At 38.9% G+C, this 144,179-nt stretch overlaps 1 protein-coding gene across 1 annotated transcript; it reads right to left on the bottom strand.

The window, feature by feature from the left end:
* Nucleotides 1-31,179: 31,179 nt before the first annotated feature.
* On the bottom strand, nt 31,180-143,038 carry Trim44 (tripartite motif containing 44). The gene is made up of 5 exons (XM_046456082.2): nt 142,152-143,038; nt 122,160-122,237; nt 94,593-94,832; nt 86,820-86,839; nt 31,180-35,771 (listed from the first exon to the last, which is right to left on the bottom strand). Exons 1-5 carry the CDS (start codon nt 142,812-142,814, stop codon nt 35,744-35,746), a joined length of 1,029 nt encoding a protein of 342 aa, XP_046312038.1. The 5' UTR covers nt 142,815-143,038; the 3' UTR covers nt 31,180-35,743.
* Nucleotides 143,039-144,179: the final 1,141 nt, after the last annotated feature.

The following is a 144,179-nucleotide window of genomic DNA, read 5'->3' as shown; positions in this document are numbered from 1 at the left end:
TGCTGCTATAAACATGGAGTGCATGTATCACTGTGGTGGGGTGACTTTAATTCTTTAGGATAAATACTGAGGAGTGGTATACCTGGTTCATACGGTTGTTCCATGCCTAGTCTTTTAAGGAAGGAAACTCCATACCGATTTCCAAAAGGGTTGTACTAATTTGCAATGCCACCAACAGTTTTAAAATGTCCCTTTTTCTCCACATCCTTTCAGCATTTATTATTTGTATTCTCGCTGACTGACATTCTGACTGGTATGAGATGAAATCTCAGCATAATTTTGATTTGCATTTCCCTAATTGCTAATGATGTAGAACATTTTTTCACATTTATTGGCCATTTGTATTTCTTTCTTTGAGAAGTGTCTGTTTAATTCATTTGCCCATTTATTAATTGGGTGTTTTTTTTTGGTGTGAAGTTTTTTGAGTTTTTTATATATTCTAGATATTAATCCTCTTTCAGGAGAGTAGGTAGCAAACATTTTCTCCCATCCTGTAGGTCCTCTGTTCATATTCCTAATTATCTCCTTGTTGTGCAGAAGCTTTTTAATTTGATGCCATCCCATTTATTAACTCTTGGCGTTATTTCCTGAGCTTTAGGGATCCTTTTGAGAAAGACATTGGCTGTGCCTGTGTACTGACGTGTTGGCCCTAGGTTTTCTTCTAGGAGTTGCATAGTTTTGGGTCTAATTTCTAGGTATTTGATCAATTTTGAGGTGTGTTGGTAGGGTGAGATAAGAGTCTAGTTTCATTCTTCTACATGTGGAGAACCAATTTTCTCTGGGGGCGACTTCTAAGGAGGAGTTGTTATGGTTTGGATATGAGATATCTCCCAATAAGCCCATGTGATAGTGCAGAAATGGACAGAAGTAAAATGATTAAATAGATCAATAGATCTATCCATTTGTGGATTAATAATTTCAATGAATTACTGTGTGGTAATAAGCAACTGAGGCATGGCTGGTGGAAGTGAGTCAATGGGGCATGCCTTTGGGGAATTAGAATTTGTCCCAGGCTCCTCTCTTTGCTTCCTGGACACCATGATCTGAGCATCTTTCTTCTGCTGTCCCCTTCTGCCATAATGTCCTGCCTAACTTTGAGCCCAAGAGCAATGGAGTCAATCAATGACCATGGACTGAACCTCTGAAATGGTTAGCCAAAATAAACTCTTCTTCTTCTGGGTTGTTCTTGTTATGTATTTTGACCACAGTGACAAAAAGTTGAATATCACAGGGACTTCAGTGTAACACAGTCCATTTGTGGGTGGAGTCAACATTCTATTGGTGCCTCTAGAGTCAGATTCAGTTCCTATTGGGTGAACTCAGAGGGATGCCAGTTTCAAGGAGTGCTCACAGCAAAGAAGGACTCTCCAGCATGTCCAGAAAGTAGCACAAACTCCTCTGCTATTTAGGATGTATCCCAGCAGATCTCATGTTACTACAAGTATCCCTGATAGATTATAATGCTGTGGAGTTTTTAACAAACTGCAATAAAAGAGATATAGCAGAGACCCCTAGGGTTATATAACAAGGTCATGCCTTGATTCTGGCATGTTCTTGAGCCTTACCAGAGACTAAATGCCTAGCCATGGGATGCCAAGTGACTACAGTGTACCAGATTTTTTAAATTGTGATCTGAGTATTACAGATCCTGTGAGTCATAAGGTTGGGTGGATAGAGCAGTAATCCACTGTGCAATAAAAATGACACATTCAGAATTTGGACTGACCAACTATAAAAGGCACAAGTGAGTGACATGAACAGGTGACCCAGACTCCCCACGGTACCTACCTCTTTTTCACTAATGCATCTCTCAACAGAGGAACAATGGAGATGCCTACTGCCAAGTAAAGAACTGCTTTTGACCTCCCTGTTATTAGGGAAAAAACTCACTATGTTGACAGCCACATATCAAATGTCAGACATACCACAACTGGCACAGCAGCTGTGCTGCAATTGGCGCTACCACCTGGTTGGGGTCACAGTGATATACCATCATCCTCCATGATGTGTCTGGTTCTTGCAAAGGCTAGAAAAGTAAATGGAATGGGGAAGTGATGGAAGCACAATCCCTGCATCTTTTAAGTCTTTGAAAGAAGTGCTACTCTGTAATTCCTCTTAGAATAAAGTATTATTCCTGATTTATTATCATGGCCAGGACTAAGGGTAGTTTCCACAGAGCCCTTCCAAAATTACTTTTCCCCTATAACCCATAGTACCAATACTAGGGATCTGTTATCTGTTAAGTATTTTCATCTCAATTTTACATTCTAATCATAGCGATAATTGAAAAACAGAAATAAACAAAGGGTGTGCTTTAGTTGACTTTTTCGTTGCTATGACAAAAAGACCTGTCAAGAACAACATAGGAGCTCACAGTTTCAGAGATCTCAGTCCATAGACAGCCAACACCACTGCTCTGGGCCTGAGGAGAACATCATGGTGGAAGGGTGCAGAGGAGGAAAGCAGCTCAGGACCTGGCCACCAGGAAGTAGAGAGAAACTAAGCTAGGCTAATCAGGGACAAAATATATACCCTAAGGCCTGCCCCCAATGACCCATCTCCTCCAACCTCACCCTACCTGCCTATAGTTACTACCAAGTTAATCCATGTCAGTAGGTAGATGCACTGATTGGATTAAGGCTTTTATAACTCAAATCATTTCACCTCTGAACTTTCTTGTATGATCTCACACATGAGCTTCTGAGGGGACACCTCCTATCTAAACCATAACAGAGTGGATCACTGGACTTTTTCCCCAGTGTATAATTACCCCCGCAAAAGACAACAGGTCACTTTGGGGAAAGATAAAATATGAAATCATATGGTATTTCACATTAAAATGCAAGATTACAGAGTCTTAACTCACTTGAGTTTTTACTTGTGTCTCTTGATTTTTGTTCTGAAAATCTTGGTCCATAATTATATTAACAAAAGTACTTATTTGTAGATCCTATCATATACATAGGTTGGCTTCAAAATGACAGTAGCAACAGTGCTACTCTCTGGAATAGACTGAATCATTGCTCTCATGTTTGGTAGCAATCTCTGTGGAGGATTCTATATCCCTGCCCTTTTGAACTTCAGCTGTGTGAAGTTTGGCTAATAAAATAGGAGTGGATTAAGAATGATGTTGGTCATTTCCAAGAAGAAGGTTTAAGCGCCTGAGTATCTTTTCTCTCTGCCTCAGTGACTGGCTTTAAATATCCCAGACGCTCTTCCCCAGCCTGGGTCACAGAGGGAAGACAGCACGGAGCCAAGCTGGAGCCCACATGCAATAAACAAGAGGCACGGGAGTTGTTGAAGCCACCGCGATTTGGGTTTATTTGTTACTACAACATAACATCATCTAGTCCTTTCTGATTTATATACCAGTGAATGCAGTTTAAGATTTCTTCATGGTTCTTTTCATCCTTAGGATATATATGCCATTAAGTATTTGCCATCAAAATACTATTATATGGAGTTGTTTGCAATAACTCTTATTTGTGTGGCCAAATCACCACTTGATACACAATTATTATCATTTCTTTCTGTTTTGACAACTTTTATAAATTCCTTTTCATTTTCATTTAATTTTCAGTTTTAAAACATCTACATAGTCCAAAGTTAAATACAAAACCAATTATGTGCAGTGAAGTCTGGGGTCCAACCCTCTTCCTTTCCTCTCCTTATATGTAACTATTTTTATTGCTTCCATTATTATTTTTTGGTAACATAAGCAAAGTTATTTGTATCTTCATCTATCCTTATTTCTTGAACAACCAGCACACTTGAGACGCTGTACCTTGCCTTTTTTGCTTAATACACTGTGAATCAAATTATGTAAGTAGATAGGATCTTTCCTATCCATTTGTAGAGCTGTGTAATAGTGGGTTGTTTGGTTTTTCAATCAATCCCCTATTGATGGATATTTGGATTGCTTCTATATTTTTACAATTATAATCACTTGCAATGAATGTCCTTGTACATATGTCATTTGGTCTTTTTGTCAGTTATTTTTAAGAAGACTCATAGATGTGGGATTGCTATGCCAGAGGTTAGATGAACTGATAATAGTTTTTTTTTTGTGTGTGGCAGATGGGGGGGCTAGGTGATCCAAGTTCCCCTCCATGAAGATTGTGTCCTTTTACATCTCCACCAGCAACTTCTGGGAGAATGCCTTCCCACAGCCTCGTCCCTAGAGTATGTTATCAGACTTTGGATATTTGTCAATCTGATAGGTGAGAAATGATATCTCAATATAGTTTCAACTTTCAATTTTCAGTTTTCATATTCTGACAATGTGGGTCTTCTCACCACATATTTAATGACAATTCGTACCCCTGACAGCCATTTGTATATTTTGCCCCTTTTTCCATTGAGTTGTTAGGGAATTTCTTATTAATGTTTAGAAAATTTTTATCCAGTAGGAATATGAACCTTTAGGTATATAATATAAAATGTACTCCAGAGAATACAAAATGGTATGACCCCCGTGCAAGGAAATGTAGGAACATCTAGCAAAATTACTAACGTATCTTTTCTTTGACCCAGAAACCCTCAGAGACTGGGCTTGATGTTGCTGAGCTGCTGAACCAGCAGCTGCCTATCTTGGGGCTTCTTGTTATGTGAGAAAAATCAGCTCTTAAGCTTAGGGTAGTCAGTGCTTTAGCTTGTTAGTTTTTGTTACTTGAAGAGGCCTTCCAATATGAATATATAAATACACAATACACACATACACACACACACACACACATATATATATATATATATATATATATGTGTGTGTGTGTGTGTATGTATGTATTTCTACATATCAAACAATTGTACTATTTCTTTCACTAGGCAGGTCAAGAACTTCTCTTCATTCTGTCTAATCTGCACCTGTCATTTTTCTCTTCCTCATTCATCTCTTACACCATCTTCCATTTCTCCCTCCACCATAACATTTTCCTTACCCACTGATTCAATTACTGAAAGGTAAATTCTGCAGTCTAAAGTGGGTTCCCCAGGATACAGCAAAATAGTTCCTGGGTGACAGTTTGAATGTATCTCTTAAAAGTTCATATATTGGGAACATGGGAGGAAAATGCCCTCATGATCCATTCATGGATGGATGAATTCATGGGTTATTGTGGAAGTGGCTTTGTTATAAAAGCAAGCTTTCTCTGGCACACTTGCTGCCTGACCCATTATATCCTCTGCCATTTTTATGATGCAGCAAGATGGCCCTCACCAGATGCCAGTGTCATGCTCCTAGACTTCCTAGCTTTCAGAACCATGAACCAAATGAACCTCTTTCCTTTATAAATTACCTAGTCCATGATATTCAGTCATAGCAACAGAAAACAGACTAAGATACTGGAGAAACAGAAAGGAAGATAAATGATTTCATTTCTTCCCCCTCTTTTCTCTTTGGAACAAGCTCACTGATACTAGAAGATAGACACCTTGTACTGGAAGCATCCTGGTTGCTATAACTGAATGCTCCAGAGAGGCCTAAGGAAACCACAGGAAAAAACCATACAGAGGCGGGGCCCTATCTAGCCTCCTCCTTCTGTGCCAGCCAAGGCCCCCTTGGCTGTGTGTCTTCTTTAGCTACCACCGCCTTGGCCATATAAATGGTGCATCTTCTCTCACTGACCGAGGGGGAGCTCACATATTTCAAGAGAGCCTTATGCTTTGGCTCAGCTTATAGCTGTGTTTATCATTTTGTATGGAGGCTTCCAGATTCAGCAAAGTCTGTAGACTGTATGTACTCTACAGAAACAAAAGTGCTAGTACCTAAGAATTTATATTCTAGAATATTTACTGCAATATCATTTGTAGAGCCAAAAGAAAGAAAGAAAGAGAGAGTGTGGATGCTTACCAATATAGCCAATAAAAGATGGCATATGCAGACAGGGGGCATCGTGCTGTTCCTTAAAAATCAGTCAGAGCTGGATCTATTGACCTCAGGTGAAGGCAAAATACAGTGCACTCCACAGCAGCTGGAGTGGAATGAACACTGTGTTCTTCTTTCTCTCCTCCTCTCTCTCTATTTTTTTAAGTGATTAAAGACAACTTCCTTTGTGTTACAGATTTGCTTAGGTTTCTGAATATTTTGTGTCTGTTGGGCCTCAGTTCATATAACTTCAGAATAACAACAGTGCTTCCTATATTATAGGGTTGGAAGAATTAAATGAGTGACAAGAGGTGATATGGTGAAAACAAGGCCCTTCTTTTTTTAATCTTTATTTTTTAGTTGTAGTTGAACACGATACCTTTATTTTATTTATTTATTTTTATGTGGTGCTGAGGATCAAACCTAGGGCCTCGCATGTGCTAGGCAAGTGCTCTACCACTGAGCCACAACCCCAGCCCCAAAAAGGCCCTTCTTGTAATATGTGCTAAATAAATATTTGCTGTTATAATTTTAGGTGAGCATGGATGGACTTGTAGAAGGTTGTTCTCAGACTGTTAATACTGTTCAGAGTACAGCAGAAGAGAAAAACAAAAGAGGGAGATAAACTAATTTTTTTTTTTTGCAAAATGAAAATATTATTTAGGTAAAAATTAAAGTGGAAATTAACATTCTAAATTTTAGCTATAGTATTATAATGAATATGGATAAAATATATAAGAGTATAAAAAAATTAAAATATTGATTTAATTAGATGACTGGAACTTGGGCAATTTTTATCTCAGATTCTGTGGCTATTCCAATAGCTTTTTCTAGCAACTATTTTAAAATAGGGCCCAGTATAGCTCCTGGCACATAGATGCTCAATAAATGTCAGCTATTGCTATGATAATTTTATTTTGAGAACTGCTTTCCTAGCAGCTTCCTATTCTTGGGCTCCCTCCAAACACCAAGGCTCCTCACAGCGGCCTTATTGACTCCTCTCTAACCACTGCACAGCGGCCTAACGTACCTGTTTGCAGAGTTGGTTTGGTCCCTCGACACTAGCCGTAAGGAGCCGTGGTGAGAAGGAGAGAGGTGGGTCCCAGGTGACAGGGAGGCAGGGGTCAGGGCTATGAGACAATGCAGTGTTGGACGCAGCCATGAACTGAGGTATCCAGGCACCTCCAGAACTTGGACAGGGAAAGCAGGGTCCACCTGGAACCTCCAGAAGCAACCCTAATACTATCTTGAGCCCCATACCACTCATTTCAGACTTTCGACCTCCAGAACTGAACGAGGATAAATGCGGGTTGTTTCAAGCCGCAAATTCTAGTAATCTGCTACATCACCAATAGGAAATTAATACAGGAACCTTGGCTAAAACATCTCTTAATACCTTGGCTTCCTGCGTAATCCCATTTTGCATGACTAGAGCTGAAAGAACATTGTTCTTTCTCTTTGAATTTTAGTGTGAACAAATCCTATCTCCCAGGCAGATGGATGCCTTGTCCAGGCCAAGGCCAGGATTTCTGCTTAGAAAGGCAGCGGTTTATCTGCATGTTACATATACATGAATGACAAAAGCAAGGAAACTGGAAGGGGATCTACTAAAATACTAACAACGGTGGAAATGCCAGCTTATTTCCTGCCTTGAATGTTCATAGATTTCCCCAGATATTTCTGCAAATAGACATTTCATTGATAAGAAAAAAACCCATGATTTTATGTGACTAGGTATGAGAATGGCTATGCATTTACACCTTTCTCTGGCTCTCAGGACATTTGCTTAAGAGCTGGAGGGGTCAGGGAAGACTTCTGAGGGAGCAGGAATCCAAGCCAGGCCTGGAAGGACAGGCATTTGAGAGGCAGAAGGTGTGCCTGGAAGGGGTCTGGTGTGAGGCAAGAAGAGTGTATTTTCCCAGGTTAATAAATAAATCCATTTGACTTAAAGGGAAGCTCTTCAGAGAATACAAGAGTAGTACAAATTAAAAAAATAATGTATTCAGCCTTTACTTCATGTATACTAAGCCTGTTGCTGTATTATCTCACTTAATCCTCCCACCAGTCTCATGAGAAAGATTCTAGAATTATCCTGAATAGATGAGATAATGGAAAAACACAGATGTGTAACTTGCCAACAAGTAGGAGAGTCCACAGCCACTCCAGAGCTCTTCTTCTTCTCCTTCTCCTTCTTTATTCTTCTTCCTCCTTCTCCTTCCTTCTCTTTCTCCTTCTTCTTTTTTGGTATTTGGGATTGAAACCAGGGGTGCTTTACCACTGAGCCACATTTGCCGTACACTTTTGATTTTTAAATTTTGAGACGATCTCCTTAAGTTGCTTAGAGTATCGTTAATTTGCTGAGGTTGGCCTCAAACTTGTGATCCTCCTGTCTCAGCCTCCCAAGTTGCTGGGATGATGGGCATGCACTACTGCACCTGGCTTCATCTGGCTTTCTCTCAAGGTCTCACAGGCTAAAATTGAGATATAGACCACACTAGGCACTTATCTAGAGTCTCTGAGGAAAAATTAACTCACTCATTCTTTGTGGGCCTAGGGCTGAGATTCCCATTTCCTTGCTGACTGTTGTTCAATCCTCCTCATGCTTCTAATTTCTAAATTCCTCTGCTATCAGCTGAAGAAAACTCTCTACCTTTAAAGGGCTCCTCTGATGTCGCCCACCTGGCTGCTCTCCCATTTGCTGTATAACATAAGTGGGGCAGGGACAGCTCCACCTGTGAACAGGTCTCATCACACTGGAGGGGAGCAGATGACACACGGAGGAGTCTGACCAGCTCATTCTTAAAATCTTATCCACGGCCACTGCTCTCGTCTTGGCAAAGAAGAATTGCTGGAGTTTTTATAAAGGGATGTGCCTTACTGAGTAGTGAGATTTGGAGAGATTGCTGGGCATTAGTGTAAGGTAGGGACTGAGATGAGCAAAGAGTGGACACGAGGAGCCGGAGAGCAGGGCAGGAGGCCGGAGAGGGTGGGCTCGCAGGAGCTGAGAGGAAGCCAGATGGGAAAGAAATCAAGACGGGAGACTTACTGGGGCCCCATGATTCATTCTGCAGGACTCTTGACCTTTTGGACCCTTTTCCCTCCAGTATTTCATCGGATCCTCATTACACACCTGTAAGGTAGACGTCATTTTCTCTCCATTTGACAAATGCGGACATTGGCAAGTCCCCGAACATCTGTTTCTCAAAGGCCACACTCTGGAGCCATGGCCCAGGCCACTGGACGCACCCCAAACTTCCTGGACCTCAGGAAAAAGGACACTACTACACAGGATAGATTTATGGCCTTGTTGTTACCAGCCACCACCCTTATTTCGGCCGTCCACCCTTGCCAGGTCCATGGGCAGTGAACCTGCTGGGGATCTGATTGACAGGTGCACTGCAGAGGAGGGGGGAAATTCCTCTCCCATCCCCAGACCTGCATCCTGAGGGAGGTGTGGAGAGAGGGGAAGGGAGGAAGGGGGCAGGGAGTTTCCTGTAAGGTGGGGAGGAGAGCAGAGAGGTTTTTTTTTTTTGTTGTTGTTGTTATTGTTGTTGTTTTTAAATTATCACACTGAAAAGGAAATGGAAAGAGTGATAGAGGATGAGGAGGGAGGAGGTGGGAGGGGTGTGGAGCAGCCCACCGACACCTGTGGACTCATGAGATCTGGTCTGTAGAAGAAAACGAGGCTCTGCAGAGATGCAAGAAGGGAATATGGCCACTCGGATGCCCACAGGCAGAGAGGGCTGCATTTGAGATTTGGAACCATGGTTTCCAGATTTTGTAGTTGGACGAATGCGTCCTATAGCAAGCACCTATTGTAACAGAATCTGCTTTTGTGGTTAATTCTGATGGCAATTGTCAGGAACGAACCCTGGGGCCAGTCAGTGGCCACACTCCGGGCAGATTCCTGCAGGGGCTGTTCCCAGTGACCAGTAGACAGGCAGCGGCAAGCCTAGAGAGCCCTTCCTGTCCAAGGAAGTGATCCCCAGCCTGCCTCAGGCTGTCTATTCTTTAGAAACAGAGCTCTCAGAAAAAAAGAAGAAAAAAAATCACTCCATTAAGTAATCTAGCCCAGTAATCTCAGCTCTCAGACTCTTGCTTTTTCTCCAACCTGCCTGAATAGGAGAGAAGCAGAAAGGAGAATTTAAAGTGGCATGTATTGATTGGCTTGGTTCACCAAAAGAAGGTTCTTTTACTAGCTTTCCAATTATAATTTATTCAATAGTGAAAAAGTAACTCAATTTGAGAGGGACACTCCTTAGGAGCTACCTTTTTTTTTTTTTAACCATGTAAATTATATCTTTACTAAGGGTTCACTTGTCATCCTCTGGAAGCTGCTGGGCAAAGCACAGTTCTTGGCACCTAGGAGGCAACCAGCACAGGTGATTGAATTAATGAGACTGTAACTGGCAGGGAAGTCCAGATTCAAAGTGGTAGGAAATGAGTTGAATTGGCAAGGCTTAGCCCCTTCAGCCGGTTTTAAGAAGATCACGGGGTTTAGAATGAACCTGCCCTGGGTTCCATAACTGCTCCTTTTTAGCTCTGTGAGTCCTTCACATCTCTGGGCCTTGGTTTCCCTGTCAAAGGGAGGAGCACTCCTTTTGCAAGTTCCTTGTGAGGATTCAAATAGATGTTCTCCTTCAAGTGCATCGACAATACCCTTGGAGAGTGGTGTCCCTAGATCTTGTTTTGCTGAGGGCAGCCAAGTTTGAGCCCATTAACATAATAATTGATTTTTTTTTTTTAAAAGATACCTTCCCTTTACTTCCCATTGCCTCCTTGCCTACAATTCCAGCAGCTGCCACCAGGGCCAGAGAGTCCACCTCTGGTGAGGACTCACCTCCGGATTCATTTTCCCCCACCTTTTCCTGTTTCCACTGTGGTGATAGGGGTCAGAGAGGTCTCCAGAGCTTTGTTTATCAGGGCACGAATCACATTCATGAGGGCTCCACCCTTATGACTTAGTCATCCACCAAAGACCCTGTGAGTAACCTTGAGTTCTTGGATCTAGAATTGTGGAAATGAATGCTGGACCTGGAAGGAATTTAAACACAGGTCAGGGCTCATTAAGGACGTCTGCTGGAGCCAGAGGGAGATGATGGAGCAACTCAGTGGTATTGTGACACAAGCCCTTTCTGTCTTTCTACATTGTCACCTTAGAGTACTTACTTGCTTTCATAGTATAAGATGGTCATGGTACCTCCAAGCATGACGTCTTTGTTCTAAGCAGGTAAAGGGCAAGAGAAAAAAAGAGAATATGAGTTTATGCCAGAGAAGCCTGTTTCAAATTATAAGAGAAGCAAGGGCTTCCCTGAGACTTATGCTCAGGTCTCATTAGCCAGGACTGTGCTTCCTGGCCACTCACCTGGCAGATGGCTACAAGTCTGTATGGGCGTTGGGTTAGCTAACCCATGGTGTTGGCTGCAAAAAGCCAACATTAATTCCTGCAGTTCTAAGGGAGCAGCCCTGGACCCTCTTACCATGGGAGCTCTGGCCTGTCAGTTGGTCTCATGGTGGTTTGCAAAGAGGTTGTCCACCTGGGAGAATGTTTCCCACATGATCCTCTGGGACTATAAATTCCATTAAAACACAAACATTAGCTTGCCCTTGGTTGGTTCTTCAGGATCTAGCTCAGGAGTTGGTGGATTATAGGTTCATGACAAACATTTGTGATTGAACTAATTTCCCATCCATGTGTTTGGACCTCAATGACCTGGGACATTCAGGGAATGTCATTTGGATAATTGAATTTTCTGGCAGCCTGAGGTAAAGCAGAAAAACTTAAGATCTCACATGAATTCCAACAACACTGCTGGAGTGGCTTCTGCATCCTAGGCTCCGAGATGAAAAAATATGATAACTATGTGTGTCATGGCCAGGGTCTCATAGAAACAGATGACATGATGAGGATAGGTGAGGAGCATTTAACCAGGGACCATTTATGAAGGTGTGGGAGGGGGAGGGGAAATGCATACTGTGTGGTAAGGTCTCCTAGGACCAGCAGGACTGGGGAGCTGTTTCCACCACTCTTTGGAAGGGGAAAGGGAGAAAATGGAAGCCAAAAGAAAAAGCTATAGCTGCATCTGGGTTGGGAGCTGAAGCTTGGTGAGGATCTGGGAGTGCGCTACTTGATAGGAACGGTGGTCTTCCATAGCACAGCCACTGGCCCCTGGGCCAGGCATGGAGGGCACTGGGAGAATAAACACTCCCATCTCTCTCTTCTTCTTCTGCGGATCACCTATTGGTGCATCTCATTTGCTGCATTGTACTGGAAACCAGAGGAGAATTGTCTCAGCTGTGCAGTCCACTGAGATCAGACTCCAGGGGAGAAGAGTGGTATCATGCTGTGATTTATAATAAGAGATACATGTTGGCTTTGTCCCCCTGCAAAAGCCCTCTGAATTTCCTACATGATACAAGGGATAAAGGTGACTGATATAATGAGTCCTGCTCAAGCGCACCTGAGTTTATGTTGATGAGGTGGCTTTGGAAAATCCCTAGGGATGGAAGACTGGCTGTCAAGGGAACCAAACACATCATTAGAAATCCAGCTTTCAGCCTCACCCACTGACCCCCAAAAGGGAGAGGGGCTGGATATTCACTTGGTCATCAATGGCTGATGATTTCATCAATGTGCCTGCCTAAAGAAACCTCCAAAGAAGCAAGGTTCAGAGGGCGTCCAGGTGGGAGAATGGGGAAGCACTGGGAGAGCAGCACACCCGGAGGAGCACAGAAGCTCCCCACCCTCCCCAGCCCTCGCCCCATGTGTCTGTTGGGACTCAGAGAACAATATCCTCCAAAAAGGGCAGAGTCTTGCATGCCGAGCAATTTGATCTAACAGAAATTTCAAGGGCTTAAAAGGTGGCTCAGAATCCAGGTCCCTCTGCTTTTCTTCTCTCTGTACTGCCCGGCACAGGGAAAGACTTTCTGCACAGTTACCCCTGACTAGATCTGCTCAAAGAGGAGCACTATGACCTTCATTTTCTTATTGAAATTTTTATTGATCAGAGAACACTAAACTTGTGTCATAAAAAGACTGAGCTCTGTCTACACACCTGGACAGACTTTTGTCACAAACATTGTCCTCCATTTCAGTTCCATAGAGAATCACTTACTCTGTTCTGTCTGTTCCAGGCCATTGTGTGTTCTCCAAACCCACTCATTCCCCTAAAAGTCATTTACCATTTTCCTGATACTCCCCATAGAAAGAGGGGTGGTATATTCGGCTCGTGGGTTTATCACAGTATATAATTTCCTCCAAGCAAGTAATAACCTTGTATGTCTTTTCTTCGAATAATATGTCTTTATCATTTTATTACAGTGATTCTTCAAAGGACAGAGGGAAAATTTCCCTTCACCAGTATTCATCTTTTCCATATGATGGTGTATTAGTTAGCTTTGTGTTACTGTAATGAAATACCTGAGATAATAAACTTAGAAAGAGAAAAGGTTTACTTTGGTCTTAGTCAATGGTCAGTTGGCCCCATTACTTTTGGGGCTGCAGCTAAGCAGTACATGATGGTGGGGCCACAAGACAGAGGAAGCTGCTCACTTCTTGGTGGCCAGGAAGCTAAAAGAGTGAGGAGGGGCTAAGGTCCCAACATCTCCTTGGAGGACATACTCTCCATATGACCAGAAGACTTCCAAGTAGACCATACTTCTTAAAGTTTCTACTACCTCCTGATAGCACGGAGTCTGGGAATCAAGCCTTTAACAGGTGAGTGGGCCTCTGGGGGACATTCTGGATCCAATTTATAACAGACTGTTCCTGAGTTTTATCTTTTTATAGTAAACTGGTAATCTAATAAGTAAGCTGTTCTGTGAGCTATTCTGGCAGATGATAAAACCCAAGGAGGGAGTCATGGGGACTTCTGATTTGTAGCCAGAAAGTCAGCAGCACAGGTGACAGCCTGGACTTGCACCTGGCTTCTGAAGTGAGACTGAGCCCTTGACCTGAGGGATTGATGTCCCTTCCGGGTAGACCGTGTTGGAATCCACTTAAATTGTAGGATCAGTTCATGCCCACCAAGAAGAAGTGGATCACCTGGTGTGGGACTACCTTCTCCCTGCCACACTTGGTCACAGGTTGTTGTGTGAAGTGTGGGCCTCAGGACTGAGAGGCTGGTGGAGAGAATCCAGCACACTGTATAACCTGAGATTCTCCAGGTTTCTCTCGAGGTAGATATCACTGTGCCCACTTTCCTGATGGCACAACAGAAGCCCAGAGTACATCAGCATTTGTCTAAGTCCACAGGACTGGTTGGTGGCAAAGCCAGGATTAAAGCTCAGACTGTCCGACTCCCATTCCAGGGCTCATCCCTTGTCCCATGGACCTCCCACACAACCTCCTAGGAAGAGAGTTGCTCATTCTTTCAGCTTCTGGATGCTTCTTGGGTCTGAGACTGTGATGGAAAAAATGGCCTTTCTGGATGGCAGAATGAAATCTGGGAAGTTCAGGATTTCAAGTTGGCTGCCAGGGATGGGGTTTAAGCCTTTTGAGAGTGGAAAGACAACATTGTTAGCAGTCAGCAGGCTGGGTTTGAAGAGGGCCTCCTCACTAGATAGTATTTATTGAGCTTCTGCTATGTGCCAGGCACTGTGTTAACTGCTTTATGAACTTCATCACTAACCTCCAGGAAGCCTATTATTTCCATTTCACTGGTCTAAAAGTGGAAATGCAGAGAGTTTAAATTACTTGTTAAAGGTAGAAATCGAGTTCAAAGTCAAGACCATATGGGCGCCAAAGTCTAGATATCTTACTGGTATTGAAAAATTGGAAGTTAGAAGCCCTCAGCCCACATTCTTAAAATGGCCATTGTTGTCTGAAACTGAATGGCAGTTGATCCCTTTAGATGGGAGATTTGCTGTCATTCTTGTCACAGTCCCCACTGCTCTCCATTGCACCCAATACTGAGGTTGAGAATCGGTTGCCATTTCTTATCCTGCCTGGACTGTTGGTTCTTTTTCACTCTGTCCACTCCACTTACTTATGGCCTGCTTGGCTATAGGAGTCACTTGCCCTGTGTCTCCAACAGACCCACTTCATTAATGGTGCAAGATGATATATTGGGGTGAGAGAAACAAGTATTGGGCCTTCTATTTATATATTTGACCTCCTTCCTTTTTAATGTTTACTTTCATGTTTTCTAACATACTGAATATATTAATATGGTAGCTATGTCTATAATTCATAAATAAATTATGTATACACATTGGAGATTGGAGGTATTTGCTTAAAATCATTTTTCTACACTCTGCGGAAGAGTTTGAAGATCATTGCTGCCAGTCCTCACCTTTATACTAGCTCTGAGATGTTGTGAAAATCCCTTCAACTTTCTGAGCCTTGATTTTTTTTTTTCATCTAGAAGATGGAAATATTGATACTGTTTACCTGGAAAAATTATTTCCAAATTCCAAACACCCAACAAACTATAAAATGTGAGCCACAAAAACAGAAAGCCAACCTAGGAGAGGTAAGTGACTACAGAATGTGGTCCCCTCACAGTCATGTGGCTCTGGAAGGGGGACTGGAAGGCTCCCTTAGGGCATGGAGTTGTAGAGGCTGTGGGCTGACCTTGCCCAATACCCTGAACAGCAGCAGGGATTGATGTTCAGGTTCATTGGTGCCACTGCTGTGCGCCTGGGGAAGACGATGGCCTTGCTCTCATTAAAGAGAAGCAGCGGCCCCATTTCTGTTCACCTTCTGCTCACCTCCAGCCTACACCTGGTCCCCTAGGAAGAACATTTCTGTTTCCTTAAACCCGACTGGCAGCCTTTGTCCTTGAGTTCATCCTAGCCTAGAAACAGTCAAGATTTAATGGAGATCAAACACAGGTGAGAGTGTCAGCCAAGTGTGGGGCCTACTGTGGTCAACAAGTCTCCCTCCACCCTAGTGGAAAAGACCCCGAGCCCAGGCTCCTGGTAACATCTTAAAGGCAGATCAGCTTGAGATGATCTGTGGGCCTTTTGTTATGTGTAGGAGATTAGTGTAGACCCCGAATTGGCTGAATCTCTGTGAGAGGGTGCTCTTTCATTCTGATTACCAAAAGATTTTAAAATTACTCAAATTCCCCAAGACTCTGAGACTTAAGGTTAGTCAGGATCACAGCTCATTAAGGAATGGAGTGAGGATTACCAAATGTCCTGCTCTATCCAGGATTAAGGACTTTCCATGCTAAAACTGGGATAGTCAGGGCAAGCATCGTTGGCTGGGCATCCTAGATGGAGCTGGAATTCCTAAATCCTGAAATCTGTCTGCAGGACTCACATGCTAAATTTTCCTCCACAGTTCTCTGTGTTATTTCTCTCTCTGTCTTGGGGTGAGGCAGGACAGAGTAGAGAGGGTTGTCCCAGGCCTACTCTCTTTGCAAGACAAGATTCCAATAGGGAGAGAGCCAGAGCCTATGCAGATCCCAAGAGATTCTTTTTATAGAGCATCTTTTCATTTATGACTTTAGTCCAAACCATTGTGAGGTAGGTTTTACAGATGGGGAACCTGCTGACTGTCCCCAGATGAAAGGGGTAGTGTCTGCACTTGACCTCATGACTGCTTGCTTCCAAGTGCCTATACTTTTAATCACTGGGCAACACTCTCTCTCCAAATGGACTTTAAAAAAATGTGAAATATTTTAAATCCTTATTATTGTTATTGTTGTTGTTATAGCTCAAGGAGCTGCACAGGAGGGTGGTTAGGGTGAACGCTTCATTCAATCCTTCTTGGCCTTTTGAACTTACTTGACTTTTCATTATTTGTTGATTGGGGGTAAGGCAGGGAGATGAGGCCAAACTTCAATGTCTCCTCTTTCCATCTTATTAACACCTGATCAGGAGAGAAGGTCAAAGCTGTCAAGTGTGATGGATTTGTGGATTTCAATTATCCACCAGAACCATCCACTCCCAGCTCAGACTGTCTATAGAAAAATCGATCCCAGAAGAAAGACAAAGAGAAGAGAGGCTGCTTGAACCCCATCAGGCCTTTGTGTGTGGAGTGGGGTGGGGGGACGGAGCTGGCACATTCTGGGTTTAATTCAATGGTGTTACTGATGGTTTAAAAAAATTAGACTTGCAGCACTACCTATGAACACACCAAAATTAAATCTTATTTAAAATACACGAGGGAGACCCACAGTCATTTAAATACTTAAAAGAGTGTAAGGCCCCACTGATCATAAAATACAACTTTTTTTGGGATATCTATTCCAAAGAAGACTTTTTTCCTTGGTCCTGAGAGTTTGCATAGTTTCAATCCTCTCATATCAGAGTAGAATCCATCCATCCATCCATTCATTTAGTCATTCCACACATATTTACTGAACATCTATCTCCCTTGGGCCAGGCACTGTGCTAGGTGCTGGGAGGATAGCAAGATGAGACCAACTAGAGTCCCTACTGGAGTCCACAGACATTGAAGGAGATAAAACACATGGAAAAACTAATATACTACTGGCTATACATGAAGACAGGTAGAAAACTCCAGGCAGAAAGATGGCCGAGCAAAGATCTAGAGTGAGTCAAACCAATATGCTTGGGAATGGAGAGGTGCCTCGTTTAGCTGACAGTGGGGAACAGAGGGACACAGAATGCAGCAGTGTGGAGGAAAGAAATATCCCCAATGAAACAGGTCCCAGGGAGACCTACTCGTCATTGACAAGCGTTAAATGTTGGTAAATTAAAACCCCCAAGAGCAACAGAAACATGGGAGTTGCCAAAGCTGGGGCACAAATGATGAGGCCAGAAGTTCAGGTAAGAACTGGGTTTGGGCTGCAGATCTAGAGCATTTCATGGACAGAACTTTCATGGAGTTCAACCTAGAGGTGGGCTCCAGAGGATGGAAAGAATGTCAGGGTTGGAGAGAAGAGCCGAGGACATCATGTTGGTCAGCCTTCCACTGCCAAACACCTGAGAAAAATCAAACTGTACAGTAACAAGGTTGATTCTGGCTCCTAGTTTTGGAGGTTTTTAGCCCATGATTGGCCCCACTGCTTCTGAGTCTGCGGCAAGGCCACACGTCATGGCAGGAACATGTGGCAGAGCAAAACTGCTCACTTCATGGCCAGGAGGCAAAAAAAGAGAGCAAGAGGAGGGGATGGGCTCCCCCTGTCCTGTTTAAGGGCACAGCCTAATGACCTAAGGCCCTCCCTACCATAGGCTTCGCCTCTTAGAGGCTTCACCGCCTCCCAATAGTGCTACTCCGGGGATGAAGTCTTTAACAAGTGGGCCTTGGAGACATTTAAGATTCAAACTAGAGAAGGCATTTTGAGTAGAAAGACTTGGCTGAAGAAGACAAGGGAGCAGAGAAGCAGAAGGTATGTCTTGATGGGTGAACCACAAGTGTCTTCGTGTTTAGCCAGTAGTATATTAGTTTTTACACTTGACCAATGTAAAGTGGTCATAATGGTGAGACCAAGAATAGCCTGGATTTTGGAAACAGATCTGGGTTGGGTTGAATTCCAGTTTATTTATTTGGTTATCTATTCTGTACCTTCCTCAGCCTCAGTTTCCTCACCTGCAGGAGGTTCCTTAGCAAGGCTTCCCCAGGGGAGTTTCTGTGAGGACTGCAGCCTTATGTCAGATGGCTTTGGGCACAAGTTGTATGGCCTTCTGCTTTTCAGCTGTAGGTAAGCTTCCTTCTCTGACCCTGAGGTCAGGTGGGGGTGCTGTTTGGGGAAGAAGGGAGGCTGGACTCTCTCATGGATTTTTTAGGAATGAGAAAACTTCACAGAAGCGCTTGCAGGTCTCAGGCTTACTTCTGAACCACTCATGACCAAAGGGGCAGGACTTCCCTCAGACCAGTCAGGTCAGCCCTGGGAACTGGAAAGCAGGGCCAGGTTATGGAGACCCTTAGGAAGGGGTTACCTGCACCCAGTGTTGCAAGAAGAGGGAGCAGATACCTGTTAGGCAGCCTGAAGTGCCAGTTTTAGGGGCAGTTTACAAAATGCTAGAACATAGTTCTCAGTCCAGGGGAATAACAAGAGGGTTTGGGCAAACAGCCATAGCCATCTCTGGTGTGCCAGTAGCCAGGCTCAAGGTACCTTTCCTTAGTTGTACTTGAAACTATTAAACTTAAATAAAAGGGAGGGAGGGGGAATGAGGTGATATTCTAAGATGACTGGACCAGCTTGGTGTGGTTGGTATCAAAATCATAACTTGTCTATAAAGTTATTCAAATATGTATGGACATATTTGAATCCTTATTGCATTTGACTTCTTTAAAAAACCTGTAACACAAATCCCTTATTCTCCAAGGTACAATAACATATTCTTTTTCATTTAGTCTTCATAACCACCTGGGATTCTTGTAGAGAAGTTCTACAGATCTTCCTAGGACATTTTCTGTGCCAGTCTTTGCACTCAGTATCTGCAGTGATTGTGAACCTGGTAGGGGATTGGGCTACCTGGGTACAAATCTCAGTTTGACCTTTACAGTTTTGTAAACTTGGGCAAGCTAGCCTCTCTGCACTAATTTCCCCATCTAGAAAAGTAATAATAGTTCTTTAAGCTTTTCAGATTGTGGAGATGATGAAAACAGTTGGGTTTTCTCTGATAACAGTAGTTTCTTGGAGTTGGAGACAATTTCTGTATTGGGGTAGATTGGATTCTCGCCAGTTCCTGCTACCTTACAGAGAGCAGGACTGTGTAAAGAGAAGGAATGTGTACTTAGTGAAAAGCATGCATCCATAATTCAAAAAAATGACAGGATTATTACTATCCATCTTAGCAACAAGATATAAATAGATGGTAATAAGTAAAATCAGGTTAATTGCTGAAAAAAAGTACAGTTCTGAACAGAGTTGCATTATGTAAACATTTGCACATGTAAAAGTCCTTTAATACATATGGACTTATTTTTTAAAATATTTTTAGTTGTGCATGGACACAATACCTTTACTTATTTATTTTTATGTGGTGCTGAGGATGGAACCCAGTGCCTCATATGTGTGAGGCAAGTGCTTTATTACTGAGCCACAATCCCAGCCTACATATGGACTTTAATTGCTACATTGGCATGGAAAATTGCCAGCTCTCCATTTACCAGCTGTGTGATTTCAGGGAACTCTCTTCACTTGTCTGAGCCTCAATTCACTGGCCATAAAACAAGACTAACAATTTCTTTCTTGCAAGAAAAGACCAGATGAGGTCATGTGTGTAAAAGAACTTTAAAAACTGGAAAGCGCAATGCTTTTCTTAGGTATTTAAGAATTGTTGTAACAAATAATCATCCACAATAATATATTCAGGGGTGATGTAAAGACTTGAGCTCACAAGTTTGAAATACCAACCTTAAGACAGACATACTAAACTCATGCTTTTCTTTATAATGGGGCCTAAAAGTTAGAGACATTTAATTTATTTTTAAAAACTCTTTCTTTTGTATTATACCACCTTTGGTCCTATGGTCATGGTATCTTCTTTATAGAGACCAAACAGAACTTGATGACTTGTTCCAGACACAAATCTGGATAGTCCAAGCTCTTGGACTAAGGTAACTCTTTATTAATATACTTTCTGAGTAAACATGAAAACTGGATTAAACCAAGTACTTCATTGTGGATAAGGAAAATCAATGCCCTGTGGGCTGGGCTGTTTATAGTCTTGCTACAAAAATGGATGCATTATTTATACCTATGAGTTCTGCTCTCTCAAGCCACAGCTATTAATGTCTCACATCAAGTTCATTCACCATTCACATCATCGCCAAGAGCTGGTCATTTTGGGTTAAAAGCAACTAATGTCGGACCCCTGCTGGCCTACTCTGGTACTGCATGGGGAACACACTCTCCAGTTCTTATTAATGGGGAAATTGGCTGTAGGGGCAAGAGCTGAGATGCCAAGGTTCAGTCTTGCCATCCTTCATTTCTTGGTGCCAATATGCATCAAAAAGTGTTCTGAAATAAGAACAAAGGTCAGTCTTGACTTACAAGAAAGAATGGTTCTTGAGGGCGAACTGCATCTCAGTCTCCCCTCAGGGTAGTTAGGCCTTGCACCTGCCTGTACCACAGCTCACTCTACCTTGCTTAACAGCTTGTCGTTGTAGCACTATGCTTTCACACTCACTGTTTATTGCACACTCTAGCCTCTAGGGGGTGCAGAAGCTTTCTCCTCACTTTTTTCATTCTTCCTCTCAAATACAAGGAGGGACTTTCAGTGAAGGGTCAATTGTAAATGGAGTGCTCAAGGATAGATGTAATAGGACCACTATCATAGGAGGAAGAGTTTGTAAGTATAAAGACTATCATTACTACAATTCTTTTCCTTCTTGTGGTTTTTCTTGAAACTATAATACAATGGGGCCAACACAAGTAATGCAAAACAGGGTCCAGGGAAAAAGAAGCACAGAGCAGGTCAGGGATAGCAAGAAGAACCCCAAACAAAGAAGAACCTCGGGTGAACAGAGCAAAGCTCTTTTTTTGGAGACAGGAATCGTGATTAGTGCTTCTGGTTGGTGGAAATCAAAGGCAGCAGAAACGAGGTTAGACAGTGGCTAAGGGCCCTGTCTCTACTCCTAATGCACTGCTTCCGTCTGCAATAAACAGGTAAACAAACCCCAGGAAACAGATCAAAGCATTGCAATTGGGGAGTCATGAAGGATGGGGAAAGTCGTGCCACTTCTCTGCTTGGACATGGCCTAGCAGATAACCTTTCCTCCTTTCTCCCACAGTAAAAAGCTCTAAGGAGGGTTACCAGTGGCCAAAAGTTAAGATCTTGACCATTTTCGTCCACCTTACCAGCCCCATGACTTAAAGGTCACAGTAACAATTTGGGGTTATACCAGGAAGCAGGGTATCTTTCAATCAAGCCATTCATACTCTTCTTCTTCAGGGCTTGTGCCTCTTCAGTTTGGCTTGAGTGACACAAATCCTCTCTTCCCAGTAAAACAAAATCATCTCATTAGCATCCTAGAGAATGTTCTGTGATTGCGGGAAGGAAAGCTGTGATTGCCAATCTAAACGAGGAGGCTACAGTGATTTCTAGAAGGCTCATAGGCTGGGCTGAGCAGGCAGTGGGAAGCCCACCCTTGATCTTCTGTAGAGTGTTCCTCTTCAGGGATGGACTCTGAAATACTTAGCTAGTCCCCTGTCAATGGGTATTTGGGTAATTAGCACATTTTTATTGTTAAAAACAATGCTATATGAACATTTTTATGTGAAAAGCTTGTATATATGTCGTATTTCTTTTAGTTGGAGGTTTCTAGAAATGGGACTGGATATCACCAAATTTCTCTTCAAAAAACCTATTTTGATACTTCATCAATCAAGTAATAATGCTGATGTTGATAATAATTGTTATAGTTCTTGAGGACTTACTATGTGCCAGGCACAGTGTTGAGCATTTTTCATTATCTTATTTGATCCCCATCAACCCAATTTGTTCAGTTCTATTATTGTTCCCATTTTTGAGACGAGAAACTGGAGACATGGGGCACACAAGTAACTTATTTAAAGTGACTTCATAAATGCAAGATCCAGGCTTTCCAATTCAGAATCTATGCTCCCGTTATTTCACTCAAAGAGAACACACCTCCATTTCAAGAGAGAGCGGTCCCTGGGCCTGATGAAGGTGGTCTCTTCACTTGGATGAGGAAGCCAACGGAAAGCTTATTGTTGGAAAAGTCACCATCTTAAGTCTTTAGTTTTAAAAAGTTTGAGTTCTCGGTTGATATAAAGATCTAAGTTCAAGGTCATGAAAGGATTTCACTCCAGCTGTGCATATGCAAGCTCTTTTTGAGTGCATAATTCAACCCACCCAGTAGTTCTTTTTAAGCTCTCCTGAACAGCTGGTTGCAGTGATATTTTTTTCCAATTAATTTAACTGGTTGTCTTGGTGTTCGGTCATGTCAGGGGAAGAGTAACATGAAATGGGATGGTGGGTTGATCCAACTCAAGGCTATACTTGGTGTTGCACATTTCTTAAAAATGGTCACCTGATAGGTGACAATTGGGGACCACTCAGGCAATTCCTTTGTAAGGCACTCTTATTGTCTGTGAATGACTTTGGATGATGCTCCTATGTCCCTGGAAGAGAGGGGTAGGAGGAGTCTGAGTGAAGGGTGAGAGGGAGGAGGCGGAGGAAAGACAGCTGTCCCAGCAAGTGGGGATATTTATTCCTTACCATTGCTAAAGCCTCCAGCTACATTCCAGTGGGTCTAACAATCCCCTAACAAAACACCACCCTGTGTCTCTTCTTACTTAGGAGTGTGAACTCTGTATGAGACAGCCCATGACCCCATGGGGTGTGCTGTGATCTGGGTGTCACACACACTTTCTATACCTTCTTACGAGCATCTCCCAACTGCATGCTGTTCACTAAATCCACTAAATCACCAGCCTGACACACATGTCCCCCATGCAGGACACACACACATGACCAGTCTGTCAGGCCGCTGGAACAGTGGTGCAGAAACTTCACTGAAATTGCAATAAAGTTGTGAAAACCAAAAACCGAACTTCCGAGATCTCTCTTCAGGGAAATGATTGTGTGGGGTGGAAGAAATACTTGGAAGAGGGTGGGGTGAGGCCCTGAAAAGGGTAAGCTGGAACAACAGATGGTCACTAAATATCTTCTAAAAAGGGGATAAGGGCTTTTGTTTCTGAGGTTGGAAAGCAGGTGGGGACACTGCTTCAAAGCCTTCCCCCACACTTGCCTCCAAGCTTTCCTTTAAATAAATGTTGACCTAATGATATTTAAAGACAGTTTCAGGACAGGGATGTATCTCAGTGGTAGAGTACTTGCTTAGTATGCATGAAGCCTGGGTTCCACCCTCAGTCATTGGAGGTGCACCAAGTCATCACCTTCCTGAAGGGGCCTAACTCCCCGTGGTGTTGCACATATACCTTTCTCACTAGCACCTCCCACCTGCATGCTGCTGCCTGCCACACTCATGTTCCCAAGGGCACCTGAAGTTTCTTTGGTGACCTCAGGGCTAACATCCAAGGGAATGAGCATGGTTCATGGTCAGCTCTGTTAGAGGACGGACGAAACTCCCATCTTCATGACGTTACACTTGAGGTTCCCAGTCCAGAAAACGCCTGTCAAACTCAACAAAACTTACTGAGCACCTTCATCCTGGTGTTTCCTAAAATTGCCTCGGGACCACCAGAAACCAGAACATTGTTACATCCAGAAACTCAGAAAAATTGTTACATTGAAGCTCCACATCACATATGCACATATAAAAAGCTCTGGGAAGTTCCATAGGGAGGAAGTGAGTTTAACTTTATTAGCTTACTGTTTGACTTCCCAACTTACTTGACTACTGTACATTTTTCCTGGCTTCTGCACATTAGGGGGAATGGTTGCTCTCCATATAATCTGTATATGAACCCAGTTCTCCTGCATCAAGTATACACATGCACACCTATGCACATATTCACACCTGTACACTACCCAACAACACACATATACACATATGTATGTGCCCATACATGGGCAGCAAAAAGAGAGGAAGCACCTTCACATTCCTGCTGTCACTTCTTACTCTGTCAAGATCTTACAGTATTAGAGCTGCAAGGGAACCGAGAAGCCTCCAACCTGTGTGTGGAGTATGGAGAGAAATAATGGCCTGCAGAAGCCTCCAAAGCCTGTGAGTGGCATAGCAGGGATGGTGCTCTCTTCTGGGACAAGCAGGTGACTTTTGTTAGTGCCACCTGCTTTGGATGCTCATGCTGGGGTAGATGTCGCCAAAGGCATCTTCCAGTTTTCTGCACCAAGATATAGTATCTGGAGTAATTCTGGATCTGAAAGCTAATCAGTAAGTCCACAAACATTTTTGAATAGCTACTCCATGTCAGGTGATTTTGTTGGCATTGGTAATACAACAGCAAACAATACAACCTTTAAAGAGTTACAGACATTAGCCTTATGAACAAATAAACTCACACCATAATTTGAGGTGATAATGGCTGATATGAAAATGTGTAACAGGGTCATGTAGTAGACAGGATCATGCAATAGCCTGGAGGAGGATCTAAAGACTCAGTAAGGGCAAGTTCCATCTACCACATCCCCAGGAGTTTTCCATTTTTTGATGGTCAAGTGTCAGCTTAATGAATAGGAATCACAATCTACCATTTTTAAGTGTTTCCTATAATGTCAGGCACTGTACTGAGTCCTGCAGATCATCTGGTCATCTAATTCCTCAGTTAGTAAAGAGCAGAGCCATACTAGAACCAAGTCTGTCTGCTCCTAATACTCAGTATGGAGAGAATGCTCATACCATTTTCTGAAGACAAAGGGTGCACATTGCTCCTTTTCCTAGAGATGCAACAGTAGGGTTAAGTGGTTCATAATGTTAACAGTTTCCTCCCTACAACTTGGGTCTAAATTTTATTTTTTGCTTCATTCCATTGCTCTTAAGTCTATCCTCAAGAGACCCTCTTCTTCCCACTAACACACGCAAAATCAATTACATCGTATTATCTGATGCCAGTTGTGTTTATACCATAGAAGGGAGAAAGTATGTTTTTATGAGTGGAGATTTTGTTTTTCCATTCTGTTCCTTCCCTGGGGGAGTCTGAATATTTTTCTGAGGTTAGACATTGTGTGTGGCTTTGGAACTGAGTTGACGAGAGGACGGATACACACCACACCTTATTTATTTTCTCTTCTGTGGAAGGGTCTCAGCTGTTTTTTCCCTCCCAAATTAAATTCTCTTACTCTTGAAGAATGACCCAAGCTGAGAAATTTCCCAAACATCTGAAATCTGAGAATCTGTGCCTGGAATCCATGAAGCTCATGGTTTCCAGATGGAGAAACCGGAAGAGTAGGCGGAGGAAGGAGGTGGAGGATGAAAGGCAGGGGAAGCCTGAACTCTGGATCACTTCTGACTGCTTTGTGAACTAGGCCAGGTCTTTTATTCGCTCTGACCATGCGCCAGGCCTGAGGACAGGAGGCAGTTATGTGTGTCCTCATGAGACCGTTCCAGTGATTAGTAGGAAGTAAGTCATTGTGAAATTGTCTTTTCTGAGGGCAGTGACGGACCTCAATAGCACAACATAAAAGAATATCTATATCTTGGCTATTAAGAGGGGCATAAACACTCCAGATGGATTTTCTCACCATCCCAGAAATGGCAAAAGACCTAATTCTTCCTCCACATTTTTGTCTTCATGCCAGACAAAGGGTAGAGGCATCCTTATTTGGAGCAAATAGGCAAGCATAGTTTGGCTACAAATAGGTTAGGTATAATCTCAAGAAGAATGTCTTTGTTTGACAAGACAGATCAGGATCTTCTAGGGGATGTGTGAGTTTGGGGAAAATAGGTCAGAATACACCTGTTGGCAAATGGGAAATGGTGTGCTAAGAAAATACCCATTTTTAATTGAGACATAACAGTATATATTCATGGGGTGATAATTTGATACTTGGTTTATATACACAATGAAATATTTTTAAAAAAATTTTTTTTAGTTGTCAGTGGACTTTATTTTATTTATATGTAGTGCTGAGAATCGAACCCAGTACCTCACACATGCTAGGCAAACGTTCTACCCCTGAGCTATATCCCCAGCCCCACAATGGAATATTATTGTCATAATACAGATAAAATTCTGTCATTTTGTACAATACGAATGGAACTAGACAGCATTATATTGTATTAAATATATCAGACACAGAAAGTCAAATACTGCATGATCTCATTCATAGGTGGAAACCAAAAATGTTGATCTCATAGAAGTAGAAAGGAGAATTGGTGGTCACTAGGCTAAGAAGGGCAGCAGAGAGAAGGGATAAAGAAGCTTGGATAATGGATATCAAAATACAGTTTTATTATATATATATATATATATATATATATATATGATTCTATAAGACTAAATTCTTGTCTTCTGTAGCAAAACAAGGTGACTACAGTTCACAACAATTGATTATATAGTCTGCAAACAGAAAAATACCCATTTCTATTGTTATTATTGGTTATCATTTTCCCTACCCAAAGCATCCCTGATGCTCCCACCACCACCACCAAGTCTAGGAGCAATCTTTTCTGCCTTTGTAGTTTTGCCCACTTGAAATAGGCTGAATTTGATACTAGGATTCAGCCATCCAGCTGGATCTAAAAGTTCTCAAAATGCGTGGGGAGAAATCAAATACAGAAAAATTACTTCCAATTAACACCTCTAATCTCCAGATGTCTTAATAAAAATGGTGCACAGCAAATGGCCACCCTCAAGCCAGATACTTGGATTCAAGTGTTTTCAAGAGCCAAGCAAAGCAGTCAATGCTTTAATCTGATCTCCTGGCCTTGAACACATAAATGTTTAACTATACTATGGCTTGGGGAAGAAAGCAAGAAGGGGTGAACATATCCTCTAATGGCGGGTCTTCAACAGACCACTCATGTCACCGTGAAGTGTGAAGAGACACTCCTGCCTCCCAAGTCTGAGCACTGCCTGGAATTTATGAACTTCTTTGGAGTGTGATACGAATCTGGGGCCTTAAGCCAGGCATTATCATCAGGAAAACATAGGTAATTTTCTTTCTCCCTCCCCCCTCCTTTTCCTATTACTGACTGTACAGTTCTGAAGTAAATTATGATTTAATCCCCTCTGCTATTAAGACTGTTACAAAATGTTAGTTGCAATGAAGTCATAATTAAAAGAAAGATGGATAGTCAGATAATGTTATAGCAAATGACAAAACTCATTACTACCAGCAAAAGGAAGACCGGCATGGAAAAATACTTGCCTGTATACCAAATGGAATGCAGCTGACTAAAGACTATTTCTATATATAATCAACTTGGCATGTGCTTTTGCAATCATTCAGAGTTGAAGTGCATCATGGGAGAAATGATAGTTTCTGTCACGTGCTTCTGGATTTTTATCTTAGGGTCATCAAATCAGGGCCAGGTTACCACAAAGTACTCAATGATCCATGAGAAATGAATCATGTCTTCATTCCAGGGCTTAATATGTACATTACATCACTATTACAAGCAAGCAACTCTTTGGTTAATGGCTCCAACACAGATTAGGGTCAAAAGTGGCCTTAGACACCAAATTCCCTAGTGAGAGGTTGCCATACAACTCCGTATTTGCTTTGCTTCTGAATTCCTTCTTCTCCTAGCAACAACTAACCATCAGCTTTCCATGCTAGTATTGTGTCAACATGAGTTTTATTCTTCTTGCAAGCAAAGAGCTGGGAAAATAAAAGTGAGAATCTGTTATTACAGGTTCAACTGTGTTACACCCAACTTGTGGGGAGGGTATAGTTTCTTTTTATTATACTGCAATTTTGTTGTAATGACTCTTGCCTAAAATAAATGGGCAATTGACAGGACTTAAAGATAACAGGGCTGCTTAAGTGATTTTTACAGTAGCAGTATTTGTTGTAACAGAATTTGACATGTATTCTGGTTATTAGTTTTATTCATCACAATGAAAACTTGGCACTTCCATTGTTCATGCCATTATATGCAAAGCACTGTAGCATGAAAGTCACTTACAGATATGTGAAAACACACACACACACACACACACACACACACACAAAACCCTTAAATAAAAGAGACTTGTGGAACAATGCAACCTCAGGTAAAGGGACACATATTTTGTTTAGCTGAATGTTCTATATTGTTAAGGGCTTATTCCTTTCAATCCCTAACAAGTCTTATCATTTATGATATATTTCTAAAATATTCACCCTACAAATTATTGCCTTCTTCCAGGCAGAATTTAGTTTTCTTGGGTGTGATGCTTATGGTCATCATGTTGAATATAATCATATTGTCCTGATACAGTGAGACTCTCTGGGATTGAGCTGTGTATGGAGCTGCTTAAGTCTTCTCCACACAAACAGGATTTCTGAAGCCCTTTAGTCGCTTCTTCTTTCTTGACCCAAGTTTTTCTGGAAGTCTGTTTCTCTCCCTTAATCTGCTATAGGCTTAGAAACTTTCCAAACATTTTGAATTGTGTATGAAGTAAGAATAAGTTCTGAGCAGGTGCCTGATGTACAGAGGTATGGCCTTTCTCTTATGTGTTTGCTTTACAGCATTTACTTCAACTGGTCAGGAGCCTTGTTTGCTTACTTCCTACTTTTGGCTCATTTTGAGTGTTGAACTTCTGCTGATTTTTCCAACTCTGTGTCAAGTTCTCATCGTCAAACCACCTGTTTGCATTTTAGGCTCAGGAAGTATGGATTGGTAGAGTTGTCAAGATGGCTGAGCCCTAGGTAAATGGGTTGCTATTGAATCCTAAAATGGCATGAAGACTGTCATTTTCATAAGGCAAATTGAATGCTGTGGCCCTGATGGCCAAACTCAGTAGGTGAACTTCTAAATAGATAGCTTTTTTTTCCCACCTATCTTTTTCCAAGAATATGAAGCTGGCCTTATGTCAAGCTGTTGGAGACACCTTCAAGATGTTTAATTAAATTACAGACTCAGTGTCAGAGTTAGCTGACTTTTAAGATTCTAGCACCATAGCAAAAAAAGGCACAGTGTTGCCTCTCTTGGTAATTTCATTTATGGCCTTAGAAGAAAATTCAAGTCTAATAGTTCTCTCCTTCCAAAAGGAGTTCCAGGATAAAGGAGGATTTCACTGCTATCCTTAGTCCTCCTTCCTTCACTGTACTCTCACTGAGCAAGGCCTAGCAAAGGGCCAATTCATTTGCCCCCAGGCCATAATGCAGGGGTAGTACTGGGAACGGGTAAGACATATTTCTCAATACAAGATAGAACAAGTACAGTAAGGAATGAAGAGATTAAGGGCTAGACTTGGGTTGAAATCCTGGCTCCCCACTCATTAGGGTATAACCTGAGCAATAAAATGAGAGATGGTATTAGTGCTGTGAGATGTAATGTGAAAAGCAACTTGGAGAGCGCCTGGCTCAGACAAGGAGCTCACTAAATGGTAGCTATTATTATTAACAAAAATGTTTTAAAGCTGGAGACTGCAGTATTTAACAAAGTACAGATGCTCAGCGCAGCCAGTTAATGACTTTGAGAAATTTTTGTTGTTCCTGTTTCCTTTGCTGTAATATCTTTTCCATTATAGACCAGAAGCCTTTCTGTTGGGTGCATCTCACTCTGGTACCTTGGTAAAGACCAGGAGATATTCCAGCCAAGCTGCAATTTTACCCTTTTATGTGTGCAAAGGAAACAAGGTTCTGTGAAGTTGCACCAAGAAAACATCAATTAAAAAGATATTTTAAAGAGTTGTAGGTTTCTGAGGGAAAGATAATAAAACGAGAAGGGCTGGGGCAATAGGATATGATGTTGAAGTTCTGGCACCAGGAAGTAGGGAAGAAAACCTCCAGATACATTGTGGTTAATAAACTGAAGACTCTCAAGTGCTACAGTGCTTGGTAAGGCCATCCCACCAGGCACAAGTAGTATCCTCAGCAATTGGGGAGGAAGTAGGGCCTAATGATTGCTATAGGAGACAGAGTCTATAGTCCTGAGCTTCAGTAGCCTGGCTTATTAGGTGACCTAGAGTGGCTTATCTTCCTACCTTGGACAATTTCCCCAAAGTTCTCATAGTGTACAATTAAAAGGATCAGTGAAGATAAAATGACAGAAGGAAATTCAGAGCAGGTTTGGCAAACTGAACCCCAACCCCCACCCCCAACACATCTGCTAGTGAGTTTTAGGATTTTTAAACACTCCATTTTAATGTCTTTAGGCAGAGCTTATTTTTATTTTTTAATTCACATGGTTCTACTATTTCCGTCCTTCACATGTGGCCCCTGAAAGTCTCTGAGTATATGACTTATGGTTTTAATGCAATTTCTGCTCTATTAGGAGATTAAAATTATTTAAAACTTAATTCCATCTCTTCATCAATTATATGCAAATATGTACTTCTCAAGTTCCACAAAGATGATTTTGCTGGCTGAGCTTTAATACATACATACATATATATATATATATATATATATATATATATACATACATATATATATATGTATATATATATATATATACACACACACACACACACACACATATTTACAAAATGGGGTAAGAATTAAAATTGGACTTTCTTCCTAATTAATACAAATTATAAAGCTTCAAATGTTATTTAAAACATCATTCAGGACCAAGTATTCTTTGTTATAATATACTTTGCTTGTAAAATTAACCTAGACATTCATTTTACTCAGAGGAGAAAACATGTCTCTAAATAACCATCTTTAGTCTGCCCTTTTGCCACTTCCCAGGGATCTCCTAAGACACTCTGGGGAAAGTCAGGAGTAAATTAGCCCCCCACATCTAATAACCCAAACACCATCTTCTCTAGCAGTACCAGTTAGATATGTAAATCTCCATGAATATTTACACCTAGCAGGGTCCTTTGTGCACAACTCCGAGAGACAAATGGTATTTCCAGTAATAGTTTATTGATTTCCAAATGCACAGGGGCGCCGAGTCTGAACATCCTGGGATAGCAGTAAATCTCTCTTACAAAATAATTTACAGTATGAAAATGATATACTGAAACATTAACTCAAATGTGTAATTCCCTTGAAAGACTGAGTGTTCCCTTATTTAGTGGAAGGGTGGAAGGGGAAGAAGAGATGTGACTGCACAGGAAAACAGGCAGAGTACAACAACGGGTTTGTTGGTTCTACTCACTCATGCAGTGTGGCCTGTCACTGTAAAAAAAGACTAGTCAGGTTTTACTCCCATCAAGTATAAATGTGCTGTCCCCTCATGGTCGTATCAAACCCAGCATGGGTTCTGTGGCCTTTTTTGTACCAGTGTACCTCCAGTGTCTTCATTTATTTTTATTTCCTGCTCTGTCCCTTCCTTGTTTTGGTGTGCTCAGTATTCCACACGAACCTGTCTTACCTGGCAGGTCCCCAATATTCCACATTGTACTATTGTCCCTCCCAGGAACTGCCTGGGTCTTATGGCTCTAGGAATGGGTTAGTTGGAGGTGGGGGTGGGGGTGCAGGTTAAAGAAACACTGCTAGGCAAAGAAAATATGAGACCTGGAGTCTCCTGTGTGAGACTTCTTTTTCTCTTAGGACTGGGGTGGACTTGATCCATAATGAGATTTTCAACTAAAAAGCATGTGTTGAACAGCCATTATATGAGGGCAGACTTGCAGGAATCAGGAGGAGGATATTTTCTACGTCGGGGGAAAGGACTTCCTAGGCTCTGCCACTACAACAAGGTTGTGAATTCTGCAATTGAGCCCGCAGGCCCCAGTAGAGTGACCAAAATGGCTTGGGTCACCAAATGGTCAGGCACACAAACACAATTATGGAGGAGAGCTGGAGTGAAATTTCCTTCAGGACTGTCACCTTGGCTCAGTGCTTTAGGAGCTGAAAACCTCCACCAGGGAGTTACTCTTCTTGGAAATGAACGTGTAAACTCCAATCATCTGGTGGGACTTGTAATCAGGCGGGAATAAGGTAGCGTGCAAAACAGTGAAGGGCTCCTTAGAGCTTCCCTTCATTCTTAAATTGTGTGTGCGTGTACATATATACACATAACATTTATCATTTAGATATCCACCCCCCCGCCCCAGGTATCAATAAGACAGTCTAGATTTACTGTGACTTTGAATTGGTTCACCTAATAAAGCACAGGAAGAGAGATTACCTTTACTAAAATACAAAGATTTCCTTTTCTGCAGGAATAAAGTAGTAGATGCTTTTAAATAAAGTTAGAGGAGAGAGCAGAACACCCATCACTTTTTCTATTTTGAAAAACACCTTATTTATGGGAAATGGCACTAAAAAGGAAAGGCTCCCTCAGGAGCAAGGGGCAGGCCCAAGTTAGCAATATGTACTTAAAGCGTCTGCTAAAGCAGAGGAATAAAGCAACTTTAATGTCATTTCTGAGCCCAAACTATAGCCATGAAGTGTCTTTTTGAGAAAAATTCAAATTAATGGTCAGAGTACAGCAAGAGAACCAGAAATCTTGACTCCCTCTGTATTTGTAGGTGTCCCGTGGGATGGGACAAAGGAATTTCTGGAAAGGCTGGAGAGCTGGATTCAAAACTGGCTCCAATATTTCCTAGCTGTGCAACATGAGACAATGACTTCCTGTTTTATCATCTAAGAATGAAGGTGTAGTAAGTACAAGGCCTGGCTCATAGTAAATCCCTAATATAGGCTACTCTCCGGAATTCCTGGGCAATAACCTGAGAGTTCAAGCACTTCTTAGGATTGTCCTGGATTTAATGATACCAAATCAAAGGACAAATCCCTCTCTGCATCCAGAAACCCAACATTTGGAAGGCAGCCAGGAACTGCTGTGAGTACCTGATTCATTCTGGAGACATCCGTTATCTGCATCCCTTGATGACTTCTCCCCAAAGATTTCTGCCTGCAACCAGTTAGGACACAATTCTGAGCACTCTCATTTCTACTGACCTGGTGGGAGGGAAGTCTCAGAATGCTGGGGCTTAAGGCCAAGCAGCATGCTCCAGCTCTGGGGGGAAGCTGGTGCCACTGCAGGAAGCATCCTAGTTTGTACATTGATAAACGCTGCCAGCAGGAACTTAGGAGCCTGGGCAGAAGCTGCTGCGCTGTTTAATGCTTCCCTGGTTAAAGTTTTATCAGGTGCTGAAGACAGCAGGAGCCCATAAAGCAAATCTGAGACCCTTTCTAAGTAAAAGCAAAAGTGCTTTCCTTGAGGATTACAGACACGATAATTTATTGAGACAAGTTGGCACATATTCCTACAATTCTGTTGGTATCTACTGCATAAATGTTTGGATTTTCCAATACTGACTTAAAGTAATAACATATGATCAGGTATGGAGAGCCAATGATGTTTCCACTGCTAATACCATTTGAAGATCAAACAATTTCCATTGCTAATACCATTTGAAGATCAAACAATGATTATTGGGGAAAGACAATACAAGTTTCCAAATCCTAGTCTTTTAAATCTTCTGATATTTTAAACTCTTTCAAGAGTGGCCATTGGTCCATCTTTTAGGTTGATTTTGTGGATATGGTTGGAGGTTGTTAACTAGCAGTATACTGAATTCTCCAGTCTTTACAGACAGATAAATGAAGCACCAAAATTATCTTAGCTACTTGTTGGACACCAGTTTGAGGTTTTTTTTTTTTTTTGGGTGAAAAACAGCTCAAACTCCTCCCAGTCCCAGTCTCCTTGCATATGCAGTGAGCTAGGATAACCCTAACTAGCAGCATATATGCTTGGTAGCTTCCTGGTCTCAAAGGAATTAAGTCATTTCATCACATGCACAGTGTTGAACAATGACATAAATACAAATGATATAAACAGGACTCCTACTATAAGCAAGTTGTGTTTCTGCCTCAAAACTATCCTGCACACACACTCAGCAGCTGGCCCCAAAGCTATCACACAGGTCACAGGCAGGCAAGCAGACAGGCAGGAATAAAGGGCTTTCCCTAAAGGCAGGCTCCTTGGCTCTGCCTCAGGGGTATTAGAAGTTTAGGACCTTGGGCAGGAACAATCCCAAGGGGCTTGGATATAGTTCCAATTGTGTTCCTCAGAAGTGAGCATGGAAACACCACTAAAGGCAGAGGGAGGGAACACACAGCCCATTTGCAAACAAGAATTATCTTCCAAGTCTCTCATTTTATCTTAACAGTTTATGTGTATGAACATTCTATTCCATAATATAACTGTCTTTGTTTTATATAAAAATAAGGTTATCCCCTGACTTCAAACCATTTGTTAAGGAAAACTGACATCTCGGGAAGAAAGCGTGCTTTTGAGCTTACAATTTTATATTTCACTAGCACATCACTGCTTCCCAGGGGGTATAATGCTATAAGAAATTGTGATTTGGAAATGGAGAAAGGCCAGGAAATCTAAGCTCCAGGGTATCTCTGCTCATGTTACTGAAGAGGAGAGAGCCAGGGTGCAAGAGATGACCTGAAGGTCTGTGGGTAGGGAGTGCCACGGGAAGGATTCCAATTAATGTAAAATAAAGGGATATTTGCTGGGAGATGGAACTGAATTCAGCAAGCTATAGAGTAGCAAGAATTCTCCCCATACTGCAATTAAGCCATATTAAACTAACCTGGCAGAGGGAACGGCAAAAATCTACACTGAAAGTTCCCATTTGGCAATACACATTTCCAGCCTTTCGTGTTGTGATAAGCCCATAAAACCTGCAGAACTCATCTAAACAATCCAGGTTTTATCAGAGTCTTTAGTGACTATTTTGGAAACTCAGGCAAGTTAAATTCAGAAATATTGATTTCAAATTTTAATCAGATTTCTTTGGTCCTCTTTTCTGTGTCCCACCCCCAGGTCATTTCCTTTCCACCTCTTCAATCATCTTTTTCATTTCCATAGCACTGAATTATGAATCTGAAGTCCTGGATAACCTCATATGCTAAAAATATCTGTGTCTTTCTAGCTTTTAACTCTTTCTCCAACCTCATTTTCAGGCCATCCATCCTAATTCACGGCACCACATTTCACAAAGGTAGAACTGGACTATTTAGAGACTGTGGACATGAGTCAATAAGGCCCCACTTTGTCCTCATGTGTTTCATGCTTCAGTATGAACAAAGTAGGTTTTTTGTTTGTAGGTAGGCAAAAAGCTCTGACTTCCTTTCATGATTAGTCCAGGTCCTTCCTAATGAAGTATACTGTTGACTTACACAATATTATAGGGGCTAGCTTTCCTGAGTCAGTTCAAAGCAGCCATTAAGGAGTTCCCTGAAAGACCCTTTTCAATTGCTCCTGGTTGATCAAAAGGGCTCTTTCCTTGACCTACTGCAACAAGAGAATGAGAAGTACATGGTAAGCATAAAACTGGTCATTCCTTGGAGAGATATGTGCCTGCTATGGATCTGGGGACATATCCAGTGGAAGTACATTTGTTGCTGGGCAGCCTTCACAGAAATCAGAAGCCATTACACACACGCTGTCACACACATACAAGGGAAGGGGTGATTTTCCACTCTGATGGCAAGCCTTCATGTGTCCTCTTCTTCACTGGCACCACTACAAAGGAAAAGGAGAAGCAGGTGAGTTAAGCCATCACAGGAAGGGAGTAACACAGTCTATTGGTTGATGGCACCAGCTTTGTTGTCAGACATACCTGGATTCGAGTTCTAACTACCATGACTGAGCAGTGTGGCCATATATGGGCAAGTGACTTGATTTCTTTGAATTCTGATTTCTGTATCTGACTACTGGGAGAATGATGATAACAAAACTTACTTTTTGGGTGACTAGAGAATTGAGAGAATACATATAAAATGCAAAAATGCACAGTGCCTATATACAGTTCATGAATAGCTATAAAAAGGAGAAGGGGAGGATCATAATCCTTGTAAACTTAATTGACAAAATAAAGTGATGGTGAAAATTAGGAGTTTGATTTCTTCAAAGGCTTAAATCACCTGTTGTTAGGAGAACAAGGAGAAGCTATCAATGGCATTCTGCACTTGGAATAAAATGCAGTGTTTCAATTCCTGCCACAGGTCAGTCCCTGGGTTTAAATATCGTCTCTTCAGAGAAGGCACTCTACTGAAATAGGATTCCCTGGTTATTCTCTATCTTATTTCTTTCACAGCCCTCACCACATTTTATACTTTATTTGTTATTTACTCTCTCTCTGCCCTACTAGAGCATGTAAGAGTAGTTAATATTTTATCAACTACTGTACATCCAGAAGTAGTACCATTTAAAGCACAGAGACGTGCTTAACAAACAAACTGCTTTTTAAAAAGGGAGTGAAATACAACAGGAAGAAAAGGAAGGAAGGACAGAGTTGGAAGGAATGGCTAGTCATTAATGCCCTAACCAGAGTATTCCAGATGTCTGTGATGTTTCTAGCAGCCAAAAAGTGAGTTGTAGAGTCCCAGAGGCATGGCTAGTACCTCAGCTGCTCAGTCAGAACATTTCTGGTCTGATCCTGACAAAGAGCACTGTCTAAACAGGGATAGGGTCAAGGAGAAGGCAGGGACAATGGAAACAAGATGGCAGGGATGCTCACCCGTAGAAGGGAAAAAGTAGCAAACTTGCCTAGAATCTCCTCATTCACTTCTAGAGTTACCGTGTCTTTAAAATACTAACAAAATCCAACCTGATTTAGTGCTTACTGTGGGCCAGGAATCTGAGCTTAGTGTTCTTCATCCATTTTTCCTATCCCTCCTCACACCAATCCTAAGATACAGGACTACTATTATCCCCATGAACCAGATGAGGAAAGTAAAGCTCTTAGAGATATAAAAATCCTATGGTTACACAGAAACGTTTGTGTCCTTAAAGCTTAAGGTTTACTTTTGGCCAGAGAAACGCTCAAGCAGTCAAGCTGGTAGACAAAGTTCCACGGTGCATCAGTTTCTTGCTATGACCTAAAAATTTTGCTTCTCACAAGATATTATCAATATCTACACAAAATCTGTGTCGTGTGTCTATCTGGGAAAGGCTTTAGGGGAAAATACCCTAGGCAACAGACTTCTAATACTTCCATTAAAGGTGAAAATATTTAAGACACGGGGCCTACAAATTACGTTACATACACACTGAAGTCCAAAAGAACCAACTAAGTCAACTTCCCTATCCAAACCTCTGCCCTAGTTCCACTTTGTTTTCTTGCTGGTTGTCCAATCATGGGATGGAGGATGCCAGTGAGCTGTCATTATATCAATATTTGATGACATCTGTTCTGATGGGAACAAAGGGTCTTTTATGAAAATTTCTCACAAGAATCAAGACATAGTTGAAACCAGCACTATATTCTCCCCCTTGGCATTATATTCAAAGCAAGCTCTTAATGTTACCTTGTCAGTTTTACTTCATACAAGAGGCTCAGCATGATGACGGTGCTCTTTCCATAGGTTGAAGTTCACTTTTTAGAATTCCTGAGATACATATTTTAAAGGGTTCATGAACCCACTGAAATTGTATACAGTGTTTTGTCTGTGTGTTCCTTTGTCTAAGAAAGGCCATAATTTTCATAATAGCCTCAAAGAGGTCCAAAACTACAAATCAGGAATATCAAATTATACATAAATTCTTTTCCAGTTGTCAAATTTTTTACTATCAGACTTGGAGAAAAGCATAGGGAAGAGGTGAGAAGTCTTGACTGATTGAAATTGTTTCTCATTACCCTAAAAGAGACTGTTCCTGCATCTGAAAGATAAAATTTATCTCACATTTTAAAACATAAGTCCTTGGGACTCTGTCAAATCATTTACTGTATTCTTGTCAATTACTAAATATTACTTGAGTATCAACCATGTGTTAGGCATAATTCTAGGCACAAAAGACTATGATGAACACAATACATGCCCTTACAGACTTTTACAGCTTAGTAGGTGAGACAAAAGGGTGTGGTGGTCATACTTTTTTTTTCTTTAAAACAGCATTTTCAAAAGATAAGTATCTTATTTGCATTATTAATAACCCATTTTTCACAATAACAACATATCATTGGTATGAGGCAGCATTTCCTCTCTGAAATACTCCTCCTTTACCTAGTATGCAAGCAAGTTTATGCTTGTAAGATTTTATCTGAAATAGTCTATAAAAGTCTTGAATATCCAGGTGAAGGAACACAGCCTTCCACTTAGGTATTCATTTCCCCTTTGAAAACATCTAAGAGCCAACACTTAGGATTTCTGCCTTGAGTGGCATTCAAGAGGTTATTGAGATTATTTTTTTTAATATTTATTTTTTGGTTGTAACTGGACACAATATCTTTATTTTATTTATTTATTTTTATGTGGTGCTGAGGATCGAACCCAGGGCCTCTCACGTGCTAGGTGAGTGCTCTACTGCTGAGCCACAATCCCAGCCCCTATTGAGATTCTTTTCAGTGCCTATTAATGCATTTGTGTGTGTGTGTGTGTGTGTATACGCCCGCGCGTGGGGGGGGGGCAGGCGGTACTGGGGATTGAACTCAGGGGCACTCAACACCTGCGAGCCACATCTCCAGCCACATTTTGTATTTTATTTAGAGACAGGGCCTCACTGAGTTGCTTAGCACCTCGTTTTTGCTGAGGGTGGCTTTGAACTCACAATCCTCCTGCCTCAGCCTCCTGAGCTACTGGGATTACAGACATGCACTACTGCACCTGGCTTGCCAATTTATTTTTAAGAAGACTCACAGATGTGGGATTGCTGTGTCAGAAGAATAGGCATAAAGCATTTATTTTTAATAAAATAGGATGTTAGGCAGATAGCATTCTATAAAGGTACTGGGGGGAGGTTCATTATATAATGGCTTTGGGATCACCAGACCAAACTAGATTGAAATCCATGTGTGAATTACTAGCCCTCTCAGAATCTCATTTTCCTCATGGTAACATTATTTAGCTTACAGTTTTGTTATAAAAGCTTTATGGAATTTCACAATACAAATGATAAAAAGTATTGACCTCCTTCCTTATGCTGAATTAAAAACTGCCTCCTCCTAACTTTCAATGTTTCTCATTCTGGCACCTGAAACATTACATTTCAAAATAATCATGTTCCTATCCCCAAATTCCCTTCAAATATTTAGAGACAAACAGTATCCTGTGTGGCTTGCTGGAAGCTTTCTTAATGACAACTCCAGACCTACTAAAATATAGGTACTGGACAGAAAGACTGAGTTCTATAGTGCTGATCCTTCTATGTGACAGTTCTCTAGAAAATTCTACCTCTGTGAAATGTTGATGAGGACAATTAACTGAGTGAAGTTTAGTTAACTTGTTCAGTCACTGACTGATCTAGTTTGGGGGTACTGTTGTATCTCAGAGTGGTGGTCTTAAAAGTGTAGCACACATACCTCTGGGGTACATAATGACTGTCCAAGGGGTGTCTGAATATGAGCAGTTCTAAGGAAACAAATGTGCAAATCCTTAACTTGTATATATAGTCTTTCCTAAAACCGCTGTTCCTAAGAACATATGTGCCTGTGGTCTATAAGTTCTTTTTTATCCACTCCCACTTTCAAAATCACCTTACTCCCACGTCAGAAAAAAAATGCACATTTCTCACTTTCCTGAAACCTACATGCAACAATTTTGCATGCCACTTCTACAAGGAGTCTAGGAGAGGAAACAATCTCTGATTTTACCCAGGCATATACTCTTTGGCATGGTTATACAACTTTCCTCTGTCTAGACACTGATCCAAGAACGTAAATTCAAAACTGAGATGGCAGTCATGAGTTGTGCACTGACATTTTATTCAAACTGAAAAAATAAAATCAGCTTGATATGACAGAAAGCAAGTCTGATTTTGCTAGATGGCTTGACTGTAAGAACTGGCTTTTCCAATTAAATTCTATAGTGAACCTTGTCTGTAAATTTAATAGGCTAAGGCCAAAGTGTCAAAGTTTTGACAAAAAGAGACATAAAAGTTTGTGTAAACTAAACAATATGTCAGCAGCCATATCTTTTGAAACTATCTAAACTTGATATATTTATATTTTTCAGGAGTTAACTTCAAATGGGCAAGGAGGCATATATTTTCCTAAATTCTTCTACAGAATAGAAAAATAAAAATTTTAGCTAAAGGAACTGGAAGTTCCTAAATTGGGAGGGTGATGTTAAACTTTATACCTCCCTAGTTGGGAATATAGTTTAGGGTGACAAAAATGGGATTAAGGAGTCCAGCCAGAAGAAGATTGTGTCCCCTATCTGAGTTAGGCACACACTGAGGAATCCTATCTGTTGTGCTGTGGTGCCTACAAAACTGAAGAGTTGTCAAAGGCATACCACAAGCCCTAGTCTCACTAAACCCTCCATACCTGCTGATAAAGTGATTATGATAGACAAGGTTTCACTGCCTGACAATTTTTTAGTTAGTCCATGCAGGTAGGCAGCTCAGCTTTTCAGTTCTGTCCTTAGAGTTTATACTCTAGCTAGGAGTGTAAGAAGAACAGGCATTCTAAATTTCTGAGTTTAATAGTCTCTTTTTGTAAGCATATAATACAACTTAATTTGATTTGGCATCAGTCATGTTTGCAGAATTCTTGGTATTTATTAATTATTGCTGTAAAAGGAATATTCAACTCAGGAGAATACAGAAATTAAGAGGTATTGACAAGGGAGGAAGGCTAGATTCAGTCAAGATCCAAAAAGATAGACTTAGCATTCTCCAAAAATTAAGCAACAAAGGCATTGTACAAGGTGCTAATTAAGAAACCTTGAGCTTTTAGTATTTTAAGAAGTGGCTGCCTAGTTTACAAGTATGTGATCAAGCCCCGCTGGGGAGATTGCACACTCAGATGATCAAGAGACCTTTCTCTCCTAGACACATTCATCTGCCTCAAAAGCCTGGCCTCAAAGCAAACAGGTTACTGTGTTGTAAAGGATCAAAACTCAAGTTAGCTGCAACCTGTGGAATGCCGTGAGGGATACCTACAGTGAGGTACAAATGTACTCAAGTTACCCTGGGTTAACTAAGAAAAACACAAGAAGACTAGCATTCCAGGCCTGGCTCTGCTATGTGACGCTGGGACTCCAAATCATATAAAAGTTAAGCTCCTTTCCCACTTCAGCACTTGCTGAGCTAATTAATTCACTCTCACTTTTAGTGTTTTCTCTTTGCTTCCTGTACCCCTCTAGTTATCCACTGTCTATCACCTCAACCTGAAGTGTGGCCTAAATGTTTCAAGTCTTTCACCTCTTTTTGGCTGAGTTCTAACACTGGGTTGAAAAATGGCATTGCTTGATTAGCACCTAGAACAGACAAAAGAATAAGCTCTGGTATGAGCAAAAGCCCTGAAATTCTTCATTTCTTTGTGTTTCTTAAAAAAGTGATTTGGCTTCTTCCTCACTGCATCTTCCTTCTCAAACCACAAGACAGACAAGGAGAAGGGCTCTGCTCTCAAGACTGCATTCTGCTTTATCCTAGGAGCCTTCTTTCCTTCAAAAATTGCCATTATTTACAAAGGACTTACTTAACATTTCACAACAGCACCAAGCAATTTCTACACAATCTCATGGTACCCTAACAATAGTTCTTGTATTACCTCAGATCTATGTGTAAGAAAACTGAGATAACGATTATAACTTCTGGTAGGTATTATTATCTCTGGAGAAGAGAAAGTTGAGGCCCAGGGAGGTTACATGACTTGCTCAAGATACACAGCTTGTAAATGGTAGATTTAGGTTAAGCAATCAGATTCTAGAGTCCTCAGAAATGAAACTGGACTTAACAAAGGTTTTTTGGTGAGATGGAAGATACCTGGCAAGTGCTTTTTTTAAACTGGGGGGGTGGAGGCAGATAAGACAGGTAAGAGGGAGGATTAATATGGAAGGAGAAGGAAATACGGACCAGAGTTTGCCACTTGATCCTCACAGCTGGTTCTGCCTCCTCGGATCTATTAAGGGGACTTTGAAAAGGCCTGATCTCCAGTATGACCTATGATTACAGTGCCAAGTTTAATCTCTGAATCCTCTACTAGACTATTTACCATTTTTAGAGATGGCCACCCTTCTTGCACTCAACAGCACCTGTGTGGGTGGTGGCCTGAGTTCATGGAAGATGACAGGCCTGCTTAGGCAGTGTCCTGCTATAGGGAGGTACCTGAACAGAAGTAAAAGGTGGGCTTCTCAGCCTTCCAATGTCTCATCTGCTCCCAAGACTCCCTTCTTCTGTACTGAATTCTTTGCTGCTATTACATTTAGCAAACAAGTTTCTAGTCTTTTTTTTTAATTCAAAAAGTAATGTTTTCCATTTTAGTTGCCTTTTATTTTCTACAAACAGGTACTGCTTCTATAAAGAGAATAAAAGATCACACAGTGTTATTCACCAGGGATAATCACCACGAACGCACTGAAATATATCTGCCCATATTCCTTGTCTATATATATAAAATACGTACTTATCTTTTATCATATTTCACAAGCTTGTTTTAATTTGCTTTTTCCAAACAACCATCAATCAAGAATTACTGAAATATATTTCTGTAAGGCTATGATTTGTGATTGAATTGTATGGACTTAGCATATCTAACATTGGACATTGATTTGTACTTTTTCACTACTACCCACAACACTGTTGACACATATCATTGTGGGTGAATCATCCTTAATTATTTCCAAAGAAAAATTCCAGAAGGGAAACTTCTGGGTCAAAAAGCATGTTTGTATTTTTTTTCCCTTCAATAGATTTTAATTTTTAGAATAACTTAATATTTTACTAAAAAAATTTAAAAAGATGGGCCAGTGGGTTCCCATACCCAGTTTCCCCTGTTATCAACAAGAAATGATTCAGAATATCTTAAGTTTTTTCCTAATGTTCTTTTCTTTTCCAGAATTCCACATTTAGTTATCATGACTCCTTAGCCCCACCTTAATAGTTTCTCAGACTTTTCTATTTGTGACAATCATGACTGTTTTGAGGGTACTGTACTGGTCAAATATTTTACAGAATGTCCTTCAATCAGGATTTTTCTGATGTTTTTCTTGTGATTAGGTCATGGTTATGAGCTTCTGGAAGGCAAACTACAAAGGTAAAGTGCCATTATCATTAAAATTATCAAGGAGTCAAGCTGAATATAATCTGCTACTATTGAAGCTCACCTTGACCAACCTGGTTGAGGTAGTGCTTGTCAGGTTTTTCCATGGTAAAGTTGCTTTGTTATGCCCTGCCTTCCCACAGTGCACTCTTCGGAAGGAAGCTACTCAGAGCACCTTATACTTAAAAGTGAGGAGCCGTGCTCCCTCTCCTTGAGGGTGGGGCATATACATAATTATTTGAAATACTCTGAAAATAAGATGTGTCTCCTTTATTTCTTCTATTGTTTATGTTTGTATGGGCTCATGAAAATTTATTTCATACTTTGGGTTATGATCTGAAACTACTTATTTTCTTGCCAAACTGTTCAGCTTTGGGAGCTCTTTTTGTTGGTTCCTGGGTCCCTTGACATATTCCCATCAGTGTGGGTTTTGATTTGCTTTTGAGTACTTCCTTACTTCACGGAACTACAAGATCTTTCAGGCTTAGCCTGAATATTTCCTGCCCCAGTTCTGGAATCAGGAATTTCTCTAAGGAGCATAGGATGTGCGTTTTTAAAGGCATTTGACACATTATTATTAATATGCCCTCCAAAAACCTTCTTATGCTGATTTACAATCATTACTCATGCAGGTATGAGAATGCTCATTTTCCCCACACCCTTGCCAGTAACAGGGCATTTTCAAAAAGCCTGTGGAAAGCTGACCTGGCATGAGATTGTGTGTGTGTAATGTCTCATCTGTTCTTTCTCTCTGAAATAACTTCCATTTACATGGCTTCCTACTGAACTTGGAGAGGAAAATGCCATGGTGGAGGTAAGTTTTTCCTTTTCTCCACTCTTTCCCAACCTCCTTTCCCTCCCATAGCAATACTGGATTTCATATCACTGAGGGTGTCCTGTGTTGAGGGCTGAAAAGAACCTATCTCATATCCTCCAATGGGGTCTGGCAGTTTAGGAGCTAGAAGCAGAAAATAGCCCAAAGGTTTACCTTTCCTGTTTTCCCACACCTTCAGGATAACACCTGACCCAGTTTCCCTATCTTCTCTTGGTATGTGAATAAGGGAAGCCAAATCTCTCTTAAGCAGTTTCCTTCCACTGAAATTTTAAATGTAAGATTTAATACAATGCAGGCCTTCAAATTTCCTGTTGCCTCAGCCGCTGTATAAGTTACCAAAGAGAGAGGGAGAAGGAATCAATAAATAAATACCCTCTTGATACTAATCTCTGATCACTATAAATAATGTGTTTGTGTGTGTAGCTTTCAAATTCCATGATGACCCTGAGAAGAGGTTCAGAAGTTGGAAGCATACCAACCCTTAATGACCTAGTGCTAATTTTCATATGGCAGAGGGTTAAGATTGTGGGTTTAAGAGTTAGAACCCCCTGGGTTTGAGTTACAGTTCCGTCATGTACTAGCTGTGGGATCTGAGTTCTGTATTTTTATCTGAAAATGGAGGACAATTTAGTAACTGCTTGGAAGAGGTCTCAAGAGGATTAAGTGAAATTAATGTATAGAGTGCTTGAGATATGTATAAAGAGCCTGGCATGGGGCCTGTCACATAGTAGGTGCCCAATATATTTGTAGTTAGTAACATCACATGAAGAAATCAAATTAAGGCTGAGGGAGGCCAACAGACATACTAATGAGCTGATGGTGGAGTGAGACTGCCTGCAAGTCAGGAGTTTCAGGCTCCTGAAAACACCACCTTGCAACCCCCACTGTCTCTCTAAGACTATTTATATGAAAGTGGGGTGGGAGGGAGCGAGAGGGAGATAGACAGTCAAATTGGTCACCCATTTTCACTGTAGACACCAGTCTGTCATTTGTTCAAGATTCTTTCTCAAACCTGTTCTCTTAGTGTTTGATAATAGGCCATTTGTTGGTAACACCATAACAGCTCTCAAATATTGAGTGCTTTCTATGTGCCAATCACTGTGCTCAAACCCTTAAGAATTGGTACCACCTCCCTATCCCAGTGAGCCCAACAGAAAGTCCTTCTGACTCACTGTGCACAACCTTTCCCATGTCCATCCATTTGTCTTCTCTACTGCCATCACCATCGATCACTTGAATTATTATAGTTGTCTAGACTGGTTTTCCTCTTTCTTTTTTTTTTTTCCTCCCAGTTTGGGAATTGAACCCAGTGCCTCATGAATACTAGGCAAATGTTCTACCACATCCCCAGCCCCTTTAGAAACATTTTTTGTTGTTGTTATAGTTATAGAACCCAGGGATGTGCTACCACTGAACTACAGCCTCAGCCCTTTATCTATTTATTATTATGAGACAGGGTCTCAGTTGATAAGGCTGGCCTCAAATTTGAGATCCTTCTGCCTCAGCCTCCCCAGTAGCTAAGACTGCAGATGTGTACCACTGTGCCTGGCTTCTACTTCTACTTTTAATTAACTATTGTATATTTACAGACTGCATTCACAGAGTTGTATTTTTTAAATGTACAAAAGGTATATCATTGCCCTACTTAAAAAAAAAAAAATCCTTCCATATAACCTTATTGCTCACAAATCTCTACTTGCTTTGGCCCCTGCCTGCCCTTACAACCTGATAAATGCCATATTCTAGCCACACTGGTTTTCCTTATGTTCTTTAAGTAAGTTGAGCTTGTTCCCACCTTAAGGTCTTTGCACTTGCCATTCTGTCTCAAAAGCTCCTCCTTTCAGATCTTAGAATGACTGACTCCTTAACATTTTGATTCCTTAACATTTTGGCCTTAGTTATAAAGTCACTTTCTCAGAGGCTGTCCCCAACCAAGCAAACCAAAATAGCCAACCCACCATCTCTGCAATATTATATCAGATTGTTGTATTGTCTTCTTTGCACTGACCACTATCTAAAATTTATTTTCAGGTGTCAAGGGTCTTTTAATGATTTGTTCCCTGATATATCTCTAGTATGTGGTAATGTGCTTGAGCATACTGAGGCAGGAAGATTGTGTGAGCTCAGGAGTTGCCCAAGGACCAGCTTGGGCTGAACAAAGTTAGACCCTGTCTCAAAAATTAAGCGAATACATGACTAACCAAAGCAACCCCATAAATAATTAAATGTTTTTAGAAACATTCCCAGGCAAACTGTGGGCTGCCTGCTGGTATTGAAGATACTGCTCAGGAATTTCACTTCTACAGGTGAACCTAGATTCCATTTTTTTTTTCTGATTGTCACTGGAATGAACTCACATATTTAACGACTAGTACCCTAGCCATTAAAATACTGTATCATAAACAATGATTACTCTAGCAAACAAGTAGGCCTTAGTGGTAAAGGACAGGTGTGGTTGACAGGCAGGGAATGCTTTTGTCACTAAAGACACAGCAGAAACAAGCTCATGTCTAACCTTCCCCAACAAGGAAATCTGAAGAACCAATTCATCGCCATGAGGAAATGTTCTCATCTGGCTTTCCTATAGAACAGCTGCTCAAGTGGCAACTTCCAATGCTCTGTGTTCTAGCTGTGAGCTATTCTCAAGGCAGGCTTGGATTTCATGATTTTAAGCCATCTATCCCACACATGGACATTTGTTAGAGGGAAAGAGATGAGGAAGGTATTAAGTCATCCAGGCCAAGGTAGACGTGAAGAGGTGCTTAATTCATCGCTTCCTTCATTCCACACTTTCCTTCTGATGACATGTCAGCTGAAGCCCAGATCCAGAAGTGGGAGAGCTGGGTTAGTAGTGTGGTGGTTGTGACTAATAGTAGAAAATATATACAACTAAACTTTGGCACATGCTGGCAGTATGACCTTGAGTGAGATACCTCTATAAAGTCTCCACAGCAGTAAAAAGACAATAATGACATAAGTACTCACTAAATGGATGCTGCTATTTATTAGATTCTGAACTAATCACTTAACCAAAATTTTTACATTCAGTTTTCATAATACTGTGCACTAATAAGACTGACACTCATTTTACAGATGAAGAAAACAAGGAGCAGAGAAATAAAGTGGTTCAAAGTCCCAGATAGGTAGGGCTGGAACTACAACCAAGGCATATACCTTATTTTTAACGCTGAGCAGGAGATTATGTTGAGTGGAGGTCATATGAGTGGAGTGTATAAAGTCAACTTGGCTGTATTTGTCCAGACAGGATACAGTATTGCCTCTTACAATTGATGCCAAGTATTAAATGAGACAACAAAGTGTTCAGCATACTGCCTAATGTGTAGTGAACATTCAAATTCAACTGTTTTCATATCATTACCATCCTGAAGTTAGTCATTTCTCTTTCACCTCACAGGGACTGAACTGAGCCCTATTAAATGCAAATGACAGTACACAAAAGGTGAATCAGAGTCTCTACCTTAAAGGACCTTGCATTCTGGCAAAGAATGTACTCCATGGGCTGACAGAGAAAGAAGTGGTGAGCTCCACCTACAGTGTCAGAAATGACTTTATCACTCGGTGTTGACACATGGATTGTTATTTTCCAGAAAGACAACAACAAGAGGGCATGCCAAGTGAAGGAAAAAGCTTGAGCAAACTTTTAAAGATGTGTACAGTTGGGCACATTCAGGGAATTATGAAGAATTCAGAAGGACTACAGATAAAGTATGAGAGGATAGACTGAGAGGAGAGTGACTCATCAGCAGCTCAAAATGCTAATGTTCATGGTTCATGCTTGAAGAATCTCATAAGACGGGGGATGTAGATGGAAAAGAATAGATGAGAAGGGTGTCAGGGCTCCATATGGTGTCTACCACACTGCCAGCTCTCAAAATGTGAACAAGGGCTATGTTTAAAATATACAGGCTGTGTTCTGTGCAACACTCCCCAAGGCAGCACAAACAGATGTTTCAGGAAAAAAAGAAAAACAAAATACCCAGTGGATCTCAATATAAAGCCTGTGTGGGGGCAGGCTGGCATCAGACTGCTTGCATGTGACTGTCCCATCAGTGCAGATCTGAGATTCAGTTTGGAATAGTGACACAGGTGTTAATGTGGTGATGCTGGGGGTCTGAAGTGAAAGAACACTAACTCCCAAATAGAGGTTAGGGTTCCTCTTTGCCAAAGCCAGCTTCACTTGTCCAATTTAAGACCCATGCTAGGGACAGTGAGAGTTCTGAGTTGGAAAAACAGTAACACGTTGAGATGTCTTAGAGTAGTAATTCAAGCATCTCTGCCAGCACATCTTCTCTGAGATGAGGGTAACTGTGGAGTAGATGTCTGTAGAAGGGAAGACAGGGTCCTTGTTCTATTGCCTGGTTCCCTGACTATTTACTACCCAGTCCTATCCCTCCCCTTGCAATCAACAGTCTTTTCCATTTCCCAGTCTCCCTGGGAAATGGAAAAGAAACCCATCCCCAACTATACTCCACCATATTACATATAATATATAACACACACACTATATACACACACACATATACACATACACACACATATGTATATATACACAATATACTCCATACTACGAAAGTTTATGATGCAGTCAACAGGTCTAGACCATAGAAACCTGCCCCTACTGGGAGGAAGGTTGTGGTATACAGTTGAGGAGATCCAGTTTACTTTCAGTCAGTCCAGAGGCTTTCTTGGGATGGCAGTTCAGTGCCATCAGATGAGTGAGAGCTTTAGTCTGGTCATCACTAGATAACCCAAACACATGAATACCCCAAACAGAAGAGTCAAATCTGAGAGGGGTAGGAACTGAAAACTGCAGCTTTTCATCCTTTGTATGTCCTACCCAATCTCAAGACTGAAGAAAGCCCATTGCTCTGAACTCAACTGTCCTATACTGGAAGAACTAATAGATAACCAACATGATAGCAAGTGAAAAAACAGCCAAGGCCTTCACCAATTTTCAAAAGATCTTCTCCCATACACTTTTGAGTCTAAAGTCCCCATTAAAGTTTATTATTTAGTCTAAGGTACTCTACTTAAAAAGTTCTTTCTGAAGCCCTAGAGTTAAAAATCAGTATATATTATAAGATGAGAGGAGGCCACAGGACCACCATAAGCCACTTGAGCACAGCAGAGCTCCTGAATGAGCCAAATGTCATCACAGAAGTTGATGGGATGAGGTGGTAGAATGGTAGGCCTTGCTGGGGAAAGAAAACTGATAATCTTTGAAGTATCAGAACTGGAGTGTTAAGTACAGGATTCTGAAAGGAGCAGATAAGGATTATTAAAGACACATTTTTCTCTCCTTCCAGTTTTTCCTGAAACCAGCTCTCTATGATACTCAAATGACATAATCTTTTCAATATCATTTCTTCTATATGCAGAAGAACCTGTTTATGTGTCAGAACATTTATTTATGATACCTGGAAAGCAACTGCTCTCTATTGGCCTAATTACAGGCCCAGTCAGAGAGGGTAGCCCAAATATCCCAAAGGACACTAGGGAAATATGCCCCTAAAAAATAAGTAAAGTCTAATCTGCATTTAAGATTGCCTAACTCATGGCTAGAGTCAACAATTTGGATGCCAGGGCTACCTGACGTCAAAACTCTCAACCATACCTTTCAGAAAGACAGAGAGAAGCAGAAAGCGCACAAAGAAATCAAAGTCTGAATATAGTATTTCCACCGATCAACTGGAAAATTTACTCCTGTGGGCCTCAGTTTCCTTACTTCAAGTCCCAGGTTATGAAAGTAAAAGCACATTGCACATGAGAAATGCTAGCAAGTGTTTATTTTTCTCATGAAATAGTATGCAAGACAGTGCCACACACACATTAGACTTCTACTACATATGGCTCTGTTCCCTTTTTCCTCCTTGGATTGAATGAATTTTTTTTTCTTTAATTGGTTGTTCAAAACATTACAAAGCTCATGACATATCATCTTTCATACATTTGATTCAAGTGGGTTATGAACTCCCATTTTTACCCCAAATACAAATGGATTGAATGAATTTTAAGGCTCTCACATTTTGAGTTCTAATCAAATTCAGGTTTACAAAACAATAAATATATTAGTTGGCTCTTTTACACCAGCCTGAGAAGTTAAAACAAAGTGCATAGATATTTAGCTTTTCCAACTCAGTCATTACTTGAAACACTGCATGGCAATATTCATTCTGCATAGCAGAAAAGGGTAGGAGGGAGGGAATAGTAACAAAATAAATATTTCAGCCAACTACTTTGGGGTAAAAGATGAGAAAATTCTTTTGAGAATTGCTTTTAAATTAAAAAACTATGAAAGAAAGAAAAAAAAAAGATACAAAGAAGAGTGACAATTCTGTGTATACAAGTTTAAGTAAAGCCTACGGAATTACTTGTTTCATGTTCAAATGCAGAGAAAGCTGTTTTCTTTCCCAAACTGTTTCTTCAGCTATCTTTCCTGGTCTGATTTCTGACAGTGCTGGGACCAATGCCTCTGAAGGCTAACCATATACCTCTTCCTGCCCACTAAAGAGGATGGGAAGATCAGACCTTAGAAATAGAGTCAAACTAACCTTGGGGGTCTGGCAACTAGTCCTGGGAGCTACTGTACTGGTCTATTTGAAAGGCAAGATGATCACCCACTTAGCTCTTGAGCAGAATGACTCCATGAATTCAACTGATATAACTCCTTACTAGAGGCTATATTTTCTTTCATTCCCCTTCCTTCCTCCCTGGTAAAGAGCAGTAATGGCACTGAAATCCATAGATAATCCTTAAATCTCTTTGACAGCTCCAGTTCTAAACTCCTCCTTCACAATGACAGTTTTAACAACTGTTAACAAGTCATAACAAGACCTCTCTTGCTCTAGTAAGGAATACAAATATTCTTTCTCTTTCCATCCCCAAATCATAACCAGCCTTAAAGTCTATATCTTCCAAAAAGACTGTGTGGACTACTCCAGCCTTTAGGAACTAACATCTCACACCCTCAGGTTCCCCGAATAAGAATCCTGCTGGGGGGCCACAGAGAATTCAGTGGTTAAACTATTCATGAGAAAGCAGAAGAACTGAAGGATACCAAAGACTTGTGAGCTAGAAAGTGGCTTGATCAAGAGAATATATACAAACACCTGCCAAAGAGGCAAGCTTGGCATAAAAACTGGCAAAGAATGGTGAAGTGAGTCATGTGCAAAGACAAGATAATAATTCAATGCAAAGACTAGAAAGTGGTACACAACATGAGGAGTTTTAAATGATGGCTGTGAACAGTGGTGAATACTGGAAGCATCTTTATAAAGTCCTGGCTTTGTGGTTTTAGATGAAGTGAGAAGGTTCAAGAGGGTCAAACAAGATTGGGTAAGAAGCACTTAATGTGAAATTAATTTGCCTGGCAATGATCACCTACTATTACAGGGTACTGGTGGTGATATTAACCTGGTATGAATACCTGGCTTTTCCTCCTCTAGACAGAGAGCTGCTGCTTGAGGGTATCTTTATTCATCACTTACAGCCTTGGTTGGCTATGTATCTAAGAAGAAATGTGGAATGAAGATACAAGGGATCTGCATTTTCCCCTTGGGGAAGACATACTTAAAAGGTTAAAAAGAAAAAATAAGTGGGTAACAGTCTAGGTCCCCAGGTGATAGGGCTGTGATATAATGGATGATTAACTCTAGTTGTATCTAGGGTGCTCCTAAGGATGCCATTTCTGTTCATGGTGGTAAAACAGACACTGAAAAAAATGTACTGCTAGCTGCCCTATGTTTATTATCTTTGTTTCTGTCTTGCTTTGTGCTTTTACTGGTACCATTTAAGAACTCTGAGTTCACCACAATTCTCTGCTGATTATACTTCCAGATACAATGGACCAAGGTGACAGAAGGTATGAGAGCAATCTTCAGAGCCACTCCTCCAGCTGCCTGCCAGCTGCTCAGAGACCCATCATCTCACTTTGCTGGAACCGAGTCTTGCTCCCTCCTCCAGTCCCAAGGCCCACCAGCATAGCTTTCCCAGAGGTCAGCCACAAATTCACATTAAGGAACAAGCAGCCTGTTGGGAATATCTTTCCAGTGTCAAGCAACCATTAAAAGCACTTAAGGAAATCACAAAAGGGAGGTGAGAGAATACTTCAAGAACTATAAGATGGGGAGGGCAGAAAGTAAATGCCCATTTCCTACCTTGGAGGAAAAAAAATTGACTTAAAAAGCTAAGTTGGTTCTAGAGAATGGATCAGCCTTTGGGAAACTGAAGAACACTATCTTCTAACCACTCTCCTGCTGGGGCCAAAATACTTTAGAGGATTGGGAAAACATTTGCTAACACAGAGCAAAATGACATTTCAAGCAACTATATATTTCTAAAAATTTATTCAAGGTGAATTCATTATCATCAATAATTACAGTCTCTTCTTTATCCAATTAAGACTGCATCTCTGTGAAGAAGGCATTTTGGTTCTGTTTTACAGATGTGGAAATAGGTTCAGAGAGGTGAATGACTTGGTTGTTGCTAAAATCTACATCTGATCAACTGTAAACCCATATTTTTACAGTGAAAGAAAGCTGGGTTGACTGTGAGTCCTTGCCAGCTCTGTATCACTCTGACTTGGTAATTAGTAGGAGTGTGAGGGTTCTGCAGAATGTGGTAGCTTCTTTGGTCTACCTGATATAAAGAAGCATCAACCCACCTATCTTAGTTGAATTAATACAAACTCTTTGATGGATCTATCTTCAATCTCCTAATTGTTAATAGCCACTGAAAAGAAAAGGACTGGAAACTGAGGTAGGGAAGGTCACTTCCCTCTCTGAGTTCTAGTATCCTCATCTGTAAAATGGGTCCAATAAAACCTTTTAACAGAGTAGTTGTGAACTAAATAGGAAGCCATGTTAAAGTCTGTTGAGAGCCACAGGATGGCGCCTGGCATTTTGCCAGAAGGAGTGGTTGAGAGGTGATACCAGGGAGCCATTAAGATGATGATAATTAAGTTAAGCTGTGTATAATTGCTGTGACTGGATGATGCTGTATTGAAACAGGCTGTGTATTCAGCTGTATCTAGACCCCTGCTGTCTGGCAATAGGGTGGCTCCTGCTGCCTCGGGCACCCGCTACTTTTCAGTTTTCGCAGAGTTCCCATTGAGTTCTCGAGGAGCCCGGTGGAGGGCTGGGAGAGTTACCGGGGAGTGCGCGCGTGTGTGCAGGTGAGAGTTCGGGCAATAAGTAGTTCCTGTTTGAACCTACAAGTGCCTCCTGGCGGCTCGGTTATTTGTGCCCAGCCAGACTGCGGCAAAAGTCCTTAACATTATACCTAGCAAAATTTGGATACTTTATAAAGCAAATAATCTGGGTCCAGGAAATAGGACACCACATTCTCTCTGGGGCTGGTCCTCTTCCATATGATTCAGTCACCTAGAGAAGACTAGAAGCAGAGCTATTTAGAGACTAGAAATTGTACTATATACCCAGATGGTAGGGAACCTTGAATGCTTTAGGGGGCCAAAGACATATATAGGATGAATTAATGCAAATGGCTCTGCTTCTAGTTATACAGTCCCCTAAAGGCACATTTGCTAAGAACTCTTAAAATGGGTGGCTCTTAAAATGGATGGCTCTTAAAATGGGTTAGTTCAATGCATAGATAGTAGTGAAGTGAAGGAGAATCAGGCTGTTATCCTGTTGTTGTCCCTGCTCCTCACTATAAAGGCCAATCTCAATACCAAAAGGGTCTTGGAGAACAGAGATTTTTCTTGGATTTTGGTCTCCTGCAGTTGTATCACAAAGCTGTTCTGCCTTCTGGTCCTCTGTCCACAGAAACCTGAAGCCAGCACTGCAGGAGGCAACTTCTATTTGCATCCTCACTTCTTTATCCTTTTCAAACAGGCTTTCCAGGCTGAAGGAAGACTAACCCTGCCGAGGGCAAAAATAAAATGTGCTTTAAATCACTGCTCCTGAGGAAATGGTGAACTGCAGAGCAGAGCGCCTAGATATGCAGTGCCTGAATGGTCTTACCCCCTGCTGTTTTCTTTTAGAGGATACAGCAGGCATCACTGCTAAATGAATTCACAAAATTGGGAAATATATGACTCAAAGATTCAACACAGAGTTAGAGTCATTTGCGTTTTAACTAATCCCCCCAAACAGTATTTTTGATTCTATAAAATTTCCTATAAACGAGTAAACTTTTCAGTATAGGTCAAACATTAGGAACTTTCTAGCATGAATTAATAATGTCTTTAAGGTTACTGCACCAGTTTTATCTAGGCTTATACTTCTAGATAGATTTGGGAAAACTAGTTCTTCCAAGTATGTCTTTCCTATTTTGACATAAGTCAGGTGATACACCATGTAAAAATTAAGGCTTGAGAGACTCAAAGAGGGAAAGGCACCTCCTATGAAACAGGAGAGATACTACAGATACTGAAATTGTACAAACTGAGTTCTTGATAGATTTTTAGCAGTAAAAACCTGGTGATAACTAAAAAAACTTAAAGATAGGGACATTTTACTTCTTCCCCAATTCAAATTTTAGAATGGATTTTGGCCTTTGGGACATGGGTGGAAGCAAAACAAACACTTCCAGACCCCTTAACATATGTTTACTGTATGTACATGTGTATATAAATGCATACACATAACTCATTCTAAATTCAGTTTGCAACCACTATTCTTGCTTTGATTTGCACTGTAATTACTGAGTCAGTAATTTTAAACTAAGTAGCCGATTTTTATTAAGGGACAACTCCTGCATATTTAAAAGACTCAGCTGGAAAAGATATGAGATAGACATGTAGTATTTCACAGGAACTTAGGATATTTTTATATTCTGTAAACTACCACCCTCCTTCTTTTTAATTTCCAGAATCCTTGAATGATGACTCATAATATTAGGTCTTACAAGTTGTCTTCCAAATCCCTTTAACTGCTGAGATCCCAAGACAAAGAAAGACATATATAAATATACCATACCAAGAATCCCCTATAGACTGCCTGAATGTCTACATAGGCCTGGAGAGGTATTTCTTGAAACACAAGGCCATTTATTGGATAGTTGAGTACCCTAGCTCCTCTCCACAATCCAGAGTGTGAGAGTCTGACTACTACCATCTTCTACGAAATGAGCCAGCTCTCACCATAAAGATCAATTCTCATAACTAATCTCAATCCCAGCACATTCTGCTTCCAAGTGGAACTGTCTCACTCTTCACCCCAACACTGAAGGTTATGTCACTGTTGGCTAATGAACAAGGTGAATGTTACACTCAGCCTATCAGCAACCTTTTTTGCCTGTGTACATGAAGGCAAGAGGATTTTGGTGTGCCCCAAACCTGGATTCCTAAAGAAGAGGAGTTTTTCCTTCTAACACAAAAATATGAGTACAATGTGTAGCTATTAAGTAGACCAAACCATTCACAAAGAAACCTGCTTGCACAGGTTTGCTAATGTGCACAGCAAATTACCTTCAATATGCCCTTCCAGGAAAGGCCTAGCCTCTCATTTCAGGCATACAATTCATTCTGACCAAAACATTCTATCTGCTCCATGAATGCAAAAACATATGCACACACACAGGGTGTCCCTCATTTCCTCTGGAGGAATGGGAGCCTGGGCAATACTTGAAGCACTCATTTTCTAACATAAATTAGAATGGAGCACTGAAAACGCCAGTGACATCTGCACAGAAACAAAATGTATTCATTATAGTTGGTGCCATTACGATGAAAGGAAATGCATTCATAATGGCAGGACATTTAAAATAATGTGTTGCTGGATTCTGTGTCCATAAAAGCAATAATGAAGAAAGAGGAGTGGGTCATGTAAATTAAAAGGAGTAACAGGGCATGGGGTAGCTTCAAGGGCTCTGGGCAATGTCAGTGAGATGGCACATTCCTGGATCCACAGGGGGAATTTTGATAATTAAAAGGCAGAAGAATCAAGAAGAGCATCAGGTTGGCATCGTGGAGAACTATGGTTTGAACCCTGTATCTGTTGTAGGCTAGTTTTGTGATGCTGGGAAAATTATGTCAATATCTGCCTATACCTCAGATATGTTACTTGGATACATCTATAAAATAAGGAGAACCTACTCATCCCCTGGACTGCAGGAGAAGGAAATGAGAGAACATATATAAAGTACTTAGATGCATAACAGGCATATATGTAAAATCAATAACTTTTGTTATCACTATAGTGGAGATAATAAAACTCACTCTCCCCACCTCACAAGCTTATTACAAGGAGCAAATGAAATGATATGTGTGATGGATACTACTAAATGGTTGACTCAGGAGTTACCCCCCTAACTTATTCTCCTGGCTACCTTCTGCTATGGAGGGTTGAAGAGCTAAATATTTGTGTATCCAGCCTACACTGCAGTTAGGGGTAGCCATGTAGTTCAGTTCATGTATGATAGTGTAGAAGCAGAGGGTCTTCCAGTTTGGTGGTGATAGGGTTGAGGGGTGTGTTTCTTGGGAAAGTGCTTACTTTCCTATTAACAGAGACATGGCCCTTCTTTTGATACCCTATTTATACTTGAACATGGATATAATGCTACAGTCCCTTTACAATCATAAAGTAAGAAGTCCAGGAAATCTTAAGAGACACATGGCAGCCCTGACACACACGAGCCACTGAACCATAGCCAGCAGTAGCCTTCCTCCAAATTTGTTCTGTGAAACAAACCAACCTTTATTTGTTTAAGCTACTTTAACCAGTTTTCTGTTATTGAAAGCTGAACATAATGCTAACTGATATAATGTATAAATACTCTGGAGAATTAAAAGCCCTATATATATTAAGTATGTGATCTTTTCTCTGCCAAGAATTTTATTCCCTTGGATCTAACTGGCTAATTTATATATGCCCTTTAAGACTGAGATTTAACAGTATCTCCTCTAGAAGTATCCTCCATAGGATTACAATTCTCCCCACCCCTTAGACTTCTTAGAGCACTCCATAAAAATCTCTACTGGTACATAATATATTCTTTTAAAATTATTTGTCTCTTAACCCTACTAGATTGTTAAAATGTCTCAGAAACAAAAATTCTTATTTTGGTAATTCAAAACATTTTCCACTACTTGACATACAACTAGATACAGTAGATAAATCATTAAAGATTTGTTGAAATACGGAACCAATAAAAGAATTATCTGAAAGGTCAATGATAGCCTGGATAGCCTTATTATTCAGTTTTATCTTTGAAACATAGCAAGCTACTTTCTAATTCCTAATTCTTATCATTTTAAAAGTTATTCTACTTTATCCCTATTTGCATTCACTACTCCCCAAATTATTTCATACCATATATTTAGTCTTTATACTCATCTATACAAAAATAATATTCTTTTGCTTTTATTTTAACATTTTTGTTTTCTTCTTTGTTGTTTTGTGATGATCAAAGGCATCTTGGATAACCCATTTGATATCAAAACAAATGCTCATATCATCCAGCAGCTCCTTTCTGAGATGTCTGAATTGTATCAGTATAACAAGAAATCTGAAGGTTTCCGAATGACGCGACCATATCTGGGTCCTGACCATCCGGGTTGCAGTGAACAGTAACTGAGGCTAACGACATTACATCAAAAAAGAAAAAAAATGTCTAAAAGGTGAAGGGGTTTGATGTGGATCTGAACTCTGTCCTTTTCTATAATGCTGTCCACATCCATTTTTGGTTGATTCCTTTTTTCAGCCAGGTTTCAGCTCAATATATACTACTTTGCCCATTTTGCACACCTTATCTACAATAGATTCCATTCTCCAGCCCTTTTGCCAATTTTCCCTGTTTATTTTTCTAAAAATTAGTTTGTTCATTTAGTGGTTTATTAATTTTTTTGTCAATTTCTTTCCACTACAATAACAGATTCAAATAACTAAGGAAGGTAAATGACCCACATAAGGTGACAGATGGGTGTGATCAGTGAATCTATGCCAAACCAGGGTTCTTTCCACAATTCACAAAATAGAGTTCACACAGCTATTGATTTACTAAAAAAAAAAAAAAAAATCAAATGGGTGCCTGTTATGGTCTACAGCACACAGGGTCTGTAAATGAGACAGCTTTCTATCTCACCTACTTCCTAGTGAGGAAGAAGGAAAACAATGAGTTAAAATATATGACACCTTTTCATGTGGTGACAAGTATATGCAGAAAACTGAAGCAGAGTAAGAAATAAAGGTGTGAAAGAATAATGTTTCAGCAGAGGACTGGATAAAATCAGAGAATGGGTCACATGAAGATCTGGAGATGAGCATTCATTCAGGCAGAAGGGCCCTGACACAGGAGGTAAGGGCACAAAGTCCCTGATGTAAGCAGGAACTCCAATCTGTATGAAGAAGAGTACGAAAGCAGTGTGGTTCATGTGAACAATGGGGTGAACCGGCAGCATGAGGACACAGAGGGAGACAAGACTTGTCTTGCATGGCTTTGTAGGCCCGCTTTCCCCTGGGTATTTCTGAAGCAAATTCTGGGTGTGATACAATTCAGAATTCAAGAATTACATGATCTTCTTTGTACCCTGAAATTTTGTTCCCTTGAGCTTCTATGTGAGAAATGGACTGGGAGCGGGGGTGGTGGGAAGGATGAGAAAAGTGGCAACAGGCAAAAGGCAGTAGGATCCTTGGAGAAATGATGTGGCTTGGACAAGGATGGAGGGATGGAGGTGGTAGGAAGTATTTTGATTAGCAGATTGACTGGAATATGAAAAACCTGAGAGAAGATGATGAGTGTGCCTCCTAGTTTACGGGTCTGAGACAGGATGAAGGCATTTTGGAAAGAGAGGAGAAAAGAAGGGTTGTGTTTTGAGCAAAGGTAGCAATGAGAACAAAGACATGGGATATAGATATAGAATAGAAGGCCTTCTTTAAGTCTTGCCTCTTGACACTTTCAGTTCTAACTGGGCAACCTTGGAAAAACCACTTACTGTCATTCAATCCCCTCATCTCCCTAATACAGAGACAGCAAAACCATCTATGAAAACTAACAGAATAAGGAAAGAAATGTCTGTGTACACCTGTAATAACAATAAAGGTACAGATTCAAGGCCAATTTTCTTGTTTCCTAGGTCATTTCTGGTAAATGATTGTTAAATAACTAATAATTGAACCTCAGCTGTAAACACAATTATACCTTTACAAATGCCATTACAAAAAGACCTAACTTTACATAACACAATCCTATTTCACCTCCAAAAGTTTTTTTTTTCTATTTCTTTCCACTAAAATTAAATTCTACCAGAGCAATGATCTCCTTTGACTTATTTACCCAGTATCCTTAGTATGAAGTGCTGTGTTTAGGTGCTTAATAAGAGCTGAAAGTGAATAAAAAGAGGGCAGTGTGTGTTCATTCAATAAAACCATCCTGCTAGCCTTGAATTTCTTTACGGGACTGTGTGGAAGTGGGGTTAACAGGCACTGTGTATGCTTAAGGGTGTTGAGGTTGGCTTTTGGAGGCTATGTAGAGTTGTAGAAAGAGCCAAGTTCTGGCTCAGTTATTTACAATGTCTGTGAGAAGTGGAATATATCCCTTTATCTCTCTAAGCTTCAGTTTCATAATCTGTATAGTCAACTATTTCAGAGAATCAGTGTACAATTAAATGAGACAGGGATGGCACAAAACTAAAGAGTTTAGTTCTTCTCTGCCTGGTCCTGAAGTCTGTAAAAAGAGGAAACAAACCAGGAGCCCCAGAAGGTGGTCTAATGCTTTTCCCTCTTCATAGCATTTGCTATGATTCTTCAGGGAGATAATCTCTAGCTGCTGTGTCAGGGAGTCTATCCCACAGAACAAGTTTGAAGACCTGAGTATATTTTCAAAACATTGAGCATGAGTCTACCTTGCAAGTATATCAGAGACTTATTTCTTTTTTTTTAACCTTATATCAACTTACATTAAATGTCTGATGCTATTCCACAGAGGTAAGATCATAAATCTATTTTAAAGAAATTTAGGTGCTGATTCTGCCACCAATGTGCTTCCTCTGGTCTCATCAAAACCAAGGAATTCAAAGTCATCAAACATCTGTGATCCCCAGGCCTACTGGAGACACTTTTGGTGACAACATCCCTTATAGCTACTTTACTGCTCAAACACATCTAACTCATACATTCAATTCATTGTACTGATTAGTCTGTTCATTTAATAAGCATCAAGTAAGTGCCAACTGCATGTCCAGCCAAAGTAAAGGAGTCACCAACACTAGTTGGTTATTAAATGTTATCATTGTAACTGAGCCCCTTATGACTAATAGGTCATTCAGTCCTCACGTAATATCATAAGCACTAATCATTTCCATTTTGCAGATAAGAAAATGGAAGCTGAAGAAACAGCTTACATAACTCCTAGTAAATAGTGGGGTTAGTAACCTAATCTAGGTCTCTCTGATGCCAAACCCCATACTGTTTGTCACTATACTCTAGTAAGTAAGTCCTGAGCATGTATTTGGCACCTATCAAGGGTTTAGATACTTTCATAAATTAAGAAGACATGAGGTTAGACTGTGACCTACCTCAAGGAAAATGAATGTTTATATGAAAGAAAAAATAATAAAGTGTCACAAAACCGTACAGGGCACTAAAGGTGTGAGTGAGTGTAATCAGGGAATGGTTTTCTTCTATAACTATGCTACAACATGAGCAAGTTGAACTAGCCTAAGACATCACAGATTCAAATGCTTATAGGGCCTGACAGGTAACATAAATGAATGGACTGGGCTAGAGGGAGGCTATGGTACACTAGAAGCACATTCTCCAACTAAGTAACAGTGCAGCTCCACCTGGTCACTATCATGGAGAAATGTGGATCCAGTATCGACAGAACTTTTTCAAAGAGGGTGAAAAGGCTGCTTTGTGATATGAAAATCTTTTAAATGCTATTCAAAAATTTAAATCTAAAAAAATAAAACAAAAGCCACACATATACACTTTAAGAATCAAACAACACCTCCTTTGACTTTAGTTTGTGTAGAGAGGAGCCAGGAGAGGGATGGAGTTATGGGGATAGGAAGGACAACAGAAATAGACAGACATTATTACCCTATATACACACATGTATGATTACACTAGTGGAGTGACTCTGAACCATGTACAGAGGAATGAGAAGTTGTGCACCATTTGTATACTATATGTCAAAATGCATTCTACTGTAAAATAAATACATAAATAAAAACAAACAAAAAACCCCATCTCCTTTGGCCAGATTTGACTGATGACTTATCAGTTTGCAGTATTTATATTCAATTATTATTTCATAGTCTTTTTACCATCAAGGACCCCTACTTACTCTCCATAGCCTTTAGAATTTAAAAGTCTTGACAGAAAAGTATTTTGGATTAGTTTTCTTATAAGAATTAAATGCATTATTAATAACTGAAAAATGAGGTCATGATGGGAGAAAACAAGTTAATATAAACTCTACCCTAAACAAAGAAACTTTGCATTTTTATTAACAAGTATAAACCCATTGCATCTAATGTTAAGATTTCCCATGAAATTTTTTGGAATACTGAAAACAGAGCATATACTTTGTTTCTATTTTCATGAATCCTCTTGGGATCTGAGAATCAGAGTTAGAAATTACTGGATTAAGCAAGAGGGCTCTAGGATTTGGTGGTAGATAGGCCTTGTAGGAAAAAAAGTAGGATTTGGAATCAGACAGAAATAGGTTGAAGCCTAGCCCTTAACTTACTAGCTATATGACCTTCAATGAATTATTTAGCTTCTTTTATTCATTTGCAAAATGAGAATAATCCCACCTATCTTGAAGGACTGAATAAGGAGTAAATTAAATCACATATGCAAGCTACTTGTAGGGTTCCTGCCACTCAGCAGGGGATTAAATAATGAGACTTCTTTAAATTCTGTTCTGTAGTCTACACCCAAAGTCTGAATCCACATTAAACAGTTTCTCTGGTCACCTACAATTAAATACTCATTTAATACTCATTCCTCACCTAAATTTCCTATTTTGCCTTTTCTCTGATGGGCCTTGAGCAACGTTCCTTCTCCCTGAAGCTCAATAAATACCATCCAGTGAATGCTATATTACAGCACAGGGTTGTGAGCAGCCTTAGAGATGGCCTTTGGTTTTAGAGAGAAGCCTTCCTACTGTGTGGTTAACATTTCTACTGTAGCTTCCATTTGATGATCAGCTGTTACCTGAATGTAAACCTGAAAAATCATGACTACAGGAAGCACTTAATGTTTTAGTCAGCTTTTTGCTGCTGTGACCAAATTGTTCTGACAAGAACCATTTTAGAGGAGGAAAAGTTTAGTTTGGCTCACAGTTTCAGAGATTCAGTCAAGGGTTGGAACTTCCTAGCTCTGGGCCCAACTGAGGAAGATTATCATGGCAGAAGGACATGATAGAACACGACAGAAGAAAGCAGCTCAGGACATGGCAACTAGGAAGCAGAGAAGAGTGCCCTGCTCAGCAGGGACAAAATACAAACTTCCTCATTGATGGACCTACTCTAGTCACATCCTACCTGCCTACAGTTACTACCCTCTTAATCCATATCTGGGAATTAATTCACTGATTAGGTGAAAGCTCTCATAACCCAATCATTTCACCTCTGAACTGTCTTACACATAAGCTTTTGGGGGACACTGTATATCTAAACTACAATAGGGAGTGTCTACGTGCTAGCCCTATTATAGAAGATCACATATCTGTACCATTATCTTTACTGTATAAGTGCAAAATGTGCAGTTCAAAGAGGTTATTTCCCAAGGTTATATCCATTAGCGACTAGTTAATGTGGTGTTTGAGTATTTGACTTTTGAATCCATGTTTAACTTCAAAGCTCATGGTGTTTCAATTACATCAAGTTGCTTCTCTTGAAATAATATATTTGTGGTAGTAAATTTTTAAATATATATGAATAATCTTCTTTCCCAAAGACAGAACATTAGGAGAATAACTTCAAGCATCATTCCCACAATAGCCCAGAGACATAACCATAGGAAATGCAAAGAAAGATTGCTAGCAGCGCCCCCCTCCCCCCGCCCCTAACATTACATCTCTCAGTAATTCTCCCTCCTGGAACAGAACAGCAGCACTAGGATTGTCTACTACAGATTCAACCTGTAACTGACAGAGGAGGTGACCTTGTATAGTGACAAGTCTGGTCTCTTTTTTTATCCACATATAAGTAAAGATTATCCTCAGTTAAATCACATTTATGGTTTTTTCCCCTATTATCACAATGTAACTAAGAGCTAATAGCCCATTTAGCACCATCATTATGATTAAAATAGTTCTCAAATAGAACAAAAGTTCCTCTATCTTATATGGGAGCCATTACAACATGCACATTGATGCAGGTGCTTACACCAACTGCCTTCCATTACATCTTCAGTCAAGGAACTCCAAGTGGTTGATGACAATCTGAGTGTTGGGGTTAGAGAACCAGAAACGTTGAGTTTATGAATCTTGTCTAAAGCCATGACTTGACATAGGTAAGCAGATATCAAAGGAGTTTTTCTTTAGTACCTCATGTGAACTGAAAAATAAAAATCAATTTTTGTTCCCATGTCTAATATAATTCACTAATAATTGAACTCATTTATACAATGCTATACTATTCACAAAATCATTCAACACCCATGTATCACGTGCCCATCATAAAGTCCCCAGGGAAGCTGGTGAGGCACAAAACAAGATTATTTTGCAAATCACAAAACAGAAGCTCTAAGAAGTTGGAATTTATTCCTGGTTACTGAATTAGTAAGAGATGGAACTAAACCAGTGACTCCAAATTCATGGTCCTCATATACTCTGATCTATAAAGAGGCAACAGTCAATGACAAGCAGAGATATGAGTCCTGTGTTGGTTGAATGGTCACTGTTTTTCTGTGAAACACTAAGTCTATAAGAAACGAAAACTTGTTTTGGGATGGACACTGAATGTGGGCAATTAGGGGCACCCTGTTGTTTACTTAAAACAAACAACAAACAAGTGTGTGTTAGATAAATTTAAACTGTCATCTTAGACTGTGTATCTTAGCCTCCTTAGAGAAGCGTAGCAGAATACCTTTCAATTTTGCCTTCCTTTCCCAATTTATCCTGCTCCACCTTGGAGAAGAGAAGCCCTAAAAACAAAATACTTCTTCCCACACCTATTTTTTTTTAACTGTAGCTGACTGGACTAGCTATGACCTCCTAACTCAAGAGCAGCTAATTAGCAGACAGATGAATTGGTAGATTTCCTTTTGAGACCCTGTGAGGTAATGGTGAAATCTACATCAGAAAATTCCTGTGGAGCAGAGTCAAGGGTATCCAGAAAAAGCTGAAATTACAGTGGAAAAAGGGGAGAGAGACAAGTAAACAGAGGAAGCTCCAGAAGAGAAGAGTAAAGCCAGAAAGAGAAAAAGACCAAAATGTGAGACACACACACACACACACACACCAAAAGAGCATTCTCCGGTCCTAACCACCACCCACTCCTACCTCCAGCAGGCACAGAAGTACTTACTTTGAGTCCTATGAAATGCAACATGTCCATTCTATACCCCTGTGCCTCAGGTCATCTGAACATTTAGGTGGATTTCTGTTTCTTACAATTAGACAGTTGTTGACTAATAAGAAACAAGAGAGTTGTAACAGAGAACTAAAAGATGATGTTAAAAGCTCTCTCCTTACAAAATAAAGCATGATGTTAACCAAAGACTAAAATTATATCTATTTTTCCCATTGCAAACCATGGTTCAAATTCCCCTTATAATGAACAATTACTATTGTGATGTCCATTCTCTATTCTCCACCAACCAATTTACTGCTGTACAGCTCTCTTCAGATCACTGGTCTGAGTATGTCAACATCTGTAAAATTTCCCCATTTCCCAGGAAGAACCAATCACTTTTTATTCTGCCTCCCATACCACTTAAGACATTTCTCTATGTGACCACTGATACTGGCATATAACAACTTTACGCTCACTGGACTACAAATGCCTCAAGAGCAGGGTCCAGTTCTTTATCTTTGTTGTGCCACATACTGTATCTGTTACATAGGCTTGTGGAATAAAGCAATGTCCATTAACTGTGTCTCGTGAAAAAAAAGTCCTAGAAAAAATAATAAAGATTTATTTTTTTTTCTGTAACAAATCAATTGGGCTGCAACTATATATACAAATGATTTAAGCATTTCAACCGAGTTAGCCTGTCATTTCAGTTGCAAAAAAAAAAAAGGACACTCTCCATCAATATCATGTCAGAATTAATTCAAAGTCTGCCAGTGAAAAGTTACATATCCCAACAATGGATGGGATAGGGTTGGGAATAAGTTTTATAAAAAGAACCCAAACTATTAAGTACAGTACAACCCTTGTCTTTAGGGATACCATACTAAGCAAGAAATTTAATACTGTAAAGTCAAAATAACAACTTCACTGAAAAGACCACTGGAAGAAAGTACCAAACCCAGCATTTTAGCTGAAAGAGTTAAAATGTCACGATATGGAGCTGGACTGAATTTTCTGGGAATACAATTTATGGGTTGTGATGGTTTACCCGAATTGTCTGAGAGACATTTATGAAAAACCTAGGATTAAAAGACTTTTAGATGTGTCTATGAGGGTGTTTTCAGAGACCACTGGCATGTGAGACAGCAAACTGAACAGTGAGACCTGTACTGTCCAACAGGCTGGGGGCCTGAGTGGAACAAAAAGCAAAAGAAAGAATATGCCACAGTGGATCCAAGCTGGATTATTCTTGAGCAGGTGTCTATAGCTGCTGTCACTGCCTGTGGATATCAAACTCCAGTTTTTTGGGTCTTCCAATGTGAATTCCCACCAGTGATTCTCAAAGGAGTAAGTTTCCAGGACTCAGTTTCAGATTGGGGCTATATCATTGGTCCCTCTTCTTATGAGGCTTCCAGCTTCTTGAAATGAGCAGTTACTGGTTCCTCAGAGCCAGCCATTGTGTGACTATCCAACTTCTGACTGTATAAGCCAATCTAATAAATCACCTTTTATAATTATATTTATGTGTGTATAATTACATATATATATAAAACACACACACACACACACACACACACACACCCTCTGAGCTGCTTCTATTCCTCTAAAGTACTCTAACTCATGAGTCAAGTAGACACTGGCTGAAGACAATTCAGATTCATAAAATACCCATGATGCAAAGTGAAACACAGTTTCCTCTTTGATAACTGTACTTTTTTTACTGGCAAAACTGAGGAAGAGTGACAGGAAGCCATTAATAACTGTGATGTGATGTTGAAAGGGCTCTGCTAAAGGTCACAGTATCACTTATTCACTATATCCTCCAATTTTAAACAGGAAGAACAAAAACTTAAGGAGCTTAATTGTGATCATGATACTACTTTTGCTGGAGACCCAGTTACTATAATGCTGACTTAGATGGACTAGTATCTGAGGACACAGTAGGTGCCTCCTGCCACCTCTCCTACTAATTGAAAGTTACCTAAATCCCAGAAAGGAAGTGCTGATTTACTTACCTACCCACAAGGATAAGTTAGACCAAAAACATATCTGAGTCTATCAGAAGCAATTTCTTCCTAATCTGCTTACTATAATGGAGATCAAAAAGTAGGAAAGGCCCACCCTGCCTGAACCAGGTGAGACAAGAAAACAAAAGAAGAGAGAAAGATATGAGCACAATGTCTTTTTAGCGCATGAACTGTTAGCACATTAATCCTGCACAATAGAGGGGCCAAATAATTGCTAGATTCTCACTGATCAGACTCTTCCCATGGGGAAGGAGCAATTAAAGGATAAAAGAGAGCGGTAAAAAGCATGCCCTTGAGGAGGGGAAAAGAACTGGCAAAGGTTTGATTCCATGGATATGTAGTAATAGGGTAAAATAAGGTCCTTCCCAGACTTCTAGGCTGACATTTGTGAAGATGTTATCATACCAGGATACTAAAAGATGTTGGAGAACAGAAAGCTACATTAGTCCAGCAAACTCAAGGCCCTTCACCTTGAAGATGAAGAATAAATTTTTCTCCTTTTTGGACTAACAACAGAGCCAAGGAGAAAGTGAGGGCTATGAGTAAAAGCAAAAAGGATAGGTACACACCCAAATATACTCAAATGCAAAATGGGGTTGTTATAACATCTTTTGTCTTTGAACTAAATTTCCCTCCCATAGCACCATTTCCACTAGTCTGAGGCCTTCCAGAAAAGAGTCCTTGGAGTTTTAGAGTCATAGATAGAGATGGAAGAAACCTTTTGAGCCACATCAAATTCAAGACTCTCATTTTGTAAATATTTAAACTTATGCCCAGAGAAATTCAAGGACTTTCCTGGGTTTATGTAACTAAGCAGTGCCAGAGCTAAGCTTATTCTTGAAGCTTGGGCTTTTGATTTAGCCACCCTTTTCCTTTATTATTCAAATACAGTCACTCATTAAGTCACTCTGTTTTCCCACCCTTGTTTGCACCACCTATTCTTTTCTCCCCATTGCTTCTATTCTTATCTAGATCTAGAACTTCAAAGTTTTTCACCTGAATCACTGCATTCAGGACTCTTCTCCCCTTCTAAGATCACCTCTCACTATGCCACAACAGTGAGTCCCTGCTCTATTGGAAGGAACTGTGTGATTCTGCCACTGTTCTTTTCCCTTTGCCAATATGCCCCATATAGGGCCTCTCCTTCAGCCTTCATATTAGAATAAAGGAGAAGGGAATGCAGCTAAAGCTGCAGATATGTAGTATGTGAAATAAGTTGTTTTAGTGCTTTTATGTCACTGAGACCAAAATACCCAATAAGAATAACTTAGAAGAGGGTAAGTTTATTTGCTCACAGTTGAAGAGTTAGCAGTCTATATAAGGCTGACTCCAATCATGGGTGAAGGGCCCAGAGAAGGAAAGCTGCTCAGCTCACCGCAAGGTGAGGAAGCAGAAAGCAAGAGATGGGAGAAGGAGCTGCAAGGGAAAAATAAACCTTCCAGGGCACACCCCAGTGATCTACCTCCTCTCCAAACACGCCCCACCTGCCTATAGTTACTACTCAGTCAGTCTATTCAAACCAGGGTGGACGGATTAGGTCATAGCTCTCATAATGTAATCATAAATTATACCTCTGAATATTCCTGCATTAACAAGAGCTTTTGGGGAACATCTCATATAACACAGCATAAACATTTGATGTTTCAGCACCATGTTCATATCCCGCACAAACAAGCTGATTTTTTAATTGAACAAATCATATCATTTAGGCCTCACATCAACCTTATTTTAGATACTATTATTGTCTTTCCATTTTACAAAAGAGAAATCCAAGACCTAGAAAGTTTAAACAGTGGGGCTAAAGTTACATAGCTAGTAGGCAGTAAAGCTAGAATTCAAACCTAGGACCTCTGGCTCCAAAGGCCATATTCTTTAACCAGTGTATCACACTGATTCTGAGAACAAAACTACTAGAGTGAAATACACATTTCACTTTTATAACCTGAACTCTTTTGCACCATTTCCCTATAAGCAAATTGAGAGCCAAAATTTCATCCTAACTTGAGCATCTGTCAAGGTTCAATAAAGACTTGTTCATTGACTGTGATTAGTTCAGGGCAAGACCTCATTCTTATTTCCAGTCCTCAGGAAGTCAGGAATCTGGCCTGGGCCCTTCTCACCTTGACTCAGAGCTCCAGAGGCAATTTTGAAACAGTTCTTTAGGGTCTGACAGAGATAAAACCTTTCAAGAAAAAGATAATTTCCTTCTTGCCAGATGTCAGCCCTGTCACTCAAAGACTAGGAAGAAGAAAAATGACTGTCTAGGAACACTGTTAAAAGAAGAATGGGGAAGTGTGGCCTCAGTTGGAAAAGCAGGAGTCAATACACAATCTGTTCATTTTGAGAAATGTTTCAGGACAATAAATTTGAGTTCACACTCTGCTTTTCCAGAGAGTAGCCTACACTACTGTTGGTTCAGACAGTCCACCATTCTCCAACCTCAACATCTATAAGACACAGGTCTGGGCTTGAAAGGGTAGCCACTGTCATGAAAGCACCTCTGTGGCCAGTAACTTGCCAAAGATAGGGAGAAGAACACTGCCCAAAGTTCTCTAGAAGGTCTCTTGCCACATTCCAGTACAGTTTACTCCTTCCAAAGCTCTCCTTGCTAAATCCCTCACCTTCCCTGAAGCCTCAAATAATCTTCAAAAGGCAAGTGAGGCTCTGGGGTTGTAGCTCAGTTGGTAGAGTGCTTACCTAGCACATGTGAGGCACTGGGTTCAATCTTCAGCACCACATAAAAATAAAATAAAGTTACTGTGTCCAACTACTATAAAAATATTTTTTAAAAAAGGCAAGTGAGTAGGCTTTAAATAAAAACAGCAAAGAAACCAGCCTTGAACAACTAGATTGAAATCCATCTTTAAAGAAGACATGATGGGAGTAGTTTTATTTATTTCAGCTCATGACTATAATGGTGATTGAACTCTGCAGCCAGATAGCTTCAGTTCAAACACCAGCCATACTCACTTATTAGTTGTGACTTTAGGTAAATTATTTAATCTTCCTATGTTTAATTTTTCTCATCTGGGGAATAGCGATAGTAACATTGTCTACTCCTATGAGGTTACTGTAAGAATTAAATGGAATTATGACATGTAACAGTCTAGCCCTCAATCAGTATTAGCTATTGGGGCCAGAATAATAATTGTATAGGGAACAGCCATAGGTTCAACAGTCTAAGTCAGTCATTTTTCAAGTTTAGAATATGGCAAAGTATTATTCACACAGTCAGCAAATAATACAACAGATCTATTACACATTACAGAGATTAAGAAAAACAACAACAAAACCCCCAAATACAAATGCTGCCTTTCAGGAGCTCATAGGGTAGATGTGATATAACAGACATATAATTCTAGAACAGAGAAGAAAGTGATAAGCCCAAAAAATGAACTATAAAGATTAGAGGACCAAAAAAGGATTCACAGACAAAGAGGCAACCAAGTTCAACTCTGAAGGAATGGTAGAAATTGCCATGGCAGAATGAGACAGCCAAATCTCCCTAACAGTAGAGCATTAGAGTGAGCAGCAGGCAACATACACGTTGGCTATCAACTTTGTACCAGATCAGTAATGATGTTTCCATGAGTCTGATAAGGAGGTTAAGATTATTCCCATTCCTCTTACAATAACTTCCCTTTAATTAAGATACTATTCATGTGCTTCTCTCTGATGCAACCACAACCAAAAGACAAGTAAAGATAATTCAATAAAAGGAAAAAATTACCTCCAATCATAGTCTCTAGACCCAAGCCAATATTCACATATGAAGTGTCCAGCACTTATTAGAAACTTACTAGGTATTGAGTGAGTGGATTCTATTATAATTTTTCTAATGTTATTATTCCCATTCATCACCTTAATAAACAATCACATTTGTAATTTGATTCAGTTCAGAAAGAAGAAAAGGACCAAACTGGAAGCTAGAAGGCATGATCTCAGCCCTACACCTGAGTCACCACCTCCTCAATGGAAACTCTTTAGGTACTATGATTTGTCTCATCCCTCCTGCTGTCTCCAGAAGCAGGTACCAATTCTTCCTCTTCATCACCCTCCTTCCCTTCACCCTGGGAGAAGAGGCAGCAGCAGGCAAAGCTCAAAGAACAGACCAGTTTTTCACATCAGGAAAAAATCCCTCCCATCATCCCTTGGTTTGAACAATAGCACATTAGTGATTAGACTTTACTTACTTGGTAGTGAGATACTAATGTGACTCCATTTTTGAGAAACCAGCCTCTACCTCAGAGCAAAGCCTGTCCAAGGAAGGGGGCGTGACCCTTGTCATTGGAAAAACCCACAGAGCACTCCTAAGCACATACCCACCCTGCTGAGTTGTTTACCTACAAATAACAGGGGAGATCTGCTGCATCAGGTGTCCCTGATTCAATTAGGCTAGGTGAGGACCCATAGCAACCACCAATCACCATGAGACAGGGAGAATACCTGGGATGCCAGATGATGTTCCCAGTAGTTTATGGTGGTTGATAACATGTTGGGAAACCATGTAGTTTAGCATGTACAACCCTTGTGGCTTAAACCAATCAGTTCAAAGGAATCCCCCTTTTTTACTAACCAATCACCCTTACCCAACTTGTTCCCGGCCAGTGAATGTGCTAATCAATGTTAAGAGTTGTTGTTTGACTTTCCCACAGTATGGAATGATTTGCTGTGTGATGTTGTGACGCACAGAGTATCCCCCCAAAACCTATAAAATCTCACTGAACAAAGGACCGGGACTCACTCCCTGGGACCGTTGCATTGGGAACGGTTGTGAGTCCAGGCTCGAGCTTGCAATAAAGACTCTTGTGTGATTGCATTGGATTTGGCTCCTGGAGGTCTAAATCTGGCATTACTATAGGAATTTCATTGCTACAAGATCCACACTCACAGTAATCAATACAACACATAGCAACCAGGACTTTATTGTATTACCTGTCAGTCTCTACTATCAAAAATAATGTTTTGAAACCATGGGTACTCACATTGGTCAGAGAGTAAGCAAGATGGCTTCTTAGGTGAAACACGGGGAGACAAGGACAGGAACTACTGAAATCACCACAGAGGCTGGATAGTTAGGGATAGAGGATAGCAAAGTCATGTATTTCTAAAGAGTCCTGCACATGTTGGGGCACACAATGCTTACAAAAAAGAGAGTCAATTCCTTTAAATTAATTTGGCAACTGCATAGATTGAACTTTCTCTTTGCAAAGAGCATTAGCTCAGATCTAGTTTGAGCAATATAAGCTTACTCATTTATAAGCATAATCTGGCATGTTTCTGAAACAAGATTGAGAATAATCAAGAAAATCTTCCCTATCATTTAGGTAGCCCAGGCTAAATTCCTAGATACTTTAACATTACTTGGTTCTTAGCAACAATTATGATGCATGCAACAATTATGATGCATAAGTATATTCTGCATAACTATCTGGGAACCATATGGCTTGGACCAGTTATTCTTTAGGCCAGAGTTTGAGGAAGAATGAAGACCCTGGGTTGGTATTTTAACACTGTCACCGTCAAGTTTCTGTCAAGCCACAGGGTACTGAGCTGCAGAGAAACACTGAAGATGTAGATTTATATAATCCCCCTTGTATAAGACCAATGCTTCCTAAAGGAGAACAGGCTGAGAGGAACACACAGGCTTTTTCTTTCATTTACCTTCCTTCTCTTTCATAAGACCTTGCTGTTTTCAAGTGAGTCATACATTTGCTCATGTAATCTCTCACCCAAGTTCTATAACTTTGTTATTGACATTTTATGGATAACAAAAATTCAGAAATAACTTCTGAAGGTAAATAACCTGTATGAGGTGACAGGGATGGGTGTGATAAGTGAATCTATGCCAAACCAGGGTTCTTTCCACAATTCACAAAATAGGGTTTACAAAGCAATTTATTTAAAAAAAAATCAAATGAGGGAAAAACTAACACACAGGTGTGGTGGTGCATGCCTGCAATCCCAGCGGCTCAGGAGGCTGAGGCAGGAGGATCGTGAGTTCAAAGCTAGCTTCAGCAAAAGCAAGGGTGCTAAGCAAATCAGTGAGACTGTGTCACTAAATAAAATACAAAATAGGGCTGGGGATGTGGCTCAGTGGTCAAATGCCCCTGAGTTCAATCCCTAGACACGCCCCCCCCCCAAAAAAAAAATCAAATGGGTGCCTGTTATGATCTATAGCATACAGGGTCTGTAAATGAGACAGCTTTTCACCTCATGACACCTATTTCCTAGTGAGGAAGAAGGAAAACAATGAGTTAAAATATATGACACCTTTTCATGTGGTGACAAGTATATGCAGAAAACTGAAGCAGAGTAAGAAATAAAGGTGTGAAAGAATAATGTTTCAGCAGAGGACTGGATAAAATCAGAGAATGGGTCACATGAAGATCTGGAGATGAGCATTCATTCAGGCAGAAGGGCCCTGACACAGGAGGTAAGGGCACAAAGTCCCTGATGTAAGCAGGAACTCCAATCTGTATGAAGAAGAGTACGAAAGCAGTGTGGTTCATGTGAGCAATGGGGTGAACCGGCAGCATGAGGACACAGAGGGAGACAAGACTTGTCTTGCATGGCTTTGTAGGCCCGCTTTCCCCTGGGTATTTCTGAAGCAAATTCTGGGTGTGATACAATTCAGAATTCAAGAATTACATGATCTTCTTTGTACCCTGAAATTTTGTTCCCTTGAGCTTCTATGTGAGAAATGGACTGGGAGCGGGGGTGGTGGGAAGGATGAGAAAAGTGGCAACAGGCAAAAGGCAGTAGGATCCTTGGAGAAATGATGTGGCTTGGACAAGGATGGAGGGATGGAGGTGGTAGGAAGTATTTTGATTAGCAGATTGACTGGAATATGAAAAAATGGAAAGAATATGATAAAGGTGCATCCTGGATTGGGGTTTGGACAGGATGATGCCGTTTGCAAAGTCAAGGATGAAAGCATTTTGGAAAGAGAGGAGAAAGCGAGGGTTGTTTTGAGCAAAGGTACTGATAAGAGCAAAGACATGGGATATAGAATAGAAGCCCTACTTTAAATCCTGCCTCTTGACACTTTCAGTTCTAACTGGGCAACCTTGGACAAGTCTCTTATTCTTATTCAATTCCCTCATCTGCATTATAAAAATGCAGAATCAAATGATTGTTTAAATAACTTATATTTGAACCTCAGCTGTAGACACAATTATATCGTCACAAATACCATTATAAGAAGACCTAACTCTATATAATACAATCCTATTTCACTTGTTTAACACTTCACATTTCTAAAGAGTACAGCACATCATTTACATTTCTTATTTTTTCATATACTCTCACATAAATTATCTCATGTGATCATTCACACAGAGTGGGTAATACCTCTGAGATTATTGATAAGAAAATTTAGAGACAGATAAGTTCTACTGAAGGCCTGAAATCCTAGTCTCATTGTTTCTGCTCTTGGCCTTTAAGTCAGAAAACTGAGATACTGTTGAAATTCCTGATACACTGAATGCTGAGCACTTCTATGATCATTTGTGGGAAACAAACAAACAAAAAACTCTATTCTTTAAATATAGTATTTAGCAGTTTGTACAATATTTTTATATATATTATTTTTCTTGGTTTCTTCCAACATGTGGTAAGTGGATAAGAGCTACTGGATGTAAGTGGCACTATTATGAGATAAGGATAAGCCCATTTTAATATACTGGCTCAAAACTAGAAACATGTCATTACTGTACACTGCTTTGTATTTAGTAATGTTTTTTGTGACTATCTCATTCAGTCCTTCAACCAGTGTTTAAGGGCGTACTCTGTGTTAGACATAATGTGCTAGATTTTTGGTGTTCAGTGGTATCACAATTTTGTTCTTGTTAAAAATATAAAGGAATTAAACTGTTAAGATTAAAACACAGAACAGGGCTGGGGATGTGGCTCAAGCAGTAGCGCTCGCCTGGCATGCGTGCGGCCGGGTTCGATCCTCAGCACCACATACAAACAAAGATGTGTGTCTGCCGAAAACTAAAAAATAAATATTAAAATTCTCTCATTCTGTCTCTCTCTCTTAAAAAAAAAAAAAAAAAAAAAAAAAAACACACACACACAGAACAGATGGAATTATGGATGACCAAGTTTGGTTGTTTTTAGGTTAAAATCTCAGTCTGGGGTTGTGGCTCAGTAGTCGCACACTTGCCTGGCACATGTGAGGCACTAGCTTCTCAGCACCACATATAAATAAATAAAATAAAGGTCTATCAAGAACTAAAAAAAGAAAAAAAAAAAACTTAAAAAATTAAAATCTCCACAGCCCTTTCTTTGCTAAAAAAACTTTAAAAAATTAAAACCTCCACAGCCCTTTCTTTCCTACAAATGTGCATTAGCTTCATTATTTGTACCCTTGATACTCTATTTATGGTAGAAATAAACCAGATCAATAATAGTATAAAATGGTATATGAGTCCCAGTTATTTGAACTAAAATATAAGGAGATTTCAAACTAAAGATAGATAATTTCTTCTATCATCTTTCTAGATGGCAAATCATTAGCAAATGGTACCAACATCTGGTACAGAATGAACAGCACTCTCCATATTATATTTTGAGGAACACCACTTCTAAAGGATATTTTAGTGAAAGGAGTTAAAAGAGTTTTCTGTTCAATAATTTTGGGAATACTGGGATAAACTAAGTAAACATTCCATTATCATAGGATACTCTCATAGGACTACTGTAAGTTTTTATTATACCATGGAGCATTTGGAACTCCCAAGAAGTAGGTAATAAGTAGCTTTTGCTCAACTTATTAGACCATGGAACCCTAGTTTAGAGAAGAGCCAATCTACAACTCAATTTCTTGTTGTCTCATATACTCAGGAAACCTTATATTGGTTTGATTTCCATTTATAGATGCATGTTATGTTCAACTTTTTAACAGAGTGCTGATTTCTTAAGTTAGCAGAGAGTTGCGCAAACACAAAATAAATGTATGCCCATGGAATGTGAAGGAGACCACTTGCTAAAGGGACTGCATTTGGTTTTGCTTTCTACTATAGCCCAACACCAAGCACTGCCTGGAATATTGTTGACCCTTGATAAAATGTGTTAAATACCTGGAAGAAGAATGGATCTTGCAGAAATGACTGAAGGCTTGTGGAGATTTCAAAGTGGATGGTGAATTTTTCTGACTTCATTGATTTTGATTTCTTTTTTTAGATTTCTAAACAATGCTGAATTTATTTTGTTGTAACAAAAGGCAGAATTCTTCCAACAGCATTTTGTATCATGACCCTGATCTAATCTAATAAAAGAAAGGTTATACACTTTTTATTGATGAGCAGCACATTAATGAGAGCTCCTTGAAATAATCCCATCTCCATTACCAGGCAAAATTACATTTTCCAGCATAATTATTATGTCAGTCAAAACTCCCAATTTTTTTTCTTTTTGGTGCTGGCGATTGAATCCAAGGCCTTGCTCATGCTAGGCAAGTACTCTACCAACTGAGCTATATCCCCAGCCCAAACTCAAATTTTGATATTATTTTGCTTGTACATCAACTTACTAATTTGACAAATGCCTAAAAATTGTGGGTAAGCTCAGAGTTTTAAGTAATGATTATCAATCTATGCTGGTCTCTTACTCTAATCTCTGTATATTTTCCTACCAGACAGAAGAACTGGGCAACTTTTATTTTCTATAAAGGGTCTTGAAGTGACCAATGAGTCTCCTAAAAATGTATTTTAAATTATATACACTACTTAAATTTCTAGACTCTTACTTGAAATTCTAGAACATAAACTCTTTGAGGACAGACACCTTGAATGTTTTGTTCACAACTGTATCCTTATTACCAAAGACAATGCTGGGACAAAGGTGTTCCATAAATATCGCTAAATGAATGTTACATTTCTCCTCCCACTAAGACCCATTGTTTTAAAGTAAAATCCCATCTTCCTTCTCTCTCTCATATACAAAGAAATTAAGGGGAGTTTTGTTACACATGATAGAATCTTTCTTATGAAAAATACATACATCATGGAATTTTGGTAAAAATAGATCATTCAGAATAATTATGGGCAGTTTCTCTTCATTGTGTAATGTCATGAAGTCACCAGCCATTAGCCTAGTCTGAGCCATAGAAAATGTTAGAAAAAAATCATGATCTGATCGAGCTAATTTCATCTGATCAGGGCTTGGGACATGGGGCTAATCTTGACCTATGAGCCTGACAGATTTCAAAAGCACAAGAGAATATTCTCTAATGTTACTCATTCAAGAACTTTTATTTTGTAGCTTATAGAATTTTATTAGAAAAAATATTATTTCCCTTTTTATTATAAATTGTCTGATTTTTTTTAATACTGGTACTATGATTTCCTTATAGAGTAGTATATATTCTATTTTATAAAAAAAAAATCAATAGGACAAGAGAATTCACTACAATATCTTATTAACCTTAGTTAAAGTATTGAGCATCTCTGTGTCTGCTATGAGAATAACAGTGTCTTCTTCCTAGGCTGTAGTACGGATTAAATGAGATAATCATACATTTGAGTGCTTTAGTACAATCTCTGAAGGACTGACAAGACTAGAAGTCATGATAATCAAGTACCTAAACAAGTTCATCACCTCTATAAGTCCTCCTTTTATTTTCTTCCTAATAAGCCACTCTTCCTCCATTTTCCCCATTCACAGAAGTATGTATGTTTTATGGGTCACATTTTATCCCCAAGCACAATTCTTCCTATAGAGTTTAGACAGCATTTCCGGATTGTTTCTGGCTGAGTAATGTCATTCATCTGGGCCCCTGCATTTCTTTTCACAATCTATGTAACATTCCTCTTTATTCATGTGGTTCCTAAAAGAGACTAGTTGGCTGGGGGGACTTGACACTTACTTTTAGTTTATCAAAAATTTCTAACCAGAAGGGATGAAAGCTGAATGCCAGGGGCATGCTGGGCTGGAGCATCTGTGCCTGGCCTTTTCATTTCATGCAACTTGCCAGTAATTGCTAAGTTTTCCCTCCTGCAACAATTATCCCCCATTTCTCTCCCCTCCCCCACCCCACCCCCAGTTAATTATCAGTTCTGGAATTAAACTGCTTGCTTTTCCTACTGTTGCTATGGCAACAGTTGGCCTGCACCTGCCACTGGGTGAACAGTGGCGCTTTCAGAAGAAGCAATAGCAGTTGCTGGCCCCACAAAAGCCAGGGAGTAAACTAATGTTTACCTGTCTGGGGAAAGAAGTTGCTGTTCATTCCACTTTAGACACTTGCCAGGCAAGCTACACCTCAACTTTCTTCTCAAAATGTTGATATTCAATAAAGAAACGAAAAAAAAAATCAAATAAAAATGCCAAATCCCTATTGACTTGTCACAATCCTATCCATCAGCTTTATTTATCTTCAGCCAAAAAGTTAGAAGATAAAAATTTTCCAGTTCCTGACAAAGGCATTACGGTATAATGGGTGAAAGTACAGAATTTTAAGCCTGATAGATCTGGGTTCTGATCCTAGCTGCATCACTTCCTAACTGTATGACCATAGTTTAATCACTTTTCTCTTATAGTATCAACTTCCTCAAATACAAAAAGGGGGTTAGAATAACCAAACTATATAGAGTTGTTTTAAAGCTTTGAAATAATATATGTAGGTCTAGCTCTGATTCATTCTTATTGCTGAGTAACTATTAATTTTGAACAACCCTGAAAGTTTAGACAAAGTTGGCATCTTGGTCAGTTTTAATCCTTGTTCAAATAATAATACCAATACCTCAGGTGAAATAAAATGACACACTGCTCACAGCATATAGACCAAGATGCATCTAGTAACCAGAGTGGATGAGAAATGCTTCTTTCTCTGATTCCATTGCAATTCTGTCAGCTCCTCTTTCTCTGCACTGTTTTTCTCATGCTTAATCTCACTTTCCTTTAAATAGAATTGATGGAACTAGAGTGTAAGAAGGAAGGAAAACAAATGCTCTGCATTTTACAACCACATTATAACCTATAGGGAACAACTGGCAGTAGTGCTAAGAAGCAGAGGGAGTGAGGCATTTATATAAGAAAATATTTTTCTTTCCTGAAACCCCAGCTTCTGATTAAGAAAATAATTCTTTCATGAACCTACAATGACTTATATGTAGGTCATGGGTACAAATAAGTACATTTTGGACCATCGCAAACACTTACCATTTAGGGTACCCCAGTTTTATCTCAGCCTTTGTTAATAATTCTTAAAAAGTTCTGAAGCCATCTTCTTATAATTCCAAACTGAAGAAAAACTGCACTTATTGACTAAAATTTAAAGCATCTTGAAAAGAAAAAAGAAAAGCAAAACCTGTTCCTAGCATCTGTTACAGATGCTTGCTGTAGGGTAAAAAGATGAATGCAGTTCAGCCATACAGAGCTTACAAAAAAGAAAGGAAGCTTGGGATTTTAATTGGAATCACATTGAATCTGTACAGCACTTCGGGAAGTATGGCCATTTTGACAATGTTAATTCTGTCCAAGAGCTTGGGAGATCTTTCAATCTTCTAAGGTCTTCTTTAATTTCTTTCTTTAGTGTTCTGTAGTTTTCATTGTAGAGGTCTTTTACCTCTTTTGTTAAGTTGATTCCCAAGTATTTTATTTTTTTTAAGGCTATTGTAAATGGGGTAGTTCTAATTTCTGTTTCAGAGGATTCATCATGAATGAATCATCTTTTGATTTATGGGTATCAATTTTATATCCTGCTACATTGATGAATTCATTATTAATTCTAGAAGTTTTCTGGTAGAATTTTTTGGATCCTGTAAGTATAGAATCATGTCGTTGGCAAAAATATATATATATAGTTTGAGTTCTTCTTTTCCTATTCATATCCCTTTTTAATTTCTTCTGTGTAATTGCTCTGGCTAGAGTTTCAAGAACTATATAAAAGAAGTGGTGAAAGAGGGCATCCGTGGAAGCTATGGAAAAATGGAATTATTAACATTTTGCCTGCCTTTTACTGGGAAGAAGCAAGAAGATGTTTGAGACTAGCAGATTTCTCCTAAAATGAAAAAGACACCACGAATAACAATTTTGCTATAACTGCCCACAGGTGAAGAGGCATAACCAAGGACATCAAATTTAGTTATTCTTAAAACACAGACTGGAATTTTGTGACTTCCTAAAATCTATTCTTAGTCCTTGCCAAAAACTGCTATGAAAACAAACAAGGAAGAAGTAGGCTGTGGCCAGACTCCTATTGGATCTATCTCAGGGACCAAAGTCATTCTTTCACATTAATTTAATTCTTTGACTAACTTTTAAGTAAAGCATCTATGGCCCTCTATTTGGAAAATGTTGTGCTTTAACATTGCTTCTCTCCATTAATCATAAGGAATTAGTTAACTATTTTCCAAATTTTATTTTAAATTAGAGGAAAACAAGAGATGTCAAAATAGGCATGTAAATAAAACACAAATCAAATGAACAATTTCCTTTTACAACTACGTTATCTCAGTTTCTTATTTTTCTATCTAAAATAATAAACCCAAAAGGAGAATATTTTCAATGCTTCATAGCATATTTGTCCTTTAAGTATAAGATGTGAGATTTTGATTGGGAAACTGAGGCACAAACAATTTACCTATAACAAATCATGACACATGACTATAGCAAGAAACTCTTAAGACCCAGAAGTCTGTCTGAATTTCTTGGGATAATGCTGCAGTCATGAAGTAAAGTATAACAGAAAATACTACAAACTTTTGATACCTCAGCATAGCATACCAGACTCATTATAAGCTGGATGCACCTACCTTTTAGTCTCATCTCCTGAACAGTCCAGTCTCAGAGTTACCCATTAGTTCCCACACGGCATATGCATTTTCACTCCTCTGAGCTTTTATACTCAGGATGACCTTTCTGTTCTATTTGAAAATGTCTGGCCCTACCTACCTGTCAAGTGCCAGAAGAAACGCCATCTGTTCTGAATTTTTTATTCTGAGTTAGCTAATCGACATATTTATTTTACAGAATTATTTATAGTGCAGTGATTAAAAGTTTGCACTCCAGAGTCAGACTACTTGAGTTGGGATGCTGACTCTACCAGTTTTTAGCCATGTGATATCCTTAATATGTAACCTTCTTGCAATGCAATATTTCCATCTCAGATGAAAAATAATGAAGGTAATGCAATCACTTACTAGGACTGTTGTAAGAAATAAATGATCTAATATATTTATGTTTAAAATATTTCCTCTCATATAGTTGGTATTCCATAAATGCTTTTTTCTAGTAATTATGACAATAATGATTATCCTATATGTAAATATAAAATTAAAATTAAACTTCTCTCTTCAACCTAGACTTTGAGATCTTTAAATGTAGGAACAAAATAAGCCTTAGTCATCCTCATGTCCCTGAGGCATAGTAGTGGGACTGGCACACAAAGATGTTTGCTAAACAAATTAATAAAGTCTTTTCAGTCTAAGAGGTTAAGGAATAGAGCTCCTACTGGAAAGTATTATCTTGATGAGCTCTGAGGTCAAGATTAACCTGATTAACAAGATTAAACAAGATTAACCTGCCAATCATGGTAACTACTGTACTGGATGGCAAATAAAAGTTGAACTGTGTAGGTGCAAAAATGTAAAATGACACCTAGGACCCTTTCTACTGGGCCTTCTCCTTAGAATTATGGAACCAGAAAAGGGCAGGCAGATGTATGGTAGAGTACAGGCTTCTCCTAGATAACATTTCTATTTGAAGGCAAATGCAGTAAATCAGAGGCACCTAGGTTGAATTTTCTAGCTGCGAATAGATTTTCTGGTTAATAAACCAACATGCACAATATAAAGTTGTGACTCTTAAAGGCAAATTTCTAAAAATCAAATACTTTAACAAGGAGGCTTGCATTTGACATCAACAAACTTAGGTGTTGGAACCTCACTCTGCATAAAATGCAGCCCTGCAAGTTATATTTCATGTCATCAATAATAGAGTCATTTTCTTTGGCTTCCAGATAAGGATTCTGAAATGAAGATGATGTTAAACAACTAAACCATAAGTTTGCAGTAAGACAACAGAAATTTAAGAGGATCACTGACTCAATTCTATTGTATTTCTATAACCTCTAGATAGTCAAAAAGAGAAATGTATATTCAAGAACATAAGGTTATTCATTTGAGGCGGGGAAAGAGTATCTAGCATACAGCCTCAAGATAATTTTTTCAAGAAACAAAATTGAGATTAAAAATCTACCAAATTATCTCATCTATAAGCAGATTTCTTCATATCTGATGCAAGACTTGTGTTCCTTATCACAATTACATTCCCCAAATGAGGAAGAAGTGGGAGTGGGAGAAATGAGGCTAAATTTACATGAAAATTAAACGACTTGCCTAAGGTCACACAGTTAGTTAGTCAGTCAGTCAGTCAGTCAGTCAGTGGCAGAATCAAGAATAGAAGCCAGGTTTGCTGACTCCTCTGGCTCTTACTTCTTCAGAATACATTTCCTGTTGGATCACAGAATCAGCATGGGTCACATTCATACTGATCTCAGCAGGAGATTTTGCCTGAATAACAGCCAAGTTTGAAGATGAAAAATTCTACAGAAGTTCCAAGAATGGCTGTTACTATTAAAAAGCCATTTTCCTCTTAGTTTAAAAAAAAAAAATCATAGAAAATCTCAATAGCAAATCAAAATTTAATCCTGATCTTGCTCATTCTCCTCTGAGCACAAGAGTTTAAGGGTCTTTCCCTCTGATTTCCTTCCTCTGCACAACTGTTTTCCCACCAGCAGATCATACTGCCATCCCTTCTCCTCCAATATATATTACTTCTCAGCAGGCTCTGGCTGGAGCAGGGAAGGAGCCAATCTGTAGAGGGAGCAAACACAAGATCTCCCATAATAGCATAGAGAAGACAAAAAATTGCTGCCAAAGTGTAAATTGCTTTTTTGCTTGAGGGAAAAAAATCACTCTGGGCTTCAAAGACACCCTATTATTGAGATGACTCCACTGCAGTTAATATCCATGTTCTACATATTAGGACTTTTGCTCCTCCAAGCCCTCCGAAAATCTTTGCTAGCTACATGAGTGTATGTCATGGATTTGAAGAGTAAATTATCACATGAAGAGCAACAGGCAGCAGCTGTTCTATGGGGTCAAAGGAAAGCTTGGTTAGCTGCTCCACAGAGAGGACCTCTTTTGCTGCTGAAGCTCAGAGGATATTATGTGAGGATGAGATAAAGAAATACACCTGTATAATGGTAGAGGATAAGGAGAGAAGTCGCTTGTAAAAACAAGAAGCCACAGCAATTCAATGTCAGAACAAGTTAAAAACTCACAGATTAAAGGAACCAGACCAAAGTGATCCTCTGAGTACTATGTGTGAATCCTCTTGGCTTTCATACAGGATCAGAGAGAAGTGTGCTGGTCTCTTGGAGATAGTCCAAAGAGTGGTTGAGTGTATGAGCCCTGAAACCAGACTAATTCAGGTCTTGCCTCTGGCTACTTACTGGTCTTATGAAGTAGGGCAAGTTAATTTCTCCAAATTTGACAAGTGGGTTAACTGCATCATAAACCTTACATGAGGATTAAATGAGAATATACAAAAGTACTTTAGACTTAATAAACTTTCAATAAGTAGTGGCTAAAATGATGATGATGGTGATGACGATAATAATTGTTAATTAACAGGACAGCTATACAATAATGCTCAGGGCCAGGAACAGACATGACCAAAAGCCCAGTATCTGTTCACCTCATATCAAATAGCTTAGGAAGTCAAAAGAAGGCAAGGAGACTCCAGCTGGCAGAAATGGAGGAAGATCTATTATAGGAAAATATATTTCCATAGGACAGGAATATTCCTTTGTTCCTTCCACTGATTGAAGACTGACTGAAATCTATTTTTCCCTCTACTCTGTAGAGAGTAAGAAGAGGTGGAAATAATGTCAGCAAAGGACACACAGGTATACTAATCCAAGCAGAATCTGAACTCAAGGTCTCCAGAGTCATTCTTCATCCATCTTCTGTGAAGAGAGACCCACATTTCTTATCTGCTACCCTTATGCATCAACTGTCAGTAATACAGAAGTTGCTAGAATAAAATTCTGTATGTCTTGTTGAAATGGTAAAGTACATATCATAAATGAGAAATTTCATATGAAAGGCAATCTGCCCTGAAGTGCTAATTGGTATAAATTGAGCCAAATGATAGTTAATACAAATAAACTGAATGGAACCAACAAGTATAAATTTAAAGGCTAACAAAATTTGACTCCTCTTCCCTCTTTCTGGTAAACTGGAACATGCTCTTCAAGAGCTCAATGTACCAAAATCCTAAAAGGGTTTTGTCAAGTCCCAGTCCAGAAGAAACCTGCTGACATCCATGGAAGCCCAGCTCAAGGAAGACAGCTTGACATTTTGGTTGCTAGTAATAAAACTCTATGGCTCACCACTGCCTTGTCAAAATGGCACGAAGGTATCTGCAATTAAACTCCAGAGTCAGTACTTCATACTAAATAGTATCTTTGAAGAGAGTTAGTCTCTTCTTAAGGTCCTTGTATTCTTTTAATCAATGTGGTCAGAAAGATGAATGTGTTCAGCCTAAGAAAGTTCTCTCATAACAAAAATGCCATTTGCATCCTGTGGAGCCTGTACATTACCTCTGCTGAAGTATTTTCTCTATTGTGGTCTTGTTTAAACTCTCTTTCTGGGGAAAGAAGATGAAGAGCTATGTTTGGCCTGGATTTCTAGATTTTAAGGAGCTAGAGCTATTCGGGACACAGAAGTACACGCCTGCAATATCACTGACTTGGGAGACTGAGGCAGAAGGATCACAAGTTTAAAGCCAGCCTCAGCAACATAGCAAGACCCTAAGCAATTCAGTGAGATCCTACCTCAAAACAAAAAGTAAAAAGGGCTGGGATGTGACTCAGTGGTTAAGTGCCCCTGGTACCCCCTCCCCCCAACAAAAAAAAAATAGGAGGTAGAGCTATTCTTGAAAATAGAAGAGGTGAATGCCAAGAAGAACCATACATCTACGCAAAATGGTAAAAACCTTGTCAATAACCAGAAGAGATACTGATTTAGGTTCCCATCATTGGTAGCTTAATGATGTAGTTTGGATGTAATTAGTCCTCCAATGGTTCATGGGCTGGACACTTGGTCCCCAGCGTGGTGATGTTGACAAGTGGTATAAACATTAAGGGGGAGGGCCTAATGAAGGATGATTAGGTTACAGGGGCACACCCTTAGAAGAAATTAATGCAGGCCTTATAAAGCTAGATATGTTCCCAGAAAATAGGTTGTTATAAAGGAGCTTGACACCTCCCCTGAATCTCTTCTACACATGCTCCCATCATTGTGATGCCATCTACTATGAGGCCCTCACCAGAGCCAATCAGATGATGTCCTTAAATCTCCAGAACTTGAGATTTTTTCTTTATAAAGTACTTAGCCTTAGGTAAATTGCTATAGAACACAAAATGTTAAATTAAGACACCTAGTCTACACCAGTCTCCTAGGTACCTGACCCACCTCCAATTCGTTTTCCATTCTGGAGGAAGTGTAGACTTTTAAAATGCAAACCTGCTCAAGTTAATTTTTGTTTAAAATATTCTTTAGTGGCTTTCTACTGACTTCAGGATAAAGCCCAATACCCGGCTTTATCCTGAAGTCCTAAATGATCTGGGCTCTGCTTTCTTTCTTCTATTCCTTTGTCTGTAACTTTTATACAAGTTTTTCTCTATCTACAACTGATCCATGCTCCTTCTTTGCCTGCTTTCTCATCATTCAGACCTCTGTTTATGTCTGGTAAGCTTCCCCTTTTCCTCCAAGATTGACCAGGAGCCATTCCTCAAGTAGTCTGTACTTTATCACTTCCCTGACAGTGTAAGTGCTTATTATATGCTCACCTTTCTGAACTCTGGATCCACACAAATAGGGATCTGCCTTATATGTCTATAGGGCCTGGACCATAACAAGGTCACAAATATATTTTAAATAGATAAACAGAAGGCAGGTGAGGAAACCACAACACGGAAGGAACATGTTCCTTAGGATAGCTGGAAGACTTAGAAGGGACTCACTGAGGCTCTGTAGGTTTAAAGCAGGGTACCTGTGGCTTTAGCTACAGCAGATAAGACACTAGATAGTTTCTTGCAGTACTAGAGTGGAGGTTGAGAACCAGAGTTTCCAATGGAAGGAAACACTAGGAAATGCAGATGTGGGATAACATTCAGCACTTTAAGAAAGGATTTAGGACGTGAGGAGGAATAAGAGAAAGAGATAAAGAATTGAATTTGTTGATTTGAAATAAAACTAAAAAGTCATATCCTTGCTAACGTCACTTAATCTTGGACAACTCGCTTAGCTTCTCTTAATGAGGGAACTGAACTACGTGATTTTCAAACTGAGTTCTGAGGAACCCTAGTCTCTGCAAAAGTCCCTCAGGATGAGATGAAGAAAGAGGTTCACTAATGGAAGTGGCCCTAACTTTAAATAGAGAAAAATAGTTCTACAACTTGAGGTCTTTCTTAAAAAGGGCATTTCTGCTAAAAATAGTTTAAATAGCAGTAGCTAGATGACCTTTCTGCTCTCAACCTTAAAAGTCCTTGAGCCTATGTTAATTTACGTGGTACAAATACCCCTAGATTGTGTTGATGGCACAGCTGTAGCACTTCCTAGTTTGTTTACATGACAGAAAAGGTAAGTAAACTAACATCTAGGTTTACTGCAAGGCTGAGTCAATCATGAAATCTACTTTTAAATTTTATCCAACTGTGGATACAGAAATAACAATGGCATTTTTTTTTTCCCTAAACAAAGTTTTTACACCTGTGTCCTAGAATTCAGAGACTTGGGTAAGATATAAAATTGTTATAGGTCAGAAATAAAGAATACTGGCTATAGATCCAGTATTCTTTATTAGAATAAAGAATTTTAAAGAATAAAACAATCCAATTCCAATCAAAAAAGAAATTCCAATCAAAAAAGAACAAGCAAAAGTTTATTTAGTGGATCCACCTAACCATTCAAATGTAGTGCCTGCGCTTAAAAGATATTCTGAATGTGCTAGAGAATAAAGGAAAGTCACTGTCATCACATACTTTTGAATCTACCTTTATCTGAAGGTTACAGGCAGGAAATGACACAGATGGGGAGAGAGACAGGAGTCTTACAAAATAAGGTCTTCAAAGCCCTGCCTGAAGATGGAGATCCCTTTGCCATTCCTTGGCTGTCCATATTTCATGGGGCATTAAAAGGCCACAAATGTCACTCTACTTGGTTTCTGAGAATAGACAACAACAGTAATGTGATCTTACCTGGGTCCTTCCTCGTCACCCTGAAAGACAAGAGAAAGAATAAGTATTAGAAATCATTATTGGCAGAGACCAATTTAGATTTTCTTTTCCCAACCTGAAAGCAAACATTGTGCATTTATTGTAACAAAGACAAACCAACAGATGTCCAAGGTCTAAGATAAGAGCTAATGTGATCCTATATTAAAACTGCCCAGGAGAAATGAACTGATAATTTGCTCTTGCAAGCAGAGAGATGAATGCATAGACCTAGGAGGCCTAAATAATGGCCTCGCCTTTTTATTTGTATGACCAGTAATATTTGATTCTGAGCAAACAGAGAGCCTCAAAATAGCAGCAGGTCATAGGCAAAAGCTGATCAGCTCCAAAAGCATCAAGCTGTTTCCTTCAAAGACTTTATTTCTGCCTTGGTCTAGCATTTTTTATCCAAACATGAACATAGAAACTCTAATATATAGGATGCTAAGGTAGAAAAGATACAGAAGTGGGACTCAGGAAATTGGGATTCTAGTCTGAGCTCTGAAACTTATTAACTATGCATCCTTGGGCAAGATAATGAATTAATCTAGACTTTGGTCTTCTCTGTAAGACAGTAGTTCTGGCATTTGATGAACCATATCAAACTTTAGCCAAAAAATAGCTTTCTTTTTCTTGTTCACTCTTTTGCAAAAATGTTTATTATTCTCTCAAGAATCACAGCTGCTTCCTTTGGGTCTTTATGACCAAATGAGATCGTTCAAATGATTCTTAAGCATTTCTCGAGAGAGCTCGCTTATTTTGGTGACAAAATATCTTTTATATCTCTTCTTTAGTCATTCAGTAATGGTCTCAATAGAGAATGTATCTTCTGGTGTACTTCCCAGAGAATGAATAAATGAAAATGAACGATTCCTAAAGACAATGAACTAGAGCCAGATGCCCTGGATCCAAATTTTGAGTTCATCACTTGCTTGTTTTGTTACTGTAGTTTGCCTCTCTTTTAACTTCAATTTTCGAATTTGTAAAATGGGGCAATAACTATCTCTGAATCACAAGGTGAGTACAAGGATTAAATAATGCCTAGAATTATTAAGCATAGTGCCTGAGACAAAGGATATACTTTATAAAGGTTATTTATGAATATCAGTAGCAATTCAGTATGATTTATTTAAAATTAACTGTATGTAGGTGCTAAGAATAAAAGATAAATAACCCATAATGATCCAACCTTCTAGAAGCTTCCAATCAGCAGAAAGGGAAACAGAAAATGAATTAAATGTTAGGGGCTCTTAAAAAGACATAAACACAATGCTTTAAGAGTCAAAAGTAAAGTAATAAACATTGCCTCTCCAAGAGAAGACTTCACAGGGAAAATGACACATGTATTGTCACTTAAGAGGTAAGTAGAATTTTTCCAGGCTGACAACAGAGAAAGATGGGAAGAACATTGGACTAGCAAGAGCAAAGGTGTTTTAAATACACACACACACAAACACACATGAATAAATAAATATACAGTTAAAAAATTTTGAGTTCTGTGTGTAACTTAAGAAAAGGGGAAGTGGGGGTAAGTTTGAGAGTATAACTGACACAAAAGGAGACTGCCGAGATAGGTGCAAGCCTATAAAGGACAGCTGTAGCCAGAATGCTGCGTTTAATCAGACTACCCACTGGAGGTTAAATAAGGGCAACTGAGCCACATCCCCAGCCTTTTTATTTTGAGACAGGGTCTCACTAAGTTGCTCAGGGACTCATTAAGCTGCTGAGGCTGGCTTTGAAATGGTGAATCTTCTGCCTTGGCTCCCAAGTAACAAGTTGCCACCACACCTGGCAAGAAGTCATCAGAGTATTATGGATTTAAAATATTGATAGGGGTGGTAATCATCTGTATTCACAATGAGAGGAAAGTGGGGTGAGTGGTGGAGGGCCAAATACAAGGACAATGAAAACTTTCTTTGTATTTTAATGCATTGGTATATCCCATAAAAACTGTAATACATCAAGAAAAGTTGTCATATAATTTAAATTTCTTATGAGTGACAAAACAATCTATGACAATTAAATCTCAACACATTTTTTCAATTATCTTTCGAAGTTTTAATTACTTATTTTTCTGGTATTGGGGATTGAACCCAGGGACTACTTTACAACTGAGGAACATCCTCAGTCCTTTTTTTTTTTTTTTTTTAATTTTAAAGATATGATCAACCTAAGTTATTAAGGCTTTCCTTCAACTTGCAATCCTCCTGCCTCAGCTTCCTAAGTTGCTGAAATTTCAGGTATATACCACTGCACTCATCTCTTAGGATGTTGAAACATAACTTATAAAAAAAAAATCTAAATTTTTTCCTTCTCACAATTTCACATCTTGATGCCAGGGTTAAGAAACTGGAATTATAAAAACATGGTCTCAAATTAATATCAATAGTTAAGCTTTTATCAATTTACTTAACTTATGCTTTCCTCATCTGCACATGGAGATTCTAACTCTTACCAAGGGTCAGTATATAGATTAAAAAAAATGAGAAAACCTGTGTAAAACTATAAATATGAGACTGCAACATTTTAAGTATTCAACAAATGGTGGCTGTTATTGTACTTTCTCTGAATTAGTGGGAAAGAACAGAGGACATAGGACATAATAATATCTAGTTGTTGGTTCATTCATTTCTTCTGCTTATAGATGCATACTTCTTTTCAGAAATAATGTTCACTATTGCAAAGCATGAGGAAGGCCAGAATGAGATTTTTTTTACCAATGAAGGGATGGATAAATGAGTGAAAGAACACACACACACATGAAATATAGGGCCATTTTGAATAGGGCAGCAGACATTCAAATGCCTGCTAACTTGCTAGCAAAGATGAGCACATGTTGTTCCTGCTATTCAAAATGTACATCTCTGTTCTGAAAGTCTAGTTATCCTAGCCATCCTGTAAGATCAATTCTTACTCAGAAACTTCTTCACTAATCGCTTGAGTCACATAATCCTCCTCTGTCCTTCATATCTGCATAGTTCATCCTCTAGGTTAGTACTTAGAAAAGAAAACCAACAGTGACAGCATCATAAAGTGTTTCCCTCTTTGGATGTCAACTCCGTGAGAATTCACTGCATCTAATACAGAACAAGACACATAATAAATATTTACTCAGGAAAAGGAGAAGGGGCAAGAAACTGTTGGATTTAAGATTAATTTCTACTGCTATTATGAGTTTACTCTGGTTTCAAAAATATTAGGAATGATAATCTGTTTTAACTTCCATTTAAAGGACTTGTTATATTAAGCCATGTTCCCAAATTCCTTCTTAAAACATCCTCAATGCTCTTGGTCGGCAGGCCACCCTCTAATGTAACCTTCCATTTCTACCTCACAGAGGCAAACAAACTTAATCCCAAACCTGCTTATTCAGCTGAGCTAGTAATTATAATGACACAATTAATTAACAAAACAATGAGTACAAGAGTGACAACTGTTGCTTCTACAAGTTGTTTTCATGAAAATTTGAATGCTTCAATAGAGGAATTAAAAAGTAGTGGCAGTTCTGGGCTGGGGATGTGGCTCAAGCGGTAGCGCGCTCGCCTGGCATGCGTGCGGCCCGGGTTCGATCCTCAGCACCACATACAAACAAAGATGTTGTGCCCGCCGAAAAATTTAAAAAATAAATATTAAAAAATTCTCTCTCTCTCTCTCTCTCTCTCTTGAAAAAAAATTAGTGGCAGTTCTGATTGTAGATGATGAATGCAAAATGCAAGAATAATTTTTAAAAACCTGATTTTGCATTCAGCTTGCTTTCAACATTATACCTTCCAGTATAAAGAGTGTAAAATCGAACATTTTAGATGGTACAGTATAGATGTGATTTATACCAGAAACATTACAATTAACTCCAATTAGCAAAATCATATTTTCAAAAATATGCCTTGACTCAGAATTTTAAAAGTGTACATAGTTTAAAATAAATGCTTAAGCTATACATATATCATTTTAAATGATGCTCCCATCTGAAACAACTTTTTTCTAGTATCATTTCATTGTAGTTCAGTACTCTTTTAAAAACTGTACAAAAGACAAAAATGCCCATAATATCTCCAGAATAAGCACGTATGATCGAAAGTGTTTCTCTACAACTAGACCTCCCTTTTCCCAGTCCTTTGGTTAGAGAGAGCTAGCTTTTCTTGGGAATTTGCTTTCTGTCTTTAGCATTAATGCTTCCAGTTTGTGGAGTACTCAGGACAGGACACATAAGAATCAAGGAAAACCCCAAAGTAATTCACTGCCTTGCCATTCCTTGAATCCCAAGTTTCCCAGTCATTATGCCATCTTTCTCCACCTTGAAAGTCTTCTGATAGGTGACTTTTGACAAGGACTTTTGCTATAATTAGTATAAGAAATAAAATGGAATGTGTTCATAGTTCTTCAGAACCAAAGTTCTATTTTGCTTTACAACTAAAAATAAAAAGGACTGATGAGTGGAAGGTTGAAAGTTGGCTAGAAATGCAATGAACCAAGATTGGCAAAATGTTAATGGATTAGAATCTAGATTGTTGGTATATGGGTGTAATCCATAAAATCCTTTAAACTTTGCTGTATGTTGGAGAAGAACAAAATGTTGAGAAGAATCTTTTGGTTAAATTCAAAATGCAGATGATTATTTTTTTTAAATACCACACTATGCAAAGGGAAGAAAAGAATTTCTCTGTTGAATAAAGGTACTAGATATTTGCTCTAACCAGTAAGTTATCAGATTTATTGGAACAAGAAGCTATTAGATTATCTAACAGCTCTAGCCAGCTGAATGCTACTTCTTATTTTTAATAGCTTATTTTGTCACAGCCTGATCTTTAAAGTCTTATCAGCTCCTGCATTCCTAAGAGTAATTCTGTCAGTTGAGGTTCTTAAAGGACAGATGATGATGAGATGGGCTAAATTCGTTATTTGAAATGAAACTAAGTGAAAGGGATGTCACAAAATCCAATCTTTAATTTTGAAGGAACGATCTAATCAACACACAGAATAAATATAAGGGTCCAATTTGAGACAATGATAAGCTATTGATCTCTTAAGTTAAATCTGGTTGAACTTTTTTATTTATTAAGATACAAAATGATCACTTCTACATGGTACAGTGTCTTAGGCATGCAAGAACACTGAATTCTAGTTTTTCCACAGATATAAATGGGATGCTTAGTGTTTATTCTGTGACATTACATACTAGGTGCATGTAACTTGCTTTTTTTTTTTCCTTTTTAAATTAGAGCTTTGTAGTTATACTTAGAAGTTGGGTTCATTCTGACATGTAACTTGCTTTTGATCTTTATAGGGGCTCAAAGCCAAGAATTTGCCTTGAGTCTCAGAAGACACTTTGGACTTGGATTTTTGGGCAAGGCATGAGCTGTTAAGACCATGGGAACTCTTGGAGAAGGAATCTTGAAGGCTGGAACTGTTAAGATTATAGGGACTTATGGATATAGACTCTTGAAGAAAAGAAGCACCACCAACTCATTAATATAGGGTATCTTGTTTTGCACTGAGATGTACATGAGATTTTGGATGCTAGGGCAGAATCATATGGCTGGGATATGAGGTGTCCCCCTGTGTTAATGCAGGAGGTAAATGGATTAAATCATGAGAGCCATAACCTAATCAGTGGATTAGTAATTTGAAAGGGCTACTGTACTGGGTAATAACTGTAGGCAGGTGGAACATGGCTAAAGAAAGTGGATCACTGGAGTCTCTGTTTCCTGGATACTATGAGGTGAGCAGCTTTTCTCCACCATGCCTTTTGCCAAGGTGCTTTGCCTCACACAAAGTGATAGAGTCAGCTGCTCATGAAATGAATCTCTGAACTATAAGCTCAAAATAACCTTTTTCTCCTCTAAGCTGTTCTGGCCAGGTATTTTCATCATAGCAACAAAAACACACCTAGCATCCAAAACATTCTAGGGAGAAAGCACAGGTGCTGGAATAGGACAAACTTAACTGAATCCTGGCTCTATTTTTTACTCACTAGATGACACTGGGTCAGACTCTCCACAGTTCTCTGCATCTCAATATACCATCTGTCAAATGGAGTTAATAAATGCTGATAGTAGAGTTAAAGGAAATGATGACTATAAAGTACTCTCTTGTCTATCTAGAAATTTATTTAGTGACATGCTTTCTTAATTCTAGGGAGGATGAAATTAAAATAAGAAGAAATACCCTTTTCATACACTGATGAAAATTAATCAAGAGCCTTGGATAGGTGACCAAATAATGGTCCAATTGTCTCTCCTATTTTCTGTCAGGTTGGATAATACCTGCAACCTGGATTACATCTTAACTCTTCCATTCACTGGTTTATTTTGAGGCCAAGTTCTCTTGCACAAACGCAAAACTCATTGGGCTGGGGATGTGGCTCAAGCGGTAGCGCGCTCGCCTGGCATGTGTGCGGCCCGGGTTCGATCCTCAGCACCACATACAAACAAAGATGTTGTGTCCGCCGAAAACTAAAAAGTAAATATTAAAAAAAAAAAAAAAATTCTCTCTCTCTCAAAACAAACAAACAAAAAACCGCAAAACTTACAGTAAAGGCTGAGCTCACTGAGTCAGCAGCAGTCCTGGAATGCCCACAGGACTCTTCTAGGTCTTCTTCTTCTGGAAGAAGCTACCCTCAATCTATCAGGTATATATTTGACCCAAAGCTTCACCTTAACACTATGAAATCTGAAGAACACTAGCTTTTCCCTAGAGGCTGAAATATAAACTTTGTTTTTTTTTAAAAATTGCCTTGAAATATTCTAAAAACAGTTCCTAAATGCTTAATATGCCTAAGACCATTTTAACCCTATTACAAAATAAATGGATACAGTATGTTTGGTGATTCAAATTTACCTTGTGTCTTTCATCCACATTTTTTAAAAAATTTTCTTTCTTTTTTTTTTTTTTTTTTTTTTTTTGTGGGGACAGGGTACTGGGGAATGAACCCAGGGATGTACTCACTGAGCTACATCCCAAGCTGCTGAAGGTCTCATCAAGTGGTTAAGGCTAGCCTCAACCTTATGATCCTCCTGCTTCAATATCCCAAGTCACTGGTATCACAGGCATGCACCCTCATGCCCAGCATTTTTTTTGTGTGTGTGTGTGTGTGTGTGTGTGTCACCTAATTTTCAGACAAGGTCTCACTAAGTTACCCAGGTTGTCTTGAATGCCTGGGCTTAAGTGATCCTCCTACCTCAGTATCCTGAGTATCTGAGACTACAAGCATGAGCCACAATGCCAGATCCATGCTGCCACTCAACCCAGCATTTATGACCCCAATGTATACAGCTGATTCCATATAAGATCCACCTTAAAGCACTCTTTCACTTATTCTCAGAGTGAGTCCAAATCTTTCATTCTGGCCTACTTCATGCTCTTCTTCCTAACTTGCTCTCATTTATAACCAAGTTCTCATCTCTACAGGGACTTTATTTATAGGCTCATTTCACAACTTGGGATGGGTCACTGATCCTTTCTCTGGTTCTGATTTCTGGCTTTTCTCCTTAACTGGGATTGTTAATTGCCCCACTGCTGGTAATTCTTTAAGTCATGGTGGATAAAAATTCTTTGCCAAACCCAGCCACTGGGTACAAGCGCTAGTGGTGAGTATTTCCACACTAGTTTACACATTGGTTAAAACATGTACACCTTATCCAAGCTATTATTTCATTTGTGTTCAGGGGCAACAAGGGGATACTTCCAGAGTTAATGAACATAGTGATCAGATTCCTCCTAGTTCTCTTGCTAGTAGTAATCATGGGCATTTTTATTTACCTCTGCCTTTGGCTCAGCTGATTCATTAGAGGTATCAAGTTGTTCCTTGGCCTGGGCCATTTGAGTCATCAGCCTATCCATATGGGACTGAATGTCTGCCAGTATCTCAGTTACATGAGCTGTGGCCATTGCCTCCTGGATATCCACTAGATGAAGTGCCTTCTGTTCCTCATCAGCAATCACTTTCTGAACTTTCTTAAATTCTTGTTGTATAAACACCTTCATCTGGTCCCGAGTTACCTGTAAAGCACAAACAAGTAAGAAGAATAAGGAGGACATACAAAGAATGGAAGGGTATAGTTATTGCTATAAAGTGCTTGGCAGCCCTGGCCAAACTATGGTTTCTATCTGATCCTGAAGTTTTGTAAATTTTATCTAAACAATGTTTCCCTAAATCCTTTGATAAATTTTATGCTAATATTTTTGCCTTTTTCATTATTCATGAATTCTTTATCCGTTCTTGCTTTTGGTTTTGTACATTTTTATACTAGTAATATATGACTACTTCTTTAATATTTAACACATAAGTATATATAGCAAAAAAAGGCAATTCCTCTTCTCTCCTCAATTAATGCTAACAGTTTGCTATGTATCCTCACCTATTTTTCTATACAGTTATATACATTTATGTATATAGATTAATTATGTAGTTTTTATATAAACGGATTCCAGTGAACATATGGCACCTGTGTCTTGCTTTTTCTCCTTAAAATATCTTAGTGCACACAGATCAGGATCATTCTTGGTATTATTTTTTCAATCTGTAAGATATGGAGTTATACATTATATCTTATTTAACAATTCCTCTTAATGGAAATACAGAATCTCCCTGAATTTTTACTATTACCAACAATACAGCAATGAACATCCTTGGTTATACCTCTTAAAATTTATATATGAGTTTCTTTAAAGACTTCTGAAATCACAGTCAATTTATACATACTGCCTTCCATAAAAGGTGTACCAATTATATTCCTATAACAATGTATAAAAATAATCATTTCCCTACATCCTTACTAATTTTGGATACTATCAAGTACGTTTTTACTATCTGAGGGTGAAAATATATTACTGTTTTATTTTACAACAACTGCAAACCAAATAAAAGATAACTGTAGGTTATATTTGACTAAGGCCAAAAAAAAAAAAAAAAAAAAAAAGCCAAACAAAGTGAGAAACTACCAAAATAAGAATTTCTGGATACTCTAAACGTTGCCAGCAACTACATTTATTGATGTTTCCTCACAACAGGGTTTATATTATAAAGGCTTTGTTTTGAGGTGCTGGGGATTGAACCCAGAGCCTTGTACATTCCAGGCAAGTGCTGTACCACTGAGCTACAACCCCAGCTTTTTAAGCAATTATACATATTATAACTAGCTGAGATAGAGAAGAGGTAGAACTATAGACAAAAGGAGAAAGGCCAGGAGAGATTTTTGGGTCTGAAAGAGATGGCAATCGTTATTTAATTGAGTACCATCTTCTATGAATAAGTGACACAGCTGTATACCTACAGGACAGGAAAGGACTCTATCCTTCACCATTTTTTTTTTTTTAACTTGGGATAGAACCCAAGAGCACTATAGTACTGAGCTACATCCCCAGCCCTTTTTCGCTTTTGAGGGGGGAGTCTTGCGAAGTTGCTGAGACTGCCCTGCCCTCAAATTTGAAATTCTCCTATCTCAGTCCCTGGAGTCAATGGGATTACAGGAATGAACCACAGCTCTAGGTTTCCAATCTTCTTGTTCTCGATCTAATGCTCTGTTAACATAATAGTCTGTAAGCAAAGAAATCAAAGTGGGAAAACCTAAGCAAAGAAACTGACGAATAGAAAGATCGAAGAAGGGGGAAAAGAGATGAAGTCATTTTTAATTAGCCACTTAAAAATTGAAAGAAGTTTGATACCTTCAACATAGCTTTTGTAACACTGCTATAACAACATCAATGCAAAAGAAGGTCTGTATGACATGGACAATGACTAAGTGATATAAGCCCTTAAGAATGCACATACTCTCTGCAGGTGCTCTCCCTGGTGCTGGAGAAAAGGGGGCAGTGGATGTTAAATATTATAATACCTTTGCATTTTCTGTATCAGATTGAGAACTATGATCTGTGATTATATAATTTTTAAATTTTTAGTGTATATGTGCTAGGGTTGTTATTGCCTTATCATGGTATTAATCAATGGATCCCTACCCTTGAAATAAATTAGGTCTTAAATGATCTAGGATCTTCTCTCATAGATCAAACTGGAGAGTTTTTACCCAGGGATGAACTTTTCTGACTGCCTAAGAATCTTTCTTAATAGTTCCAAGTGACTAAAAATGGAAACTATAATAAAAACTGACTGCAATCTATTTTATTAGACCTCATATACACAAGTGGTTCAAAGAAGCTGACATCACAGAAACATCGTGGACCAGACTGCAGCAGGTGAATGAATAATAGGCTTTAAAAATTAAATTCTTTTCCCCACTGCTTTACATGTAAGTTTTAAAACATGACACTTAATTTTATACAGAGCAAGCCACAAATAAGAATTGGAGGCAGAATAATCTACCCTATAAAACCTTTATGTGTTCTTCCCACTTGCATTTTCTATTAATTAACAGATAGATATTCTATGACCTAGTTCAAGACTGTAAAAACAGACTTCTGGTAACAGCATTCATTCAAATTTGGAGTCCAAAGAAGACACTCCCTAGGAAAGTGGACATGCAGAAGGATGAGTCCTGTGGAAAGGAACTCCTGCTTTCAAAACTGCCTCTCAGATTCTATTTCACTTTCTCCTCACCAAAGTTCTATCCTGCTTCAGGATAAAAACTTCACAGTTCTCCAAAGCCAGGTCTTTCATGTTGGTACCTGCTATTTGGAAATCTCCAACATTGTTTTTTAGTGAGTTTTTTGAGACTTCTTCAGTCTATCCTCAGTTCTTCCAAAGTGAGACAGATAGTCTTTATACTCTTAACTATAAATACACAAGATGTTACATAAAAAAACAATTCTATAAACTCGGAAAAGAGTGAGCTGGATTAACCACAGAAAGTGAAACACTAGTGAAGTGAAAGGTCCCCTTTCTACAGCACCTAACTAATAACTGCCAAAACTTTTTCAAGCCACAAACTTTCCTCACCCCACACAAAAACTTAGTCTGGAATTCCAAAAATGCAATAAAGCCAAAAGTGGAACTATTTGGAATAAAAGAACAATCTCTCACTCCTTGTTGAAGTACTTATCAGGGGCACTTAGTGTGTCTAAGAAAATCTCACCAAGGGACCTAGTTCTCAACACAAATGAAATCTTATAAAGGGCTTCCTCCCTTTGGTCAACTAGTCCCCAAGTTGTCAAAACCTTCAGTACCTAATTTACAAACAAGATGCTATATCTTTGTTTTAGTGGCATTATGGTGAAACGCTGTTATTACTTAAACAGAATTTTACTAAAATTACTTAAGCAAAGCATTTGTAATTTAGAAAAACTTATGGTTTGTTTGCATAAACTCAGAACATATTAGTGAATATCTTAGTCTAACCTCCTCATTTTATAGATGAAGGGACAAAAGAGCCCCCCAGGAAGGACAGTAATAAAGTCATGTTTAGAAATATCCCTCTGGGGCTGGGGTTGGAGCTCAATGGTAGAGTGCTTGACTAGCATGTGTGAGGTACTGGGTTCGATCCCCAGTACCACATAAAAATAAACAAATAAATAAAGGTATTGTGTCAAAAAAAAAAAACACCAAAAAACAGAAAAGTAATACCCCTCTGTTCCAGTCCACTATGTTTTCTGCCACAACATATTGCCTCTAATGATCCCTTTCTAACTGCTTCAGGTTCATTTTTTCCACTTCTTTCTAATAAAGATGCTTCCTCAGTGAACAGTACATTTGTTATTCCAACTGGGCTGTTATTCCCCCCAAGTAAATCGTGGGTTGAAGAATTTACAACTGAAGAGTTAAATCTTACTCCATGGCACTTTCTATATGCTCTATATTTCATATTCCCAAGAAAAACAAGACCCAAGCAGCAAGCAGACTGGCATTTACACATACATAATTAAAAACATAAAACCTTGAATTAAGAAGCCTGAACTTAAAAATATCACCCACTCAATGTATTTGACATGGGCTGGAAGCCATTAACGCCTAACTAGCTGGCCTATAAGAAATCTTCCCCCAGACTTAATTTTTTTTTCCCCTAAATTAGGAGCAAATTATAAAACAATAAGCATAATAGCTAAAAAGCATCATGGCTTAAGAAAGGTTTGTTCCAGAAAAGCATTGCTAAGATGAACTTGGATGGATCAGGGTCAGTAATAGGAAAAAAAAAAAAAAAGAGCATAAGGGTTGGGGTTGTGGCTCAGTGGCAGAGTGCTCGCCTGGCATGTGTGAGGTACTGGGTTCAATCCTCAGCACTAAATACATAAATAAATAAAGGTATTGAGTCCATCTACAATTTAAAAAGTAATTTTAAAAAAAGCCCAGCGAATGATTAAAAAAAAGAAAAAAAAGCATCCGAGTCTATGCTGATTAAAGAGTTCAGAAACATTTGTTCCATTAGCTAAATTTCCTTCAAGGATTAAAAGAGGTCACCCCAAAAAGACATTTTAAGAATTAGGGACTGCAAGAAATAAGAATGTGAAGATGTTAAATACCTCTCCTATCCAGATGCAGTGACACACACCTGTAATCCCAGCAACAGAAGTTGAAGCAGGAGGATGATAAGCTCAAAGCCAGCCTTTGCAATTTAGCAAGGCCTTAAGCAACTTAGTGAGACCCTGTCTCAAAAATAAAAGCAAAAAGGGCTGGGAATGTAGCCCAATGATAAAGCATCCCTGGAATCAATCCCCAGAACCAAAAAATAAATACCTCTCCTAATACTCACAAACAGAAAAAAGAGATGGAAATCAAACTTTTTCAGATGCTGCAAAATGTCTCCACCCCCAAAGCACACAATATCCTTTCAACCTGCTAGGGTCCATGGAAATTTTGAAGTTGGGAAGCTTAAAGTTAGGGCGTCTGTATAGGTTCCAGCATTTATTTTGATATTTCACTCTGAGAGAGCTCCTTCCAAATTTCTGCCAGGCTTCAGAGAGGGCAGGCTAGGAAAAGTTTCATCATTAAGGACAAAGGCCTTTTGCAACCAATGGCAACATCTACCATGCCCTGTGTCTTGTGTATGACTGAAATAGTCACTGTTTGCAAATAAAACAACTGCACTCTTCCTAGATTAGGAAAATTATTAAGAAGCCTAGAAACACAGAGATGAATTCTGAACTACATTCCATCACGAACATGCTCAGTGACATCATTCTCAATGATCCTCAGTTACTGTCAGAAGTCTAACGTGGATGGGTTTTATAATGGGGTGTTGAGAATGACAAAGAAAAAAATGTACTTAAGTGAACATTTAAATTCTTCCTTAAACCATCTTTCTCATCTTCATTAAAGGCTCAGCCATGTGTATGCTCCTCATTTCCTTTCATTATCTCCATTAACAGAGCACCAAGAAACCTCTTCCTCAGATCCATGCAATGAAATAATAATGGTATTTACTGATGCTGTATTTCTATTTTAAAAGACAATTAAAATACACCAAAATGTTGCATAGTGATTATCTCTGAGTAGTAGAATTACAAGTATTTTGCTGTTAATTTTTTTTTTTTTTATGTGGGGGAGCCTGCTGGGGATTGAACCCAAGGCCTTATACATGCCACACACTTGCTCTATAACCAAACTTCACCCCTCCCTATTCCTTCAGCCCAAATTTTCTAAAATAATGTGTAATACTTATTTTTAAAAATATTTTTTAGTTGCTGATGGACTATATTTATTTATTTATTTATATGTGGTGCTAAGACTTAAAACCAGTGCCTCACACATTATACCCCGGCCCTGTAATACTTATTTTTTAACAATGATTTTTAAAAAGAAATGTGGCTTCAAGAAAAAATAAATCAACAAAGTATTATCAAGTCAATCAATATATAAATATAATTATATACTGAAACACAAATGTGGGATTTATATCAGGTGTTCAAGGACTGATTCAACATTTAAAATCAGTTAATATAATCCATTCACTTCAAAAGGCTAGAAATGAAAAATCCTATGATCAAATCAACAGATGGAGAATAAGCACTTAACAAAATCCAACACCCATTCTTGATAACAACTCTCAGCAAACTAGGAATGGAAGACCAAATTAGATATACCTTCTGTTTCAGTCAAACCCATTTCCCACTTAAAAATACAAGCAGTTAATGAGGTTTAGTGCTACTGTGGTTATACAAAATACTGAAGTAGATGCCCTTTTGGCTATATTGTGATGGTCTCTATTTCTCATTGATAAGCAAAAGTAAAAGGCTTCACGCTTTAGATAACTCATTGGATCAGGTAGTGAGATTTATCAGAATTTTTCCAGACACTAAAACCTGCCTTTCTGAAGGGCATCAAGATTACTGAGGTCCTTAAAGAACCTTCAAATAATAGGTTCAGTAAGTATTAAATAACATGGGCTTATGAATAATGATAATGAAAACAATATTAAGATCCACCATGTTTTAGGCAGTCTTCCAGCTACCATTATATGCATGTTTCTCATTTAATGCTGAGGCAGGCAACAAGAGTTTCATTCCATGTTAGGGAAAATCAAAGCCCAAGTTGGTTAAGTCACTAGTCCAGTGTTATGCAGTCCAGTGTTACGCAGCGGGTAAAGCAATAAGGCAGGTATTCAGCTCAGATTAGTCCTATTTCAAAGACAGTGCACCCACAACCACTCCATATAACATCCTGCTTTTCAAAAGGAAACTGAGCCTCTGAGAACTAGGACTAGACAGCTGATTGTTTGCAAAAACCAAGGTTGACTAAAATCCAGGGCCCCTTGACTTTTCATCTTGAACTTTCTTCTGTACTAGATTGCTAGTAGTAGATTGCTAGTACAGAACAAAGTTCAAGATGAAAAGTCAAGGGGCCCTGGATTTTAGTCAACCTTGGTTTTTGCAAACAATCAGCTGTGTCAAGTCACTGAATTCTTCAGGGCCTCATATTTTATGATAAAAAAATGTAAAGCCAAATTGTTTCCTTTTATCTCTAAAATGATACAACTGAATAAATTCTAGACTCTTGGAGGAATAATTCACCAGAATTATTAAACTCTGGAGTCAGCTTTATTTTCTACCCCCAGATAATAGGTCTTCTCGTTGTCTGGAAGAGAAATTGCCCATAATAGTGGGCAATGCATTATTATTATTATATTTGAGGGGACTGGGTATTGAACCCAGGGCCTCATGCACGCTAGGCAAGCACTCTATTACTGAGCTTATTTTGAGATAGGGTCTCACTAAGTTGAACAGGCTGGCTCTCAAACTTGCAACCCTTCTGCTTCAGCCTCTCCAGTACCTGGGAGTACAGTAGTGTCCCACCACGCCAGTTTGATCAACACATTATGAATGAATGACAAAAATCATCTCACACCTGCCCCTCTACTACCACCAGTCGCACTGAAGAAAATTCCCCCACATTTCTTAAAACCCCCCTTTTTTCTTTGCATTCCTTTCCACTACTCTCTACTAAACATGTAGACGTGTTCTACATGGCTCCATTTAAGCCCTGTCTGCCCATCACATCTAGGCTATTTAAACTTAGTCCCACTCTCCCCTATGCCAGTAACTTGCTGAAACAAAATTCTAAATCACAAAGACCTTCTGAGTGATTTGATGAAGTTGGTCAGGATCCGATTCCTACTTCCAGCTTCTTGAACAGCTTTTTCTCCCTTCTTGACTCCATTTGTCCCTTCTTATCTTTTTTTTTAAATATATATTTTTTTAGTTGTAGATGGACACAATACCTTTATTTTTACGTGGTGTTGAGGATCGAACCCAGTGCCTCACACATGCTAGGCAAGCACTCTACCACTGAGCCACAAACCCAGCCCCCTTCTTATCTCTTTTTTTCCCCTTCTTATCTCCATTTCTCATGTTGACTTCAAATCCTACCTTTGTTTCAGACTTAATGACTACATGTACCCCTCAATCCCTCTGCCTTGGTGATTAGCTTTGACTCAGATATTCTTTGGCTGAGTTTGCACCTTTGAATCCCAGAATCACACTCTCTTCAATAGTTCCAGTCAGAATACTCCATTCTTCCTATTTCTCCAAGAGTACTTCTTCCTGAGACTATAAATTTGACACTCTGAACCTAAGTATTATATTTTTTGCTTTGTTTTGTCTTGTTTTTCTCTTTCTTTTTTTCTTTCTTTCTTTTTTTCTTTTTTTGTTGTTGTTGTTGTGAGATTTGTTTTTGGCAGTGTTCAGGATTGAATCTAAGGCCTTTTGGATGCTCAGCAGACACTCTACCATTGAGCTATATCCCCACCAGTCCCTACTGTGTTTTTAAACATATGACCCCATACTTTTTCTGAATCTCTTTCCCTTTATGCTTTTCCCTTCTCAACATACAATCAAATATACATGCCCATGTAAACACATAGTACTAAGGGGTCCAGGACCATGTTCCAGAGAGGCTCTGTCTTGAAAGGGCCTAATAAGCACTTGAATTCAATCTGCTAAACAGTTATAAAGTATACAGCAACTGTGCACGCCAGTTACCTGAGAAAGACATATTCACAGTTGACTGACAAGCAGCCCTTAGTGGGAGAGCTAGAGATCTAACCACTATGGTAGTGGCACTGCTATGTAGCAGCCTTTCTTCACAGGGCTCCTTGTTCATGCTAACAGCTGCTCTATGCCTTTATTGCCAATGCAACTTGATATGCAACCCAGCAACATGGCACTGAACTGGATGTACCAGAAAGCAGTTCATCAGGGATGGCGGCTCACTATGACTTGACATTATTGCTTGCTCTCAGGATGTGTCTCCCTGACGCCAGGGTAGCAATGAAGAAAGCCATCACAAATTTTGGAGTTTTTTTTTTTTTTTTTTTTAATGAGTAGGAAAAATATTGAGTGACTAGCATTGTAGGAAGGTGAAAACAGTCCCCAGAGACATCCAGGACTGTATCAACCAAGGATAAGAGTGAGAGCTTCTACTCCATCTTGTTTTTCTGATTCTTTCAATCTAAAATTAGCTTCTGCTTCAGAAGCTGCTGTGTAGGAAGCAGGAGGTAGAAAATGACACTGAAAGTTTGAGGGGGCAACTACACAGAATTTACACTATTTTTAAGCCTGTTGCACCTGAATATACAAAGAAGACCTACTCTATCTGCTGAAAATAAAAGCAATTTAAAAACAAGACTCACTTCTCAACCTACATTCCAATTCTCTATCCAAATGCCTTCCGTGCAAATCAACAATTACTTGTACACTATGGAAACTACATTACCAATCATGAGGAATTGTGTATCATGAAGAACACTCAGAAAGGCTACTGGGATGCAGGCCTTATTATTTCTGAGTCTTCTTTGCTATAGAGGGTCACAATGGTAAAACCCATGGAATATGATGTGGACAGAAAGGGGTCTGAAGACTGAATCTGAAGCTCAGAAAGAGCTTGGGGCTGGGGATATACCTCAGGTGGTACAGTGCTTGCCTCTCATGCACAAAGCCCTGGTTTCAATCCCCAGCACCACAAAGGGGGGGGGGGCGGTGTTTAATATCTTTCTCATAAATATTTTTCAGAACTTCACATAAAATAATACATGTAAAGAACTATGTGTACCCTTCCAGGGACACAGGACTATCGGCAGAATGGTTCTGCTGAGAGATAATAGTAAGTGAACAGTTACTTACTATATACTTGTGCTTTTGGTGTGGTACTCACTAATCTCTCATAAACAGTCCCTTTAAATGAGCTTTCTGAAAGAGAGCCTCCACACTTGGGGAGTTCAGATTCAATTTTCCAAGGGAACACAGGAAAAAACTTTCTTATGTATCCTAGACATTGAGGAGTAAAAATATCAATATAGATATCAATATAGCTCCTTGCCTCAGTTCCAGTAACTGGCTGTAGGTTGTCAGGGAACCATAGACACCTTTCTAGCTTAACAAGACCTCACTCTATCTCAGATACAGTCTACCTCAGTGATAAGAGAAGGAAAGCACAGTGAGCACAGGAAAGATGGATTGGAAGAGCAGCTCCTGAACCTCACAGCCTGCCTCATCATATTTTCTTTCCTGTGCAGGATGAAATCCTACTCCTCTCCTTTGGGGAGCTTATCCGAGAACACCAGTGCTCACTAACTAGAGCTGCTAAAATGCTTTCCGGATCCCCAAATATTGTGATACTAAATGATCTTCTATTAATTCTCATTTCCTCAAAAGCTTTTATGTTGGAGGCTGAGAATATAGCTTAGTGGTAGAATGTCTGCCTAGCATGCACACGAAAGTTCAATTCCCAGCATTGCAAAATAAAATCTCCACTTTGTGAGTACTCATTAATAAAAAAAGAACTATGATTACTCCTACTTTATAGATGAAATTGAAGGCACAGATACACTGAGTGATAGTGAGTGATAATAAGTGTTATTATGTGGATTCTTGTCATCTAATGCCAATGTCTGTGTTCCTTCACTATAACTGAAATGAAAAGGAAAGGAGAAAAGAGCACGTCATACAAGAAAATTTTTTGCTCTGAAAGTCTGAGCAAACTATTAATTGCTGTAACATTTTCAATAGATAAAGTCACTAACTTCCTACAACTACTAATATTCCATATAAACATCACGTAGCAACTTTGTAGAATCATAAGCCCTGTAACCTTGAACAAGTCACTTTACCTCCTAAATCCTTACTTTTTCAACTATAATGAGAATTGTAATGTTTACCTAATTGGACTGAGTTGGGAATTAAAGACATATTACTGTAGAACTTATTTCACCTGCTACATAATTAGCAAAAGTGACACAAGGGGTGGCAGCAACTGATCACTGGGTTAAATGAAATCTCTCTTATAAAGGGAGAGAACTGATGAAGTTTGTCCTTTAGCTAAATTCAGACTAGATCAGGGAAGAAGCATTGTTCTCAAATAAATAAATATGTGTGTGTGTATATATATATTTACATACACACACAAACATATAGATGTGCATCTACATATAAACATTCAGTAAACTGAAAGTGGCACTTTGTAGACAGTCTTACGATATCAAAGAAGACACCTATTTTTTGCTGAGCAAACCTGAGTTTTATTTCCCATGAACGAGAGGTTGAACTAACAGGAAAAGGGGAGACGGGGGGATAGAAACAGGCCCTTAAATAAAAGTCTAGCTGGTTTTATCACTATTATCACAGTAAAGTTTTATATCTAGGTACCCAGACTCCTAAATTAAATGTCAAATACAATCCTGTACTGAGAATGAGAAGCACGGCTGCTATGGGAGAGCCCTGACAGCTCCACTCCCCTCTCCTGTTAGCTGCATAATCATAGCCCTTCAAGCTTTTGGCAGAGTATATTATCAAGTCTCCTGTAAGTACAGAGAGGAGCTGGAACAGGGAGAAAAGGACAACATAACATGTTAATTTTATTAAGTATTTAAAGCTCAATTCCTTTGCTTTCTAAAACAATGCTCCAGCATACCAGGCAACTCAAAAACCATGCATGCTTTAGTTTTAAGATGCCTGTAGTCAATGAAAGCAGTGGTTCAATAAGGAGCCTGGGGCCCCCAAAAGGAAGAACAGTGAAAGGGTAAAGTTCCAGTGAAAAGGAAAACAGGAAGCAGAAAGGAGACAAAGACTCTCAATGGTATTTACTTTAAAGTAGGGATATATCTCCTAATATCTCTCTTAAAGGCGACTTATTTATTTTAATTTGGCACCAGGCAGTTTTGCTATCTGGAGTGTTTGCTCTATAATAATAAACATAATTGCTTCTTGTTTTTATTGATAATACATGAACTCACAGCTGCATATTTCCAAGACAGAAACATCTGCCCTGACTTACACAAACAATAGAGCTATACTGAATTAATGCCAATTACTTGAAGGAGGTAAGGCCCAGAAAACAAGCAAGCAAGCAAGCCATTGAGCCAATCATCCAGTCACACCAAAGGAACCCAACTGTGGAGGTTCAACTCAATTTATTTGCATGTCATTATCACTCAAGGTATCAATGGCCTTTTAAAACCCATACTCTATAAGTGTCACTAATCCTGCGAAGTGTTAATTGATCAAAGTGTAGAATCTAGTTATTTATAAACAAGGCTTTTCTTAGGAAGGCTTGAAGGGTCTCCTGAACTTTGTAGCAGAGGTACTGCCCCCATATTTCCTTGTCCTTCTGCTAGAAATAGTGGTGGTTCTGAGGACTAGGAGAGGGTAGCAAGCAGTGACCATTTACAGAATAATGTGCTAAGCACCCAACATGGATCATCTCATGTAAAAGTCTAACAACCTATGAAGTAAGTACTATAATCCCCTATTGTGTAGATGAAAAAGCAAAAGCTTGAGAAATGGAGTTGAGCACAGGATGTGCCCAAAGCTGCAGAGCTGTCAATGCTGGAGTTGATGGGGTGGCATTGGGGTCTGATTCCAGAGCCTGAGCTTTCTAATAACTGCAATACACTACCTCTTTTTGCCAGAGGCTAACACCAGGTTTCTGACCTTCATCCTTGTTGAGAAGAAAAGAAAAAGCTACTCTCCACTGTTGATACTTCAAGTGAAGGGTCAAAAAAAGTGATTCAGGTAGTATTTTCCTTTTCATTCAATGGCTTGAGATATAATTCACATATCTTACAACTCACCTCCTTAAAGTATATAATTCAGTAGTTTTTAGTATATTCCCAGATCTGTATAAGCATCACAATCAATATTAGAGCATTTCCATCATCCCCAAAGAAAACGTGCACCCATTAACAGTCACCCACTCCCTTCCCCTCAATCATAAACACTGTGTCTATTTTTATCTCTATAAATAATTTGCCTAATATGGAATTTCATATGAAGTGTAATCATATAAATTCCATCTTTTAGAAATAGCTTCTTTCACTTATCTATGGGATTCAGGACATGATAACCCCCTAAATATGACCACAGGAGACCAGTATATGCCATCACAAAATGTGCCTCATTAGTGCTATTTGGACCTGATTTTTTTACACAAGGAAAATTACCCTTTTGTAAGGGAGGTTTACACCTATAAAGAAAATCTCTACTTGTAAGGGTGCCTCCCTGTGTGTACCAGAAAGAGAACGATGACCCTAAATAATCAGAAACAACTTAAATATGCATAACATACTGATCCTTGTTTACCAAGTTTTCCTGAGCATTCTCCCATAATCTATCAGTATTATTTCATATATATATATATATATTTTTTTTTTTTTAGTTGTCGATGGACCTTTATTTATTTTTTTTTTTAATGTGGTGCTGGGGATGGAACCCAGTGTCTCACACATGCTAGGCAAGTGCTCTACCACTGAGCTACAACCCCAGACCCATGCTTAACTTTTTGAGGAACGGCTTTTCCAAAATGACTGCACCATTTCATATTCCCACCATAAATATATGAGGGTTCCAATTTTTCTACATCCTCACTCTTACCAAGAAAACTGTAGAGTTGTAGCCCTGAAAACTGTCAACCTGATCTGGCTTTCTTACACTTTTGGCTTTCCCCCTGTTGGTATTTCCATTTCCTCATTTGTCAAGTGGTAGGACTAGGGCAGGTGGCCTCAGCTTTCCAACTGAGCCAGATTCAGTCACCATATGTAAGATATATTGAACAGTGGGAAGGCTGATGCTATGAAATTGGTAGTTACAGCTGGTTACAGGACTAGGTTACAGGACTAGGAATACAATTTTATAATAACAGTTTCCACTGTGCCTGAATTACTTTAGACCATTATTGCCAAGTCTACCAACAAAACAAACAAAAAAACTCTCACAGAATTTGCTTGTGACATTAAGAAAAAACCAGAAATGCCTTATTAAGTAAAAATTTCCATTTGACAGTAATGGCAGATTGGCCTTCAGGATTCTAGTTTTCTAACCAGGCTCAAAGATGGATGGAAGTAGATTCAGATTATTAAAATGTATGCATCTATAAGGAATGCTATTAGATTACAAAAGCAGATTTGAGGAATAAATAAAACCATATATGTGTTTTATGGTTTATAATATAGTTTATAATACAATTATTAAATAATACCATTTTCAGTCTGAAAGGCAAAGTAGCATAATATTATCCCATTTTTCACATATTTCTCAAAATGGGGTCACTGATTATGTGCATCACTATCATCTAACATCTCAAAACTACTGAATTATGTGCTCTAGTTGAGGTTCAAGAATCTACATTAAAAAACTCAAAGTCTATATAAACTGCAGCAGGTTGCAGAAGAACAGGAGCTTTTTTTCTCTTTACAACTATCTGTATTTTCCACATTTTTCCATAGAAAATATATATTATTTTTATAACTAAAGGATAGCAAGAGAGAGAAATTGTTTGGTTTTGTGTTGATAAAGGACTAGGAATGGGAAAGGAGGGAAAAGAGCTATTTCTCCTCTTTCTGATGCCCAGGTGTCTATAAAAGATGAAAAGATGCCACATTTGCTTCTGGGTAATTTCATGCCTCAGAGCCTAGATTGGACATAAGAAAGCCTGAATATTTTCCCCAAATGGTGTCCTTCATCCATCAGGTCAAACTGTTGAAGCACTTGCTTCAGTTTTTCATTTAACCAGGGTTAAATTCTCTAGGCGTTATTGTTCTTTTGCCATCTTCCCATGTTTTCTTTTGGAAAAGGCCATTCACCAGTCCTTGTGCTCTGGAATAAAGGAAGTTATAGCTGAAAGATCCCAGTAAAGCAAAGTAAAAGAAGAGTGTGAGGTAAAAATAAATTGTGAAAGGCGGTATCACTAGGAATGGCAGGCTATATGTATGTATGTCTGCTTGTTCACAGATTCAGCCCTAGTATGGGGGTAAAGAACATGCAATAGGACAAATCTGAAGCTAAGTTCTAATCTCACCACTTACGGGCAAGCTACTGAATCCCTTTAAGTTTCAGGCTGCTCATCCATAAAACAGGACGACTTTTTATTTTCATAAGGTTGTTGTAATACATAATGCAGAATAAGCATTACAGATACAAGATAAACACATGTTCTCCAAGATTCTCTCCTTATGATTTTTTTTTTTTTTTTACCAAAAGCACAGAAATAGGTCAGAAGTTCTAATAACCCTCAACCAAAGGAACACTGTTATATGTAACTATTACTTAGCCATCTCAATTCTTTGCTTCAGTTAGTTGAATAAACACTGCTCCAGTGAATGTTCCTGTCTTAATGGCAGGAAAGAAGCAGGATAAAGCCTAGCTTGGCTCTGTGAATAACAAAGAATATGAACACTAAATTAGGTTTTGCTTATATTCATTATCATTTGTAGATGCAAAACCTATAATTTTTGACATTCTGATTAGTATAGAAGAGTGAAGTCCTGGGCTATTCCATGCCAATATCATCAATAAATGAAAATGATTATAAAGTTATTTTGAAATTACAAATGCCATATAAATGTTAAATAAAAATAATAAAGAAATAAAACCTTTCTCAGGTCTATTTAAGTAATTTCATGTTGCTAGATAGTTCCTTGGTTTCATACTTCAGTAAGAACACCTCTAGAAGCTGGAGACAACAACAACAACAACAAAACTGCTATATTTTAGGCAGTCTTAGTATGACTAGATCCCATGTTCAATCCCACTCCAGTCAGAAAGAACAATGTAATCCACTTGGATGGAGTTTTAAGATGCTTCTTTTTTTTTGAAAATAATTTCTTTTAAGGTTGTATGAATCTGAGACATAACTGTGTATGTTTGCTTCAAGCCTATCAGTTATAGGAAACAACAGCACATTTTAGAGGAAGAAAAAGCAATCAATATATGGAAATAACATAGCAGCTGATATTAACTGCATAATAAGAGGTTAGTCTAATTGAACTTAGCATGTTATGTTTTTGGTTCAATGATTTCTGAGAACTGGGCAAGGGAAAGGATGGGAAGGGAATCAATGTGTTTTCAGAACATTGGTTTCCTCTGATAAACTATGAAAGATAATGGTCAGGAAAGTTGTGACCTTACATTTCTTAAAACTCCAGACATGTGTACACACATACAACCAAAATTAAATCTTTAATTTCCCTAAAGCTTAGCATAAACCTAAGAAATCTACAGATAAAAAGTCTGCCTTACAAAGAGATGCAGTGGCACGCACCTATAATCCCAGGGACTTGGGAGGCTGAGTCAGGAGGATCCCAAGTTCCAGGCTAACCTCAGCAACTTACAGAGGCCCTATCTCAAAAAAGAAAATAAAAAGGGCTGGGGATATAGTTCAGTATAACACCCCAAGGTTCAATCCCTAGTACCCCCTCCCCGCCAAAAACAGTCTTATGCAATAGATGTTTCTGAAAGTTTGGGTAGAAAAAAAAGTTTTTGTAAACTGAATCATGTCAAATACGTTTGGATAGTTTGCTATTTAAAAGACTACTTCCTAGTAATCTTTTTTTTAAAAACTAATGATTGTTATTAAAAGTAATCATCCACAATGAAGGAGATTCTAGATGCCTAGAGATACACCCCTTTAGAAAGGGCTCCAATAACATACCTGCACATGACTTCACTGGGTCCTTTGCCCATTACTCAACCACCACCAGTGGTTGGGATTCGATGTTTCCTGATATTCCTTTGATTTCAGGGGACTCAGTCTACTTCCAAATCATGACATACGCTTTGATCATCCTCTTAAATCCTGACCAGAACCCCATTCCCTCTTTTTGGCTTTGCTAGTCTTTTGAAAATAATGGTTTAAAGTAATCCTGTCCTCTTAGGCAGGCTGAGCTGACTTTCCAATCCATTTCCCTTTCCCATTAACTATTCTTTTGCTATCTCTGCTAGATTTATTTGTTTCACTAAGACTAAATTTTTATGTATTTCATTTTCTTGTAAATCAGTCTTATCCAGGTTCTGACTACTTGTTGAACGGAGTTTAAAAAGAAATCAAAATAAGAATGAAGGAATATAGCCATTGTCCAGCAGAATGGTTCCCAAAGTGTGGTCCCTGAACCCACAATATCAGCATTGCCTGGGGCGACAACAGAAATGAAAATTCTCTAGCCATCCCAGATTATGGGAATCAAAAACTCTGGGAATGGGCTCAACACTCTGTACTGTAATAAACCCTCTGGTGATTTTCATATACACTAAACTTTAAGAACCACTGGTCTGGAATAAATGAAGGGTCTGACAACTGTTTAAGATAAAGTGAGGTATCTCAATAAGAAGAATTAAGTCTATATTACTGATACAGAAGAATGTTTAAGATATTATGCATAATGTAAAATGCAATCACAAATTTACAGGTACAGTATGGCCTTTGTAAAAAAATTTTAAAAAGGAAAAATGTCTGCAAGATTATAGACCAAATTGTTAATGTGCTTAACTTGAGGGGAATTAATTTTACTTTTCCTTTAGGAATATTTGTATATTTTCATCTATAAGCATATATTGTTTTATAATTTTAAAAAATATTTAATCTAGGCATCTACCACTACTCTATGGAAAAACTCTAAGTTAAAAATTAACTCAGCCCCCAGCAGACTTCAGTGTCTGGACTAATCAAGCTCTGTGATGCTTTAGGCAATTTTAAAGAAAGTGATAGGGAGTGCTCAGTCCTCCATGACTCAATCAGTGTTTCTAAGTAATAAAGCCACTACACCTAGGAAATAATAGGACATAAAACCTGAGAGATTCTTTCCTTCTTAAATAGGCCAACTCAAAAAGGGTATGATAGGATGCTATGGGAAAACAGAACAGACCAAAAACTTAAGGGTTCTCTTAGAAGACACCAATTTATTTCCTCGGAAAATTTCATTGTTATAGAAATTATATACTTAAGTGTCCTATTTTTTACCCTCCTTCCTGACCTGACAGTCATTCTGCAATTAGGTTCACCATTCTTCAAGCTGGCTTCAAGTACATAAAGCACATATGTGACAGACTAAGAAGAGTCTTAAAGGTAAAAGGCTGGTATGTGTGTACACACATATCCAAAATCAAATCCGCTGCTTAAAATATCCTTTAGCTTATGGTGCACCACGGGGAATCTCTGAGGCTTCCACAGATTTCTCTCATCCTTCTACTTAATCATTTCAACGCTGGCAAGTGGGCCATTAGAAGCACTACATGTATTCTTAAAGGAAGCTAGAGCACTTTATCTATATCATCTTTCCCTCTTCACTACCCTGCTAATTATAAGCACATGGGTGTGGCAAAAACAGAAAATATACCTCTCTCAGCATAATGGTTCCCTCAGAATCCAGAGAAACATGTAAGAAAGGCTTTCAGTGAGCTTTAAAAATTAATTGGTTAAATCTGGAGTGGTGGTACACGCCTGTAATTCCAGTGGCTTGAGAGTCCAAGGCCGAAGAATCACAAGTTCAAAGCCAGTCTAAGCAACTTTACAAGACCCTAAACAACTCAGTGAAACCCTGTCTCAAAATAAAAGATAAAAATATGAAAAAGGGTTGGGGATGTGGCTTGGTGATAAAGTGCCCCTGGGTTGAATCAAAAGAAAGAAAGGAGGAAAGGAGGGAAGGAGGGAAGGAAGAAGGAGGGAAGGAAGGAAGGAAGGAAAGAAAAAGAAACAAACAAACAAAACAATTAATTGGTTCATGTTCACTAAAGAAAAAAAACTATTTATAGTACCTGCCCTTGAACACTGAGTTATTAGGAGAGTTGATAAAGTTTACTTAAATTTTTCTCTGTCAAAATATTCACTACCTCCAGAACCTTAACTACACCAGAAGACAAAAGATAGTATTAATGCCCCAATACTTTCAATGGCATATGAAAATAGAATTATTTTGTAGATTGGTGGCCACAGCTGCCTTCTGAAGATCCTGTCACTGTCTCTGTCTCATATCGTGTTTTAGCTTAGAAAAAAAAGGCACAATGTGAGTAAATACGAGAAGAGAGACAAAACCTAGTGCTTAGTTTGTGGCATACCATAAAACAAAGAATACAAGCATGGAGTCAGAATTTGAATTTCACCTCTACATCATACCACATTTAGGGCAAATGACTCCACCTCTCTAAGCCTCAGTGTCCTTATCGACAGACAAAACAGGGATAATAACTATTTTACAGGGTTGTTGCACTAATCTAAAGTATATAAGGGGGGCTGGGGCTGTAGCTCAGTGGTACAGCGCTTACCTAGCACATGTGAGGCACTGGGTTCCATCCTTAGCACACAGAAAAATAAACAAATAAAATAAAGGCATTCTGTCCATCTATAAGTACAAAAAAAAAATTTTTTTTTAAGTACGTAAGGGAAAAGGGGAATGAGAAATTAGTGTTTAATGGGCTCAGAGTTTCAGTTTGGGATAATAAAAAGATACTGGAGACATACAATGATGATGGATGCATAACAGTGTAAATGTACTTAATGCCACTGAACTGTACACTTAAAATGATTAAAATTTTGTGATTGCTGCTGCCTCTGATTTCTCTGCTTCCAGCCTGAGGTTGCCTGGAGGTCTTCTTTCTGGGCTGCTGCAGAAGCCACTGCTGTGCCCGAAGGTCTCTTCTCTGGGCACTGCCTTGGTAATCACAGATGTGATTTCCCAGGCTACCTCCAAGGTCACTGCCGCTGAAATGAGTCTCCTGTCAATCATGGCTGCCTCTGATTCCACTGCTGCCAGCCTGAGATCACGTGGAGGTCTTCTTTCTGGGTGCTGTTGCCACAGAAGAAACTGCTGCCCCGGATGCAACAGAAGCCAACACTGCTGCTGATACCTGAAGATCTCCTGGTGATGCAGTCTCCATAGCTGCAGTTGCAGCTGCCTCTACAGCCGCCACTACTGGTGACCCACTGCCTGCTGCCAACAACCTCTGCCACTACTGTTGCTACCATGGCCTAGAGGACTGCTCTGAAGGAGACTCCAGGTTTGGCTGCACATAGCTGCACCAATTTTGGGACACCAGTCAGGGCCTGGGCCCTGCGTGCTAGCAGGTTTACCACCAAAAGAGCCTCTGTCTGAGGATTCCAGCTGGGACCTGCAGACCCAGTATGGGGGTGACTGCCTGAGGTCTTCCTGCACAGAGTGCTGGTGGCTCTTGTCTTGCTGCTGTATCTTGGGGTTGCTCCTTTGCATGAGTGTATCCCTGGTGGTCTCTCTGCAAGTAGGAGCAGCACTGAGATCTTGGGACTGCAATGTGGCAGAGCCTGAAGAATCTGAAGCCCAGATCGGTGGGATAGAGACTGGGTCTGTGAGGGCTGATCTGGGTTTGGAGATACCAAGAGACGACAGAGACAGGGCTTAGAAACTGTTGAACACTGACAGAGACAGTTCAACTTTCCAGCAAGATTTATTTTATTTTATTTTTTGATTCACTAATCTCTCTACGATATTTGGAACAGGATGTTTTTTATGCATCAGCGTGTGGAGGACAATGATATATGAATGGTGTTTTGCATTTCTGTTGTATTCTTATGTCTTTATTTTTTTTCTCTTTGTTTGTATTCTTCCTGTTTCTATTTTCTTTCCAACTTTTTTTCCAAAAGTATATTTTCTTTCCAACTTTTCTCCAAACAACAGTCAATCTCTGTTGGCTCCTCTTCCACTCTTCCTGTGAATTTTTACTTCTAGTTTCTCTCTTCCTCCCTCGAGAATATTGCATACTACACTACCTCTGTTCTCTCACCTACCATCTGAAATTGTAAATAATTTTAACAAATTTTCTGTTTGTACTATAGATAGTTATTGAACTCATCATTTTGGTTTAATGCAAGAAAGCAGAAGATGCCTTAGTGGGGAGCTATTAGATTTAAGGCTATATAGTGTGTACACAGGGTGCTGTTGATATTGGTCTTACCAGTAAAGGTGAAGTGCTGGAAACCTTCAGGGACATTATAGGACTACAGGATAGAATTTATCCTGCCTTAGATCCATACTTTTAGATGGGCAAATGTGGGAGGCCATCCTCGCACATGATTTGAGTTACCTCCCTTGGCTGGGTGAGAGGCGCTTAGACACAGCTGTGTTAGAGCTTTCCCCACCCTTTCCCAGGTCCGAGGGCTTATCCGTGCAGAGGTGTGTCTGGCGGCTGACCTTGGGATGCTGCCCACCTTAACCTTCATTGGATGGGATTTTCCCTGGAATTTTTTGTTCCCCAATAAAAGCCTACTCCCTGGTGTGTTCTCTCTCTCTCTCTCTCTCTCTCTCTCTCTCTCTCATCTCTTCTGTAAACCTCGCCACCGCATTAGGTGGCTGGAGGCGGGAGCTAGGAGAAGCCATCCTGGAGCTGGTATTAAAGGTAATAAGAGTCTTGTCTCTTTAATTTAAAACTCCCTAGCAATTACTCATGAATCGAACCTTCTTTCATGAAGCCAGCGCTGGTCGCGTGGCAGAGGCAAACACACTAACAACATGAAAAAACGAGGGAATAAAGGGCCCCAAGCAAACCAAGATGCTTCAAGCAACAGAAGCCACTGATAACATGGTAGAAGAAATGTCCAAGAAGGAGTTCAGATTGTATATAGTTAAATTGATATATGAAGTAAAGGATAGTATGAGGAGTGAAATCAAAGAAAAAATACAGGAAGTGAAAGAACACTTCAATAGAGTTAGAGATCGTGGGGAAAAAAAAACAAGCAGAAATCCTCATAATGAAGAAATCAGTAAACCAACTTACAAATTCAATAGAAAGTATCACCAACAGACTAGACCACTTGGAAGACAGAACCTTAGACAATGAAGATAACATATATAATCTTGAAAGTAGAGCTGAACATGCGGTGAAGATGTAAGATACCATGAACAGAATATCCCAGAATTATGGGATAACATGAAAAGACCAAATTTAATAGTTATTGGAATAGATGAAGGAGCAGAGATACAAACCAAAGGAATGCACAATATTTTCAATGATATAATAGCAGAAAATTTCCCGAACCTAAAAAAATGAAATGGAAAATCAAATATAAGAGGCATTCAGGACCCCAAATGTACAATATTACAGCAGACCCAACCGAGACACATTATAATGAAAATGAGTGACACAGATAATAAAGATTAAAATCGTAAAGGCTATGAGAGAAAAAAAATCAAATAATATATAGAGGGAAATCAATTTGGATCTCAACTGATTTCTCAACCCAGAGCCTCAAAGCTAGGAGGTCCAATAATATATTTCAAGCTCTGAAAGAAAATGAATGCCAATCAAGAATTTCATATCCATCAAAATTAAGTTTCAGATTTGAAGATAAAATTAAAACATTCCATGATAAGCAAAAATTAAAAGAATTCACAACTAGAAAGCCTACTCTCAGAGCATTCTCAACAAAATATTCCATGAGGATGAAGTGAAACCAGCAAAGGGAGGATCTACACTAAAGGGACATTCAACCAAATGAGAAACTAAGACAAATCAAAAACCAGAAATAAATTAAAATGACAGGGAATACAAGTCATACCTCAATAATAACCTTGAATTTTAATGACCTAAACTTATCAATCAAAAGACATAGATTATCAGATTAGATTAAAAAGCAAGACCCAACAATGCTATCTTCAAGAGACTTACCTCATGGGCAAAGACAACCACCAGCTGAAGGTGAAAGGATGGGAAAAAAACTTATCACTCATATAGACTGTGTAAACAAGCAGGGGTTTCTATTCTCACCTCAGATAAAGTAGACTTCAAATCAAATCAGAAGAAACAAAGAAGGACATTTCATACTTCTTAAAGGAAGTATATATATATATGCAATTATAAATATTTTTGCCCCAAACAATGGAACCCCTATGTACATCAAACAAACCCTTCTCAATTTCAAGAGTCAAACAGACCCAATACAATAATACTGGGTGATTTTAACACACCTCTCTCATTACTAGACAGATCTTCCAAACAAAAATTAAATAATAAAACAATAGAACTAAATAATACAATCAATAATTTAGACTTAACAGACATATATAGAATATTTCATCCATCAACAAGAAAATATACTTTCTTCTTAGCAGCACATGGCTCCTTCTCTAAAATAGACCAAATATTATGCCACAAAACAACTTCTGGTAAATACAAAAAAAAAAAAAACAGAAATAATACCCTGCATTTTGTCAGACCACAATGGAATGAAATTAGAAACCAATGATGAAATAAAAAATCAAAGCTACTGTAACAAATAGAGACTAAATAATGCACAATTGAATGATGAATAAATAGTAGAAGAAATCATGGATGAAATTTTAAAAATTCTTAGAGGTAAATAAGAACACTGATACAACATATCAAAACTCTCTGGACACTATGAAGACAGTACTAAGAGGAAAGTTTATTGTATTGAGTGCATTCATTAGGAGAATAAAAAAGTCTGGGCTGGGGTGTAGCTCATTGGTAGAGCGCCCGCCTCACATAGGTGAGGCACTGAGTTCGATCCTCAGCACCACATAAAAATAAATAAAGATATTGTGTCCAACTACAACTAAAAAAATATTTTACAAAAAGAATAAAAAGTCAACAAGTAATGACCTAACACTACATCTCAAAGACCTAGAAAAAGAAGAATAAATCAACACCAAAAGCAGTAATAGACAGGAAATAGTCAAAACCAGAACTGAAATCAAATCAAAACAAAAGAAACAACGGAAAATATTGACAAAACAAAAAGTTGGTTCTTTGAAAAAATAAATAAAATAGATAACCCCCCCCCTGGCCATGTTAATGAAGAGAAAAAGAAAGAAAACTCAAATTACTAAAATACAAGATAAAGAAGGAAATATCACAAGGGACAAGTCTGAAATACAGAAGATAATTAGAAACTGTGTAAAAATTTATACTCTAAATAAAATAGAAAATATCAGAGAAATCAACAAATTTCTAGACATATGACATACCCAAACTGAATGAGATCATACATGATTTAAACAGATCAATTTCAAGTAGTGAAATAGAAAAGGCCATCAAAAGCCTACCAACCAAGAAAAGCCCAGGACCAGATGGATTCTCAGCTGAGTTCTACAAGACTTTCAAAACAAGAATTAAAACCAATACTCCTCAACAGTATTCCATGAAATAGAAAAGGAGGGAAGCATTCCAAACTCATTTTATGAAGCTAATATGACCCTGATACCAAAATCAGACAAAGACACATCAAGGAAAGAAAACTTCAGACCAATATCCCTGATAAACATAGATGCAAAAACTCTCAATAAAATTCTGGCAAATTGCATACAAAACATATTAAAAAGATAGTGCACCACGATCAAGTGGTGCATGCATGACTGGTTCAACAAATCAATAAATGTAATTCATCATATTAATACTTAAAAACAATAATCATATGATCATCTCAATAGATGCAGAAAAAGCATTTGACAAAATACAGTAAAAACACTAGAAAAACTAGGGATAGTAGGAACATACCACAACATTGTAAAAGCTATATATGCTAAACCCAAGGCCAGCATCATTCTAAATGGAGGAAAAACTGAAAGCATTCCCACTAAAAACTGGAACAAGACAAGGATGACTTCTTTCACCACTTCTAATCAACATCATTCTTAAAACTCTAGCCAGAACAATTAGACAAAAGAAAGAAATTAAATGGATACAAATAGGTAAAGGAGAACTCAAACTATCACTATTTGCTGATGACATGATTCTGTATCTAGAAGATCAAAAAATTCCACCAGAAAATTTCTAGAATAAATAAATTCAGCAAAGTAGCAGGATATAAAATCAACACCCATAAATCAAACACATTCCTATACATCAGCGATGAATCCACTGAAAGAGAAATTAGGATTAAAACAAACAAACAAAAAAAACCCCTGAGAATCATTCTAACAAAAGAGGTGAAAGACCTCTACAATGAAAACTACAGAACACTAAAGAAAGAATTTGAAGAAAACTTCAGAAGATGGAAAGATCTCCATGCTCCTGGATAGGCAGAATTAATATTGTCAAAATGGCCATACTACCAAAAGCATTACACAGATTTAATGCAATTCCTACTAAAATCCCAATGACATTCTTCATAGAAATAGAAAAGGCAATCATGAAATTTATTCGAAAAAATAAGAGACCCAGAATAGCTAAAGCCATCCTTAGCAAGAAAAGTGAAGCAGGAGGCATCACAATACCAGACCTTAAACTATACTACAGAGCAATAGTAACAAAAACAGCATGGTATTGGCACCAAAATAGACTTGTAGACCAATGGTACATAATAGAGGACACAGAGACAAACCCACATAAATATGGTTATCTATCTCATATTAGACAAGGGTGCCAAAAACATTCACTGGAGAAAAGACAGTGTCTTCAAAAAATGGTGCTGGCAAAAACTAGAAATTCGTATGTAGCAGAATGAAATTAAACCTCTATATCTCACCCTGCACAAAAATCAACTCAAAGTGGATCAAAGACTTAGGCACTAGAACAGAGACCCTGTGCCTAATAGAAGAAAAAATAGACCCAAATTTTCACATAAGCCTAACATCTGACTTCCTTAACAAGACTCCCAACGCTCAAGAAATAAAATCAAGAATCAATAAATGGGATGGATTCAAATTAAAAAGCTTCTTCTCAGCAAAGGAAACAATCGATAATGTGAGGACAGATTGGGAGAAAATCTTCACTACATGCACCTCTGATAAAGCATTAATCTCTAGGATATATAAATGCCTCAAAAAACCAAATAACCCAATCAATAAATGGGCTAAGGAACTCAACAGACACTTCAAAGAAGAAATACAACTGATCAACAAATACATGAAAAAATGTCAGTATCACTAGCTATTACAGAAATGCAAATCAAACTACTCTAAGATTTCATCTCTCTACTGTCAGAATGGCAATCATCAAGAATACAGGCAACAATAAATGTTGGCAAGGATGTGGTAAAAAAGGTACACTAATACATTGCTGGTGGGACAGAAAGCAATGTGGAGATTCCTCAGAAAGCTTGGAACGGAACCACCATTTTAAGTCCTTTGAGTATAAAGTCCTTTATACTCAAAGGACTTAAAAATCAGCAAACTACAGTAATGCAGCCACGTCAATGTTTATAGCAGCTCAATTCACAACAGCTAAACTATGGAACCAACCTAGGTATCCCTCAATAGATGAATGGATAAAGAAAATGTGGTATATACACTCAATGGAATATTATCCAGTTTTAAAGAAGAGTGAAATTATGGCATCTGCCAGTAAATGGATGGAGTTAGAGAATATCATGCTAAGCAAAATAAGCCAATCCCACAAAACCAAAGGCCAAATGTTTTCTCTAACATGTGGATGCTAATTCACAATAAGGTGGGGGCTAGGGAAGAACAGTGTTACTTTAGATTAGGTAGAGGGAAGTATTGGTAGGGGAGGGGATGTGAGGATAGGAAAGACAGTAGAAATAAACAGACATTATTACTTTATGTATATATGTGACTACCTGACCAATATGATTCTGCAACATGTACACTCAGAAAAAATGAGAAATTATATCCCATCTATGTATGACATATCAAAATGCATAAATGCATTTTACTGTCATGTAAAACTAATTAAAACAAATAAAAAAATTTAAAAATTTTTTGTTATGAATATTTTACAATAATTATGTAAGGTACCTAGCCCACTCTCAGTAGGTACTCAAGAAATGCTAGACCCATTCCCTTTATAAGGAATTCAGGGATAGGGTAAAGGAGACAGGGTAAAATAAACTAAGATCCTTTCCCTGTTTTATTGTGAGAGGCTTTGAGTCTCAGGCAGAGCCCAGCTGGTCCTAATACCAGGCAGTACCACATTAATTATCTCAGAAGGAAGGAGAAAGGAATCTGAGTTAGTTATAATCCCTGCAGCATGTTCTGTTCCCACTCCACCTCCACCTGGGTATGGCAAACCCTAGAATATCAACCCTCCAGCCCCCAACCCCCAAAAAAACTAGACACTTAAACCTCAAGGTCATGGGAACAAAAGGATATTCAGTGGCAGCTGGCTTCAGTACATGGGGGAGAGACAAGACTTCAGTACTGAACACCAACTGGATGGGTCCTGTATCCTGTTCCAGTCCCAAGCATTATACTGATCAGTATCTCAAATGCCTTCAGTTGGATTTATATACACGGTGGATAGAAATCTCAAAAGTCAAGTAAACAAATATTAAAAATGCACTTCTCTACAGTTATAATTAATGATTATGTATTGTTAAGTCATAAAATAAGAGGGAAAACATGACATATCTACAAGAATATCAGAATACTGATTTTGATGGGTAGGCTTAATTAGATCTTTTTTTTTGGTGGGGGAAGATATCGGGAAATGAACTCAAGGGCACTTGACCACTAAGCCACATCCCCAGCTCTATTGTGTATTCTATTTAGAGACAGGGTCTCACTGAGTTGCTTAACACCTCACCTTTGCTGAGGCTGGCTTTGAACTCACAATCCTCCTGCCTCATCCTCCCGAGCTACTAGGATTATAGGCATGTGCCACCGTGCCTGGCTTTAATTAGACCTTAATGTAATGTTCACAGAGATGATCATTAACATTCCTCAAACGTAGTAGCTCAAGGAGAACAAAATGCTTGAGGTACCAACATCCAATCAATTTCAAAACAATACTTACTTTAGGATCTGAGCTCTTGAACTTTAACCTTTCCACCAATTCTATCATGGCTGCCTTCAGTCCTCCTGAGTCTTTGCTCTAGAAGAAAGAAAAGTCAAGGGTCACTAGAGAGCATTTTGTTTTTCTCTTAAACAGAATTTCAGAGGACAATGAAATGGAAAGCAATTTTTTCTTCTTATCATCCAAGAGAACTGAACAACTTAGGGAGACCTGCACTGCACTGACCCCTTCCCCTTCTCTACAGACAAAGAGGGTTAGGACATAAATTGCCCAGTGACCTGAAAGAACTACTGGAATGAAAATTAAATGCAATTTGTACAGGCTGACTCACTGCTTCATCTCAGACTCAACTGTGCTGGTATTCACTGAAGGCCAAAGCCCTGCAAAAGAAATTTGCATCTTATGGCCTACTAATTTTTATTTTAAACTTTTATGTATCAGTGACAGAACTATGCAATATTAAATATTCTTACAAAAATAAAAGTGATGAAAACCATCCAAGACTTAACAGAAAACAGAATTACAATGTGCTGGTTAAGAGTACAAGGTTTTTGAGTCAGACAAATAGAGTTTCAAATCTGAGGTCTATCAATGACTAACCAAAGAAAATTACTGAATTTCTCAAAATCTTCTAAAAAACTGGGGAAAATAAATAGGTCATTATGAGGTTTAATTGAAACAGTGTTTGCACAGTATGTGGCACATAGTAAATGCTCCAAATGTCATCTGTTGTTACTACAGTGTAATGATTTATAGTAGAACAGTCCAACCGTTCTTGTTACAGAAATGTAACAAGAACCCTCACAGGTAAGCCTGTATATAATTTAAATTTTCTTGTGGCTACAATAAAAAAGTGAAAGTAATTTTAATGTATTTAATGTAACTCAATATGTCTAAAATATTATCATTTGCACTATGTAATTTCAATATATTACATTTTTTTCCACACTAAATCTTTGAAACCTTTTGTTTTTTTACACCTATAGCCCAATTCAATTTGGGCCACATTTCAAGTACTCCAAAGCCACACAAGGCTAGTGACTATCATGTTGGTCAACCCAAACTTAGAGTTCAGACTGTACAACCATATTGCCAGATTCAAATCTCAACTAGCTGTGTGATCTTAGGCACATCACTTAGCTTCCTTGTGTCTGTATTTCTTTACCTATAAATTGAAACTAACTACAGTAGTATCTATTTCATAGGTATGTAGTAAGATTAAATAGTTAATATGTCAAGATTCACAGAACAAGGCCTAGCACAGGGTAAACACAATAGGAGTATGAGATAGTTTTATTATTACTCTTTGTCTCTCTCTTGTTTTAAAAGTTCTTTAAAGGTAAGAACTACATCTTTTATATCTCTGTCTCCTGTGCCCAGCATAAGAAGGCATTGTAAAAAGCCTGCTGCACAAATGAACAAACTTAACCTTAAGACATGAATGTGCATTAATGATAACGTGTGTATGCACATGTGTCATTATCTGCAATTTTAAGAACTACTTTATTTTCTTATCTCAACAATTCTGTTGCACAGGGTATGACCACTCATTTTGCCAGTGAAGAAATGAAGGCATAAAGAAGTAAGAAGAGTCAGGTGTGGTGACACACATCTGTAATCCCAGCTACTTGGGAGGCTGAAGCAAGAGGATCCCAAACTCAAGCTTGCCAATTTCGCAAGAGCCTGTCTTAAAAGAAAAAAATGAAAAGGGCTGAGGATGTAGCTCAGTGGCAAATGCTCCTGAGCTTAATCCCAACACCACTGAAAAAAGGGTTGGGGGTAAGGTGGGCTGGATATGTAACTGAGAGTTAGAAACACTTGCCTAGTTTGTGCAAGGCCTTTGGTTTGATCTGTGGTACCACAAAAAAAAAAAAAAAAGATTGTCATTTTTATAGGGGAATAGATGATAATAAACAAACACTACAACTATCTCTTACTCAAAATTGGCCTTGGCCTCTAGATCAGTGAGGAGAGTTATAGAACTAATTTCAGTTACTCCAAAACAGGAAATACTTAGTAAGAACCACTGAAAGGATTAAAATACTTTATATGTTAAATCTTTCCCCTCCCAATCTACTCCTTCTCCCAAGTCTACATATGAAAGCAAAAGTCAAATGTAACATGACTATGACCAATATCTGCTTTAGATATGCTTTTTGAACAGATCACATTTCTATGCTAGCTATGGTTCTACATTGTACTAATTTCTACTTTTTAAAATGATTGTAGAAATTAGGGGAGTTATAAACAATCTTCAATCTCTATGGTCTCAGAAAAAGACAGCTGGGAAAAGGAATCTAGAAGTCACATATGAGGGAGTGAGAGAGATCTGAAGTACCTAAAAAAGGGTTAAGTTGTCAGACAATCCTGCTTTTACCAGATGATCAGACAATAAAGCCTGTCTAGTGATATCATTCCTTCTCATTGGTTGAACAAGCAGGTCATTTGTCCCTGGAAAGCTCTTTCACCCCATCCCAGCTGCCAGCACCCATTTTAAGCTCTTCAGCAAAAGCCTAATGTGTTATGACTTTCCCCATGGCTCTAAAAACAGAAAGGAATGTAGCAAACTGGGCCTTGAACCTTTCAGCAAAACAGAACTACGGAAGGAATTCCTAAGAAGCAGACAGTCTGTTTGCAGGCAGATGTGCCTTGTACAGAAAGATAAGGGAGCCCTTCACCTTCTTTCATAAAAATGCAGAGTGTCAGCAGAAGCCTTCCTCCTTTACACAAAGCACAGGCAGCTTGCCTTCGCCTAGGGACAGGCGGCGGCACCTGAAGAGAGCCTCCAATCAGGAAATTCACCCATTGGCCCCCCCAGCTGACTCTCTTGAGAATTATTCTCAAAGATTAATTGGGCTCTATGTTGAGAATGCTATACTCAGCCTCTAAATGAGTGGTGAAGAAAACCTTCCCCAATGGCTTTAAAAGAAAAAAAAAAAACATAAAAAAAGCAGCTGGTCAAAAGAGAAAGGCTCTTCTGGGCAGACCTGACCCTGACAGCTGCAGAGCTGGTATGGAGGATGCTGGTCCAAATCCTCCCTACCCAAACCCCTGCTTTCTTCCATTCTCCAGTCCCTTCCTGTACCCCAAGGAGCCTTGTACACAGGTGTTCAAGCTACTTACTGTCCAAGCTCTGAGAAGACACCTCTCAAACAGTCCCTTTAGCCACACCTGAAACCTAGGGATACATATATACCAGGGGTGGAGTTCAATGCCTTTGGTCCATCTGCAAGCAGATGAACTCAGGAAGAGTCTCCATAGGACCACAGAGCAGGCTCAGGACATTGTATCGGATAATTTTTGGAGCCTGGGTACTCGAGTAACAGGAAGGTGACGGGCATGGTCAAAGGAGGGGACTTCAAAAGCATGGAACACAGAACATGGGTCTATCTAGGTCTGCAGGTGGCATCCAAGTATAAGTATCAATCTTGAGGCAAGCATTATGACTAGAGAAGAAGTGGGACTTTCCTGATATCCACACTGCACCTTCATCCACCAATGCATTCCAACAACACAGTTCAATGTGAACATATCTTGTTTATGTACTATTTTCTTTCCCCAAAAAAGTACAGAATAAAGAGACAAGCACCATGCTGTGACACCTACCCCTGAGGAATTGATCAATTTGTGGAAGTTAAAAGGCTTCACAAAAGCCAGCTTCTAGAAGTGAGTCATGATAAAAAAATACCTTACATACTAAGTTATTTTTTATTCTCTGAAACATATTCATATGCTCTTTCATTGGCATTTCACAGTAACTCTAAAAGATAGTGTATTCTCACTTTACAGCTGAGAATAATATCTGGTAGAAATAAAATGAGGATTCCCAAAAATCACAGAGCTCATGCACCCTTTAATTGGCATTTCATGATAACACAATAAAAGGAGATACTGGAATCTCAATTGTTCCCCCAAATAAAAGCAGCAAAACCAGGATCAAAACGATGAAAAATAAAAAAAAAAAAATTATAACATGTACAACAGAAGAGATTAATCAAGAATATTAAAACAATTCCTGTAAATTAATAAGAAAAAGATAATTAAACCCCAAAGAAATCCCAACAAAAGGGCATGGACATAGAAGAAATGTAAAATGGTTAATAAATACATCCAAAGATGTTTAAAACTTACTCATAATTAAGATATCATTTCTTACCCATCAGACTGAAAAAAAAATGTAATCTAATAACAGCAGGTGTTAAGAGGCTTAAGGTAAACTGAGGGCTTCCATATATTGCTGACTGAAGTGTAAAATGGAAATGCTACTCTGAAGTCATATGCCTAGCAAGTCCACTTTTCCTTTCCTCTTGAGAAACATTGATTCATCTCTCAAGGGGGCATGCACAAAGATATTTATTGCAACATTACTTGTAATACTGAAAACTGTAAACACCCTAAGCATTCATACATAGAGAAAGGCTAAATAAACTATGTAATTTACAAACTAAGGAATACCTTATAGCAAATAAAAGGAATAAAGTAGATCCATACATACAGCAAGACATAGTGTAAAATTAAAAAAGAAAAAAATTGTAAAATAATATACATAATAAGTACATGTTCTATAGGTGATGTAAGTATGTAAAAGAAAAGTAATAACTACTGGGATTGGTATTAGGGATGATAGAAGAAGGGTTTTAGATTTAGTTCCATGTATTTGTGTTAGTTGCAGGACTTCCTGTCTAGGAGGAACAAGAATGGAATCTAGGCTTATCTCAGGATGTTACATTTCCAGCACTTTCTACAGTTAACTCTGAGAACTCTTAGCAAGAAAGAGGGAAAAAGTCAGGTCACCAAGGCTATTCTTGTTCCTCCTAGACAGAAAGTCCTACAACTCTTCAGCCAAGTGTGTCAAGCTTCCCCCAGGTATAAAACCCCAGATGGCATGTGATCTAAGGGTCTCAGCTTTATTATAGTATCCATCAGGCATGTGTAGATGAGATTCTATGCCTCCTGGGTTACTCCTGAGCCTTGCAGAAGCAGCTTCCACCTGGCAAATTGCAAGCCTTCAATAAATATATGTTGAATAAGTGAAGAGCTTAAAAGAAAAAAAATCATGTCATTAACTTCAAGTAACATACAAACATACCTTAAATAAATACTGTATGTGAAAAAACTGTAGTAAAAATTAAGTGAAATAATGTGTAAAAAGTTTATAGTACCAGCCAGGCATGACGGCACATGTCTACAATCCCAGGAACTTGGGGGATCACAAGTTCAAAGCCAGACTCAGCATTTAGGGATGCCCTAAGCAACTTTGCAAGACGTGTCTCAAAATAAAAAAATAAAAAGGGCTGGAGATGTGGCTCAGTGATAAGCACCTCTGGGTTCAATCTCTGGTACAAAAAAAAAAGTAAAAAGTTTTATAGTACAGAAGCTAGCACATGCTAAGTTCTCAATAAATTTTGGTAATGGTTATTTATTGTTAGTATTAATTGAATAATGATATATCATGACTGCTAAGTATCAGGTACTAAGCTACAGAAGCACTGAATAGAAAAAAAATGAACAAAACCATTTGTTAATAATCAAAATATACTGCAGAACAGCAAGGAAAAAATCTTCAAAGAAATGGGAAAAAAATGATTTTGGAATATTTACATAAAAAATGCCTTCATATAGATAGTAAACATCAAGAGAATATGTCAGTGCGACTTAGAAAGCTTAATGTGAGTGGCAATAATTGAGAGTATAGGCAAATGAGATGTGAGAAAGAATATATACTTCAAAGTCAGACTTGGATTCAAATCCAAGTCCTTCCACTGACAAGCTGGGTAACACCCACCCAAAGTTAACCTCTTTGAGTGTCAGTTTCCTCACCTATAAAATGGGAATCATAACATCACAGCTTAGTACAGAGTTATACTGAGGATCACATTAAATAATGTATGAAAAGCAACTGATCTCAAACTGCTCAATACTGAGGATCACATTAAGTAATGTATGAAAAGCAACTGATCTCAAACTGCTCAATAAATGACAGCTATTATTTTTTCTCATCTATAGAACATTCTCAAAATTCAACAGAAAAGTTTCTACTTGTCTCTTAGTGTCATAACCTCAGCCCAAGGTAAGCATTTCCAATCCTCAAAATCTACCACTCAATACAGGTTATACCCTACAAGAGTTCACTGGACCTAAAATACAAAGAGGAGAAGAGTAAGGGTGCCTATATAAACTTACCCTTACCTCTCTTCATAACTGCCTATGGGAGAGAAAATAGAGGATACTTTCTAACCCAAAAGTAGAGGGTAAATTACCCCTGCTGCCAAACTAACTTGTCTTGAACTGAACTCAGAGCAGAACCTTAGATGGCTCTTTAATGGAAATAAATTAAAAAAAAAAAAAAGGAGGTGACCTTCACTTTTCTGTTTGGAAAAACTGGCTGCACCTTCAGCAGTCATCTTGGTCCATAAGAAGGACTACACCCTAAGGATGACAAAGAGGAGCAGGAAAGAGTCTAAATACCTCTTAACTTCATGGTCCTTCCAACCTTATTAGACTTCTTACATTCAGCCTCCCATAGTCTTCTATAAAAATTTCCCACAGTTCAAAATGTAAAACAAAATCTAAAGAGGACAACCAGCAAGACTTGTGAACCTAAAATTAGACCTACCAACTGTGTTTTGTTTAGCTAATGCATAAGGTACCAGCAGAACACTGAAATATATTGGAGCTTCTTCTCTGAAGATGAGTTTTTCAACAGCCTATCAACTCACCAGATTAAAGCAGGCAGAAGCAGCAGAAGGAGAGGGGGCTGAACAGTTTTCACCCAAAGAAAACTTGGTGTCCAGAACATCTACTGCTGCCAGACTAACTTGTCTAGAACTGAACTCAGAACAGAACCTTAGATGGCTCTTTAATGGTAATAAAAAAGAGCCACAATTGCTAAGCATCTTTGTATACTGTAGGCACCATGTTAAGCTCCTTACAAGACCTGTGATCTTATTTCTCTTCACTATAACCCACTCATGATAAACAATTATGCCCATGTTACAGAATAAGAAACCACGACTCAGAGAGGCCAAAGGAATCACCCAACATGACACAGCTAGGAAGTACAAGTGCCAGGAATCAAACTCACAGACTGCAAAGACAACTGGGGCAAAGACTTTTTCTTTAGTAACAGAACCTCAGTTTTTAGCTGGACATACTGTGGGACAATTAACTGAAGTTAACTATCTTAAAAGTTTGGACATATTACAATGGATGTTTTCTATAATATTATTGAAGTTAAAAAAGATGATTACCTGAACTAAAATTACCTAATCTAACACATCTGAAGTGAGTTTACACATAATTAAACGTTCCATAGTGTCATAACCTCAGCCAAAGGTAAGCATTTTCAATCCTCAAAAATCTACCACTCAATATTGGTTATACCCTGCAAGGGTTCACTGGACCTAAAATACAAAGAGGAGAAGAGTAAGGGAGAGCTGCTGGAGAGCTTCCTTTAAAAAGAGGAGTGTGCCTTCACTTTTCTGATTTGGAAGAACTGGCTGCACCTTCAGCAGTCATCTTGGTCCATAAGAAGGACTACACCCTAAGGATGACAAACAAAGAGGAGCAGGAAAGAGTCTAAATACCTCTTAACTTCATGGTTCTTCCAATCTTATTAGACTTCTTTCATTCAGACTTGTTTTACATGAGAGAGAAATAAATAATATCTTGTTTGAGTTGCTGTTATTTTGAATTTTCCCAAGTTATTTCATTACTTTAGATGTATCTGAACTAAATTTCAATATAAATACTGATATGCTAAGCCACTATGCAAACTCTCAGCCTTCATTTATGTCCTAGGATTAAGATGAAATTATTAAACTTCATATCATACCATTTACTAAGTATTTCACATGTATCTAACTATTTAGCAGGCATTGTGCTAGGTGTCAGGAACACAAAGATCAATAACATATAGTCCTTAACCCATAGAGGACAGACATGGAAAGAGTTAATACTGAAACAGTTTACAATATTTTGTGGGACAAAAATGTGCACAAGGGGCTGGGCTTGTAGCTCAATAGTAGAGTACTTGCCTTGCATGTGGAAGGCACTGGGTTCGATCCTCAGCACCACATAAAAATAAAAATAAAGGCATGGTATCCATCTACTACTAAAAAAAAAAAAAATAGTGCACAAGCTGTTGCTATGGGAACAGAGAGAAGGGCTACCTGAACAGCCTCTATCTACCTTGTAAAATCCTGCCCATTTTTTACTTATTTATTTATTCCGTCTTTTAATCTTTTAGTACCAGGGATTAAACAAAGGGGCGCTTAACCACTGAGCAACATCCCCAGCCAGTTTTATTTTGAGACTGGGTCTCACAAAGTTGCTGAACACCTCCTTAAGTTGCTGAGGCTGGCCTCAAACTCATGATCCTCCTGCTTCAGGCTCCAAGCCGCCAGGATTTCAGGCATGTGCCACTGTGCCCAGCCCTACTCATCTCTTAAAGCCTATATCAAATACCACTTCTTCCAAGAAACCATTTCTGGTTCCATACCCTCCAACTAAAAATATTTTTTCTTTTCTGTAAAGTCACATATCATACTGTTGTGCCTCTCTTCTAATACTTAACACACAAAAAAAGACTCTCTTTCCTGCTGGGACACAAGCTTTCTAAAGTAAAAACCTCTTTTTATTCTTTTCAGTATGTGCTACACAGCTCACCAAAGTAAGTGCTCAAAAACAGAGATAAATAAAATTAACTTTAAAAAATAAAAGCCTCTGAAACTGAAGCTAACTATATGTTACAGTTTGGACATATTATAATGGAAGTTTTCTGTAATACCATTACTGAAGTTAAAAACAAATTACTAGCTGATTAAAAGAAAACTAGCTAAACACATCTGAAGTGAGTTTAATATATAATTAAATGTTCAATAAGAATTATCTAGCATACTAGAGTATACATCAAAGTCATTGCCATGTGCTTATTTGCTATAAATTATGGATTAAGCCTTTAATATATTTGGAGTATTTTGCTTTTTCATTCTTGATTAGTTCTGACATCTAAAAAAGGTATCAACTTTTACTCACCCTCACAATGCCATGTTGGCTTAATCCCTATCACAATGATACATATATACATACATACACATTTACACACACATGTAGTAGGATCCATCTCTCCAGGGCCAGGACTTCTCTCTATTCCATATAGCAGGGCTAAAGCTTTTGTTTCAGGTTCTTTGTCTATACTCTCCTTTTCTGAGAGGTCCATGAACATCTGTACTCCTTCCTACCACAAGTTTAGTCCCTGTTTTGGATATTAAAACAACCAATAGGAGTTAAGTGCATGAAACTGAGCTGTCATCCCAAATTGAACTGGGTACACTAATGGACAGGCATACAGGGAAAACTCCATGTAGTATGTTGTGGTTAAAAGGTTGGTGTCAAAGGTATACAGTCCTTTATTCCCAGAGGAACCCGATACATCAGCAACCTTATTCTGAAAATCAATTGTGTGACTGTATAAAATGCCTCTCAATTCATTCTATTTAATTGGAAGGTCAAGGAAGAGAAAAAGGAGATCACTGGAGTCTTGGGAGAAAAATCATGAAAAACCTGTACCTTTTCTCTAAAGGTGGGCTGTTCAAACCCTAGGCTAAGCTCTGCCAATTTCCAACTGTATGATCCTGGACAAGTATCTGACCTCTCTTATGCCTCAGTTTCCTCTTTTGTAAAGTAGATATAATAGAAGAATGTGCATTTGGGGTTGTCATGAGGATTACAAAAGTTAATATATACAAAGCACTTAAAAAATGCCTGCACACGATAGTATATAGGTGCTAGCTAGTTATATTATTTTTGAGGAGACAGAGAAAGAATTTTTTAATATTTATTTTTCAGTTTTTCAGTGGACACAACATCTTTATTTTATTTTTATGTGGCGCTGAGGATCAAACCCAGGGCCCTGCACATGCCAGGCAAGTGCGTTACCGCTTGAGCCACATCCCCAGCCCAAGTAATATTATTTTTAATCACTGTTCCTGAATTAGGCTGTGCTAAAAGAAAATAAAAGTGAATGAGGGAAAGGAAAAGATAAATTTTCAGCCTAGTGCAAGAGACACTAGCTGATCACTATTCACACGATACCACAGAAAAAGAGGGTCAGAAATTTCAGAACCTGAGAAGATCCCCTATCTCTCAGACACTGACAGTAAAAAGTCATGTTAATTGTATGAACCCTTACTACTGTGGTTGTCTTTCTAAAAATTTACAACCAGGCATGTAGCACACGCCTATAATCACAGTGACTGGGAGGCTGAAGCAAGAGGATCACAATTTCAAGACCAGCCTCAGCAACTTAGTGAGACTCTGCAACATGACAAGAGCCTGACACAAAAATTTAAAAAAAAAAAAAAAAATTAGAAAAGAGCTGAGGATGTAACTCAGTGGTAGAGCACACCTGGGTTCAATCCCCAGAACCAAAACATAATAATTAATAACCCAGAAGACATGGTGACTAAACATAATGTGGTATCCTAGGTGAACTCCTAGAACAGAAAAAGGACCCTGGGGTAAACTAAGGAAATATGAGTATATTATGAACTATGGTTAATAATGTATCAATACTGGTTCATTAACTGTAACAAATGTATCACATTAAAGTAAGATGTTAATAATAGGGGAAACAACATTCAGCATACAGGAATTCTCTTAAGCTATCTGTATAATTTTGCTGAAAATTAAAACAATACTAAAAGTTAGAAGTTTATTTAAATATACACACATATCCCTGGGCCCCATCTTGAGCGATTTTGATTTGATTGGCTAGGATGAAACTAATCACAGTTACTCTTTAAACAACCCCCACCCACAAGTGATTCAAATGTGGAATCAAGACAGAGAAACAGTTTACTTTGCAGACCTCACCTCCTATTCCTCTTTCACTCCACTTTATCCTATAATAGCTTTCTTGCTGCCCTCCCAACACTAAAGTTCATCTCTCTAGACTTCACATTCACCCTCCTTTCTGCCTTAACCTCTTTTCTCCCAGGCCTTTAAAAAATTTCTTAGATTATAAAATATAATGTTAAGAGTTAAGGTTGATGAAAGGGCTCAGTGATAGAGCACCTGCGTGGGTTCAAGCCCCAGCCAAGGGGGAAAAAAAAAAAAAGATTGTAGAAGAGTCCAAACACTTAACAAGACACAAATTATGGTGTGCTAAAAGAAAATAAAAGTGAATGAGGGAAAGGCAAAGAGACATTTTCAGACTAGTGTAAGAGACACTATCTGATCACTATTCACAGGATACCACAGAAAAGAGGGTATCCTACTCCACCTAACCCTGCAGAGGCCCTATAATCTCTCTAATAAAGTTCCATCACTGTTAATATCAAATTCCCTGAAAAATGGATCTCCATAAGCACAGATTCAGCCATAGAGTATTTCTATTTGTGCTAACACTGCATTACAATTGCTAGAACAATGTCAATCTCTCACTTCCAAAGCCAAATAATCCCTTCTAGGAAGTTTATGAACCAAACCAATTGTCTCTGCTATGACTTTGTAAGCACTACTGAATGATAACACAATAGAAGGTTTTCCTGATCTCTGCAAGATTTCATACTTCAGGTATGTGCCCAAATACTATATGGTCAGAGATGCCCTCCATACCCACCACACCACTGACTCTTTCATAACCATGACTTATTTTTTTTGTAGTACATATCATCATCCAAAACTACTTCACCCACACTAGAGTGTAAACTCTAAAAAATTAGGGCACTGCCTGTCCTGTTCATTTCTAAGACAGAACAGGTTAAGAAAGCGCATTTTGAACATTAGGCTAAAGTGGGAGTCCCAGAGAACCATTTAGGAGTGGCTCCAACTAATGATACCAAGCCATCTCCTTTACCTTAGATTTTTTTCTTATTTTGAATAAAAAGACACTTGTCAAACTACTGTGTAGCCAATTCTTCATGCTCTTATTAAAAAGTGTACTATATCCTTTCAGAAAATTAGAAGAAATAAAAATATATAAATAGGTACACTATAGTACACCTTTAACCTTCTTTTCCCTACCACAGGCAACACTGACCACTATGGAATACAACATGGCATCCCTCCACCTTCAGCCCATCTGGAGTCAGTTGTTCTGAGCATATACCTATTATCCTTCCAACCATCCTGCTACTGCTCCCAGTACCCCCTCAATTACTCCACTTCCCCCTACAGTTGTTCCCAATATCACTTACCTATTTCTCCCCAAATATGACTTAAAGGCAAACTCAAAGGCAAGAGGGTATGGCTTCCAAACCTTTGAAATTGTTCATAGCAAGGCCATGTTAAGAACTCTTCAGATGCTATATACCTGCTGAATTATGCCAACCACTTCTCCCTTTGCCATTTACTAAGACCCTTCCTTTTCTTCAGATTATTTTAGGGTGAACTAGACAAGTGTTTTTCAAACCACAGGACATGATCATAGTGTGCCATGAAATCAATGTAGTGGGAGGATCTAGAATTTTGAACAGAAATACAACACATCATAGGCAACCAAGTAAACAGTGTTTCATTTGAATTATCTAACGGGTATATTATATGTGTGCATAAGGGTATGAACAAGGTCACAATTAAAATACATTTTGCCTATTGTCGATTATATTCAAAATAATTTTTAAAACTACTGATCAAGAGGCTGGGGGTGTATGTAGCTCAGTGATACAGTGCTTGCCTAGCATGCCCAAAGCCTTGGGTTCAATCTCTAGCACCACAAAAAGGAAAAAAAAAAAAAAAAAGAAGAACCACCTACTGGTCAAGAGTACTGATTAACTATACTTTTGCTGCAACAAAAAATTCAATAAATGTACCTCTAAATGAAAATTCCCTTCACAATATGAGAACTTCCATATCAGGAAATCTATAAATTAGATGAAGTTCCTTTGTCTCAATGACTCAGAGCCAGAGATTATAAAGTAAGGGAAACCTGCATATTTGAGTTGAGAAATCATGATCAAGATGAGTGACAAGTATGCTGTGTAACTATTTTTCCAGTGTAAAGCTAGAGTCCAGGCTCAGTTCAATATTAGGCCCACAAAATTCTCCAGAGACTAAATCCAATGGAGTTGAACTGCAATATAGCAAAGACAAGGAGAAAAGAAAAACAGTGTTTCGGTGATGAAGGGTTGAGCCTCTTCACGGTGTTCACCTCTAACTATTTGGCCTAAGCAGGCTGCTTCTATACCTATTCCCCTCTTGATGTACAATAATTCTGGTTTTCTTCCAATTCTGGTATACTGTTATGTTTGTTTTTTTCCTAAATATCAGCAAACCTCAGCAAAAATGTGGCCTTATACCACCAATACCAGTCATTCACAGCCTGATTCAGTGCTGAGGTATTAAAACATGAATTGTACAAATTCCTCCCAACTCTAAATTTACATGCTTAAATAGCTTCTTCATATTAATAATAATAACTACTAATTCTCATGGAGGGCTAAAAATGGTATAGTCTCTTATCACCTGTTAAGTCATGTCACTCTCACACACACACACAAAAAAAATGTATTTTCTTTCTTATATCCATTTTAGACATGTGGAAACACAGTCAAACTGTTACATACCTTGTCCAAGGTCAAAAAGTAAGATGCAGAGCTAAGATAATTCCCATACCTTTCTAATTCCATTTTATACTTAATTTTTAAAATTTATAATACATAAATTTTTGCTTATTTTTTTCTTCTCTATTTACCTCTAATTCAATGAAACCTCCAGCAGAAGCAGGGACATCTTCCACTTTGTTCACTGCTATATCCCCAATTTTAGAGAGTACTATTCTCATCTAATGTATAATACTTATTGGACAAACAAATGAATGCAGTAAAACAACAATCTTCTTTTACCTATCATCACAATGAATCGCTTTTAATAATCCAAAAGACTTACTCTCTGGCTAACAGCAAATGTGCATTTCATTTAAAATATTTTAAACCAGAGGAGAACTGAAACAAAAGTTGCAATTAAGCTCCCACTATGTTCAAATCTTTATTGATTCAGAATGATCAGTCCCTCCCCAGTCTTAGTCCCTCCCCCACATCCAAGAGAGCAAATGATGTGCCTTTTCTGAAGAGAAAGAAAAAAAAAACAGTTATATGAGTTATATAGAAAAAAATATATGTGAAGCCCTAGGTTCAATTCTTAGTATGCATACAAACACACACAGGAAATAAAATAAAAAACAAAGAAAAAAATTATAACTTGTCTCTAAAAGTTCTTTTAAACACAATGTCTGGCATTAAATGAAAAATTATGAGACATGAAAAGAATCAGCAAAATATGACATATAATCAAGGAGATCAAAAAGATCCAGAAACAGATTTCTGAAAAGTAACCAAATCAATGTTGCAATGTTGAAAAGCATGGTATCTTAATTTAATGAATACATAATAAAGTATTTGCATCTGCAAGGGAGGGAGGGAAGTTGGGAGGAGTAAATCTTTGGAGTGATTTCTAGGAAACAGTGCTACAAAGCACAAAACGGTATTTAATATTCTTTCAAAAAACCCATGATTATAGTTTCACCAAAGAGAAAATATTAGACAAATCTGAATTAAGAAACATGCTACAAAATACCTGGCTAACACTCTCAAAACTAATAAGATCATCAAAAATTTTTAAATGTAATGTGAGGTCTTGGATAGGATCCTGAAATAGAACTCATCAGGGAAAAAATTGGTGAAATTCAATAAAATCTATAGTTTAGTTAGTAATAATGTTCCAATGTTAGAACAAACAGTTACAAGTAGTAGCCCTAGATCTGAAGATATTTATTAGTTCCCAGAAAATGGACTGCATTTGGCTGGGAGTGAAGGTGAGGTGGGAGGGGAGGAAGTGGTAAAAGAAAGCAAAGCTTATGGCCAGCTTGGACTGGGATATTTAAAGGAGATCCTTTTCATAATAGACTTGAGACTCTCCACCTTTCCAACCCTTGTCAAAGAGTAAAATCCAGAGTAAAGGCAAACTAAAAGTAAATTTGTCAGTATCTGAACCTCCAAGAACTGGAGGGAGTATTTTGAAGCTGTACAAAATAGAGAAGGAATGAGAATGAAAGAAAAATCTTTAAAAAGAGACTGTAACCCTGGGAAGGCCCTCATGAAAATCTGGCCCAAGAAACCTCTAAAAATTAATTTAGTTTAAGGGAGTTCTACATAAGTTGTATTCTCAGGCCTCAGCTTTAAAAGCAAGCCAAAATCTTCTATTGACAAATACAGCTTCATTCAAGTCTTCAAGAGCCTCCACAGTTTTTGGTGTTTTGTTTTGGTACTGGGGATTGAACCTAGGGGCACTTTACTACATTCCCAGTACTTTTTTATTTTGAGACAGTTTCACTATGTTGCTGAGAGTCTTGCTAAGTCACTGAGGCTGTCTTCAAACTTGCTATCCTCCTACCTCAGTTTCCTGAGTTGCTGGAATTATAGACATATGCCACCATATCCTGATATTTTAAAGGCAACTGAGTTACTCAGTCAAGCATAAAAGGTGTGTGTGTGTGTGTGAGAGAGAGAGAGAGAGAGAGAGACAGAGAGAGAGAGAAAGAGAGAGAAATAATTTCAAAGAAAAAAATCAAAACCACCAGCAGATAGAGCTCTATAAATGCTTCACACATTGGAATTATCAGAGGCAGATTACAAATCAACATGCCTACTGCTCTCAAAAGAAACAAAGGATAGCTACATATGAGAAAAGAATGGTCCTGATTGGGCTGGGGATTTAGCTAAGTGATAGAGCACTTGCCTAGCATGCTCTAGGCCCAGGGCTTGATCCCCAGTAGAGGAAGGAAGGGAGGGAAGGAGGGAGGGAGAGAAAAGAAGGTCCAGATAACATCCATGGTTAGTTCTATCAAATTTTAGGAAGAAATACCCAATCTTACAAAAATACTTCTGGAACATTGAGAGAACAGGACATGTCAGAAATATTATACCCTGTTTTAGACTATGAGGCCAGCATATCCTTGACAACAAAATCTCATGAGAACAGTACAAAAAAAGAACAACTGCCAGGGGCTTTGGCACCCATCTGTAATCCTAGTGAGCAGGAGGATCACAAGTTCCAGGCCAGCCTCTAAGACATAATTAGGCCCTACGCCCCTCTGAGGTCAATCCCCAGCATCCCCCCTCAACAAAAATTACAGGCAATTTGATAAATATAATGAAAAAGAAATACTGTATAAATTATTAATAAACCAAATACAAAAACATAGTGATACTTCATCATAACCAAGTTGGGTCAAATATATCCCAGAAATGCAAAGTTGATTTAATTATAAAACATACAAACATGAAGAGATGAAAATAAGGCCATATACATATGTACACACCTCTATTTACAAAACAAACAAACAAGCAAAAAAATAAAAAAAAACCCAAATAAGCAAAGAATTAATAAAAATGGTTACCAGCTAGTGGAAGAAGCAAAGAACAGAGGCTTCAGAGATACGTGAACATATTTCTGATTTTTAATTTAATCACAAAAAGTAAATCAATTCATCACATCAACACAGATCATTCCAACAAATGCAGAAAAATAGCTTGATATTCAATATCTAAGAAAAACTTAGCAAACTAGGACTAAAAGAGAATCTTCTTAATCTGATGAAACATATCTATTAAAAACTATAAAAATATATCATACTTCAAATAAATTATTAGGATATGTAAGAGAATTTAGCAGATAGCTTAATATAAAAACCAATATGGAGGCCAGACACAGTAGCGCACACCTGTAATCCCAATAGTTCAGAAGGCTGAGACAGGAGGATGGCAAGTTCAAAGCCAGCTTCAGCAATTTAGTGAGTTCCTAAGTAATTTAGTGAGATCCTGTCTCTAAATAAAATACAAAATAAGGCTGGGAATGTGACTCAGTGGTCGAGTATCCTGGAATTCAATCCCTGGTACGAAGAAAAAAAAAAAAAAAAACCCCAATATGGAAAATCTAATCAAATTCCTATATGTAATTAAAAAGCAAAAATTAAAAACATTTTTACAATATAAAATTATGAAATATATGAAAAAAACTTCACAAAGGATCTTTTAGGGAAACTATAACTGAAGCAATAAAACCTAAATAAATGGACCACAAGACTTTTTTTGTAATGGTATTAATTCTCCTTATATTGGTTTATAAATTCAATACAATACCCAAAAAACACCTCCAAAAAATCTTGAAAAAAATTTTTTTATAGGGCTGGTGTTGTGGCTCAGCAGTAGAGTGCTCGCCTAGGATGTGCAAGGTCCTGGGTTCGATCCTCGGCAACACATAAAAATAAATAAATAAAATAAAGGTATTGTGTCCAACTACAACTAATAAACAAATATTTTTTTTAAATATAGCATAATTCTACAAAATGTAAAGAATAAGGCTGGCTGAAACACTTGTAGAAGAACAAAGTAGAAGGACCTGCTCCACCAGATATTAAAAGCTATGGTAACTGAGAAAACATCTTGTTCACAGAAAAATATACTATAACAGTATGGAAAAGAAGAGTCAAGACACATGCTCACAAACACTTGATATATGACATGGAATAGCAGATCAGTATATAAAGGGCATTTTTTTTTTTTCTGGCAGTGCTGGGGACCGAATTCAGGGGTGTTCTACCTCTGAGTTAAAATCCCAGGCTTGTTTTAAATTTTTTGTTTTTTTTGAAACAAGGTCCAGCTAAGTTGCCCTGGCTGGCCTTGAACCTACAAATCTCCTGCCTTAGCCTTGGAAGTCACTGGGATTACAGGCATACCACACACACCTGGCAAAAGGTGTTCTTTTTCAATAAATGCTGTTAGAGCAACTGGTTATCTGTATGGGGGGCAAAAAATGAAACGGACCCCTACTTTCACTAAAAAAAATCATTACTAAGTGGAATAAGATCAAAAAAGCACAAACCATAAAGTATTGATAAATTATAGCTTGTTAAAATCTTTATTCAAGAACTTAAAAAAAAAAGAAAAAATACAAATTAGAAGATATTTGAAACCCATATAAAACAACAAAGAAGTCAAGAACAAATACATGGAAAATTCCTATAAATTAATGAGGAAAAAAAGATACACACTCCATTAGAAAATGTGCAAAAGATTTGATGGGGTACTCCACGAAAAGAGGAAATACAAAAGATACTCAAAGTCATAAGTAACCAGAGAAATGCAAATAAAAACTACAATAAGATACCATTCATTAAATGCCCATAAGATTGACAAAAATGAAAAACTCTAACAGCAAGCAGTGGTGAAAATATAGAGCAAGCGGAACTCATACTCTTCATGAAGGTGCAAACTGGTACGACCACTTTAGAAAACAGTTGGTAGCATCTGATATTACTGAAGATAGGCATAATCTGTGACCCAGCAATTTCACTCCCAGATTCATAATCTATTTAAAAACACAAGTAACCATATACCAGGACACATAAACAAGAATGTTTATACTGACACTGTAACAGTCCAAAGCTTCAAGAATATTCATTTATGACAGAATAAGTAACTTGTAGCATATTCATAAAATAGACTTCAATACAGCAACGAAAATGGATGAATCTTGCATTTAAAAACTGAAGCAAAACCCAAAAGAATGTATAATAAAAACATAATACCAATAGTGTCAAGTTCAAATAAATTTAGGAATGCATATATACGTGGTACAAGTATAAAGATAAGCAAGGAAACTACCCCAAAGTCAGCATAGTGGTTACCTATGGGGGAGAGACATGGTTGTAACTGAAAAAGTGTATAAGTGGTGTCAATATTGCTAGTAATATTCTACTTCTTACCTGGGTGGAAGTTATATCACTATTTGCTCTATAATTGTTACTGTGCATGTTTTTACATACTTTCTGAATGTGTACTTTACAATAATAATAGCAATAATAAAGGAAAAATGTCAATACAAGGGATTTTCATTATCAAAATATGCTATCCAGCTAGGTGCAATGGCATATACCTGCAATCCCAGACTCAGGAGACTGAGGCAGGAGGATCACAAGTTAGAGGCCTGCCTCAGCAACTTAGCAAGACCCTCAGCAAAGTTCTGTCTCAAAATAAAAACATTAAAATATTGGGGGTGAGGCTCTTAGTAAAACTCCCCTGGATGCAATTCCCAGTACCAAAAAAATTTTTTGTTATCTCAATGCTAGCAACTGTAAGGTTACTTAGGGAGCAAAAGTTTTCATAATATGACATTTACTAATGTACTGATCACTTAATGCTGATCACACAAACTTCTCAACTTGATTAACATCAGTTTCTCTTGCTTGTTGTGAGCATCCAAAATACAAATACATTTGCAAATTCATTTTTTCAACAAATATTTACTAAATTCTACTACTTGCAAAACACTGTTCTTAGAGTACCAGCAAAGTCCAAGGTAAGTAAAAGCCCAGACAGAAAATCTGAGAACCTTCATTTCTACCCCCATTTGGCCTTGGCCCTCTTACACTCCCTTACCACTCTTACACTTCATGTGTGAAACTCTTACCAAGTTTCACACATGAAGAACCAAAAAGCAGCATCCAAGGCTCACATCAAGTAATTATGAAAATCACTACCCTAGGGAGTATTCCTGGCAGAGGAATCACTGCTTGGATTTATTTGACAAAATCATGGTTTCCTGTTTTTAAGGAAGCAGAGATCCCTCTATCAAAAACTCTCCGTCAAGGCACTAGTTTTGACAATGATGGTGCTTTGGAGATTGACCAAAGTGGGGGTCAAAAACTTTTAAGGAATGCTTTGCCTGGGATCCAGAGACAAGAGGCTTGCAATTTTTCAGAAATTATACACTAGATTTCATATGTACACATATGTTTTTTCAGGTTAATGGCCATACCTTCAAGTGATTCTCAAAGTTGTTCAACCAAAAAGGGTGAATAAGAACAGCTCCCAGGAAGTTGAATAGTCTAGCTTTTGAGGGACAAGTCAATGTAGTCACTGCGAGGTCATCTGAATTGAAACCCACCTGTCCTGACCCCTAGGCCTCTGCTCTTCAATACCCAATACTTACTCTCAATTCTTCGAAGGCTTCATCTAGAGTGGAGAGCTGGTGGCCCTGGTGAGCCCCAATGACTGGACACAGGACACAGATGAGCTGCCTATCTTCCTGGCAATAGGTGCTCAAATCCAGCCCATGGTCTGGACACTTCCTCTTGGCCACTCTCTCGGCTTCCATTTCTATTTCTGGGTCGAATTCGCTTTCTGCCTCGGTTTCCCCTTCTGCCTCCGACTCTCCTTCTTGGTTGTCTTCCTCCGCCTCGCTCTCTTGCTCATCCTCCATTTCTTCCTCACTGTCCTCGTCACTCTCTTCGTCGCTCTCGTCCTCGCTCTCTTCCTCCGTCTCGCTCTCTTCCTCCGACTCACTGTCCTCCGACTCGCTCTCTTCCCCCGCCTCGCTTTCTACCTCCCCGTCCTGCTCCACCTTGGCCCCGACCTCTTCCTTCCCGGCCCCCTCCCCGCCGGCTCGCGAGGTCCAGGCCTGGGCGCCATGGATGTACTCTGCCAGGTGGTGACTGAGGAACTTCTCCTTGTGCGCCTCGGCGTGGCGGCGACAGTAGCAGAAGCCGCATTCTCGGCACACTTCCTCGGCCCCCGGAGCCTCGTCGGGCTCGCACTCGTCACACGTGCCGTCGTGAGGCAGCTCCTCGAAGGCCGCGCCCACTCCGGAGGCCATGTGGGTGCTGTGACGCGGCCGAGGCCTCCGGGCCCGCGGGCTCGCCGCCTCCCCTCGGCGCGGCCTCCTCTCTTCCCTTCCCCCGGCGCCGGGGTCCCCTCCTCGGGAGTCGCCACTCGGCTGGGCCGTGCGGCGTCCGGGAGCGGGGCTTGGGGCCGCGGCCGCCCTCGCCGGGCCGCGAGCTCAAGGCCTCCCCTCCGGCTCGGCCTGCTCGCGCGGCGCTGCGCAGCGCTTCCTCTGCTGCCGGCACTTCCGGCGCGGCCGCTGGCGCCCCGTCGGCCCCCGCGCTGCGCCGCGCCGCTGCTCGACCTCCGCTGCCCGGGGAGACCGCGGCCGCCGCCGGCCCGCACCGCCCCGGTTCCACTTTCCTCTCACCGTCAGGCGTCCTCCTTTCACTTCCTGAGTCACTTAAAGTGGCAACGGCCCTTTTCTGCTTTTCCCGCGGGGCTCAGCTCCGCCACTCGGGATCGCAGCATCCCCGGCAAAACGAGGATGGATGCAGTCTCCCTCTCGCTGCGGGGGCGGACGTTGGGCCCCGCCTCCCCCGCTCCCTCCCTGGAGGTGTCAGTCTTCCCCATAAACCTCCTCTAGTATGGGGTCCGGGTGGACTTCGGTCTTTCAGCTGCTAGGTACAGTCCCAAGTGTTCTACAAGGTGCGAGGACCCTGTTGTTTACCATACTGAATCTGACCTCTCAGGATTTCCACCGGCCCCAGAAGGGCTATGTTTGTTCTCTCTCCTAGGCCCAGGGAATCTCAGAGTCAGGCTGTGCAAGCAAATGTTTCCCATCCTTAGCGGACTGAGCTTTGTCTGTTTGCAAAGTCTATTTGCATTCCTGCCTCCTAGGGGCCCAGACCCTTCCCCCCCCCCGCCCCCCCCCCCAGCCTAACTTGAGTTAGACTGAGATATCCAGAGTATTTGTCCAGTGAGAGTTCCAGTCTGACTCCTTCACTCCTTTATGGAAGGAGCCCCTCTAGATTCACATTAGGTTCCAAGAGAAAGGATTAAAGTGCCAAATCTTTGCATGACTCTTTAAAAGACTGGTGTTAGAAGACTTATTGCCCAGGGCTCCCAAATCCTAGGACCACTACTGAATCAGCATTGTGGTCACACTCAAGTTAATTCATCATTTTGTTTTCCATCTTTAAAAATAAATAAATAAACTTTGTAAAGTCAAACAATAGGAACACCTATCTCATGGGTTATTGTAAAGATGCCTGCACTGTTGAATGTTTTTAAGCTTTAAATATTACTTTTGCACAAATTATAGTTAGTGCTGGAAATGGCCCTTTAGAGGAGGTTTTGAAATGTATTTTAAATATATAGGGTATTTTTGTCTGGCTGCTTGTATTTAGACCACATTGAT

Source organism: Marmota monax, unplaced genomic scaffold (assembly GCF_021218885.2).
Source record: "Marmota monax isolate L192 unplaced genomic scaffold, Marmota_monax_Labrador192_F-V1.1 WCK01_AAM20220418_F8-fsc00047, whole genome shotgun sequence".
In the NCBI taxonomy this organism is placed as follows: domain Eukaryota; kingdom Metazoa; phylum Chordata; class Mammalia; order Rodentia; family Sciuridae; genus Marmota; species Marmota monax.
Note: the sequence above shows the minus strand (reverse complement) of the source record. Positions and strands in the feature narration are given on the sequence as shown.

Bases quoted from the DNA above. Each gene is read 5' to 3' on its own strand.
- Trim44 (XM_046456082.2), bottom strand. From the start codon at position 142,814: ATGGCCTCCGGAGTGGGCGCGGCCTTCGAGGAGCTGCCTCACGACGGC. The intron at 86,840-94,592 runs GTAAATAAAAAT...CTTGTCTTTCAG, and splicing joins CAGCTGAGCCAAAGGCAGAG to GGTGACGAGGAAGGACCCAG. The intron at 35,772-86,819 runs GTAAGATCACAT...TTTCCTTTGTAG, and splicing joins GGTGACGAGGAAGGACCCAG to TGGTGCCAGTGAAGAAGAGG.